At 43.8% G+C, this 144179-nt stretch overlaps 4 protein-coding genes across 9 annotated transcripts in view; all 4 read left to right on the forward strand.

Moving 5' to 3' along the window:
- DENND5A (DENN domain containing 5A) overlaps window positions 1-5219 on the forward strand; it is a 44929-nt gene extending 39710 nt beyond the window's left edge. For 4 of the 6 annotated variants that reach the window (XM_075838172.1, XM_075838173.1, XM_075838174.1 and 1 more), the window contains 2 exons: window positions 2938-3106; window positions 4199-5219. In XM_075838172.1, the coding sequence (XP_075694287.1) occupies window positions 2938-3106; window positions 4199-4382 (353 nt within the window). In that variant the 3' untranslated portion in view covers window positions 4383-5219. The remainder of the gene's footprint in view (window positions 1-2937; window positions 3107-4198) is intronic. The other 2 variants (XM_075838176.1, XM_075838177.1) reach the window with 2 other exon arrangements.
- Window positions 5220-11916: 6697 nt separating this feature from the next.
- Window positions 11917-86422, forward strand: SCUBE2 (signal peptide, CUB domain and EGF like domain containing 2). The gene is made up of 23 exons (XM_075838178.1): window positions 11917-12113; window positions 19797-19919; window positions 20933-21058; window positions 22999-23133; window positions 44701-44826; window positions 47433-47549; window positions 49090-49164; window positions 49923-50039; window positions 52124-52246; window positions 52656-52772; window positions 64673-64795; window positions 66994-67110; window positions 69946-70017; window positions 71150-71248; window positions 72236-72376; window positions 72618-72821; window positions 77938-78108; window positions 79529-79696; window positions 80999-81160; window positions 82559-82756; window positions 84593-84745; window positions 84986-85065; window positions 85219-86422. Exons 1-23 carry the CDS (start codon window positions 12035-12037, stop codon window positions 85369-85371), a joined length of 2979 nt encoding a protein of 992 aa, XP_075694293.1. The 5' UTR covers window positions 11917-12034; the 3' UTR covers window positions 85372-86422.
- A 6844-nt stretch (window positions 86423-93266) lies between these two features.
- Window positions 93267-116955, forward strand: NRIP3 (nuclear receptor interacting protein 3). The gene is made up of 7 exons (XM_075838179.1): window positions 93267-93556; window positions 103003-103182; window positions 103366-103448; window positions 105946-106085; window positions 111408-111460; window positions 111996-112093; window positions 113961-116955. Exons 1-7 carry the CDS (start codon window positions 93383-93385, stop codon window positions 113974-113976), a joined length of 744 nt encoding a protein of 247 aa, XP_075694294.1. The 5' UTR covers window positions 93267-93382; the 3' UTR covers window positions 113977-116955.
- A 12492-nt stretch (window positions 116956-129447) lies between these two features.
- Window positions 129448-141169, forward strand: TMEM9B (TMEM9 domain family member B). The gene is made up of 5 exons (XM_075838181.1): window positions 129448-130403; window positions 131820-131911; window positions 132854-132962; window positions 134491-134628; window positions 140847-141169. Exons 1-5 carry the CDS (start codon window positions 130329-130331, stop codon window positions 141000-141002), a joined length of 570 nt encoding a protein of 189 aa, XP_075694296.1. The 5' UTR covers window positions 129448-130328; the 3' UTR covers window positions 141003-141169.
- Window positions 141170-144179: the final 3010 nt, after the last annotated feature.

Consider the following 144179-nt stretch of genomic DNA (forward strand, 5'->3'; position numbering starts at 1 on the left):
CTTATCCTGTACTGATCCGGAGTTACATCCTGTATTATACTCCAGAGCTGCACTCACTATTCTGCTGGTGGAGTCACTGTGTACATACATTACATTACTTATCCTGTACTGATCCTGAGTTACATCCTGTATTATACTCCAGAGCTGCACTCACTATTCTGCTGGTGGAGTCACTGTGTACATACATTACATTACTTATCCTGCACTGATCCTGAGTTACATCCTGTATTATACTCCAGAGCTGCACTCACTATTCTGCTGGTGGAGTCACTGTGTACATACATTACATTACTTCTCCTGTACTGATCCTGAGTTACATCCTGTATTATACTCCAGAGCTGCACTCACTATTCTGCTGGAGGAGTCACTGTGTACATACATTACATTACTTATCCTGTACTGATCCTGAGTTACATCCAGAATTATACTCCAGAGCTGCACTCACTATTCTGCTGGTGGAGTCACTGTGTACATACATTACTTATCCTGTACTGATCCTGAGTTACATCCAGTATTATACTCCAGAGCTGCACTCACTATTCTGCTGGTGGAGTCACTGTGTACATACATTACATTCCTTATCCTGTACTGATCCTGAGTTACATCCAGAATTATACTCCAGAGCTGCACTCACTATTCTGCTGGTGGAGTCACTGTGTACATACATTACATTACTTATCCTGAGTTACATCCTGTATTATACTCCAGAGCTGCACTCACTATTCTGCTGGTGGAGTCACGGTGTACATACATTACATTACTTATCCTGAGTTACATCCTGTATTATACTCCAGAGCTGCACTCACTATTCTGCTGGTGGAGTCACGGTGTACATACATTACATTACTTATCCTGTACTGATCCGGAGTTACATCCTGTATTATACTCCAGAGCTGCACTCACTATTCTGCTGGTGGAGTCACGGTGTACATACATTACATTACTTATCCTGTACTGATCCTGAGTTATATCCTGTATTATACTCCAGAGCTGCACTCACTATTCTGCTGGTGGAGTCACTGTGTACATACATTACATTACTTATCCTGTGCTGATCCTGAGTTATATCCTGTATTATACTCCAGAGCTGCACTCACTATTCTGCTGGTGGAGTCACTGTGTACATACATTACATTACTTATCCTGTACTGATCCTGAGTTACATCCTGTATTATACTCCAGAGCTGCACTCACTATTCTGCTGGTGGAGTCACTGTGTACATATATTACTTATCCTGTACTGATCCTGAGTTACTTCCTGTATTATACTCCAGAGCTGCGCTCACTATTCTGCTGGTGGAGTCACTGTGTACATACATTACTTATCCTGTACTGATCCTGAGTTACATCCTGTATTAAACTCCAGAGCTGCACTCACTATTCTGCTGGTGGAGTCACTGTGTACATACATTACATTACTTATCCTGTACTGATCCTGAGTTATATCCTGTATTATACTCCAGAGCTGCACTCCTTATTCTGCTGGTGGAGTCATTGTGTACATACATTACATTACTTACCCTGTACTGATCCTGAGCTACATCCTGTATTATACTCCAGAGCTGCACTCACTATTCTGCTGGTGGAGTCACTGTGTACATACATTACATTACTTATCCTGTACTGATCCTGAGTTATATCCTGTATTATACTCCAGAGCTGCACTCACTATTCTGCTGGTGGAGTCACTGTGTACATACATTACATTACTTATCCTGTACTGATCCTGAGTTACATCCTGTATTATACTCCAGAGCTGCACTCACTATTCTGCTGGTGGAGTCACTGTGTACATACATTACATTACTTATCCTGTACTGATCCTGAGTTATATCCTGTATTATACTCCAGAGCTGCACTCACTATTCTGCTGGTGGAGTCACTGTACATACATTACATTACTTATCCTGTACTGATCCTGAGTTACATCCTGTATTATACGCCAGAGCTGCACTCACTATTCTGCTGGTGGAGTCACTGTGTACATACATGACCTTACTTATCCTGTACTGATCCTGAGTTACATCTTGTATTATACTCCAGAGCTGCACTCACTATTCTGTTGGTGGAGTCACTGTGTACATACATTACATTACTTATCCTGTACTGATCCTGAGTTATATCCTGTATTATACTCCAGAGCTGCACTCACTATTCTGCTGGTGGAGTCACTGTGTACATACATTACATTACTTATCCTGTACTGATCCTGAGTTATATCCTGTATTATACTCCAGAGCTGCACTCACTATTCTGCTGGTGGAGTCACTGTGTACATACATTACATTACTTATCCTGTACTGATCCTGAGTTATATCCTGTATTATACGCCAGAGCTGCACTCACTATTCTGCTGGTGGAGTCACTGTGTACATTTGAATTTATTTTTCCTACATCAGATAACTGTACATCGCAGAGTGTAAAGATGAGACTTTCCAGATTACAAATCAACACAGCAAACTCTGTGCAGAACAACCAGACAATGGAATTGTTTTGTTTACATCTGAAAACCTATCCTGACCTTCTCCTGCTATAGGGCCTTTTACACGGGCTGATAATTGGCCGGTACAGCGAGTGCCGGTCAACGAGACATCATTGATTGGCGCTTGTTTGATCTTGTCAGCGGAGCTATGGATAGGGTAGAGCCTACACAGTAAATAGGCTCGTTACAGTGTGTCAGTGTAGGTAATTTCTTGTGATCTAAACACCGCAGCATAAATGTTTCTTGGCCCAAACTCCTGGCTGCGCTGATACGTGGTAATAAGTCCATCAGCTGTGTGAGCAGGCCTAGGTCAGAACAAGTTTTCTAACTCTAAAGAGTGCATTTTTTTTTTTTTTTGTCGGAGGGGGATATTTTGAACCTCGATTTGTGTTTTTACCGTTTTTCTTTCTTTATTACCAGTGAATGGTTTTGTGCTTTTTTTGTATATTTTTTAGAGAAAGCACAAGCACACTACACTGCACTGAACCTGAGCGACGCCGCGCTGGCTGAGGACTGGCAGAAACGAGTTTGCATCTTCAGCCGCTTCATCGCCGCCATAAACAGCACTCCCCGAAACATCGGCAAAGACGGCAAGTTCCAGATGTTTGTGTGTCTGGGAGCCCGGTGAGTGCGACAAAAGAAATATTCTATGAAGCTGCAGAGGAAATGATCGTGTTCTAATAATAAAGGAGACTGAGATTGGGGGAGGACGTGGCGTGACGGCTGCTTCTCCAGGGTCCTGTCTGACAGTGGCTGCTTCTCCAGGGTCCTGTCTGACCGTGGCTGCTTCTCCAGGGTCCTGTCTGACAGTGGCTGCTTCTCCAGGGTCCTGTCTGACAGTGGCTGCTTCTCCAGGGTCCTGTCTGACAGTGGCTGCTTCTCCGGGGTCCTGTCTGACAGTGGCTGCTTCTCCAGGGTCCTGTCTGACAGTGGCTGCTTCTCCAGGGTCCTGTCTGACAGTGGCTGCTTCTCCAGGGTCCTGTCTGACAGTGGCTGCTTCTCCGGGGTCCTGTCTGACAGTGGCTGCTTCTCCAGGGTCCTGTCTGACAGTGGCTGCTTCTCCAGGGTCCTGACTGACAGTGGCTGCTTCTCCAGGGTCCTGTCTGACAGTGGCTGCTTCTCCAGTGTTCTGTCTGACAGTGGCTGCTTCTCCAGTGTTCTGTCTGACAGTGGCTGCTTCTCCGGGGTCCTGTCTGACAGTGGCTGCTTCTCCGGGGTCCTGTCTGACAGTGGCTGCTTCTCCAGTGTTCTGTCTGACAGTGGCTGCTATCGATACATTGTAACTACCTAAACCACAACATTCTACCAAAGTGTTAACCATATTTTTGTAATAAAAAATACATCAAGGTGGACAATCCCTGTAAATTTCAGGTGCCCGGTGACCGCTCTGTGTCCTGGCGTCTGGTCAGAGTTTACAGGGTCACATTTGTCTAATGTTATCAGAGTTTCAGAAATGCAATGTTTCCTGGAGACGGCATTGTTTGGTAGCCTGTAGTCTGTGGGTGAGATCCTCTGGTTGCTGTCAATGAATGAAAACCTATTTAGCTTATTTGCTGCTTGCAGAACTAAGGGATTCATTACAAGAGAAAGCTCTGATACACTGTAACAAGTTCTGCCGCTGTCTCTGTTGAAAAATCTGAAATTGCCATATTTTTTCGGTTATGTACGCAACGACCGACCTTTTATTCTAACCCTCTGTACTGCCGTTTTCCGCAGGGATCATCACTTGCACCACTGGATCGCTCTCCTGGCGGACTGCCCCATCATAGCGCAGATGTACGAGGAGACGGCGTTAATAAAGGACCATACCCTCGTCAACTCGTTGATCCGCGTCCTGCAGACTCTGCAAGAGTTTAATATAACCCTGGAGAGTTCCCTGATCAAGGGGATCAACATCTGACACCCCCCAAGCAACATAGCCAAACCCAAGAGATCTATCACTACTGTGCACGGACCGGCGCCCCCTGCTGCCTGAACTCCGCCATTACCTGGAGCGCGCCGTGTAATATATTACAGAGTATCTCTATTTATGTAAATGCTATATGACTGGTTACATCCCTTCATGTGAGAGATGTGATGGCGAATATCGCACGGCTTATTGTCAAGCTGTTTATTTACTCGCCACGGAGCCGTTCGGAGGTCGCCGGATCACGGTGGAGAGTTGCTGTTGTTTTTCCGTCTGTTACATTATTCGGATATTTTGTCATCCCTTTATTTGCTGTTACAAGAAAGAAAGAAAAAAAAAATCTCTATTTTTAAATCTTCCCGTGCCTGCGGCGTTACGGAGTCGTGTGGGGTTTTCCTCGTCAGTATTATCTTGTGATTAGCGGGACGGTGAGAGTGTTTATATATCGCGACATAAAGGCACACAACGTTTTTTATTATTCTATGCATTATTTTATTTATTTAACTCTTCATGTTCTCCTAACCGCAGCCTGTAGCGCTTAGAGACCCTGCCCCTCCCCCGGCACAGAGGGCACATGAAGACGGGGGGCATTCTCTTTTGGATCGCCCTCTTGCCGGCCATTTGTTCCTTGTCCATCCGGATCACCGTTGAGATTTACTTTATTATGTCTTTTGTCTGAGATGAGTTCGTTCTGCTGCTTCATGTCTCCACGACATGCAATAAACAGGCGGCGGTCCAGTCCTTCATCGTCTCTTGCCCTCCTCGCCGTCCGGTTCAGGAGACATTTTGCACATATCCGGCTAGAAAAAAAATAAATTCATTTACACAGTTGTCGTCTTCTGCATCTTTTTCTTGAGGGGGTGTAAAGAGAAATGGCTGCTATATGGAGAGGGGGCAGTACATATATCTGTATGTAATGACCGAAAAATATATTTCTCCAGCATGACAGAAGACTTGGACTGTTACTAGTCCCCATAACAGGCTCAGTCGCAGGTCCCTCCCCCCATAACGGGCTCAGTCACAGGTCCCTCCCCCCATAACGGGCTCAGTCACAGCTCCCCGCACCCCATAACGGGCTCAGTCATAGGTCCCATCGCCCCATAATGGGGACATTCACAGGTCCAGTCCCGCCGCCCAATACTAGAGAAAGTTACAAGTCTCCCCTAATAGTACCCCCATAATAGACACATTCACAGCTTATCCACCGTAATGGAAAATGGTTCCCACTCTCCTGGTTTTGCTTTGCATATTTTTCATCTCCACAGTTTTCCGTGATTGTGAGGTGAATCCACCGTCCTGCAGGGACATACTGGCTACAGCGCCATTCTACATCAGCTTATATGTCACGAGTGGCCGATAGTTCTGACCTGGAGACAGTTTTCCTGTATAGATGAGAATATTACATTACACTGCGCTAACAGATACATATATCCCTGCTTTACCTGTATATTGGGACTACACGTGTTCACAGGCTCCTACCACAAGTGGCCACTAGAAGGCGCTGTTTACTGATAAACATTCAGGTTTCCCCGCACTGCCCGGCTTAGGCCGCGTTCACATCACGTTTTTTTGTTTAGTGTTTACCGCAAAGTATATGTGACCTGTAAATGTTTTCTTAACGTGATAAGTGTGATGTGAACAGCCTAATGTAGATAGAGATAGACCTCTGTGAGAAGACCCCCCCCCCACCTTCTTCTGTGAGGACCACTGCTCTAGACCATATTTCAATGCAGTTTTTGGCGGTTGGCTTAAAGTGACTATGAGAGACAGACAGATATGGGATATACAGGTAGACATCAGAGTAGAGATATATATGGATAAATAGAGACGTATATGAGGTAGATAGATAAGAAGTTTAAAGGGGGTCTCCTCTTTGGACAATCTATATGTGTTAGAAGGGTCCCTTGACATTAAGCAGATCACAAAATTTCCCGCCTGCCGGACCCCCAGTGATCATCTGTGATCTGTGGGGAGACCTGGCAGTAAGTGTTCAGTTTCTCTGCAGCGCCACCACAGGAGAAATGAAGTATTACACAGTGACCATTCATATCAATGAGTTATCTGTATAATACAGGACTTGTCCTCGAGGGAGAGCGACGCTCTATGTAACCGCTCTCCACTCTGACCAAGAGATGAGAATCCTGAACAGCGGACCCCCCTCTATTACCCCCACCCCTTTATTAACTCACAATTCACTAATCTGGTTATAAAGGACGGGTTGTCTAAACTGGACAACTCTTTTAATACTACATTGTGCTCTGCGTTCCTGTCGGTTTTCACTGACAGCAAGCAGAGAGCTTGAAAATCCTGAAGATTTGAAACAAATAATACCAGAAAGTTGCAGAACAACTTCTCATACAATCTGGAGGTGTCACTTACAGAAGACGGGAGAACTGAAGCAAAGTTTGGGGCTGAGGAGATGGAGGAGTTCACAGGTGGTCGGCTGGTTCCTGACTTTCGTCTCGCCCTCTGTCGCGGGTAACGTTTCTCCTGCGGGTTCGTGTTTGTCACTTGGCGGCTGGTTCTTCTGCTCGTTCCCCAGAGATCTGTGTCCTCGTGACGCTGGACATCTGCTATAAGAATTGTCCACCGTGATCCCACGTCCACCGAATTGTCCACTGAAGCCTGGGAAAGTGGCCGTCCTGCTGCGTGACGGGGTCGGGGTGATTACTGGGACCCCCACAGAAGGGGAGACATGACCACTGCTGGGAGTCGGGGTGATTACTGGGACCCCCACAGAAGGGGAGACGTGACCACTGCTGGGAGTCGGGGTGATTACTGGGACCCCCACAGAAGGGGAGACATGACCACTGCTGGGAGTCGGGGTGATTACTGGGACCCCCACAGAAGGGGAGACATGACCACTGCTGGGAGTCGGGGTGATTACTGGGACCTCCACAGAAGGGGAGACATGACCACTGCTGGGAGTCGGGGTGATTACTGGGACCCCCACAGAAGGGGAGACATGACCACTGCTGGGAGTCGGGGTGATTACTGGGACCCCCACAGAAGGGGAGACATGACCACTGCTGGGAGTCGGGGTGATTACTGGGACCCCCACAGAAGGGGAGACATGACCACTGCTGGGAGTCAGGGTGATTACTGGGACCCCCACAGAAGGGGAGACATGACCACTGCTGGGAGTCGGGGTGATTACTGGGACCCCCACAGAAGGGGAGACATGACCACTGCTGGGAGTCGGGGTGATTACTGGGACCCCCACAGAAGGGGAGACATGACCACTGCTGGGAATCGGGGTGATTACTGGGACCCCCACAGAAGGGGAGACATGACCACTGCTGGGTGGCACGAGAAAAGGGCACGGATGGCAGAAAATCATCCCACAGTCCTGCGGTCCTATATACTGGATACTCTGCTGCGTAACGTATACAATCTATTATTTTTTAGCTAATTTGCTCTTAGAATAAGATAATTTTACAGATAATGAAGAATCCCCTCACATTCAGTCCAGAAAACGAGGCCATTCCCTGCTCAGCGATCATCTCAGCTCCACCAGCAAGAGGCGCTAAAAACGTTCTCACTAAGGTATGAGGCGCCGGGAACCGGCGACCGCAGCGAGGAATGAGGCGCTAGTAACCGGCGACAGCAGTGAGGTATGAGGCGCCAGGAACCGGCGACATTAGTGAGGTATGAGGCGCTAGTAACCGGCGACAGCAGTGAGGTATGAGGCGCTAGTAACCGGCGACAGCAGTGAGGTATGAGGCGCTAGTAACCAACGACGTTAGTGAGGTATGAGGCGCTAGTAACCGGCGACATTAGTGAGGTATGAGGTGCTAGTAACCAATCATGTCAGTGAGGTATGAGGCGCCGGGAACCAATCACGTCAGTGAGGTATGAAGTGCTAGTAACCAATCATGTCAGTGAGGTATGAGGTGCTAGGAACCAATCATGTCAGTGAGGTATGAGGTGCTAGGAACCAATCATGTCAGTGAGGTATGAGGTGCTAGGAACCAATCATGTCAGTGAGGTATGAGGTGCTAGGAACCAATCATGTCAGTGAGGTATGAGGCGCCGGGAACCAATCACGTCAGTGAGGTATGAGGCGCTAGGAACCAATCACGTCAGTGAGGTATGAGGCGCTAGGAACCAATCACATCAGTGAGGTATGAGGCGCTAGGAACCAATCACATCAGTGAGGTAGGCGCTAGGAACCAATCACATCAGTGAGATATGAGGCGCTAGGAACCAGCGACATTAGTGAGGTATGAGGCGCCAGGAACCAGCGACATCAGTGAGGTATGAGGCGCCAGGAACCAATCACATCATTGAGGTATGCAGCGAGGTATGAGTAACCGGCGACAGCAGCGAGGTATGAGGCGCTAGTAACCGGCGACAGCAGCGAGGTATGAGGCGCTAGTAACCGGCGACAGCAGCGAGGTATGAGGCGCTAGTAACCGGCGACCGCAGCGAGGTATGAGGCGCTAGTAACCGGCGACAGCAGCGAGGTATGAGGCGCTAGTAACCGGCGACAGCAGCGAGGTATGAGGCGCTAGTAACCGGCGACAGCAGCGAGGTATGAGGCGCTAGTAACCGGCGACAGCAGCGAGGTATGAGGCGCTAGTAACCGGCGACAGCAGCGAGGTATGAGGCGCTAGTAACCGGCGACCGCAGCGAGGTATGAGGCGCTAGTAACCGGCGACAGCAGCGAGGTATGAGGCGCTAGTAACCGGCGACCGCAGCGAGGTATGAGGCGCTAGTAACCGGCGACAGCAGCGAGGTATGAGGCGCTAGTAACCGGCGACAGCAGCGAGGTATGAGGCGCTAGTAACCGGCGACAGCAGCGAGGTATGAGGCGCTAGTAACCGGCGACAGCAGCGAGGTATGAGGCGCTAGTAACCGGTGACAGCAGCGAGGTATGAGGCGCTAGTAACCGGCGACAGCAGCGAGGTATGAGGCGCTAGTAACCGGCGACAGCAGCGAGGTATGAGGCGCTAGTAACCGGCGACAGCAGCGAGGTATGAGGCGCTAGTAACCGGCGACCGCAGCGAGGTATGAGGCGCTAGTAACCGGCGACAGCAGCGAGGTATGAGGCGCTAGTAACCGGCGACAGCAGCGAGGTATGAGGCGCTAGTAACCGGCGACAGCAGCGAGGTATGAGGCGCTAGTAACCGGCGACAGCAGCGAGGTATGAGGCGCTAGTAACCGGCGACAGCAGCGAGGTATGAGGCGCTAGTAACCGGCGACCGCAGCGAGGTATGAGGCGCTAGTAACCGGCGACAGCAGCGAGGTATGAGGCGCTAGTAACCGGCGACCGCAGCGAGGTATGAGGCGCTAGTAACCGGCGACAGCAGCGAGGTATGAGGCGCTAGTAACCGGCGACAGCAGCGAGGTATGAGGCGCTAGTAACCGGCGACAGCAGCGAGGTATGAGGCGCTAGTAACCGGCGACAGCAGCGAGGTATGAGGCGCTAGTAACCGGCGACAGCAGCGAGGTATGAGGCGCTAGTAACCGGTGACAGCAGCGAGGTATGAGGCGCTAGTAACCTCGGAGACTTCACACAGACCTCGATTCCCGTGGAGGACGATGAATTTTTCTAAACTTAAAACTTTCCTCTGGAAAAATATTTTCAGATGAGTTATAACCGCAGCGTCGAGGCTTCAGAGAGATTTATAACGGCCATAAAATGGACAAAGGCGGATTTACAAACCGATGCGAAGCGAGAAGCCCCGCCCACTACTCCATCATGAACCGGCTGCGGAGGCCGCCATGATTCATTCTCATTTTTTTTACTTTTGGACTTTTTAAAACAAAAGACTTTAAAAAACTAAATTTCTAGTAAGATTTTTTTCACCAATTCCAGGGACTCCGGATATTTTCACTGTTTGCGTCATGTGATCGGATTTGCGCCATTTCTGATAATGATTTTCATTGTTTTCTCCAGATGATGTCACAGCCACATCAGAGCACGAGCTGCGCTATAAAAATCGCCTCACCCAGCACCTTCGCCTACACGCGACGTCATGAACGGTAACTGTGCGGAGCCTCGTAGGGGTGGGCGGCCGGATCCGTGTGCGATGATGTCATAGCGTGGTCGCCGGTCACACACGTAACATTTTGAAATAAATCCGGTAATCTTTTTTTACATTATTTTTTTTATTCGTTTTACAGTATCTGACGTCACGCGGATGAAAAAATCAAGTGAATCAAATTATACGACGATCGATCAGGCTGTAACAATGTAGCGGATTTTGCTTGATCGTCTTTTCCGTATTCAGGCGCAATAAACGCTGGCGATATATTGCGCAATCACCTATTAGGAAACTCTTGGTTGATTATTGTTAAACACCACGAAGGTCATGAACGGTAAATATTACGGCGTTTCCGATAAACAATCCTAAAGAAACGATCGCCACCGCAGCGGCATCGACCCGACCGTTTAACGTAACAGTGACATCTGGGTGAATCTCGTTTCTGCGCCACGTTTTCCGTGTTGCCCTCAGGTGGCACGCCGGTATAATATGGCGCAGTGCTGCCCATGGGTTCAGGGGCTGCCGGGCACCTCTTTAACCCTCTCCAGCCTGGACATGGCGCAGGGAATACACAAGACTCCCCCTGTGACAGAGGGGTGTAAGGTGGGCACAGGGGGAGGGGCTGAGAGTTAACCCCTTCCAGCCAGGCTGAGAAAAGTTAGTGCAGGGACTACAAGTGCCATCCCCACCCCGTCCGGGACATACTAGGACTTGTAGTCCCCCGGGCTGCCGTCTAGGATCGGTCAGGGGCTGGGGGTGGGGGAGGAGGGAGAAAGGTGCTGAAGGGGCAGACACAGCAGGACCGGGGGGAGGGAGGAGGAGGGGCGGCCGCATCATCGGCAGCAGCTCCGGGCTCACACACACCGAGGAGTCCGCACACCGGGGAGGGAGCAGGATAGTGGGGTCCGCACTCAGGACAGGGGGCAGCAGGAGAGAAAGGTTCACTGTAAGGATGAGGGCTCTATTAGGGGGGCAGGAGGGGTCACTTTAAGGTGGCAGATCAGGGGTCTATGGGGGTAAGGAGGAGAGAAGGGGTCACTTTAGAGGGGGCAGCAGAAGAATAGGGGTCATTTTAAGGGGGGACAGGTGTAGAGGAGGGAGTCTATGTGGGGGTGGAGGGAAGGGACTTATTAAAGGAGGGGTCTACACAAAGGGAAGGACTGGGGAGTCTACAAGGTAAGTTATAGGGGCATCTATAGGTGAGTGTCAGGGAGGTTTATAGGAAGGCGATAGGGGGGTCTATAGGCAGGTTACAGGGGACCTATGGGTAGGTGATAGGGGGACCTATAGGTAGCTGAGTGGAGGCTCTACTATAGGTAGGTGACGGGGGTCTAAAGGTGGCTGACAGGCCATCTATAGGTAGGTTCAGGGGGTTTTATAGGTAGGTGACAGAGGGACCTACAGGTAGGTGATAGGTGAATCTATAGGTAGATGACAGGGTGTTCTATAGGTAGGTGACGGGGGGTCTATAGGTAGGTGACAGGGGGGTCTATAGGTAGGTGACGAGGGGGTCTATAGGTAGGTGACAGGGGGTCTATAGGTAGGTGACGGGGGGTCTATCAGTAGGCGAAGAGCGTTTGGACAGGAGAAATCAGCGGCTCTTCAGGGGAGGGTCAGGGAGGAGGAGCCTGGAGGGGCGTCCCCCTGTCTGTCAATATGCGGTCCCTCCTGTTGTTGCTGCTGTTGCTGATTCCTTTCTGCTCCTCACCGCACCCCGCGGGCCGGACACCCAGCGGTGAGTACCCCCTCCTGTTACGCCTCCTGCAGGCACTGGGTGACATACACAGCAGGGTATTATTATATGCGCTTGTGATGCTCGTGTGATCGCTGTAATACATTGAAGTCGCTGCGTCAGATTTTCGTACATTTTTATACGTTTTGAGCCAGTTCTTAGATTTTGAAGTTTGCGCCATTTTATAAGGTTTTGCAGGTACAGAATGTCCATAAATACACATTTCCATGAGGAGCAAAAAGGGGTAAATATGGCGCAGAACTGTAATTACGGAGCTTGTCATAACGATGATCTGTCACCACGGAGCTCCGTCACTTGGCACCATTGATACGTGTATCCAGGCAGCTGCCCACATCTGTAAACAGGTCGGCGTCCGCGTGGAGCGATTGTATTAATACCAGGAATGTGGAGAATTCATTCACTGACGTCGCTTTTCTCCTGCGACATTGACCCGGTGACGTCGGTGAGAGATTATAGGAGGGCCCCCATTGTCCTGCCGGTATGTGGCCCTGCCGCGAGCATGTAAATAAAGCTTCATTATTGTAGAATGAAAAGCGTTGTAACTTTCTAATAGACTTCACCTTTCATTTCCTCATCATTTTCAAGATCTCTGTTTGGTGTCGGTGAATGGAAACGTCTTGACCCAGTCCTGCACAGACATCTGATGGTGACAATCCTCTGTGAGCTTTACAGCCTGGACTCCAGACTGATACATTGTAGCAAACCATCAGGACAGGAGAGCTTTGTGCTGATGAAGTGTATAGCTCACAGAGGATTGTCTTGACTGGATACATTTGTAACAAACCCTCAGCTGTGTGTGCAGGGCATGGCCAGGAAAGGTTTTCAGCCTCTGGAAGTGAAAGTGAAACAACCCCTAGAAAATAAGGTGTAGAACTACAAGTAGCAGCATGAGCATGGTTTGTTCAGCGGTCTGACCTCTGACCTGTATGCAGGGGATGTCCGCAGCCGCTGGCCTTTCTGCTGTGGTAGCTTTACAAGTACAAGCCTTGCTTCACTACATGTATGTAACCTGCGGCCGTGTGGGGCGTCTATAAAGTGAGTGGCTTCATCTGCCCCCACTAAACGCCCCCTGATCCTCTGATCAAATGTTTTGGGGTGTAACATGTTAATGTCTGGCCTGAGTTGACCCCTCCAAACATCCTTGTGGAACTTCAGGGGTTAAACACGTAGCGTTGTGCGTCCAGATAAGAGATAGGCGGATTTCGAACGAGCGCTATTTTCATCAGTATTCCATCCGTTTTTTTCCGTTTGTAATTTGGCGCTAATATTAATCTATGAGTCTATTCCCATGGGCATATAAAATATGCGCATATTTTAAAAAACAAGCCGCACGCACTATCATCCGTTTTGCGGACAGAAAACGCCCATTAAAGTCTATAGAGAGTGATTAAAATACGGATGGATCTATATGTCGTCTATACGTGATCAGAAGGCGCTGTCATACGTCATTCAATTATCTCGCTAGGAGACATCCCATAATGTTACGAATCCGTAAGACCTCATTTAAACGAGCGTATTTAACATCACCGTGTTTAGTAAGATCCGTGATACGTGGCGTAAAAGCAGCAAACAGACCCCATTAGCGTTTTGGAATACGCTCGTTCTTCCATATATGACCGTATTAAATCAGAAAATGCCCTATCGCATGAAGTATTACGGAACTTTACACCCCATTGGAGTCGGAGGGAGGTCTGTAAAATACGCGACTCGCGTATTTTCTTGATTTTTACGCTGTATTTCTTCGTACGATAACGCTAGGGAGGAGTTTTAGAAACCAGAAGGTAAAAAACGGATGAAAATGCTGAATAAATACGGATGTAAATGGAAACACGGACAAAATACTGACATTAACGCTACACTGCGACTTTGGCCGCGACACAGTTCGCACGGTTAAAGATCTGTGTGTGCGCATGCGTGCCTCACAAGTAATGAAAGTCTATGTGGCCGCGGTGCGACCCGCCGGTTGCTGCGACCGCGACCCGACAGTCTGAAGTAATCTAATCCTGCTGGATTTCTTGCGACGGTCGGGTCGCGGATCCGTATTATGGACGTTTTTCAATACGCTCGTGTGAATCAGGTCATACACGATTTCTCACGGTACTAGAGGTTGTTCTGACCATAAGGCCGGGTTCACATGTCGCAGTAAAGTGGCAGGGTTTGGTTGTGGTTCACGGCAAAAAAACGAATTTTGACCGCGACGTGTGAATTCAGCCTAAAAGCTTGCACTCCATCTTTCGGGAGTCCAACGATGATCCCTATGTCATTCCTTACAGAACTTTAGTCTCTTATATTGGTAGTCACCCAGCTTTCCCAGAATCAGATAGTAGTGACATGACAGGAGTTTTAGTTGTAGACGGGAAATACTGTAAGTGAAGTCGTTTAGAATAAATCTACGGCCGAACCTCGGGACTGAGCAGATGTGAGGAGATTGCGGGGTGACTGGAGGGATCGTGCACTTGATCATCGCTTGGGTGCATTGCATTCTGGGAGAAACGGTTTTCCTACATGAGATTATTGTACAGTGTCTGGTGTAAACCCTACATCTCCCACAATGCAATGGACCAGAGCATTTAGGCTACATTTACACGAGCAGATTCACGCGCGTGAAAAACGCGTGTGAATCTGGTCCGCGTGCGCTGCGTTATGCATTGTGCTCCGCAGGTGGCACGCGTTTTTCATGCACTCGCAAAGCACATTTTTTTTTTCAATTGAATTGAAGTGCAAATCACGCACCGCACATGTGCATCCGTGCGCGGTGCATGATTTTCACGCACTCATTGACTTCAATGGGCGCGTAGGTGCGTGAAAATTCCTGAATGTGTGAATCAGTGCGGTGCGTGATTTCCATGCGCAGCGCGCGGACGTTATTCACATTAGTCTAAATGGGCCTAGGCTTTATTCACACGAGCGTGTCCGTTTTGCGTGCGTAAAAAACGCAGCATTTTTCTTGCGTTGCAGCTCCTGATCAGTTTCAGCCGTTTTTTAAGCAACTCGCGTTTTTTGTGGCGTTTTTTACGGCCGTTTTTGGAGCTGTTTTTGTCAATGAAAAACAGCCACAAAAACGGCTCAAGAAGTGACATTCACTTTCTTTTACGTTACTTGAAAATGAGGCGTAAAATAACGCTCCGTCGGAACAGAACGCCGTATTTCCAATTGAATGTTTGGAGGCGTTCTGCTTCCGATTTTTCAGCCGTATTTTGCCACGTTTACGGCCCGAAAAACGACTGAAAATAGCCCGTGTGAACATACCCTAAAGACACTGAGCCGACAGGGCAGCAGTTAGATATGAAGTCCTAGAGCAAAATTGCAGAAGAATTGTGAATGCAGCTTTGTATGTGACTGGAGTATAAGACATATGGTACTAGCAGAATTGTGTTCACAGCTCTAGATGTGACTGGAATATAAAACATGATGTAACAGCGGAATTGTAAATGCAGCTCCGGATGTGACTGCAGTATATAAATGATGGGACTATGAATACAGTTTTGGTTGTGTTTGGAGTATAAAACACAATGTAACAAGACCTGTAGAAGAGAAGCAAAGAATCTACAATTTACCGATGATTATATGTAAATCGTAGGATTATTTCATAGGTGGAGTCACAGTTTACAGACTTTGCCGTTGTGCGGAGTTTGGGGTGAATGAATGGGGGGGTGGGGTGTTCCCAACTTCTTAGAGTTTCCTATTTTTGATTCTTGGACTTACCAATGTGATTGTGGCCATAAATTAAACCCCGGATTTTTTTTTTACCGTCTCCATGTGGCATGTAGTAGCTTTTCCCCGTTAATCCTCACAATGCGCCCAGTCTTCCCTCTCGCTGCGACCTGATACGCGACGTTCAAACAACAAATCCGTCTCTTACGTGGAGGGGTTTTTGCCAAGTTCAACTTTCCAGTCCAGTTCCCGGGCAGCAGACACATCATTTATGGGATTTAGTCATTTTAACAAGACGCTGGGGCAGAACAGAGACCACCATTTTATTGAGGCAGCGATTCCGAGCACAGTCACACGACCGTAAAAATCCTCCGGAATTGTGGACCGCCATTACGGTCAACAATTACGGACGCGTTCACTTCTATTGTTCACGGACACCTTCCTGTTTATTTACGGGAAGTGTCCGGGCCGTTGTACCGCAGACGTGTCCTATCTTTTGCTTTTTACGGTCCGTGCTCTCATACTTTGCATAGGAGCACGGGCTGAGAATGCGGGCGGCTGTCCGTCCGTGCCCGGCCATTGCGGCCTGTGATTACGAGCACGGCCGTGTGCGTGGGGCCTAAAGTACATCATTATGGGACTGAAGATATCCAGCTCTGTATTCAGCTATAGAACTACATGTCCCAGCAAGTCATTGAAAGCAAGCAGGGATCCCCGGCGCCGCCCAAAGACGGGGTGACAGGTGTGACATTGTTATGACACTTGTCCGCAGTATATAAGGCCATGTTCACATTCACGTTTGAGCTTTCCGTCAGACTCGTACACGGGGAGGATTTGACCTCACAGAAGACCTCAATGTATAGACATGAAGCGTCACACGCCACCTATAGGTTTCCATAATAAAATATTTATACCGCGCAGTATCCAATTGTTTTACTGGAAGTCTGTGCCGCGAGGAGGCCGTGCCGCCGCAGACTGGCCTGACGTTTGCCAAAACGACCCCCATTGGGTGATAGATCCGATCCAAGCGTTTGCTCGTTCATTGGCTGATAATTCCACAGGGCGATGATCGGGAACGGGCGATCAAACAAAGGCGTGTTCACCCGATCATTGGCCTGTGTATATGGGCCTGAGGCCCTCAAGTCGCCATCTTCTGAATCTGTTAAATGAGTCATCACCCAGCTTTTCTAGAGTCCTGAATGACAAATCCACCGGGCAATATGGGAGAGGGGTCTACTGGCCAAATTAGGCAGAATCTTGATTTTGGGAAAGTCCGGTGACAACCAGTATAGCAGCCATTAAAGCCCCTCGGGGTGTCACTCGCTTCCCCAGACTGGGACCTGTGTTCTTAGGCCTTGTTCACACAGCGCTGAAAAAACCCGACGTGTAAACGAATCAAAAATGCTAGCGTATTTGCGAAGCGCTTTTTAAAGTATAGCTGTTTTTTGACACGTTTTTGGCACTTTTTTGGGACTCCCATTGACTATGGGAATTACGTGCGTTTTCGCCATGTTTTACGTGCCAAGAGTTGACCTGGCGCTTCTTTTTTTACACTACGCGTTTTTTAAACACCCGAGCGTCAAAAAACGCGTCGTATGCACTACAATGCGTTTTCCCATTGATGTGAATGGGAAGCTTAAAGCATGAATTTTTTACGCGTTTTTGATGCGTTTTTCAGCACGTAAAATGCGGCAAAAACGTGTTGAATACTCGCTGTGTGAACAAGGCCTTACATTTCGTGGTGTGCCCCCTATAAAGCCATAGTTCAGTATCTACAGTTTTCGGTTTTTGCTTACACGTGTCACTTCTATTTCCCCCATTATAAATTGTTATAATTGTAGCGCTCCCGGATCAGGGGAAGATGAAGAATTGCGCGACTAGTTAAAAATATCTCCCTGTGTCTCCAAATAAGCAGAAATGGGGAAGATCATCAGTCATGGAGGAGCAGTGCCAAACACTGACAGAAACCAGAGGCCGAGCGTCACTTTACAGGGAGCACGGAGGAATGCGGCCATGATATAACCGAGCGCTGCGGACGATGAGTGATCACACTATAACTATACAGAATAATAATACAGCAACATTCCTGTCATCCAATAGTCCAGAAATGTTGGCTGACATTGCCGCCATGTTCGGCTTCTATCAATTCACGAAGACTAACATCAAGAAAAAAAATATGGAGGAGCCATCTTTGTAGGCAACCAATCACATTTCAGCTCTCATTGTTTTGGTGGAAGGTTGAAAATGAAACAAGTGATATGATTGGATTCTATGAAACAGGGCAATGGGACTCAAGGATGAAAAAAAAACTGCAGATGTCCATAACAACCAATCACATCACTGCTTTTATTTTCTAAACTAGGTCTGCAAAAATGAAAGCTGGAAGTTGATTGGTTGCTATGGGCAACAAGTCCTGAGACCTTTTTTATAGTGACAAAATGGTCACCTTATTAATTATCTTAATTGGATCCGTTAGTAATCAAGTGAGAAAAGTAAAATAACTGAGGAATTTCTTTCTGAATATTATCATTTAAAATCTCCTATAACATTATATAGAAATAATATATATAGACTCCAAAGCTACTCCCTATAGATATGCTGGGGTGTGAAGCAAAAACGGAAGCCCCTGCCACTAACATCCAATCAAACCTCTGCTTTCATTTTCCAACCATAGAGAAATAAAAGTTGTCATTTGATTGGTTGCTATCGGTAACTGCCCCAGTATGGCCGGCGATCCTCGCTGCTGCTCCTGTCAATGGAACCATTTTATTTTGCTTGGATGGACATGTAGTCACAAATATGCAAATAGAGTCCAACAGCAAACAGTAAAAAAATGAATCCCGCAACAGACGCTCATATGATCCAGCCAGCGCTAAAGGAGCCCATAAGCATTGGGCAAAGCTCGGCTCAGCCCGCAATCTCTTCCCCGACGGTAGTATGAAGGTGGAATAAGGTTATGCTCACACGCTTACTAAAAAACGTCTGAAAATACGGAGGTAAACAGCGCCTGATTTTCAGACGTTTTTTAAGCAACTAGCGTTTTTCGCTGCGTTTTTGCGGCCGTTTTTGGAGCTGTTTTTCTATTGTGTCAATGAGAAATGGCTCAAGAAGTGACACAAACGGCCACATAAAAAACGCCCCGTGGGAATAGAACACCGTTTTTCCCATTGAAATAAATGGGAAGATGTTTGGAGGCGTTCAGCCCCCGCATTAGTAGCCGTTTTTCGCAGCGTTTACGGACCAAAAATCGTCTGAATAGGTCGAGTGAACAAACCCTAAAACGTAGCAGTACAAAACCGCTTATTAAGGTAGAAGACACAATGCGGTCACCTTGCGTTGGTAACTGCGGTATTCTCCAATTCTTTACATGGCTATGACGCAGCACTAGCCAAGCCGGGTCAGCGTCAGCCCACTAACACCCGGCATATCGAAAAGCAAAAAAAAAAAAGGCTTGAAAAGTTCATATAACCGCATGACGAACACAAGTTAACCGCACACAAATGACCGCAAAATAATATGCGGATTGCCGTTTTTGGATGTGGCCGAAATGCGTTTTCTGACCACCAACCGCACCGTGTGAATATACCCTAAGGCTGAGTTCACACGTTGCGGATTTGTTGCAGATTTTGTTGCGGTTTTGACGCAGATCTCACCCTTTTGCATTGCAAAGTGAAAAATCTGCGCTGAAAAACGGTGTCAAATCCGCGACGTGTGAACTCAGCCTAATGGAGTAGTCAGGAGGCGCCAATGAGCGTTCAGCCGGAAGTTATTTTATGTGTATGGTCAACATAAACTACCCGTCTGTGAGGGCGATGGTCTCTGAGGGATGGACGTCTCTTCCATGAACTACAACATTTCTCAAACTCATCCCCAATATTTCTTGGATCCTGTTTTTTCTTTCTCCCATCGTAGATTTTACTTGTGCAGCGACGCGACTATTCAACGGAAGTGATTTTAGGTACAATCGAAGATTCAATTAGATAACGCTTGATAACCCGACTCTCTATACAGGTGACGACGAGTGCGCCCTGGGAACAGATGACTGCCACATTGATGCCATATGCCAGGACACGCCAACGTCATACAAGTGTATATGCAAAGCAGGATTTAAAGGGGAAGGCACAGCGTGTGAAGGTAAGGGGTCTTCTTGGTCCATCGTTTAGGATAAGACCTAAAATGTACTGATGCCCACATCAGTGTTCGATGAATCCGTCCACCAGTCATTGGTCAAATCTGATCTCCAAGTTTTACTACTATACTCTCTGAGCTTTATTATATTGTGTGTAAAATTTGTGCGAAATATCTCCCAAAACATACGTTAAGATGAGGATCACATACGCAGTTTTGATTTAGTTTTCGGCGTCGTTTTTGGCGTCGTTTTCATACCGAAACACGGGAGTGAACACAAAAGAATGAAAGATGCGTCAGTCTTTTATTTATAGCTTTCCTTACTTTTGCATCCACTTCTGCTTTTGGCTTAAAAAAACTGCGCCAAAAACTGCATGTGTGATCCTGGCCCAAGGGTGAAATGACGTGCACTTTTTGGTGCAGTTTATTATGTAGTTGTTGGAGTAGAAAAAAAAGAACTTCTACCTTTTTATCCTGTTGGGTCCACTCCTGACTTGGGCTGAAAAAACGGCACCAATAACTGCATGTGTGAATTCAGCCTCATGCGTGTGTTTCCGTTGAATTCATCGTAGAACTGCTTCTCTGGATTCACGCATTTGTACTGCATTTTATGACTGCGGTTACGGTTTTTATTTGCATTTTAATTTTGTAGCAATGTATTTATAAGGACCCGGCCTAGTTTATTTTCTGACCTTTAATTAATCACGTCCACCTCATGCACAATAAACATGTAACGGGTCATGTACCAGACTTAACAGGACACCACGGAGCAGACCCTTGTGGGTTTAACCCCCTCGGCCAGGGCCGGCCGCCCCATCAATCAGCCGCTCTGTCACTTGATGCGACATTCACTCGGCAGCCACTTCAGCAATGAGAGAAGCGCAACAAAAACACTTGATTTGCAAGACAATCTGACTCTTAAAGGGCCAGCGAGTGTTTTCACTTGTGTCACTCAGCTGTGAAGGGCTTTTCTGGGGAGCTGAGCATCCATCATAATCACTTGTGCCTTTATTCTACAGACATCGATGAATGCGATAACGAGTACAATGGAGACTGCGTCCACGACTGTACGAACATTCCAGGGAACTACCGCTGCACTTGCTACGACGGCTTCGAGTTGGCGCAAGATGGGCATAACTGCCTAGGTAAGAATTTTATGTTGGCTCAAAATATGGCTGTGTTTAGCCTCACCTCTTTTTGCAAAATCTCTCCCCTGTCCTGATAGTTTGTTGCAATGTTTCAGTGCAGGTAAAATGTACGAAATTCAGACTGTTAGCTCAGAGAGAATTGTATAGACTGGATACAATTGTACCAAACCCTCACCTGTGAAAAGTATTAGGTTTGGATGGGTTTTCAGCCTCTTGCTGTAAAGAAGAATGTTTCCATTCACTAACAACAAGCAGAGATCTTGACATTGGTCGATAATTGAAACACAAAGTATATTCGGGAGGTGTAGAACTTTTCTTTCTACAAAAATGAAGCTTTATTTACAGAAATATGATTGATCCAGTTAATGTTCGATATTAGCCCAGTATTTGCATGCAGGTTTATGGGGTTCAGGAAGGTCCTGCTCATTGTGATGTGAGTGGAGGATCTGGAGGCGGCTGGGAGTCAATCACTTTACACATGATTGGAGGAAGGATGAGGTCATGACCAATGGCTGCCTCCTACAGGTGCTGAGCAGTCGTAACCTCTTCATTGCTGCATTGGAGCTGTTGTGCAGCCCTCCTGTTCCTTAGGAAAGCAGAGTCGCACATGTTTATCCACAACACGTCAGTCCTCAACAGCCATAGCGGACTACGACACCGTCTTAGGGTATGTTCACACGCAGTAACCAGAAACTTCTGAAAATACGGAGCTGATTTTTAACAACTCGCATTTTTTACGGCCGTTTTTGGAGCTGTTTTTCAATGGAGTCAATGAAAAACGCCTCCAAAAACGTCCCATGAAGTGACATGCACTTCTTTTGTCGAGCCGTCATTTTACGCGCCGTATTTTGACAGCGACGCGTAAAATGAAGGCCCGTGGGAACAGAACATTGTAATTCCCATTGAAAGCAACGGGCAGATGTTTTTTGGCGTATTAGGGGCGTTTTTTCAGGCGGAATTCGAGGCGTAAAACGCCCGAATTACGCCTGAAAACACTGCGTGTGAACATACCCTCACCGCAGATTTGCAGCATTTTATTCCTTAATGAAGCAGATCTGCTGCAATTGAAGTTTTTTACAAAATTCATATGTACCGTATTTTCCGGATTATAAGGCGCACCGGATTATAAGGCGCACTTTCTATGAGCGCCTTATAAGCAATCTTGTTTCATCTATAAGGCGCACTGGATTATAAGGCGCAGCACATTACCGTTAAATAAACCATTGCTCAGACTGCAAGTCAAAATTTATTACACTTTTTAACAATTACTTGGCGGAGGGCATCTTCTTGTTTTCTCCACTTACGCACCATGGATTCATTAATGTTGAATTCTCTTGCAGCTGCCCTATTTCCATGCTCTACTGCATAACTTATAGCTTTAAGCTTGAAACCTGCATCATAAGCATGTCTCTTAACAGGAGGCATTTTTTGGGGTAGTGGGTATAGTTAACGCTAAAGCACAGATATATTGCAAGGATCCTGCGCACAGAGCTGTAAGTATCACTCAGTGTGGCTCCTGACTACGGTGGCCGTAATGCTCAATCCATTTATGGATACTGTAAAAACCCAAGTGAAGAATAAATTCATAGGCGCACGGGGGGGAGGAGCATGGTGTGTGCTGTGGTATGCCGCCGCCGACCCCTGCCGCCCACGATAGAGGTAAAGGATCCTGTATGAACCCCTCTCTTTACTGTCGGGTTCATATATAAGGCGCACCGGATTATAAGGCGCACTTTCTATTTCTGAGAAATTCTCAGCATTTTATGTGCGCCTTATAGTCCGGAAAATACAGGTAAGTAAAAAAAAAATACATGAGCTATGGGGCACACTAAAAAAACCTGGACTTTGTTAATCCCATAGCTGCTGAAATATGTGTACAGGCATCTGCATTAAACCAGCATTTATATACAGTGATGCTTTCCTCTGTCCTCTTCTAGATGTGGACGAGTGTATGTCAAACAATGGCGGCTGCCAGCAAACGTGTGTTAACACCATGGGCAGTTACGAATGTCGCTGTAAAAATGGTTTCTTTTTAAGTGACAATCAGCACACATGTATACATCGCTCTGAAGGTGAGTAAAAATGATATATATATTTTTTTAATTCGTACAGATGTCACCTATGTACATACTGTTTACTCCTACCCGTATGAACAAAAATATAACTAATATAATACTGCCCCCTATGTACAGGAATATAACTACTATAATACTGCTCCTATATACAAGAATATAACTACCATAATACTGCCCCTATATACAAGAATATAACTACTATAATACTGCCCCTATATACAAGAATATAACTACTATAATACTGCCCCCTATATACAAGAATATAACTACTATAATACTGCCCCCTATATACAAGAATATAACTACTATAATACTCCCTCTATATACAAGAATATAACTACTATAATACTGCCCCTATATACAAGAATATAACTACTATAATACTGCCCCCTATATACAAGAATATAACTACTATAATACTGCCCCCTATATACAAGAATATAACTACTATAATACTGCCCCCTATGTACAAGAATATAACTACTATAATACTGCCCCCTATATACAAGAATATAACTACTATAATACTGTCCCCTATATACAAGAATATAACTACTATAATACTGCCCCCTATGTACAAGAATATAACTACTATAATACTGCTCCTATATTCAAGAATATAACTACTATAATACTGCCCCCTATATACAAGAATATAACTACTATAATACTGCCCCCTATATACAAGAATATAACTACTATAATACTGCTCCTATATACAAGAATATACCAACTATAATACTGCCCCTATATACAAGAATATAACTACTATAATACTACCCTTATATACAAGAATATAACTACTATAATACTGCCCCTATATACAAGAATATAACTACTATAATACTGCCCCCTATATACAAGAATATAACTACTATAATACTGCTCCTATATACAAGAATATAATTACTATAATACTGCCCCTATATACAAGAATATAACTACTATAATACTGCCCCCTATATACAAGAATATAACTACTATAATACTGCTCCTATATTCAAGAATATAACTACTATAATACTGCCTCCTATATACAAGAATATAACACTATAATACTGCTCCTATATACAAGAATATAACTACTATAATACTGCCCCTATATACAAGAATATAACTACTATAATACTGCCTCCTATATACAAGAACATAACTACTATAATACTGCCTATATACAGGAATATAACTACTATAATACTGCCCCCTATATACAAGAATATAACTACTATAATACTGCCCCTATATACAAGAATATAACTACTATAATACTGCTCCTATATACAAGAATATAACTACTATAATACTGTTCCTATATACAAGAATATAACTACTATAATACTGCCCCTATATACAAGAATATAACTACTATAATACTGCTCCTATATACAAGAATATAACTACTATAATACTGCCCCTATATACAAGAATATAACTACTATAATACTGCCCCTATATACAAGAATATAACTACTATAATACTGCCCCCTATATACAAGAATATAACTACAATAATACTGCCCCCTATATACAAGAATATAAATACTATAATACTGCTCCACTATATACAAGAATATAACTACTATAATACTGCCTCTATATACAAGAATATAACTACTATAATACTGCCCCTATATACAAGAATATAACTACTATAATACTGCCCCTATATACAAGAATATAACTACTATACTACTGCCTCTATATACAAGAATATAACTACTATAATACTGCCCCTATATACAAGAATATAACTACTATAATACTGCTCCTATATACAAGAATATAACTACTATAATACTGCTCCCTATATACAAGAATATAACTACTATAATACTGCTCCCTATATACAAGAATATAACTACTATAATACTGCCCCTATATACAAGAATATAACTACTAGAATACTGCTCCAATATACAAGAATATAACTACTATAATACTGCCCCCTATGTACAAGAATATAACTACTATAATACTGCCCCCTATATACAAGAATATAACTACTATAATACTGTCCCTATATACAAGAATATAACTACTATAATACTGCCCCCTATATACAAGAATATAACTACTATAATACTGCCCCCTATATACAAGAATATAACTACTATAATACTGCTCCTATATACAAGAATATAACTACTATAATACTGCCCCTATATACAAGAATATAACTACTATAATACTGCCCCCTATATACAAGAATATAACTACTATAATACTGCCCCCTATATACAAGAATATAACTACTATAATACTGCTCCTATATACAAGAATATAACTACTATAAGGGCATGACCACACATGGCGGAATTCCTCCGCAACTGTCCGCATCGATGCCGCACAGAATCTGCGTTGCAGATTCTGCAGCGGATCTGCACAAAATGTGCAGTACATTGATGCGGACTAGCTGCTGCAGACTGCGGGAAAAGTGCTTCCCTTCTCCCTATCAGTGCAGGATAGAGAGAAGGGACAGCACTTTCCCTAGTGAAAGTAAACGATTTTCATACTTACCGGCCGTTGTCTTGGTGACGCGTCCCTCTTTCGGCATCCAGCCCGACCTCCCTGGATGACGCGCCAGTCCATGTGACCGCTGCAGCCTGTGCTTGGCCTGTGATTGGCTGCAGCCGTCACTTACACTGAAACGTCATCCTGGGAGGCCGGACTGGAGACAGACGCAGGGAGTTCTCGGTAAGTATGAACTTATATGTTTTTTTACAGATACATGTATATTGGGATCGGTAGTCACTGTCCCGGGTGCAGAAACAGTTACTGCCGATCGCTTAACTCTTTCAGCACCCTGGACAGTGACTATTTACAGACGTCTCCTAGCAACGCTCCCGTCATTACGGGAGCCCCATTGACTTCCTCAGTCTGGCTGTAGACCTAGAAATACATAGGTCCAGCCAGAATGAAGAAATGTCAAGTTAAAAAAGCAAGACGCATCCGCAGCACACATGACATGTGCATGACAGCTGCGGACTTCATTGCGGAACTTTGAATCTCCATTGAAGTCAATGGAGAAATTCCGCCATGAGTCCGCCACTGCTCCGCAACAGACAGAGCATGCTGCGGACACCAAATTCCGCTCCGCAGCCTATGCTCCGCAGCGGAATTGTACGCATCGTGTAAACGAACACTGCTAAATTAAAGTGAAAGTCAATGGAGAAACGGCTCCGCTGCGGATTAACGCTGCGGAGTGTCCGCAGCGGAATTTAAGTGGAATTCCGCCATGTGTGAACCCGCCCTAATACTGCCCCCTATATACAAGAATATAACTACTATAATACTGCCCCCTATATACAAGAATATAACTACTATAATACTGCCCCTATATACAAGAATATAACTACTATAATACTGCTCCCTATATACAAGAATATAACTACTATAATACTGCCCCCTATATACAAGAATATAACTACTATAATACTGCTCCTATATACAAGAATATAACTACTATAATACTGCCCCTATATACAAGAATATAACTACTATAATACTGCTCCCTATATACAAGAATATAACTACTATAATACTGCTCCTATATACAAGAATATAACTACTATAATACTGCCTCCTATATACAAGAATATAACTACTATAATACTGCCCCCTATATACAAGAATATAACTACTATAATACTGCTCCCTATATACAAGAATATAACTACTATAATACTGCTCCCTATATACAAGAATATAACTACTATAATACTGCTCCCTATATACAAGAATATAACTACTATAATACTGCCCCCTATATACAAGAATATAACTACTATAATACTGCCCCTATATACAAGAATATAACTACTATAATCCTGCTCCTATATACAAGAATATAACTACTATAATACTGCCCCTATATACAAGAATATAACTACTATAATACTGCCCCCTATATACAAGAATATAACTACTATAATACTGCCCCCTATATACAAGAATATAACTACTATAATACTGCTCCTATATACAAGAATATAACTACTATAATACTGCCCCCTATATACAAGAATATAACTACTATAATACTGCTCCCTATATACAAGAATATAACTACTATAATACTACTCCTATATACAAGAATATAACTACTATAATACTGCCCCTATATACAAGAATATAACTACTATAATACTGCCCCCTATATACAAGAATATAACTACTATAATACTGCCCCCTATATACAAGAATATAACTACTATAATACTGCTCCTATATACAAGAATATAACTACTATAATACTGCCCCCTATATACAAGAATATAACTACTATAATACTGCTCCTATATACAAGAATATAACTACTATAATACTGCCCCCTATATACAAGAATATAACTACTATAATACTGCTCCCTATATACAAGAATATAACTACTATAATACTGCTCCCTATATACAAGAATATAACTACTATAATACTGCCCCCTATATACAAGAATATAACTACTATAATACTGCCCCCCTATATACAAGAATATAACTACTATAATACTGCCCCCTATATACAAGAATATAACTACTATAATACTGCCCCCTATATACAAGAATATAACTACTATAATACTGCTCCCTATATACAAGAATATAACTACTATAATACTGCCCCCCTATATACAAGAATATAACTACTATAATACTGCCCCCTATATACAAGAATATAACTACTATAATACTGCCCCCTATATACAAGAATATAACTACTATAATACTGCCCCCTATATACAAGAATATAACTACTATAATACTGCCCCCTATATACAAGAATATAACTACTATAATACTGCCCCTATATACAAGAATATAACTACTATAATACTGCTCCTATATACAAGAATATAACTACTATAAGGGCGGGTTCACACATGGCGGAATTTCACTTAAATTCCGCTGCGGACACTCCGCAGCGTTATTCCGCAGCGGAGCCGTTTCTCCATTGACTTTCACTTTAATTTAGCAGTGTTCGTTTACACGATGCGTACAATTCCGCTGCGGAGCAGAGGCTGCGGAGCGGAATTTGGTGTCCGCAGCATGCTCTGTCTGTTGCGGAGCAGTGGCGGACTCATGGCGGAATTTCTCCATTGACTTCAATGGAGATTCAAAGTTCCGCAATGAAGTCCGCAGCTGTCATGCACATGTCATGTGTGCTGCGGATGCGTCTTGCTTTTTTAACTTGACATTTCTTCATTCTGGCTGGACCTATGTATTTCTAGGTCTACAGCCAGACTGAGGAAGTCAATGGGGCTCCCGTAATGACGGGAGCGTTGCTAGGAGACGTCAGTAAATAGTCACTGTCCAGGGTGCTGAAAGAGTTAAGCGATCGGCAGTAACTGTTTCTGCACACGGGACAGTGACTACCGATCCCAATATACATGTATCTGTAAAAAAAAATGAAGTTCGTACTTACCGAGAACTCCCTGTTTCTGTCTCCAGTCCGGCCTCCCAGGATGACGTTTCAGTGTAAGTGACGGCTGCAGCCAATCACAGGCCAAGCACAGGCTGCAGCGGTCACATGGACTGGCGCGTCATCCAGGGAGGTCGGGCTGGATGCCGAAGGAGGGACGCGTCATAAAGACAACGGGCGGTAAGTATGAATTTCTTTTACTATCACTAGGGAAAGTGCTGTCCCTTCTCTCTATCCTGCACTGATAGGGAGAAGGGAAGCACTTTTCCCGCAGTCCGCAGCAGCTAGTCCGCATCAATTTTCTGCACATTTTGTGCAGATCCGCAGCCGTAATCCGCAACCCGGATTAGGTGCGGCATTGATGCGGACAGTTGCGGAGGAATTCCGCCATGTGTGGTCATGCCCTTATACTGCTCCTATATACAAGAATATAACTACTATAATACTGCCCCCTATATACAAGAATATAACTACTATAATACTGCCCCCTATATACAAGAATATAACTACTATAATACTGCCCCCTGTATACAAGAATATAACTACTATAATACTGCCCCTATATACAAGAATATAACTACTATAATACTGCCCCTATATACAAGAATATAACTACTATAATACTGCTCCCTATATACAAGAATATAACTACTATAATACTGCCCCCTATATACAAGAATATAACTACTATAATACTGCTCCTATATACAAGAATATAACTACTATAATACTGCCCCTATATACAAGAATATAACTACTATAATACTGCTCCCTATATACAAGAATATAACTACTATAATACTGCTCCTATATACAAGAATATAACTACTATAATACTGCCCCCTATATACAAGAATATAACTACTATAATACTACTCCTATATACAAGAATATAACTACTATAATACTGCCCCTATATACAAGAATATAACTACTATAATACTGCCCCCTATATACAAGAATATAACTACTATAATACTGCCCCCTATATACAAGAATATAACTACTATAATACTGCTCCTATATACAAGAATATAACTACTATAATACTGCCCCCTATATACAAGAATATAACTACTATAATACTGCTCCTATATACAAGAATATAACTACTATAATACTGCCCCCTATATACAAGAATATAACTACTATAATACTGCCCCCTATATACAAGAATATAACTACTATAATACTGCCCCCCTATATACAAGAATATAACTACTATAATACTGCCCCCTATATACAAGAATATAACTACTATAATACTGCCCCCTATATACAAGAATATAACTACTATAATACTGCTCCCTATATACAAGAATATAACTACTATAATACTGCCCCCTATATACAAGAATATAACTACTATAATACTGCCCCCTATATACAAGAATATAACTACTATAATACTGCCCCCTATATACAAGAATATAACTACTATAATACTGCCCCTATATACAAGAATATAACTACTATAATACTGCTCCTATATACAAGAATATAACTACTATAATACTACTCCTATATACAAGAATATAACTACTATAATACTGCCCCCTATATACAAGAATATAACTACTATAATACTGCCCCCTATATACAAGAATATAACTACTATAATACTGCCCCTATATACAAGAATATAACTACTATAATACTGCCCCTATATACAAGAATATAACTACTATAATACTGCCCCTATATACAAGAATATAACTACTATAATACTGCCCCTATATACAAGAATATAACGACTATAATACTGCTCCTATATACAAGAATATAACTACTATAATACTGTCCCTATATACAAGAATATAACCACTATAATACTGCCCCTATATACAAGAATATAACTACTATAATACTGCTCCTATATACAAGAATATAACTACTATAATACTGCCCCTATATACAAGAATATAACGACTATAATACTGCTCCTATATACAAGAATATAACTACTATAATACTGTCCCTATATACAAGAATATAACCACTATAATACTGCCCCTATATACAAGAATATAACTACTATAATACTGCTCCTATATACAAGAATATAACTACTATAATACTGCCCCCTATATACAAGAATATAACTACTATAATACTGCCCCTATATACAAGAATATAACTACTATAATACTGCCTCCTATATACAAGAATATAACTACTATAATACTGCCCCCTATATACAAGAATATAACTACTATAATACTGCCCCCTATATACAAGAATATAACTACTATAATACTGCTCCTATATACAAGAATATAACTACTATAATACTGCCCCTATATACAAGAATATAACTACTATAATACTGCTCCTATATACAAGAATATAACTACTATAATACTGCCCCCTATATACAAGAATATAACTACTATAATACTGCCCCCTATATACAAGAATATAACTACTATAATACTGCTCCTATATACAAGAATATAACTACTATAATACTGCCCCTATATACAAGAATATAACTACTATAATACTGCTCCTATATACAAGAATATAACTACTATAATACTGCCCCCTATATACAAGAATATAACTACTATAATACTGCCCCCTATATACAAGAATATAACTACTATAATACTGCTCCTATATACAAGAATATAACTACTATAATACTGCTCCTATATACAAGAATATAACTACTATAATACTGCTCTCTATATACAAGAATATAACCACTATAATACTGCCCCCTATATACAAGAATATAACTACTATAATACTGCCCCCTATATACAAGAATATAACTACTATAATATTGCCCCTATATACAAGAATATAACTGCTATAATACTGCTCCTGTATACAAGAATATAACTACTATAATACTGCTCCTATATACAAGAATATAACTACTATAATACTGCTCCTATATACAAGAATATAACTACTATAATACTGCTCCTATATACAAGAATATAACTACTATAATACTGCCCCTATATACAAGAATATAACTACTATAATACTGCTCCTATATACAAGAATATAACTACTATAATACTGCTCCTATATACAAGAATATAACTACTATAATACTGCTCCTATATACAAGAATATAACTACTATAATACTGCCCCTATATACAAGAATATAACTACTATAATACTGCCCCTATATACAAGAATATAACTACTATAATACTGCCCCCTATATACAAGAATATAACTACTATAATATTGCCCCTATATACAAGAATATAACTGCTATAATACTGCTCCTGTATACAAGAATATAACTACTATAATACTGCTCCTATATACAAGAATATAACTACTATAATACTGCTCCTATATACAAGAATATAACTACTATAATACTGCTCCTATATACAAGAATATAACTACTATAATACTGCCCCTATATACAAGAATATAACTACTATAATACTGCTCCTATATACAAGAATATAACTACTATAATACTGCTCCTATATACAAGAATATAACTACTATAATACTGCTCCTATATACAAGAATATAACTACTATAATACTGCCCCTATATACAAGAATATAACTACTATAATACTGCCCCTATATACAAGAATATAACTACTATTAGGGTATGTGCACACGAGAAGTGCCTTTTACGTCTGAAATGACAGACTGTTTTCAGGAGAAAACAGCTGCCTCGTTTCAGACGTAATTGCTCCTCCTCGCATTTTGCGAGGCTTCTCTGACAGCCGTAAATTTTGAGCTGTGCTTCATTGAGTTCAATGAAGTACAGCATATAATGTATATAAGTGTCCCGCATATAATGTATATAAGTGTCCCGCATATAATGTATATAAGTGTCCCGCATATAATGTATATAAGTGTCCCGCATATAATGTATATAAGTGTCCCGCATATAATGTATATAAGTGTCCCGCATATAATGTATATAAGTGTCCCGCATATAATGTATATAAGTGTCCCGCATATAATGTATATAAGTGTCCCACATATAATGTATATAAGTGTCCCGCATATAATGTATAGAAGTGTCCTGCATATAATGTATAGAAGTGTCCCGCATATAATGTATAGAAGTGTCCCGCATATAATGTATAGAAGTGTCCCGCATATACTGTATATAAGCGTCCCGCATATAATGTATATAAGCGTCCCGCATATAATGTATATAAGCGTCCGGCATATAATGTATATAAGCGTCCGGCATATAATGTATATAAGTGTCCTGCATATAATGTATATAAGTGTCCTGCATATAATGTATATAAGTGTCCTGCATATAATGTATATAAGTGTCCCGCATATAATGTATATAAGTGTCCTGCATATAATGTATATAAGTGTCCGGCATATAATGTATATAAGTGTCCGGCATATAATGTATATAAGTGTCCGGCATATAATGTATAGAAGTGTCCCGCATATAATGTATATAAGTGTCCTGCATATAATGTATATAAGTGTCCCGCATATAATGTATATAAGTGTCCCGCATATAATGTATATAAGTGCCCCGCATATAATGTATATAAGTGCCCCGCATATAATGTATATAAGTGTCCCGCATATAATGTATATAAGTGTCCCGCATATAATGTATAGAAGTGTCCCGCATATAATGTATAGAAGTGTCCCGCATATAATGTATAGAAGTGTCCCGCATATAATGTATATAAGTGTCCCGCATATAATGTATATAAGTGTCCCGCATATAATGTATATAAGTGTCCCGCATATAATGTATATAAGTGTCCCGCATATAATGTATATAAGTGTCCCGCATATAATGTATATAAGTGTCCGGCATATAATGTATAGAAGTGTCCCGCATATAATGTATATAAGTGTCCCGCATATAATGTATATAAGTGTCCCGCATATAATGTATATAAGTGTCCCGCATATAATGTATATAAGTGTCCCGCATATAAGTGTCCCGCATATAATGTATAGAAGTGTCCCGCATATAATGTATAGAAGTGTCCCGCATATAATGTATAGAAGTGTCCCGCATATAATGTATAGAAGTGTCCGGCATATAATGTATATAAGTGTCCGGCATATAATGTATAGAAGTGTCCGGCATATAATGTATATAAGTGTCCGGCATATAATGTATATAAGTGTCCGGCATATAATGTATATAAGTGTCCGGCATATAATGTATAGAAGTGTCCTGCATATAATGTATAGAAGTGCCCCGCATATAATGTATAGAAGTGTCCCGCATATAATGTATAGAAGTGTCCCGCATATAATGTATAGAAGTGTCCCGCATATAATGTATAGAAGTGTCCCGCATATAATGTATAGAAGTGTCCCGCATATAATGTATAGAAGTGTCCCGCATATAATGTATAGAAGTGTCCCGCATATTATGTATATAAGTGTCCCGCATATAATGTATATAAGTGTCCCGCATATAATGTATAGAAGTGTCCCGCATATAATGTATATAAGTGTCCCGCATATAATGTATATAAGTGTCCCGCATATAATGTATATAAGTGTCCCGCATATAATGTATATAAGTGTCCCGCATATAATGTATATAAGTGTCCCGCATATAATGTATATAAGTGTCCCGCATATAATGTATATAAGTGTCCCGCATATAATGTATATAAGTGTCCCGCATATAATGTATATAAGTGTCCCGCATATAATGTATATAAGTGTCCCGCATATAATGTATATAAGTGTCCCGCATATAATGTATATAAGTGTCCCGCATATAACGTATATAAGTGTCCCGCATATAACGTATATAAGTGTCCCGCATATAACGTATATAAGTGTCCCGCATATAACGTATATAAGTGTCCCGCATATAACGTATATAAGTGTCCCGCATATAACGTATATAAGTGTCCCGCATATAACGTATATAAGTGTCCCGCATATAACGTATATAAGTGTCCCGCATATAACGTATATAAGTGTCCCGCATATAATGTATATAAGTGTCCCGCATATAATGTATATAAGTGTCCCGCATATAACGTATATAAGTGTCCCGCATATAATGTATATAAGTGTCCCGCATATAATGTATATAAGTGTCCCGCATATAATGTATATAAGTGTCCCGCATATAATGTATATAAGTGTCCCGCATATAATGTATATAAGTGTCCCGCATATAATGTATATAAGTGTCCGGCATATAATGTATATAAGTGTCCCGCATATAATGTATAGAAGTGTCCCGCATATAATGTATATAAGTGTCCCGCATATAATGTATAGAAGTGTCCCGAATATAATGTATATAAGTGTCCTGCATATAATGTATATAAGTGTCCTGCACTTCTTTGCCGAGGCAGTCCATTTACGGGTCGTCGTTTGACAGCTGTCAAACGATGACGCGTAAATGACAGGTCGTCTGCACAGTTCATCGGCAAACCCATTCAAATGAATGGTTAGATGTTTGCCGACGTATTGTAGCCGTATTTTCAGACGTAAAACGAGGCATAATACACATAGTTTACATCTGAAAATAGGTCGTGTGAACCCAGCCTCAATGTGAATCTCTTCGTATTCTCGCAGCTGATATTTAGTGTTGTGTATAACGGATGGGTCCAGTTCAGTCTCCATGTGAATCAGGCATTGGGGGGACACAGAGCGATCATCCCGCTGCTGCACTTTTCATCTATGATCTGTTTTATGTGTGTTCATTGAACTTTGTCGCTACCTGCCATAGAGGGGCCCCTGTCCCTGGCGACTGAATGCACCCGGAGAAAATGACTTTTGTTAAATGAAAAGAAAAACGAAACGGTGAATTCCTTCAGTTAGTTGCCGCTTGTCAGCGCAGAAATGTCACAGGGGACAGCGGCATTTATACGACTAATTTGTGTCCCTGGAGCGGTGATTGACAGCAGGACGGTCCCGGCTCTTTCATGTCCTGCACATTTGCTGGGATCGAGGAATCTTTGTTTTGTGTAAAGTTCTCACTGTGGGAAAAAAAGGATCAAAAAGCCATCTGGGCGGAATAATGGTAATAGGGCCCACGTCAGCTCCTTTGTTGACTGAAGCCCCTATAATAAGGGAGTAGGATGCTCTCCGGAGCCGTAATGTCAAAGGCAACGCATTCAGCCTAAGTGACTAATTGAGATGTGATTGAAATTCACGCACCCTCTTCACACCGTGCACTTCTTTAAACTCCTTAAGTGATTATGTGGCCCCCTCCCCTGCACACAGCGAGGTCCTGGGCAATGATATTCACAAGCTGTGATGCGTTCATTTGCTATAGGCTATTTACATAGTGCGTCTAAAAAGTATTCACACCCCTGGACTTAAAGGATTCTGAAATAAATGCATAAGTCAAGTCCCTGTCGTCGTCGCCCCCCACCCTGTCAGCATTGAGCGCTGACGCCTTTGGCAGCTATTACAATCTTGAGTCTGTATGGAAAAGTGTCTGTAAGGCTCTGTTCACACGCAGTGACCAAAAACGTCCGAAAATACGGAGCTGTTTTTAGGCGTGTTTTACGGCCGTTATTGGAGCTGTTTTTCAATGGAGTCAATGAAAAACGTCTCCAAAAACATCCCAAGAAGTGACATGCACTTTTTCGCAGGCGTCTTTTTACGATCCGTATTTTGACAGCGACGCGTAAAATTAAGGCTCGTGGGAACAGAACACCGTAAAACCCATTGAAAGCAATGGGCAGATGTTTGTAGGCGTATTAGGTGCATTTTTTCCGGCGTAAAACGCCCGGATTACATCTTAAAACACTGCGTGTGAACATACCCTTAACGTTGCGCATCTAGATTTTCCCCCCGATTCTTCATGCTTGTAAATCTGGTTACGCGCTCTCGAGTTTAATGGGGACTGTGGATTGAGTTCTGGCCGTTAACGTTGTTGTGTAGCGCTGGCTTTATAATTGCGGGTAGTTGTTTTGCTGGGTAAGAGATGTTCTCTTCAGTCGCAGTTCTCTTGCAGGCTGCAGCAGGTTTTCTTCTAGGATTTCATCATATTTTTCTCCATTCGTTTTTCCCTCTACCTTCAGCAGTTTAGGGCCAGCTGCTGAGAGGTCGACCTACAGCGCCACCATCAGGATTTATAGTGGAGGTTGTATTTTGGGTGGTGAGGTAGGATGCAGCTCACATTCTCTAGCTTACGTTTATCTATAGGATCCAGGAGCACAAGGTTTCCGGTCTATCTAAATGATAAAGTGTAGGGATGCACCGCTGCCGTCTGGGCACGGATGCAGGAATCGTCCCGTCATAACATCACTGTAGAAATGTTTTCTTATCTCTGCCGATGACGACAATTATTTTTCATCCGGGTCTGAACATTCGTGCAGTAGCGATGGCCATTCATGTAGGTAATGAGATCATGGGGGGAGCAACTGGATCATTGCCCCCTAAGAGCAGACACATCTGGTGATTCTTATCATTCACTGTTCTGAGGGGAGAGCTTTTGTCTCCAGGATGCTGCTTATTCTCTATCTCATAATCCGTTATTTCTGTCGTTTCCCATGTTTTGCTGCTTTCCTCTATATTTTCATTCCGATCATTCAATGAAAACCCAACACAAGTAAATAGTGTGAAACAACTCCACCCTCTGGGATACAAAGTACTGTGCTGCTCTGCGGGTGTATCTAATCCTATCATGTGTGATACTGTCTGCTGCTCTGCAGGTGTATCTAATCCTATCATGTGTGATACTGTCTGCTGCTCTGCAGGTGTATCTAATCCTATCATGTGTGATACTGTCTGCTGCTCTGCAGGTATATCTAATCCTATCATGTGTGATACTGTCTGCTGCTCTGCAGGTGTATCTAATCCTATCATGTGTGATATTGTCTGCTGCTCTGCAGGTGTATCTAATCCTATCATGTGTGATACTGTCTGCTGCTCTGCAGGTGTATCTAATCCTATCATGTGTGATACTGTCTGTTGCTCTGCAGGTGTATCTAATCCTATCATGTGTGATACTGTCTGCTGCTCTGCAGGTGTATCTAATCCTATCATGTGTGATACTGTCTGCTGCTCCGCAGGTGTATCTAATCCTATCATGTGTGATACTGTCTGCTGCTCCGCAGGTGTATCTAATCCTATCATATGTGATACTGTCTGCTGAGCTGTGTATCTAATCCTATCATGTGTGATACTGTCTGCTGAGCTGTGTATCTAATCCTATCATGTGTGATACTGTCTGTTGCTCTGCAGGTGTATCTAATCCTATCATGTGTGATACTGTCTGCTGCTCTGCAGGTGTATCTAATCCTATCATGTGTGATACTGTCTGCTGCTCTGCAGGTGTATCTAATCCTATCATGTGTGATACTGTCTGCTGCTCTGCAGGTGTATCTAATCCTATCATGTGTGATACTGTCTGCTGCTCTGCAGGTGTATCTAATCCTATCATGTGTGATACTGTCTGCTGAGCTGTGTATCTAATCCTATCATGTGTGATACTGTCTGCTGAGCTGTGTATCTAATCCTATCATGTGTGATACTGTCTGCTGGAACCCTGTATCTAATCCTATCATGTGTGATACTGTCTGTTGCTCTGCAGGTGTATCTAATCCTATCATGTGTGATACTGTCTGCTGCTCTGCAGGTGTATCTAATCCTATCATGTGTGATACTGTCTGCTGCTCTGCAGGTGTATCTAATCCTATCATGTGTGATACTGTCTGCTGCTCTGCAGGTGTATCTAATCCTATCATGTGTGATACTGTCTACTGCTCTGCAGGTGTATCTAATCCTATCATGTGTGATACTGTCTGCTGAGCTGTGTATCTAATCCTATCATGTGTGATACTGTCTGCTGAGCTGTGTATCTAATCCTATCATGTGTGATACTGTCTGCTGAGCTGTGTATCTAATCCTATCATGTGTGATACTGTCTGCTGGAACCCTGTATCTAATCCTATCATGTGTGATACTGTCTGTTGCTCTGCAGGTGTATCTAATCCTATCATGTGTGATACTGTCTGCTGCTCTGCAGGTGTATCTAATCCTATCATGTGTGATACTGTCTGCTGCTCTGCAGGTGTATCTAATCCTATCATGTGTGATACTGTCTGCTGCTCTGCAGGTGTATCTAATCCTATCATGTGTGATACTGTCTACTGCTCTGCAGGTGTATCTAATCCTATCATGTGTGATACTGTCTGCTGAGCTGTGTATCTAATCCTATCATGTGTGATACTGTCTGCTGGAACCCTGTATCTAATCCTATCATGTGTGATACTGTCTGCTGCTCTGCAGGTGTATCTAATCCTATCATGTGTGATACTGTCTGCTGAGCTGTGTATCTAATCCTATCATGTGTGATACTGTCTGCTGGAACCCTGTATCTAATCCTATCATGTGTGATACTGTCTGCTGCTCTGCAGGTGTATCTAATCCTATCATGTGTGATACTGTCTGCTGAGCTGTGTATCTAATCCTATCATGTGTGATACTGTCTGCTGAGCTGTGTATCTAATCCTATCATGTGTGATACTGTCTGCTGGAACCCTGTATCTAATCCTATCATGTGTGATACTGTCTGTTGCTCTGCAGGTGTATCTAATCCTATCATGTGTGATACTGTCTGCTGCTCTGCAGGTGTATCTAATCCTATCATGTGTGATACTGTCTGCTGCTCTGCAGGTGTATCTAATCCTATCATGTGTGATACTGTCTGCTGAGCTGTGTATCTAATCCTATCATGTGTGATACTGTCTGCTGAGCTGTGTATCTAATCCTATCATGTGTGATACTGTCTGCTGGAACCCTGTATCTAATCCTATCATGTGTGATACTGTCTGTTGCTCTGCAGGTGTATCTAATCCTATCATGTGTGATACTGTCTGCTGCTCTGCAGGTGTATCTAATCCTATCATGTGTGATACTGTCTGCTGCTCTGCAGGTGTATCTAATCCTATCATGTGTGATACTGTCTGCTGCTCTGCAGGTGTATCTAATCCTATCATGTGTGATACTGTCTGCTGCTCTGCAGGTGTATCTAATCCTATCATGTGTGATACTGTCTGCTGAGCTGTGTATCTAATCCTATCATGTGTGATACTGTCTGCTGAGCTGTGTATCTAATCCTATCATGTGTGATACTGTCTGCTGGAACCCTGTATCTAATCCTATCATGTGTGATACTGTCTGTTGCTCTGCAGGTGTATCTAATCCTATCATGTGTGATACTGTCTGCTGCTCTGCAGGTGTATCTAATCCTATCATGTGTGATACTGTCTGCTGCTCTGCAGGTGTATCTAATCCTATCATGTGTGATACTGTCTGCTGCTCTGCAGGTGTATCTAATCCTATCATGTGTGATACTGTCTACTGCTCTGCAGGTGTATCTAATCCTATCATGTGTGATACTGTCTGCTGAGCTGTGTATCTAATCCTATCATGTGTGATACTGTCTGCTGGAACCCTGTATCTAATCCTATCATGTGTGATACTGTCTGCTGCTCTGCAGGTGTATCTAATCCTATCATGTGTGATACTGTCTGCTGCTCCGCAGTTGTATCTAATCCTATCATATGTGATACTGTCTGCTGAGCTGTGTATCTAATCCTATCATGTGTGATACTGTCTACTGGACCCCTGTATCTAATCCTATCATGTGTGATACTGTCTGCTGGAACCCTGTATCTAATCCTATCATGTGTGATACTGTCTGCTGCTCTGCAGGTGTATCTAATCCTATCATGTGTGATACTGTCTGCTGCCCTGCAGGTGTATCTAATCCTATCATGTGTGATACTGTCTGCTGCTCTGCAGGTGTATCTAATCCTATCATGTGTGATATTGTCTGCTGCTCTGCAGGTGTATCTAATCCTATCATGTGTGATACTGTCTGCTGCTCTGCAGGTGTATCTAATCCTATCATGTGTGATACTGTCTGCTGCTCCGCAGGTGTATCTAATCCTATCATGTGTGATACTGTCTGCTGCTCCGCAGGTGTATCTAATCCTATCATGTGTGATACTGTCTGCTGAGCTGTGTATCTAATCCTATCATGTGTGATACTGTCTGCTGAGCTGTGTATCTAGTCCTATCATGTGTGATACTGTCTACTGGACCCCTGTATCTAATCCTATCATGTGTGATACTGTCTGCTTAGTTGTGTACCTAATCCTGTCACATGTGATACTGTCTGCTAAGCTGCGGTATCTAATCCTAACATGTGATACTGTCTCTTGAGCTGGCGTATCTAATCCTATCATGTTTGATACTTGTGCAGCTGATTTGGAGTATCTAAGCTTGAGGTGCTGCGTAGACGACCTCTTTATTAGTCTCTTGTATACAGTAAGTGTAACGCTCGGCGGACTCGTTGGTTTGGCTCGTGACTTGGTGACCGGTGTAGAATAAATATTGGTGGTTCAGTTCTGGCTATATAATGGGGGGGCAGGAAACAGACGCGAGTCATGATGGGGGTCATGATGGGGGTGTAAGGCCATGATTGGAGTGTGGCGTGTAATCGCACGCGTCGTTGAGCTATATTACCCTGGCGACTTGGCTTGGATACTGTTACAACCTCAGACAAGAGGGCGGCACAGCGACGAAAAGCATCGGAATTGGGGGCAATTTGTTGCAGAGCCGTCAGAGGTCGCCCGGTGGATGATTACACGGGCACATTAGGGTAATTTAAAGGCTTAGATTGAGACAAATGGACTGTGCTCAATCAGTGGAGGAAATGGCGCAGGTGCTGGGGGTCCAGGGCCACATCCACACTGCGCAGCGTAGAAGAAACCGCACGCCCGGATTTTTCTGTCATCGTTTTTCTCATTAATTGACAGGGTTTTCAGAGTTTAAAAAATAAAATGTCATTGAATTTTAAAATTAAGATTCATGTTCGCACGTGACGTCGCTCTCCAGGTCCCCGTCGCTCTCCAGATCCCCGTCGCTCTCCAGGTCCCCGCCGCTCCCGTTTGCTGCACTATGTTGTGATTTGTCAGTTACTGCCCTCCATAGTGATGTCATCATGGATGACATGTCAGCGTGGCGAGCTGTCTTGCTGGCGGGCAGCGTTCATGCGGACTCTCCGCCACTGTCCGGTGCAGTTATGGGAGGGGGAACGTGGCCTAAACGGGTATTGTATAATTGTATAGGGAAATGTTCTGCAACTTTCAAGTAGACTTTGTGTTTCAATTCCTCAAGTATTAATTATTTACATCCAGAGGCTTAAACCCCTTCCTGGCCTAGTCCTGCTCACACAGGCGGAGGGTTCGCAAAACCGAAAATGTTCACTGACAGCTTGCAGAGATCTAGAAAATGGTGGGGCATTGAAACATAAAGTCTATAAAAAGTTCCGGAACTCTCCTTATACAATGATGAAGCTTTATGTACAGAAGACGGGGCGAGCCCTTTAATTGTAAGCTCCTAGGACTCCCCGTCTCGGTGTTCCCAGGCTCCCCGTCTCCTCTGTCCTATGGTAAATGTTCCAGCCAGTGAACCGTAACCGCTCGCTGGAGACCCCAACCCGGTATTACTCAACTTCTGACCCTGTGATTACCAAGCAGAACAAAAACCCTAACGAAATCCAGAGACTTTGTGAAGCGTTCGCAGGAGCCAGAACCGTTACTTTATAGGCTGTTACAATGACGGCTTCAGTTTCATGGACGGCTTGTTGTTTTCTTTAGCAGCCGCCGAGTGTTTTACACCTGAATTATTCATATACAAGTTGCCGGCGTTTTCCCATGGATTCATTCCCAGCGATCGGAGGCCAATACAAACGTCTGGTCGTCTCCAGGATCTTACTCTGTGGTCGTCCTGGTAATACAGGCAGTCAGATCTGAAAAAAGCGTGCCCGCGGGGTTTAATCGGGAAAGCGGCCATCTTGTAGCAGCGACTTAAATATCAGCGAAGCCGGCCCCGCTTCTCAGGATTTCTAGACGAGCGGGCGGGTCTGTATCGTACAATAAAGGGATCACGTTTCACGCTAGATCTGACGTCTGCACGTAACTCAATGATGACGGACCCGTCTTAACTCCGCGGCCTAGCGCCGATTTCTTCGTATTTTCGGTTACATTTATCCTGGAAGATAAATTGGACCAAAGTTTTAATTTTTGTCTCGGGTTGGTTAAAAAAAAGAAGAAGGCAGTGGACAGTAGAAAATGTATGTTTGTGATTTGCGTACGGCGGTTGAAGGCAGCCATTTTGTCAGATAAAGTGCAGATTTTTTGTGTCATTGTCGATCAGTTCTAATAGAAATTAATATTAGACCGAAATAAAAAAAGAGTTTTCACTCTTTCCTTTAGTGCCGATTCACACGAACGTGAATTGCGTCCGTGCTGGCCGTGTGGTTTTCACACGGCTCGCATGGACCAATAGAAGTCTATGGGGCAGTACAGACAGTCCGTGCTTTTTGCGCAGCGTTTGTCCGCTGCGTAAAAAGCGCGACATGTTCAATATGTCAGCGTTTTTCGCGCATCACGCACCCATTGAAGTCAATGGGTGCGTGAAAACCACGCATGCAGCACAGAAGCACTTCCGTGCAGACTGCCTGTTTCGCGCACCAGCTGTCAAAAGGATGAATGTAAACAGAAAAGCAACGCGTGCTACAAACATCCAAACAGAGTGTCATAATGATGGCGGCTGCGCGAAAATCACGCAGCCGCGCATCATATGCTGCTGACACACGGAGCTGTCAAGTGGCTTTTGCGCAGGCAAAACGTCGCGTGTTTTGCGTGCGCAAAAACGCCACGTTCGTCTGAATCAGCCCTTATGCAGTTGACAGTCTATATCAGACACCATTAGGGAATATTCACACGGCCGTAACCCCCCCGAAAAACGGCTGAATATGCGATGGCCGAACTCCTCCAAACATCTGCCCATTGATTTCAATGGCAAAAACAGCGTTCTGTTTCCACAGGGCGTTGTTAAAAATGGCACGTAGAAACCCCCCGCCCCTCGTAAAAAAGTGCATGTCACTTCTTGAGCCGTTTCATTGGGTCAATAGTAAAACAGCTCCAAAAACGGCCGTAAAAAAACGCTTGATGCTTAAAAAACGACTGAAAATCAGAGACTGTTTTCCCTTGAAAAGCTCCGTATTTTACAGACGTTTTTGTTTGCCGTGTGAACTTCGCCTAAAATATATGATATCTTACAGTCGCCCTAATAACACTGAGCTAGGGGGCGCTCTTTCACTGACTAAACTGCACCCCAATGTTCCAATCTGGGGGGAGGGGCGCTAAAAACTGTTGACATTTGCCCCTCCCTTCTGTGAGTCCTCGTATCCAATCAACAGAAAATATAGTGGTCACATGACACAACGCAGCCTGGACTCTAGAAAATCGCTTCTCGTTCATTATCCGTCTCTTCCATCCGGCCCAGACCGCCATGACGACTTCTCCCGAAGACAGAAGAGTTTTCCGTCCGGACATCTTTGCCCCCTCGCTTCCACCGCCATCCCCACCCACCTATAGCAACACAAATTCAGACTCCAGACTGGACTCCTACATTTTAGACCCTCGACCAGACCCCTAAATTATTTTCAGACCACAGGCCCCTCCATTACTTCAGACCCCAGACCACTCTTTATATGTACCTCTCCGTAGTCCCGGCTTCTCTTCAGCTCTGAGCACCGCCAGGCCCCAGTACAGCGGCGCCCGAAGCTTCAGCGATACCGGGTTACGCAACGAACATTTGCATATTTGACAGGTAATTCAGACGTTGCAGATATCACAGCGGACGCCACAGATTTCAGTTTCTGCGTTGCAAAGGCTGAAATCCGCAGTGAAATTCCGCTTCTTCTCTGCAACGTCATGATCTGCTGCGGAGGGAAAATTCTGCTCCGCAGCCTGAATTTCGCACCGTTATTTCCCGCAACGTCTGAACTAAGTTTCCTAAAAACGTATAGAAACAAATGTAAAAAACGTCTGCTGCAGAATTCCACTGCGATCCCACCATGTCTGAACGTGGCCGCACTGATCGTTATGTATTGGATTAAAATGTATTGGACAAAGAATATGGCGCTGTTTGTTTAGAGGGGTGATCGCCCCTCCTCCAGATCCGCCCCAACATGGCCAATTAGGAGCTTATGCGTGGACATAAACCCTCGGAATGGCGCATTACAGATGATAGAATTTTACGTTTTAGATCCGACATAAATACCGTGCGATTCAGCCAAATTCCAGGCGGGATCCGTGGTTTGGTGTTTCCGAGCTGTGAACTTTACACTCAGATTCTCACTTTGTGTTTTTCAGAAGGCCTGAGCTGCATGAACAAGGAGCACGGATGTGGCGACATCTGCAGGGAGAGCCCGAGAGGAGGCGTAGCGTGCGACTGCAGACCGGGATTTGAGCTCGCAAAGAACCAGCGAGATTGTATCCGTGAGTTTATAAGAAGCGCAGGGACCTGACCTGATCTGTGGTCGGGACAGTCTGGAAAAAAGGGCATGAAGTGTCCTGAAGTCCCATCCGTGAGAACAATCAGCGCGCAAATTCCCCACGGGGGATGGTCAACCATCAGGACCAATGGAAGTCTGTTCTATCATTTATTGGACATGCTTCACATTTGTCTTGCCCGTTTGTACCTGTTATGGTATTTAAAGGGGTCTTCTGTAAATAAGTCCAAACTGTCCAATCACAGGAGAGTGCTTAGGATTAATACAATTATGACAAACCCTCCGCAATGAAAAGTTTCGGTTGTTTGGGTGCAAACAAGTATGTTTTCACTCACTGACAGCAAGCAGAATTTCTACAAATGGTGAGAAGATGAAACACAAAGTACATTGGAAAGTTGCAGAACTTTAAGCTTTATTGACATAAAACATAAAAATTTCCTTTAAATGAAAGTGAAATATAGAATCTATAGGCAATTCCATATGTGACAGTTCTGATCATTCCTCATCTTATATCTCTGCTCTTGGGAAATTCTGCTTTATACTACAGTTCTGTGCTGAAAGAAAGCGCAAATCTTTAGATTTTCTGGATTATCGGATGCCGGATGAAAGGAATTTCACTCTAAGGCTATGTTCACACGGGGTATTTTTCAGGAGGAATATCTGCCTCAAAATTCCGTTTGGAACTTTGAGGCAGATTTTCCTCTCCCTGCACGCCGATTTTCGCGGAGTTTTTCGTGCCGTTTTTCGCCCGCGGCCATTGAGCGCCACGGGCATAAAACAGCGCGAAATACGCTTTCTCTGCCTCCCATTGAAGTCAATGGGAGGTCAGAGGCGGAAGCGCCCGAAGATAGGGCATGTCGCTTCTTTTTCCCGCGAGGCAGTTTTTGCTCGCGGGAAAAAGACGCTGACGCCTCCCATTGAAATCAATGGGAGGCATTTTCAGGCCGTTTTTGCGACGCGGTTTCCGCGTCAAAAAACTCGGCAAAATACCCCGTGTGAACATAGCCTAATAAGACTCCTTGTATTATGTCTCGTCTCTGTTTTAGGGTTTATTACGTTTCTATTTCAATAAACAAATGAGGGAATTTCTGCGCCAAAAAAAAATCAAAACAATAGTAAAGTCTGAGGCGTTCCGCCTGTCGCCCCGCCTGTCGCCCGCCAGCTTCGCTCCGTCACACACACGTCTGCCAGTAATTCATCTGCCCAATCATTTCCCCCTTTTAAGAAAAGTGCTTGTGAAATGGTTGTGTCCAGGGGGAGGGGGCCCTTGTATAAACTGGTGCTGAGGGGCGATCTTCCATCAGTTTGGGGTCAGGGAGGGGGGGGGGGCGGCTCTGGTTTCAGCCCGGCTCTCTGTAGTTAATGGGCAGATCACACAGGAGATGGCACTGAATACGAGGTCTGTACGGGAGGGGGGGACACGAGCGCTTTTACCATCAAATCAAACAATCTAAATTACGAGGATTTACTGGTTTTATGTAATTATTGTATAACGAGACCGTCTGCCGCTTTCTAATAGACTTGGTGTTCCAATTGATCACCAAAATCTGTGCTTGCTGTCAGTTAATGGAAACATTCTTGCTACAGCCACAGACTGAAAACCTGTACAGATCTAATACTTCCCACAGCTGAAGGTTTGCTACAATTGTATCCAGTATGTGCACTCCACATTGACCCGTGCATTTATTTTTTTTGAAGAGGCAAAACAACCTATGGAGGTCTATGGGAGAACAACTAGATGCTGGAGAAAAGCGCCATAGCCAGTCTTGATGCGATTTTAAAAAACGCCACTGACCTAAGGCTAAAGAGTAAAATTACCACCTGAAAAAGCCACGTTTGTAGTGCGTTTTAGATTTTCTCATTGATTTCAAGAGCATTTAGCAATAGACACCAGAAAAAAAACGTGGCATTTTTCCTAAATAAACCGCTGCGTGTGAAGCCCCCGTTCCGCTGTATATTCGGTGTGCTGGTATATATGGTTCGCCGCTGCCTTGTAAAGTTGTTTTCTAGATATTAATATAACAAAATAAATATTGTAGACACGTCAAAGATTTAGAAATTCAACACTTTTGCAAACCGTGGTCACGGAGCTCGCGATTCTCACTATAATGGAGAGCGGAGACGTTCATCAGCCATTTTTTTTATTAAGTCTTAGGCTCTGTTCACACGCAAACTCAAAAACGGCTGAAAATACGGAACTGTTTTCAAGGGAAAACAGCTCCTGCTTTTCAGACATTTTTTAAGCCACTCGCGATTTTCGCTGCATTTTTTACGGCCGTTTTTGGAGCTGTTTTCAATGGAGTCTATGAAAAACGGCTCCAAAAACATCCCAATAAGGGAACTGCACTACTTTTTCGCGCCCGTTTTTTTACGCGCCCGTTTTTCAACGGCCCATCGGAATAGAACGCAGTTTTTCCCATTGAAATCAATGGGCAGATGTTTGGGGGTGTTCTGCTTTCGATTTTTCAGCCGTTTTTCGTCCGTTTACGGTCCAAAAAGCGGCCGAAAATAGGCCATGTGAACATACCCTTATTAGAATGAAAACATCAGATCGTTCTCTTAGTCTGACTCCTGTCTGTGTCCCATTCACAGTGACCTGTAATCACGGAAACGGAGGATGTCAACATACGTGTAACGATACAGACACCAGGCCAGTCTGCATGTGCCACCCAAAGTACAATCTGCAATCCGATGGCAAGACCTGCGTAGGTAATTAGTATTTTATATTGGCTCAAGTTGCTGTCACCTATTACTGATCACCAATATACAGATAAAGAATCTAGATAAATAGCGGAGTTACAGCATATATACTTTACTTACCCTGTACTGATTATACTCTAGTATGCATTATACTCTAGAGCTGCACTCACTATTCTGCTGGTGGAGTCACTGTGTACATACATTACATTACTTATCCTGTACTGATCCTGAGTTACATCCTGTATTATACTCCAGAGCTGCACTCACTATTCTGCTGGTGGAGTCACTGTGTACATACATTACATTACTTATCCTGTACTGATCCTGAGTTATATCCTGTATTATACTCCAGAGCTGCACTCACTATTCTGCTGGTGGAGTCACTGTGTACATACATTATATTACTTATCCTGTACTGATCCTGAGTTACATCCTGTATTATACTCCAGAGCTGCACTCACTATTCTGCTGGTGGAGTCACTATGTACATACATTACATTACTTATCCTGTACTGATCCTGAGTTACATCGTGTATTATACTCCAGAGCTGCACTCACTATTCTGCTGGTGGAGTCACTGTGTACATACATTACATTACTTATCCTGTACTGATCCTGAGTTATATCCTGTATTATACTCCAGAGCTGCACTCACTATTCTGCTGGTGGAGTCACTGTGTACATACATTACATTACTTATCCTGAGCTGATCCTGAGTTACATCCTGTATTATACTTCAGAGCTGCACTCACTATTCTGCTGGTGGAGTCACTGTGTACATACATTATATTACTTATCCTGTACTGATCCTGAGTTATATCCTGTATTATACTCCAGAGCTGCACTCACTATTCTGCTGGTGGAGTCACTGTGTACATACATTACATTACTTATCCTGTACTGATCCTGAGTTATATCCTGTATTATACCCCAGAGCTGCACTCACTATTCTGCTGGTGGAGTCACTGTGTACATACATTACATTACTTATCCTGTACTGATCCTGAGTTATATCCTGTATTATACTCCAGAGCTGCACTCACTATTCTGCTGGTGGAGTCACTGTGTACATACATTACTTATCCTGTACTGATCCTGAGTTACATCGTGTATTATACTCCAGAGCTGCACTCACTATTCTGCTGGTGGAGTCACTGTGTACATACATGACATTACTTATCCTGTACTGATGCTGAGTATTTTAATCATGAACTGCAGTCTTAATTCTGCTGGTTATTATTGGAAACCGTCAGCAAGCTTGTGGACAGAGACCTCCCTAATAGCTTAGTTAATCTCTTTTAATGCAGAGTTAACTTTCTTTACATGAAGTAACTGTACGACGTTGCCTGTTGTAAAGATGACACTTCCCAGAATGTAAATCACCAGAGCAAGTTCTGTGCAGACACTGAACAAGCAGGGAATGCTGGGAGATCTCAGCTCTGTTCTTTGTCTTCTTTTAGATACTCAGTTTTGGAAAGTTTATTTGATGTCTGGTAACTTTCTAGTTGTTTCAAAATTGACTCAAACGTTGGTCTCTTTTATCCACCAGAGAAAGAGGAATCTGACAGCAACGCAACGTCCGTGGCTGAGATGGACAAGAGGGTGAAGCGCAGGCTGGTCATGGGTAAGATAGCGGAGGCCCTATACAGGGATATACAGTAACCTCTGGACGGGCACTAACGTGTTACATGTGAGCCGAGTTTTTTTGGGGTTGTCACGTATGATAATCACTTTTTTCAACTATCCCGGGTCTGGGGAAAATGCGACTGGAGAGGGGAAATGTATTACATGCCAGTCAGTCAAATGGCTCATAGAGGGGATTCCCATGAGCATGACCCTCCTCTGTGACATCCACACGTCCTAATAGGACATGTGTAAAGCGGTGGTTTTTATTAAAAGCATTAACTGTTATCATTTCATGTATGCCCAGCTGGTTTTCCTGGATTACAAACATATGGCTGCATTTTCCCATACAGCGCCACCCCTGCTGCATGGTTACTTCTGGTATTGCAGCTCTTCCATATTCACTTGAATACCAGACACAGGCCATGGATAAGAGTGGCGCTGTTTCCCATACAATCACTTTAAAGTACCCAAATTTAAGACGTTCTCTCCCTAAATTTATTGTATACAAAAACACGATAATTCTGGCAGCACTGCCGGTCCTCCTACTCCTCCTCTTCACAAAAAAAATCTCAATTCTTCAAAATCTGCTGATATGTAAAGGTTTCTATGGTAATGAGATTGCCCAAAGATCACTATCCCACATTTATGTGCTTCAATAATGGTGACTGTCACTTTAAATCTTTAAGGCAAGAGATTGTGCGATATTAAATATTTTATAAATGAATCGTCCTGATAATGACTCCTCTGTCTCCTCAGAAACGTGCGCTGTTAATAACGGCGGGTGTGACCGGACGTGCCGGGACACATCGACGGGTGTACGCTGCAGCTGTCCTGTTGGATTTACGTTGCAGTTTGATGGCAAGACGTGTAAAGGTGAGCGAGGCGGCAATTAAGTCTGGGAACAGCCGTCGGCGGCAGGCGGAGCGGGTCCGAACGTTATGTTCTGGGTTCAACTTGGATTTGGCACTTTGGTGTCTTTGCCAAAGTGAGACGGTTCCATCCAAATTGAGAATGAGTTAGGGCATGCCCCCACATGGCGGATTTCCTCCGCAACTGTCCGCATCAATGCCGCACAGAATCTGCGTTGCAGATTCTGCTGCGGATCTGCACAAAATGTGCAGTACATTGATGCGGACTAGCTGCTGCGGACTGCGGGAAAAGTGCTTCCCTTCTCCCTATCAGTGCAGGATATCAGTGCAGGATAGAGAGAAGGGACAGCACTTTCCCTAGTGAAAGTAAAAGAATTTCATACTTACCGGCCGTTGTCTTGGTGACGCGTCCCTCCTTCGGCATCCAGCCCGATCTCCCTGGATGACGCGGCAGTCCATGTGACCGCTGCAGCCTGTTATTAGCCTGTGATTGGCTGCAGCCGTCACTTAGACTGAAACGTCATCCTGGGAAGCCGGACTGGAGACAGAAGCAGGGGGTTCTCGGTAAGTATGAACTTCTATTTTTTTACAGGTTGCTGTATATTGGGATCGGTAGTCACTGTCCCGGGTGCAGAAACAGTTACTGCCGATCGCTTAACTCTTTCAGCACCCTGGACAGTGACTATTTACTGACGTCTCCTAGCAACGCTCCCGTCATTACGGGAGCCCCATTGACTTCCTCAGTCTGGCTGTAGACCTAGAAATACATAGGTCCAGCCAGAATGAAGAAATGTCAAGTTAAAAAAGCAAGACGCATCCGCAGCACACATAACATGTGCATGACAGCTGCGGACTTCATTGCGGAACTTTGAATCTCCATTGAAGTCAATGGAGAAATTCCGCCATGAGTCCGCCACTGCTCCGCAACAGACAGAGCATGCTGCGGACACCAAATTCCGCTCCGCAGCCTATGCTCCGCAGCGGAATTTTACGCCTCGTCTAAACGAACACTGCTAAATTAAAGTGTAAGTCAATGGACAAACGGCTCCGCTGCGGATTAACGCTGCGGAGTGTCCGCAGCGGAATTTAAGTGAAATTCCGCCACGTGTGAACCCAGCCTTAAAGCGCCGGATTTGGGCGTGATTCTCGTACGGAGAAAGATTTACTCCATCTATGAAGTTGCGCTTTAGTATATCAGATACCCTGCCTCTAAATAAACCGTTTTATTCACTTTTTAGCTTTGAACAAGTCTAAGAATTTATTTAAAAAAAGAAAAAAACACCACCACCTAGTGGACAGATTATCATGTCATTTTGTGGATTTTTTAATGCTTCGATTGACCATCTGCATCTCTCTTAGTAGAATTTATTAGATTATAACAATTCTCTCCCGTAGTAGTGTGGGGCATCCGTTTCAGCACACGTAGCGCTATTTGTCACGCCGGACACCATGGACGCCTCAGTGCTCTGCCAGATTCGTTTTACAATGGATACTACTGGCGCCTGCCGGACCCCTTTGACTTACATTGCCTTATAATAACATGCCCGGGGGGGTCGGTCGGCAGACAATAGAGTACAGTTCATGGTCTCCAAATAAGATCTGCCGGTCTAAAGGCCCTTTTACACGGGCCAATTTTCGGACAAGCGAGCGAATGAACGGCCGTTCCCGACCAACTGTGTAAACAGCGCAACGTTCAGGTGATGAGCGAGCGAAACGCTATGGTTTATGTAGCCGAAAATATTATCGTTGTCGGCAGCAGATCTACCTATGTAAACAACGACCTGTATGGGGACAAGTGGTCTTAGTAACGATCGCTCGGCCCCATACATTACTGATCATCGCTCCTTGTGAAAGGGGCAACGAGCGGCGATCGATGAGCTTTCTCGTGGATCGGCGCTGGCTTTCACGGCCAATATCGGCCTGTGTAAAAGGATCCGTATTCTAGACCGTGTTCTCCGACCTGTGGCTGACCCATATTGTGCTGCCCACACTGATGATGCCCCCTGTCATCCCTGCCAGCGTCTCTGTACAGTAAACCCCAGGAGAAATGACTCCGCAATGTCTCTTCGTGACTTGTTTTCTTTTCAGATGTTGATGAATGCCAGAGCAACAACGGAGGGTGTGATCATTTCTGCAAAAACACCGTGGGCAGCTTTGATTGCAGCTGCAGAGCGGGGTATAAATTACTCACAGACGAGAGGTCCTGCCAAGGTAGGCACTGCCAATGACTGGCATGAAATGTAACAATGGAACAGTAAACGTGACCAGCACTGCAATGTTACCCAGGAAGATGGGGGAGGCTGATGAAGTGCACTCAGTAGTGGTCACTCCTCCCCCAGTGCATGATGGTACTGAACTTCACAATTATTTAGAGACTGACCCTAATTCTGGGGGTCCACGTGGACCCTGATATCTTCTATGTATAACATATATTGGTTGGAAATGTCCCTGTATCAGTGGATGGAGATGTCATGAACTGACAGGCTTAATATCCGCCAACATGGCCGCTTCCGGTGAAATGGTCTCATTTCTTAAAAGAAGAGACGTTCAGCGCCAAGTGACCGGGGCATATTATCTGTCTCTAATGATGATATTCTGAGTGATCGCTGTTTTCTTGCAGATGTTGATGAATGCTCCTTCGAACGAACATGTGATCACACCTGCAATAATTATCCTGGATCATTCGCCTGCACGTGTGACAAGGGTTACACTCTGTACGGACTAACGCACTGTGGAGGTAGGTGTGCGGGTAGTAGTGGGGGAAGGTGTGCGGGCAGATGAGTGGGGGAAGGTGGGCGGGTAGTAGTGGGGGTAGATGTGGGGGAAGGTGTGCGGGCAGATGAGTGGGGGTAGATGTGGGGGAAGGTGTGCGGGTAGTAGTGGGGGAAGGTGTGCGGGTAGTAGTGGGGGAAGGTGTGCGGGTAGATGTGGGGGAAGGTGTGCGGGTAGATGTGGGGGAAGGTGTGCGGGTAGATGTGGGGGAAGGTGTGCGGGTAGTAGTGGGGGTAGATGTGGAGAAAGGTGAGGGAGTAGATGTGGACATTGATGTGTGGGATTAGATGGGGTAGATGTGGGGGTAGATGAGCGGGTAGATGTGTGGGGGTAGATGAGGGGAGTTGTGGGGTAGATGAGGGTAGAAGTAAGATTCTGAATTTAAAGGGTTCTTCACTTTGAATAACCTCCATTCAGGGGAAAGATTCTCCCTATGATGAGCTGATTACGGGGGTCTCGGCTGTTATCACCAGGTGAAGGGCCCGACAATTCTTCCGTTTCTCTACAGTAAAGTATGACCGGTGTATTACGTGGGGTTGAATAAAGTAATTGGCCGCCCCTGTAATACACAGACAGGCCAGGTCATGGGGGTCCTCGCTCGGTGACAGACCCCCCTCCTCTACTACTTCTATGTGATATGATGGGGCTTATATGGAGGGAATATCCAGCATGCAGTGATCTCCACAATGTCTTCTTCGGGCTGCGCTCTCTGTCAGCAGAGATCTGGGATGTGCATTATTGGGGGGTGTTTTCCACACAGTAAATTTCCGAAATGGCTGATAACAAAGAACAATAGTTTATACCCAGCGTCATGGCCCGGGGGTTCTACAACCTGACGCGCTTTAGTTATGTGAGTGCTGGGAGTTGTATCTTCACAACAGCCGGAGGGCCACAGGTGCAGACCACTGACCATCTCTGATATACACACACTCACACACATATATATATACCACCCTGTGCCCGCTGCAATGCCCCTGTTTGTGTGCGTCTCCGATACTGCGGGCCAGAAGCTTCACTTACCGGTCCTGCGCACAATGGCGATTACAGACAATTATCCCTGAAAGTTTTGGATCTCGTTAACACGTCCAGAACATTTCCTATGAGCGGCGTCTCTGGGTAAACGTCGGCTATTTATACCGGACTCCGGGGAGACTGTGCGCAGGAGAATTACACTGAGTTTATTATACTGGAGGAGCAAGCCGTGGATTCACTGGAGGGTGACACATTATTCATTCCCAGGTACACAAACCGCGCTGTGATGTCACTAAACACACATGCGATATAGTGGAATTATCCAGCAACATTCTGCAGATTGGTAGAGAAGTCAGTGGTGTAATAATCTGCAGGATATATCACTATGTATCTGTCAGGAGGTAGAGGAGCAATGTTCTGCAGATCTATAGAGAGGTCAGTGGTGTAATAATCTGCAGGATATATCACTATGTATCTGTCAGGAGGTAGAGGAGCGATGTTCTGCAGATCTGTAGAGAGGTCAGTGGTGTAATAATCTGCAGGATATATCACTATGTATCTGTCAGGAGGTAGAGGAGCGATGTTCTGCAGATCTGTAGAGAGGTCAGTGGTGTAATAATCTGCAGGATATATCACTATGTATCTGTCAGGAAGTAGAGGTGCAATGTTCTGCAGATCTGTAGAGAGGTCAGTGGTGTAATAATCTGCAGGATATATCACTATGTATCTATCAGGAGGTAGAGGAGCAATGTTCTGCAGATCTGTAGAGAGGTCAGTGGTGTAATAATCTGCAGGATATATCACTATGTATCTGTCAGGAGGTAGAGGAGCAATGTTCTGCAGATTGGTAGAGAAGTCAGTGGTGTAATAATCTGCAGGATATATCACTATGTATCTGTCAGGAGGTAGAGGAGCAATGTTCTGCAGATCTATAGAGAGGTCAGTGGTGTAATAATCTGCAGGATATATCACTATGTATCTGTCAGGAGGTAGAGGAGCGATGTTCTGCAGATCTGTAGAGAGGTCAGTGGTGTAATAATCTGCAGGATATATCACTATGTATCTGTCAGGAGGTAGAGGAGCAATGTTCTGCAGATCTGTAGAGAGGTCAGTGGTGTAATAATCTGCAGGATATATCACTATGTATCTGTCAGGAGGTAGAGGAGCAATGTTCTGCAGATCTCTAGAGAGGTCAGTGGTGTAATAATCTGCAGGATATATCACTATGTATCTGTCAGGAGGTAGAGGAGCAATGTTCTGCCGATCTGTAGAGAGGTCAGTGGTGTAATAATCTGCAGAATATATCACTATGTATCTGTCAGGAGGTAGAGGAGCAATGTTCTGCAGATCTGTAGAGAGGTCAGTGGTGTAATAATCTGCAGGATATATCACTATGTATCTGTCAGGAGGTGGAGGAGCGATGTTCTGCAGATCTGTAGAGAGGTCAGTGGTGTAATAATCTGCAGGATATATCACTGTGTATCTGTCAGGAGGTAGAGGAGCGATGTTCTGCAGATCTGTAGAGAAGTCAGTGGTGTAATAATCTGCAGGATATATCACTATGTATCTGTCAGGAGGTAGAGGAGCAATGTTCTGCAGATCTATAGAGGAGGTCAGTGGTTTAATAATCTGCAGGATATATCACTATGTATCTGTCAGGAGGTAGAGGAGCAATGCTCTGCAGATCTGTAGAGAGGTCAGTGGTGTAATAATCTGCAGGATATATCACTGTGTATCTGTCAGGAGGTAGAGGAGCGATGTTCTGCAGATCTGTAGAGAGGTCAGTGGTGTAATAATCTGCAGGATATATCACTATGTATCTGTCAGGAGGTAGAGGAGCAATGTTCTGCAGATTTGTAGAGAGGTCAGTGGTGTAATAATCTGCAGGATATATCACTATGTATCTGTCAGGAGGTAGAGGAGCAATGTTCTGCAGATCTGTAGAGAGGTCAGTGGTGTAATAATCTGCAGGATATATCACTATGTATCTGTCAGGAGGTAGAGGAGCAATGTTCTGCAGATCTGTAGAGAGGTCAGTGGTGTAATAATCTGCAGGATATATCACTGTGTATCTGTCAGGAGGTAGAGGAGCGATGTTCTGTAGATCTGTAGAGAGGTCAGTGGTGTAATAATCTGCAGGATATATCACTATGTATCTGTCAGGAGGTAGAGGAGCAATGTTCTGCAGATCTGTAGAGAGGTCAGTGGTGTAATAATCTGCAGGATATATCACTATGTATCTGTCAGGAGGTAGAGGAGCAATGTTCTGCAGATCTATAGAGAGGTCAGTGGTGTAATAATCTGCAGGATATATCACTATGTATTTATCAGGAGGTAGAGGAGCGATGTTCTGCAGATCTGTAGAGAGGTCAGTGGTGTAATAATCTGCAGGATATCACTATGTATCTGTCAGGAGGTGGAGGAGCAATGTTCTGCAGATCTCTAGAGAGGTCAGTGGTGTAATAATCTGCAGGATATATAACTATGTATCTGTCAGGAGGTGGAGGAGCAATGTTCTGCAGATCTGTAGAGAGGTCAGTGGTGTAATAATCTGCAGTATATATCACTATGTATTTGTCAGGAGGTGGAGGAGCAATGTTCTGCAGATCTGTAGAGAGGTCAGTGGTGTAATAATCTGCAGGATATATAACTATGTATCTGTCAGGAGGTGGAGGAGCAATGTTCTGCAGATCTGTAGAGAGGTCAGTGGTGTAATAATCTGCAGTATATATCACTGTGTATCTGTCAGGAGGTGGAGGAGCAATGTTCTGCAGATCTGTAGAGAGGTCAGTGGTGTAATAATCTGCAGGATATATCACTATGTATCTGTCAGGAGGTAGAGGAGCAATGTTCTGCAGATCTCTAGAGAGGTCAGTGGTGTAATAATCTGCAGGATATATCACTATGTATCTGTCAGGAGGTAGAGGAGCGATGTTCTGCAGATCTGTAGAGAGGTCAGTGGTGTAATAATCTGCAGGATATATCACTGTATCTGTCAGGAGGTGGAGGAGCAATGTTCTGCAGATCTGTAGAGAGGTCAGTGGTGTAATAATCTGCAGGATATATCACTATGTATCTGTCAGGAGGTAGAGGAGCAATGTTCTGCAGATCTGTAGAGAGGTCAGTGGTGTAATAATCTGCAGGATATATCACTATGTATCTGTCAGGAGGTAGAGGAGTAATGTTCTGCAGATCTGTAGAGGTCAGTGGTGTAATAATCTGCAGGATATATCACTATGTATCTGTCAGGAGGTAGAGGAGAAATGTTCTGCAGATTTGTAGAGAGGTCAGTGGTGTAATAATCTGCAGGATATATCACTATGTATCTGTCAGGAGGTAGAGGAGCAATGTTCTGCAGATCTGTAGAGAGGTCAGTGGTGTAATAATCTGCAGGATATATCACTATGTATCTGTCAGGAGGTAGAGGAGCAATGTTCTGCAGATCTGTAGAGAGGTCAGTGGTGTAATAATCTGCAGGATATATCACTATGTATCTGTCAGGAGGTAGAGGAGCAATGTTCTGCAGATCTCTAGAGAGGTCAGTGGTGTAATAATCTGCAGGATATATCACTATGTATCTGTCAGGAGGTAGAGGAGCAATGTTCTGCAGATCTCTAGAGAGGTCAGTGGTGTAATAATCTGCAGGATATATCACTATGTATCTGTCAGGAGGTAGAGGAGCAATGTTCTGCAGATCTGTAGAGAGGTCAGTGGTGTAATAATCTGCAGGATATATCACTATGTATCTGTCAGGAGGTAGAGGAGCGATGTTCTGCAGTCTGTAGAGAGGTCAGTGGTGTAATAATCTGCAGGATATATCACTATGTATCTGTCAGGAGGTGGAGGAGCAATGTTCTGCAGATCTGTAGAGAGGTCAGTGGTGTAATAATCTGCAGGATATATCACTATGTATCTGTCAGGAGGTAGAGGAGCAATGTTCTGCAGATCTGTAGAGAGGTCAGTGGTGTAATAATCTGCAGGATATATCACTATGTATCTGTCAGGAGGTGGAGGAGCGATGTTCTGCAGATCTGTAGAGAGGTCAGTGGTGTAATAATCTGCAGGATATATCACTGTGTATCTGTCAGGAGGTAGAGGAGCGATGTTCTGCAGATCTGTAGAGAAGTCAGTGGTGTAATAATCTGCAGGATATATCACTATGTATCTGTCAGGAGGTAGAGGAGCAATGTTCTGCAGATCTATAGAGGAGGTCAGTGGTTTAATAATCTGCAGGATATATCACTATGTATCTGTCAGGAGGTAGAGGAGCAATGCTCTGCAGATCTGTAGAGAGGTCAGTGGTGTAATAATCTGCAGGATATATCACTGTGTATCTGTCAGGAGGTAGAGGAGCGATGTTCTGCAGATCTGTAGAGAGGTCAGTGGTGTAATAATCTGCAGGATATATCACTATGTATCTGTCAGGAGGTAGAGGAGCAATGTTCTGCAGATCTGTAGAGAGGTCAGTGGTGTAATAATCTGCAGGATATATCACTATGTATCTGTCAGGAGGTAGAGGAGCAATGTTCTGCAGATCTGTAGAGAGGTCAGTGGTGTAATAATCTGCAGGATATATCACTATGTATCTGTCAGGAGGTAGAGGAGCAATGTTCTGCAGATCTGTAGAGAGGTCAGTGGTGTAATAATCTGCAGGATATATCACTGTGTATCTGTCAGGAGGTAGAGGAGCGATGTTCTGTAGATCTGTAGAGAGGTCAGTGGTGTAATAATCTGCAGGATATATCACTATGTATCTGTCAGGAGGTAGAGGAGCAATGTTCTGCAGATCTGTAGAGAGGTCAGTGGTGTAATAATCTGCAGGATATATCACTATGTATCTGTCAGGAGGTAGAGGAGCAATGTTCTGCAGATCTATAGAGAGGTCAGTGGTGTAATAATCTGCAGGATATATCACTATGTATTTATCAGGAGGTAGAGGAGCGATGTTCTGCAGATCTGTAGAGAGGTCAGTGGTGTAATAATCTGCAGGATATCACTATGTATCTGTCAGGAGGTGGAGGAGCAATGTTCTGCAGATCTCTAGAGAGGTCAGTGGTGTAATAATCTGCAGGATATATAACTATGTATCTGTCAGGAGGTGGAGGAGCAATGTTCTGCAGATCTGTAGAGAGGTCAGTGGTGTAATAATCTGCAGGATATATCACTATGTATCTGTCAGGAGGTAGAGGAGCAATGTTCTGCAGATCTGTAGAGAGGTCAGTGGTGTAATAATCTGCAGGATATATCACTATGTATCTGTCAGGAGGTGGAGGAGCGATGTTCTGCAGATCTGTAGAGAGGTCAGTGGTGTAATAATCTGCAGGATATATCACTGTGTATCTGTCAGGAGGTAGAGGAGCGATGTTCTGCAGATCTGTAGAGAAGTCAGTGGTGTAATAATCTGCAGGATATATCACTATGTATCTGTCAGGAGGTAGAGGAGCAATGTTCTGCAGATCTATAGAGGAGGTCAGTGGTTTAATAATCTGCAGGATATATCACTATGTATCTGTCAGGAGGTAGAGGAGCAATGCTCTGCAGATCTGTAGAGAGGTCAGTGGTGTAATAATCTGCAGGATATATCACTGTGTATCTGTCAGGAGGTAGAGGAGCGATGTTCTGCAGATCTGTAGAGAGGTCAGTGGTGTAATAATCTGCAGGATATATCACTATGTATCTGTCAGGAGGTAGAGGAGCAATGTTCTGCAGATCTGTAGAGAGGTCAGTGGTGTAATAATCTGCAGGATATATCACTATGTATCTGTCAGGAGGTAGAGGAGCAATGTTCTGCAGATCTGTAGAGAGGTCAGTGGTGTAATAATCTGCAGGATATATCACTATGTATCTGTCAGGAGGTAGAGGAGCAATGTTCTGCAGATCTGTAGAGAGGTCAGTGGTGTAATAATCTGCAGGATATATCACTGTGTATCTGTCAGGAGGTAGAGGAGCGATGTTCTGTAGATCTGTAGAGAGGTCAGTGGTGTAATAATCTGCAGGATATATCACTGTGTATCTGTCAGGAGGTAGAGGAGCGATGTTCTGCAGATCTGTAGAGAGGTCAGTGGTGTAATAATCTGCAGGATATATCACTATGTATCTGTCAGGAGGTAGAGGAGCAATGTTCTGCAGATCTGTAGAGAGGTCAGTGGTGTAATAATCTGCAGGATATATCACTATGTATCTGTCAGGAGGTAGAGGAGCAATGTTCTGCAGATCTGTAGAGAGGTCAGTGGTGTAATAATCTGCAGGATATATCACTATGTATCTGTCAGGAGGTAGAGGAGCAATGTTCTGCAGATCTGTAGAGAGGTCAGTGGTGTAATAATCTGCAGGATATATCACTGTGTATCTGTCAGGAGGTAGAGGAGCGATGTTCTGTAGATCTGTAGAGAGGTCAGTGGTGTAATAATCTGCAGGATATATCACTATGTATCTGTCAGGAGGTAGAGGAGCAATGTTCTGCAGATCTGTAGAGAGGTCAGTGGTGTAATAATCTGCAGGATATATCACTATGTATCTGTCAGGAGGTAGAGGAGCAATGTTCTGCAGATCTATAGAGAGGTCAGTGGTGTAATAATCTGCAGGATATATCACTATGTATTTATCAGGAGGTAGAGGAGCGATGTTCTGCAGATCTGTAGAGAGGTCAGTGGTGTAATAATCTGCAGGATATCACTATGTATCTGTCAGGAGGTGGAGGAGCAATGTTCTGCAGATCTCTAGAGAGGTCAGTGGTGTAATAATCTGCAGGATATATAACTATGTATCTGTCAGGAGGTGGAGGAGCAATGTTCTGCAGATCTGTAGAGAGGTCAGTGGTGTAATAATCTGCAGGATATATCACTATGTATCTGTCAGGAGGTAGAGGAGCAATGTTCTGCAGATCTGTAGAGAGGTCAGTGGTGTAATAATCTGCAGGATATATCACTATGTATCTGTCAGGAGGTGGAGGAGCGATGTTCTGCAGATCTGTAGAGAGGTCAGTGGTGTAATAATCTGCAGGATATATCACTGTGTATCTGTCAGGAGGTAGAGGAGCGATGTTCTGCAGATCTGTAGAGAAGTCAGTGGTGTAATAATCTGCAGGATATATCACTATGTATCTGTCAGGAGGTAGAGGAGCAATGTTCTGCAGATCTATAGAGGAGGTCAGTGGTTTAATAATCTGCAGGATATATCACTATGTATCTGTCAGGAGGTAGAGGAGCAATGCTCTGCAGATCTGTAGAGAGGTCAGTGGTGTAATAATCTGCAGGATATATCACTGTGTATCTGTCAGGAGGTAGAGGAGCGATGTTCTGCAGATCTGTAGAGAGGTCAGTGGTGTAATAATCTGCAGGATATATCACTATGTATCTGTCAGGAGGTAGAGGAGCAATGTTCTGCAGATCTGTAGAGAGGTCAGTGGTGTAATAATCTGCAGGATATATCACTATGTATCTGTCAGGAGGTAGAGGAGCAATGTTCTGCAGATCTGTAGAGAGGTCAGTGGTGTAATAATCTGCAGGATATATCACTATGTATCTGTCAGGAGGTAGAGGAGCAATGTTCTGCAGATCTGTAGAGAGGTCAGTGGTGTAATAATCTGCAGGATATATCACTGTGTATCTGTCAGGAGGTAGAGGAGCGATGTTCTGTAGATCTGTAGAGAGGTCAGTGGTGTAATAATCTGCAGGATATATCACTATGTATCTGTCAGGAGGTAGAGGAGCAATGTTCTGCAGATCTGTAGAGAGGTCAGTGGTGTAATAATCTGCAGGATATATCACTATGTATCTGTCAGGAGGTAGAGGAGCAATGTTCTGCAGATCTATAGAGAGGTCAGTGGTGTAATAATCTGCAGGATATATCACTATGTATTTATCAGGAGGTAGAGGAGCGATGTTCTGCAGATCTGTAGAGAGGTCAGTGGTGTAATAATCTGCAGGATATCACTATGTATCTGTCAGGAGGTGGAGGAGCAATGTTCTGCAGATCTCTAGAGAGGTCAGTGGTGTAATAATCTGCAGGATATATAACTATGTATCTGTCAGGAGGTGGAGGAGCAATGTTCTGCAGATCTGTAGAGAGGTCAGTGGTGTAATAATCTGCAGTATATATCACTATGTATTTGTCAGGAGGTGGAGGAGCAATGTTCTGCAGATCTGTAGAGAGGTCAGTGGTGTAATAATCTGCAGGATATATAACTATGTATCTGTCAGGAGGTGGAGGAGCAATGTTCTGCAGATCTGTAGAGAGGTCAGTGGTGTAATAATCTGCAGTATATATCACTGTGTATCTGTCAGGAGGTGGAGGAGCAATGTTCTGCAGATCTGTAGAGAGGTCAGTGGTGTAATAATCTGCAGGATATATCACTATGTATCTGTCAGGAGGTAGAGGAGCGATGTTCTGCAGATCTGTAGAGAGGTCAGTGGTGTAATAATCTGCAGGATATATCACTGTATCTGTCAGGAGGTGGAGGAGCAATGTTCTGCAGATCTGTAGAGAGGTCAGTGGTGTAATAATCTGCAGGATATATCACTATGTATCTGTCAGGAGGTAGAGGAGCAATGTTCTGCAGATCTGTAGAGAGGTCAGTGGTGTAATAATCTGCAGGATATATCACTATGTATCTGTCAGGAGGTAGAGGAGTAATGTTCTGCAGATCTGTAGAGGTCAGTGGTGTAATAATCTGCAGGATATATCACTATGTATCTGTCAGGAGGTAGAGGAGAAATGTTCTGCAGATCTGTAGAGAGGTCAGTGGTGTAATAATCTGCAGGATATATCACTATGTATCTGTCAGGAGGTAGAGGAGCAATGTTCTGCAGATCTGTAGAGAGGTCAGTGGTGTAATAATCTGCAGGATATATCACTATGTATCTGTCAGGAGGTAGAGGAGCAATGTTCTGCAGATCTGTAGAGAGGTCAGTGGTGTAATAATCTGCAGGATATATCACTATGTATCTGTCAGGAGGTGGAGGAGCGATGTTCTGCAGATCTCTAGGGTGGTCAGTGGTGTAATAATCTGCAGGATATATCACTATGTATCTGTCAGGAGGTGGAGGAGCGATGTTCTGCAGATCTGTAGAGAGGTCAGTGGTGTAATAATCTGCAGGATATATCACTGTATCTGTCAGGAGGTGGAGGAGCGATGTTCTGCAGATCTGTAGAGAGGTCAGTGGTGTAATAATCTGCAGGATATATCACTATGTATCTGTCAGGAGGTAGAGGAGCAATGTTCTGCAGATCTGTAGGGAGATCAGTGGTGTAATAATCTGCAGGATATATCACTATGTATCTGTCAGGAGGTGGAGGAGCAATGTTCTGCAGATCTATAGAGAGGTCAGTGGTGTAATCTGCAGGATATATCACTATGTATCTGTCAGGAGGTAGAGGAGCGATGTTCTGCAGATCTGTAGAGAGGTCAGTGGTGTAATAATCTGCAGGATATATCACTATGTATCTGTCAGGAGGTAGAGGAGCAATGTTCTGCAGATCTGTAGAGAGGTCAGTGGTGTAATAATCTGCAGGATGTATCACTATGTATCTGTCAGGAGGTAGAGGAGCGATGTTCTGCAGATCTGTAGAGAGGTCAGTGGTGTAATAATCTGCAGGATATATCACTATGTATCTGTCAGGAGGTAGAGGAGCAATGTTCTGCAGATCTGTAGAGAGTTCAGTGGTGTAATAATCTGCAGGATATATCACTATGTATCTGTCAGGAGGTAGAGGAGCGATGTTCTGCAGATCTCGAGAGGTCTCTGGTGTAATAATCTGCTGGATATATCACTATGTATCTGTCAGGAGGTAGAGGAGCGATGTTCTGCAGATCTGTAGAGAGGTCAGTGGTGTAATAATCTGCAGGATATATCACTATGTATCTGTCAGGAGGTAGAGGAGCGATGTTCTGCAGATCTATAGAGAGGTCAGTGGTGTAATAATCTGCAGGATATATCACTATGTATCTGTCAGGAGGTGGAGGAGCAATGTTCTGCAGATCTGTAGAGAGGTCAGTGGTGTAATAATCTGCAGGATATATCACTATGTATCTGTCAGGAGGTAGAGGAGCAATGTTCTGCAGATCTGTAGAGAGGTCAGTGGTGTAATAATCTGCAGGATATATCACTATGTATCTGTCAGGAGGTAGAGGAGCAATGTTCTGCAGATCTGTAGAGAGGTCAGTGGTTCAATAATCTGATGGTCTCCCCTTACATTAAGGGGTTAAACCATGGATATCGCACCCTCTTCAGAATTAAAGTATCAGTGTAACCGCAGTAGACTTTTGTGGTGCGGCGTCCAAACCACCGTGAAATTATAAAACGCCAAAAATACCGTTTCCTAATGCCAAGTGGTTCCTTGTGGTACGGAAAACCTCACAGCAATTTATTCAGCCATTTGTTGGCAGCTGGAAAATTCTGGGGTATGTGAAAATATTCCTTGTTGACGGAGCTGAGCGATGTGTCCGCTCCAGAGCCGCGCAGACTTAGCCCGAAATATTCAGCAAACCCTCCAAAACACTTGTGTGGAAACTTGGCGCCAATTACATGACAGACGAGACCCTTCGTTTAAAGGGGAACATTATATATTATTACCCGGCGTGTCCTCTGCATCCAAACATGTCCGTACTGGTAACCAGAGACCATTTTTTTTTTTATTGTTTAAAATGGGAACTACAGACTAGTGGAAGGAGCAGAGTCCCCAGCGTCACAGAGTATTTCAGGAGAGTGTGCTGATCTTGTGCGAGGTCACAGACTAGTGGAAGGAGCAGAGTCCCCAGCATCACAGAGTATTTCAGGAGAGTGTGCTGATCTTGTGCGAGTTCACAGACTAGTGGAAGGAGCGGGGTTCTCATTAGCACAGAGTATTTCAGGAGAAGCGTGCTGACCCAATGTTTTCCTCCCTCTTTTCTAGATGTGAATGAATGTAGCATCAATAACGGGGGCTGTGAACACACGTGTGTGAATACAGCGGGCGATTATTACTGCCAGTGCGCCCCCCGCTTCAAGTTACACTGGAACCGCAAGGACTGTGTGGGTAAGAGGCCTCCGCGACCATCCTCCTCATCCTCCGGACGTGTCCTGTCTGTCACCCGCATTAGTAATGGGTTTCTTCATAAATGGGAAATTATTTCTTTAAAAAAACAGGAGATACTTCATGTGTGACCGCTCTTCCCCTTCCATGTTGCGTGTTTCACGTGTGACCGCTCTTCCCCTTCCATGTTGCGTGTTTCACGTGTGACCGCTCTTCCCCTTCCATGTTGCGTGTTTCACGTGTGACCGCTCTTCCCCTTCCATGTTGCGTGTTTCACGTGTGACCGCTCTTCCCCTTCCATGTTGCGTGTTTCACGTGTGACCGCTCTTCCCCTTCCATGTTGCGTGTTTCACGTGTGACCGCTCTTCCCCTTCCATGTTGCGTGTTTCACGTGTGACCGCTCTTCCCCTTCCATGTTGCGTGTTTCATGGTTGACCGCTCTTCCCCTTCCATGTTGCGTGTTTCATGATTGACCGCTCTTCCCCTTCCATGTTGCGTGTCTCACGTGTGACCGCACTTCCCCTTACATGTTGCGTGTTTCACGTGTGACCGCTCTTCCCCTTCCATGTTGCGTGTTTCACGTGTGACCGCTCTTCCCCTTCCATGTTGCGTGTCTCATGTGTGACCGCTCTTCCCCTTCCATGTTGCGTGTTTCATGTGTGTGACCGCTCTTCCCCTTCCATGTTGCGTGTCTCATGTGTGACCGCTCCTCCCCTTCCATGTTGCGTGTCTCATGTGTGACCGCTCCTCCCCTTCCATGTTGCGTGTCTCATGTGTGACCGCTCTTCCCCTTCCATGTTGCGTGTTTCATGTGTGTGACCGCTCTTCCCCTTCCATGTTGCGTGTCTCATGTGTGACCGCTCTTCCCCTTCCATGTTGCGTGTCTCATGTGTGACCGCTCTTCCCCTTCCATGTTGCGTGTTTCATGTGTGACCGCTCCTCCCCTTCCATGTTGCGTGTCTCATGTGTGACCGCTCTTCCCCTTCCATGTTGCGTGTTTCATGTGTGTGACCGCTCTTCCCCTTCCATGTTGCGTGTCTCATGTGTGACCGCTCTTCCCCTTCCATGTTGCGTGTTTCATGTGTGACCGCTCTTCCCCTTCCATGTTGTGTGTCTCATGTGTGACCGCTCTTCCCCTTCCATGTTGCGTGTCTCATGTGTGACCGCTCTTCCCCTTCCATGTTGCGTGTTTCATGTGTGACCGCTCTTCCCCTTCCATGTTGCGTGTTTCATGTATGTTCCAATAGACTGTGTGCTCCATGACCCGTCATTAATGCTGTCCTGCGCTCCATACTCACTTGTCTCATCCGCCTGCAGAGGGCGCTGGCAGTCACATGTACAGCCGACATTTTACAGAAGTCGCAGAGCGCGGTGTCCGTAGATTCCGTAAACGGGTTAAGATTCTACTGAGCCCATAAATTCCTGGGCTGACACCAGGTCGCTGCAGAATAGGCGTCTATAGAATAAAATAGATTTTCCTTACCCGTCAGCGCTGCATTGCCGCCTTGTGCTGCCGCGTCCGGTGCAAGATATCAGCAAAGGCTTTTTACATCCGTGTTCGAGACGATCACAAGTTCTCCGAACTCCTCACAAACCGACAATCAGGGACAGGAACGAGTTATTTGTGCCGGATCCGGTGTCGGTTCAGTTCTGACCACTGTTATTGTGATATTGATTATGAGCTCCGCTGTATCCGGTGTCCCCGGCCTCTGCAGGCGAGATTAACCGCGCATAAACCATCAACCTCGCGCCTTTACTCATTTTACTGACACCTTCATGTAAACACAACATTGTATTCTGATGTTTCCTGCGGCTGCTGCTGGCGGTGAGCGACTGCGGAGGTTTATTATTACACTGATGAGCAGATAACCGTAGACCAGGGGCCGCGCGCTCCCAAATCTAAGGACGATGATGTCACTTTTTCATTTTATTATTATTATGTTTATTTCTTTATTGTTATTTTTAGGGTTTGATTTTATATTTTATTTTTTTATTTACGAACTTTATTATTATTATTATTATAATTAATAAGACATTTACAATCTTTCAGTTCTTCCATAGTGTTTGCAGTTATGTCATTATTTTACGGGTATAATGTTGTGCTTAATCTCTAGTGTCTTTGGGGGTAGAAGGAGAAGGTAACGTTTGATTCCCCAATATTGTACGTTTCCTATTTGGACTTGTGCTTTTATCTTGCGCAGAGGTGGAGAGCCTCATGCCGGACTCTGCGCCCCATAAAGCCATTCTACAATGTATTAAGAATGGTGGAAGCGAGCGCTGCCTCATAAACTGCCCGTACCACATCTACAATGTTCCTGGTAAGTCGCACATCTCCCCTTCCCCAGTGACCACTGTGTACCCGTCATGTCCTAGGCAGACAGCTTAGAGCAGCTCTGGAGTATCAGCTAGGCTGTTTCCATAACTCCCATTATTATATTTAAATTAAGTGGAGTAAGTATTTAAACACAAAGTCATAAAAACAATCTCCTGGTGGAGTCACTGTGTACATACATTACATTACTTATCCTGTACTAATCCTGAGTTACATCCTGTATTATACTGCAGAGCTGCACTCACTATTCTGCTGGTGGAGTCACTGTGTACATACATTACATTACTTATCCTGTACTGATCCTGAGTTACATCCTGTATTATACTCCAGAGCTGCACTCACTATTCTGGTGGTGGAGTCACTGAGTACATACATTACATTACTTATCCTGTACTGATCCTGAGTTACATCCTGTATTATACTCCAGAGCAGCACTCACTATTCTGCTGATGGAGTCACTGTGTACATACATTACATTACTTATCCTGTACTGATCCTGATTTATATCCTGTATTATACTCCAGAGCTGCACTCACTATTCTGCTGGTAGAGTCACTGTGTACATACATTACATTACTTATCCTGTACTGATCCTGAGTTACATCCTGTATTATACTCCAGAGCTGCACTCACTATTCTGCTGGTGGAGTCACTGTGTACATACATTACATTACTTATCCTGTACTGATCCTGAGTTACATCCTGTATTATACTCCAGAGCTGCACTCACTATTCTGGTGGTGGAGTCACTGTGTACATACATTACATTACTTATCCTGTACTGATCCTGAGTTACATCCTGTATTATACTCCAGAGCTGCACTCACTATTCTGCTGGTGGAGTCACTGTGTACATATATTACTTATCCTGTACTGATCCTGAGTTACATCCTGTATTATACTGCAGAGCTGCACTCACTATTCTGCTGGTGGAGTCACTGTGTACATATATTACTTATCCTGTACTGATCCTGAGTTACATCCTGTATTATACTCCAGAGCTGCACTCACTATTCTGCTGGTGGAGTCACTGTGTACATACATTACATTACTTATCCTGTACTGATCCTGAGTTACATCCTGTATTATACTCCAGAGCTGCACTCACTATTCTGGTGGTGGAGTCACTGTGTACATACATTACATTACTTATCCTGTACTGATCCTGAGTTACATCCTGTATTATACTCCAGAGCTGCACTCACTATTCTGCTGGTGGAGTCACTGTGTACATATATTACTTATCCTGTACTGATCCTGAGTTACATCCTGTATTATACTGCAGAGCTGCACTCACTATTCTGCTGGTGGAGTCACTGTGTACATATATTACTTATCCTGTACTGATCCTGAGTTACATCCTGTATTATACTCCAGAGCTGCACTCACTATTCTGCTGGTGGAGTCACTGTGTACATACATTACATTACTTATCCTGTACTGATCCTGAGTTACATCCTGTATTATACTCCAGAGCTGCACTCACTATTCTGGTGGTGGAGTCACTGTGTACATACATTACATTACTAATCCTGTACTGATCCAGAGTTATATCCTGTATTATACTCCAGAGCTGCACTCACTATTCTGCTGGTGGAGTCACTGTGTACATACATTACATTACTTATCCTGTACTGATCCTGAGTTATATCCTGTATTATACTCCAGAGCTTCACTCACTATTCTGCTGGTGGAGTCACTGTGTACATACATTACATTACTTATCCTGTACTGATCCTGAGTTATATCCTGTATTATACTCCAGAGCTGCACTTACTATTCTGCTGGTGTAGTCACTGTGTACATACATTACATTACTTATGCTGTACTGATCCTGAGTTACATCCTGTATTATACGCCAGAGCTGCACTCACTATTCTGCTGGTGGAGTCACTGTATACATACATTACATTACTTATCCTGTATTATACTCCAGAGCAGCACTCACTATTCTGCTGGTGGAGTCACTGTGTACATACATTACATTACTTATCCTGTACTGATCCTGAGTTACATCCTGTATTATACTCCAGAGCTGCACTCACTATTCTGCTGGTGGAGTCACTGTGTACATACATTACTTATCCTGTACTGATCCTGAGTTACATCCTGTATTATACTGCAGAGCTGCACTCACTATTCTGCTGGTGGAGTCACTGTGTACATACATTACATTACTTATCCTGTACTGATCCTGAGTTATATCCTGTATTATACTCCAGAGCTGCACTCACTATTCTGCTGGTGGTGTCACTGTGTACATACATTACATTACTTATCCTGTACTGATCCTGAGTTATATCCTGTATTATACTCCAGAGCTGCACTCACTGTTCTACTGATGGAGTCACTGTGTACATACATTACATTACTTATCCTGTACTGATCCTGAGTTATATCCTGTGTTATACTCCAGAGCTGCACTCACTGTTCTACTGATGGAGTCACTGTGTACGTAAATTACATTACTTATCCTGAGGTACAGCTTGTATTATACTTCAGAGCTGAACTCACAATTCTGCTGGTTTTTGTTAGAAACGGTCAGAAAGCTTGTGGACAGACACCCCCTAACAGCTTAGCTGAGGTTCTATATTGCCGAGGACAGTTTGTTTTTCCTACATCAGATTATTGTACAGATCTTGTTGTGAATATTATACTTTCCAGCATTGAAATCACCAGAGGCAGCTATGAGCAGACACTGAACAAGCAGGGAATGCTGTAAGATTCATCTCTGAAGCTGCAGAATTGTGAGTGCAGCTCTGTCTCGTGTCACTGTGCAACTTTAATTGTTACATAATTGTAGTTTTTTTTTCCCTGTTAGGTATACAGGATTCTTATACAGTCACCTGCGGTAAAGCGAAACACCCGAGGGGTAACGAAACACTGATTTCAGGTAACTGGACCCTGTAATTCTATCATTGCTTGTATGTATAGATCCGCATCGCTGTATGTGCAATAATAAGCAGAATATATTATTACATTTACCATATGATATTCATTTATTTGAACCCCCCCCCCCCCCCCACCCCCGCAGAGCATTGCTCTGAGATTATAATTTTTTCTTATTTTCTGGTTTAAAAATATGTTTCTCAGATTTGTTGGTTTAACTTAATTACAAAGTGCAAGATACTTCTAAGGAAGCCACCGCCCTGCCCCCTCCCGGGGATCAGCCACAACCAGTCATCTGAAGCCTCCTACACGATACGGAAGGATAGAAATCACAGGTGTCCGGGCCCCTGCAGCAGACAATATGCCGCTCTATAGTCTAGAAATAAATGGTTACCGAGCGGCTCCACCCAAAATCTCCAAAAATGTAAATCCTCGAGACGTCGTGTTCTGTCAAGTTGTCAGAATTTCTGTTCAGCCGTCTCTCGTTTTTATCTAATTTTGGTCATTGTGCCCAATAGCAAACTTTTCAATAACCCCCCCCCAGAGCATTTACCAACTCCATGTAAAAGTTACGTTGGCTGTACACCTACCTTGGTCGACTATCGTGATGGCCGACAGCCGACATCAGTCTGGCAAAAATGTGATTGGATGAAAGATTTTGCCCGTGGTCAACCGAAACTTACTGTATATGTTAAAATCGGCTGAAGTTTTAAAAAAAACGGGACTTCCTGATTGGGCGGTTTACTGTTGTGTTGAGGGTGGAATCGTTCATACAAACAATCCCATGGACGATTGATCGCCCGCTTTCCGGCTGATCAAAGTCCTATGTGTGTGGCAGCTTTAGAGTCAGGGCACACTTGCGGCCCCCAGCACGGTCTGACGATGATCTACTGTGTCCCAGAGATCTACTTTATTACATACTGTGCAGGCAAGACCCCAAAATAGATTCTGACCCCAGGAGGAAACAAAACCTTTTAGGAAATGTACAGGAGCAAAATAATTCTAGGAAAGAGAAGGCAAACAATGGAACCTCCTGATGGAAATCTCCTCACTAGCAGAACATATAATATTCAATTCTAGCGTGACGGCGACACAATGTTTCATTCTAGTTCTTCTGCTGTTCCTTCCCCTTCTAGACACGGTGAGAGTCAGCGCAACGTTCAAGCTGAATGACGGCGTGTGCAGAGTGAAGAGGACGGACCTGCACCAGGGCCTCGCTCCGCACAAGACGTCCGGTATGAACGCGCCCGCAAAGATTTCATTATTATTTGGGAGAGAAATTGCAGCAATTTCCAAGTTATACTTTTTGTCGTCGGCACGTCACGGTCTGTGTCTGGGGAAAGTTGTGTGACAACCAACATGGCTGCCATTCCAGCTCCTGCCGTGATTAATATCCAGCTTTTCCAGAAGGACCAGGCAGATTTGCGTTTCAGGACTCGTGGAAAGCTGGGTGACAACTTCTGTAATGGCAGTGTGACTTGTGACCCAGCTTTCCCAGACACAGATATAACTAAGAAACAGCTGAAGGGTTTGTGCACACAGGGCGGACATGCTGCGTGAAAGTGAGCAGCGCATCCCAACTACAACCCGCAGGGAATTTCAGCCCAAAAAAACTGCACTAAATTTAGGTGCGTATTTTTGTTCGAAATATCGGCTGTGGAAAATAGTTGTAATAGCGACGCGTCCCTCTGTCCTCTGTGCAGCCCGGCCCCCTGTGAGCTGCAGCCCATGTGACCCCATGGGGAAAACCCGCAACAGAAGTGCAACGAATCCGCCAAGTGTGAACATGCCCTAATAGCGGTTTTAAACATCTTGATTGATTGATTTCCGCCGCTGCTTTTAGAAAGCTGCACTATTATCAGCTCAGTATATATATAATATACCATCCTGAGCCTCCCCGGGGAGGTATATAGTGGCTTTGGATGTACTTTGGCCAACAATAAAGGGTTCTATTTTAATGACACGATGTTATAATTGTTATTATCGTTATACCATACACATAACCGCGCACTTTCTAGGATGGAAATCCAACATAAAAACACCGCAATAAGCAGAATCGGAGACACTGGAGTCCGAGCCGTCTGTAATAAGAAGCGCAGATAACGGAGGGGATGAGAATAAATGGGGGTTAGATTGTTACATTGTATCCAGGCTCTTTTATCTTCGCATCATGTGACATTCCCGCGTCTGCCGCTTCTCTTTCATCTCCTCTTTCCGCGCAGAGAGACAATCCCACGTCTATGAAAGCTTCTCCTTCATCAATATAACGTGCAAGAGACGGCCCAGCGGACGCAAGACATCGGCCAAGGAGACTCTTATAACTGCTCAGTTTGAGCTGGACATAAACCAGAAGGAGGTGACAGGTTGGTTCGATCAGATACGTGGCGGGAGTTTTCATACCGCGCTTCTTCTTTCCTGGCTCTTCCCGCTTCTGTGTCTCGATCACAAGTATCTCCTGTTTTGTATTCTGTGTTGGGAAATATGACGGGTGACGGTTCTCGGCACCAGGTCCAGCGTTGTAACAAGGACCCATAATGCAACACTGACCTGTCTAGAGTGTCAAAACTTATGCAACGCCCTTCTATTTTTTTTTGCCTATTTCAGAGACCTGCAGTCTCGGCTGCGTGCGCGGCAAAGCGGAAAAAAGACTGCGCAAGACCATCAGAACCCTGCGGAAAGCCATCGGCAAGGACCATTTTCACGTCCGACTGTCCGGAAAGGACTTTGAGGTCTCTAAAAAAATGCCCCGATCGCCAGAAAACCAGGAGACGTGCGGAACCGGACAAATACGCGTGGACAACCGATGCGGTAAGCACCATCACAGCGACACTGCGTTCTTATCATCAGATGACTTTTGGGGGTCATTGTCCGTTTTGGTTGGCGGTTGTTATTGTATGTGGCGAGCATTAGAGCGCACGGCTCGTACTAGCTGAGGATTGTAAATAACCACCCCCCCACCCCCGGCTCTCCACATTGTCTGTCACGGCAGCCCTGGCGTGTAAACGTTTTCAAGCCCCTCGGCCGAGGTGACGCTAATTCGGTGTGACAGGCCTTCTGCAGGCGCTTTGTTCCTGAGAGGTAATTACAAGGCGATCGTGCAGCGCGGCTTCCATAATCCGCCAAGGATTTCAGACCCTCATTGAGATAACATCTGACCCTTATCCCGAACACCTTGTAGTCACGGTCGTTTGTCATCCGGGCGTTTGACACGTAAATGGGCCGCAAAGAAAATATCCTTAGAAGCCGCCGAGAAATTCAAGTTAAGTAAATAGATTGTATCAAGTTGAAGTCCGTCTACCAAGCGTTCCGCAGTCTCGCCGTCTGCCTCTAGTCACAGTAATGGATAGCAGGACGCCAGCGAGGCTCCGATATACCGGCCGCCATAGACATGTATCCTGCAGCCGCCACATTCATCACTGCAGTCCGATCAATCACAAACTCCGTGCCCGGAACACCATTTCTATCCATGTTTATCCTGGTCCTACCAGAACTCGCCTAACTGGGAGGCGTTTATAACTCTGTTCATCCTGAGGACCCGGTTCATGAATAGAATGCCAGAACTACAGTGAAAACTGACACACAAGCAGAGCAATAAGAGAGCCAGAGCAGGGACGTGAATTTATACGTCATTCAGGGTCTATAAAAAGTGGGGTCACAACCCCAGGAGTGTTGTAATGCAACAGAAATATCCAAGGTCATTATAGTGGGTGAATTAAACCGATGAAGATAATGGAAATCAATTATCAAGTTAATATTTATAGAAACTTCTCCTGTAAAGAGGTTTATGATTTATTGGACCCCCTTTAACCATAATGGGTTTGCTTTACAGTGAGGGAGCTATAGAACAGCGCCCCCAGTGGTCACATAATAAAAAAATTTCCTGGTATATTGTGATTTACACATTACTATCGTTACTTCAAACAACCAGACATCTGTAGTGTCGTCGTCCCCCCCCCCCCTCCTCCGATGCTTTTCCTCGAGGTTATTTACCGTTGTCAGATTTGTAGACAAAGATCCGGCCCCTCGTGTTGTGACTGAAGAGACTGCGAGATACGAGCGGGACAAAAATAACACGAAGCTCAGTCAACAGCCAAAACCGGCAGAATTTACTACAGTAGCGCCCCCTCCTGGCAAATATACATTTTCACTTGCATTTTTTCATGGAGCCCCCCAGATCTAATTACCCAGCCCCCTAAATATTTGGGTGCTATATAAAGGTGGAAAGTGGAACCGAAACATTGTGAGTTGTGCAACCCCAACCAATCAGGACCCGGCTGTGGGAGTCACGCTACCGGGTATCTGGATATGAGACGTCCGATAATCTGGAAAACAAAGGATTTCTGTGTCACCTGCTAATCCGGCATCTACATTACTGGGGTACGGCAGGTCAGCAGGAATTCTGGCCTATCAGACGCTGTCGTTTCATAATTATACACATCGTCCGTTAATAACCGGATATTTCGGGCACTGCGTTCTGTTACACTATAAATTTGTCGCCATGACACCTCACGCCCCGGCCGAGGACGATGCGTTTTTTTGCAGCGCATTTAGAGGGATTAAGATTTAAATCCCCGGACAAAACTCCTCGGCGGAGCCTGTGCACCGCGCAAACCGCTAAGTCTAAATTGTGCCGATGATGCGAGTATCTGTTTTGCGCCAAAACTTTTGGAGGGAGCCGATCTGACCTCGAGTTCACATCCAACAACTGTGAGACCAATAGGGGATTCTTTCTGCGGCATTAGATACTTAAAGGACACAATGTCTGAATGGAGGTGCCTTTAAATGTCTTTGTGGCCACTAATCCGGCGCGCCCCCTGCGGGGCCCCACTTTACATCACAAAAGCCCCAGAGTATTAAACACCAGCTGCGCGGAGATCCCCGAATCCGCTCTTAATGGTCGCTGGAGACTCACAAAAGACCCTACTATGAAAATGAAGTCTGCCGAAGCCAATTGCTCCCATTGTCCAGGGCCAAAGACGAAGGGAATTAGAATTCTTGATTTTTTAATACCCTGAGTCAATAGGGGTCTGAAGTGCAGCACTGGAGGCGTCCCCTGCCATCGAGTCCTATCAGGAGCCTCGGATAAATATCACCGTATGCACGCTCGGACCTTAAGTTCAAGAACCGACGTTCAGTCCTCGGCCAGTTGCATAATTTCTGGCGCCCCCCCCCTTCCCTTCCCCCATTGTTTATATAATGGCGTCTATTAAACGTGGAGTGAAATAAAACGTATCCTCGGATTTCACAAGACTTTACGGGAATCCCGAGCGCCGGGTCAGAACGCCGGATCCTGACAGCTGAGCCGAGGCAGATCCTGCAGCTCAAGAGTTACCAAAGGAAGGACGGTTTACACCTGGTCTGCATCAAGACCGAAGCCAAGATTATGTGTATGTTATGAAATGTGCAGCGTACGCAGATGTAGCAGAGCCGATTGTCATTTTAACTGTTTGGAGCAGCTTCTTTTGTGCACCGTGATCCCGGAGTACAGATGTGACCTGCAGTCCTATGTAACACCACAGATAACACAGTGATAACTCTCTCAGTACAGATAATGTAGTAGATGTTACCTGCAGTCCTATGTAACACCACAGATAACACAGTGATAACTCTCTGATTACAGATAATGTATTAGTGTTACCTGCAGTCCTATGTAACACCACAGATAACACAGTGATAACTCTCTGATTACAGATAATGTATTAGTGTTACCTGCAGTCCTATGTAACACCACAGATAACACAGTGATAACTCTCTGAGTACAGATAATGTATTAGTGTTACCTGCAGTCCTATGTAACACCACAGATAACACAGTGATAACTCTCTCAGTACAGATAATGTAGTAGATGTTACCTGCAGTCCTATGTAACACCACAGATAACACAGTGATAACTCTCTGATTACAGATAATGTATTAGTGTTACCTGCAGTCCTATGTAACACCACAGATAACACAGTGATAACTCTCTGATTACAGATAATGTATTAGTGTTACCTGCAGTCCTATGTAACACCACAGATAACACAGTGATAACTCTCTGAGTACAGATAATGTATTAGTGTTACCTGCAGTCCTATGTAACACCACAGATAACACAGTGATAACTCTCTCAGTACAGATAATGTAGTAGATGTTACCTGCAGTCCTATGTAACACCACAGATAACACAGTGATAACTCTCTGATTACAGATAATGTATTAGTGTTACCTGCAGTCCTATGTAACACCACAGATAACACAGTGATAACTCTCTGATTACAGATAATGTAGTAGATGTTACCTGCAGTCCTATGTAACACCACAGATAACACAGTGATAACTCTCTGATTACAGATAATGTATTAGTGTTACCTGCAGTCCTATGTAACACCACAGATAACACAGTGATAACTCTCTGATTACAGATAATGTATTAGTGTTACCTGCAGTCCTATGTAACACCACAGATAACACAGTGATAACTCTCTGAGTACAGATAATGTAGTAGATGTTACCTGCAGTCCTATGTAACACCACAGATAACACAGTGATAACTCCCTGATTACAGATAATGTATTAGTGTTACCTGCAGTCCTATGTAACACCACAGATAACACACAGTGAGTACAGATAATGTAGTAGTGTTACCTGCAGTCCTATGTAACACCACAGATAACACAGTGATAACTCTCTGATTACAGATAATGTAGTAGATGTTACCTGCAGTCCTATGTAACACCACATATAACACACAGTGAGTACAGAATTCAGTAGATGTTACCTGCAGTCCTATGTAACACCAGTGATAACTCTGAGTACAAATAATGTAGTCGATGTTACCTGCAGTCCTATGTAATACAATGGATCCCAGTGACTTACAATGGGATCTGTTGGGGTTTTGTTTTGACAGAAAGATTAGCGCTGTCTCCGATGCGAGTGTGAACAGAGCCTTAAAAATGTGACGTTGTGCAGGTTTTTAGGCCTCCATTAACTCTTTACATCCAGGATACCTCAGGTCACAGGATACATTGCAGTTCCTGGGTGTCTGGATGTTATCGGCACTTACTCACGCCTGACCCCCCTGCCGACTCTACAGACGTAACAATGTCACTTTACATTATCTGATTGTCCCCTAAATGCTCCGATTCATTGTAACAGAAACTATTTCAGAGCATGACACACGGATTCAAAGAACACCAGGGAGAATCCGTGTCATGCTCTGAAATAGTTTCTGTTACAATGAATCGGAGTGTCATGCTCCGCCCCCTCAGGCAGCACACAAAGCAGGACGCAGTGGGTCATCTTTCCCCAGAATGTTCCTTTTAAGCCATTTATGAATCCAAATATTATGGACACTCACCAGCAGTCATTTTGGACAGTGGTTTTACATAGGACTGCTGAGGGTGGATCCTCGAAGACCATGTGGACAGCACACTTATAATAAACCATGTATTCTCCATACTACTGACAATGCTCAGAGGTTCTGTGCCCGGATGCACCTCATGTTACCTCCCAGGCACCAAGTCTATATAGTTCTACACGGTTACTCTTTTCCCTCTCTCCTTGTGCTCTGTCTGTAAGTGTCAGTCTTTACTGCTATTCTGGTATTCTATTCATGAACCAGAATGAACAGTGCTGAAGACCGATCCCAAATAGGGTAATGTACCAGAGCTGCACTCACAATTCTGCTGGTTGTTATTGGAAACAGTCAGCAAGCCTGTGTGGCAGTCACTCCTCCTAAGCGCTTAGCTGAGCTACTATGATGCAAAAGGGGCTTCATTAGGGTCTGTTTAAATTTCCATCTTCTCTGCAAAAAAAAAGTTTCGACTCCACGGGAGAATTTCACTTTATTGCACTTTAAACTGCTTGTTTTGCTTGCACCCGGTCAGACCTCGCCTCGCTCCGGCCACCATTAACCAGCGCGGTTTTCTCCTCTTTCTATCAGCTAGCTGCCGTGCCGGAACGTACTACGACGAGGACAAGGAGCAGTGTGTTTTATGCCCACACGGAACGTATCAGAGCGAGGAAGGGCAGATAGTCTGTGAAATCTGCCCCGACCCCGACAACCAAGACAACCCAAAGCTTGCAGGCGCTCGAGACCTATCTGAGTGTGGAGGTAAAAGACGCCGGCCTGAGACTAGGAGCAAATCTAAGGAAAAGCTCCACTGACCGCACTTCATGGGTTAAATCTCCATAGACTGTAAATACTTTGCTTTACTTATATTGATCTTAAGTCGCATGATGCCTTCTACTCCAATCACATCCAGAGCTGCATTGAGAATTCCGGTCTCCTGTGAGCTCCCAGGCTGCAGGGCTTCAAGTCTCTTCGCCCCCTGCTAATTCAGTGTCTTTACAGTGTGTATCCCACAATGCAGTTCAGCAGAATACAGAGCATTATGGGAATTGAGTTCAACTGTGTGGATGTGTGTCTCACACTCATTGCAAATGGGTTCTAAGAGGCAGTCAGCAGGGTTGTGAATGCAGCTCTGGATGTGACTAGAGTAATAGACACAATGTGTAGAAGATCAGTAAAGTGATTGCAAAAATAGTTAAAGAGTTTCCACTAAAGGGGGAGGGGGTGCGGGACATGAAGCGGACATGTAAGGCTCTGTTCACATCTGCGTTGCAGATTCCGTCATATTTGATGGGAAGAAAAGCACAGCATACAACGCGATTCTATCCGTAAAAAGGACGGACACCACGACACAACCCGACGGACCTTGTTATGTCAACCGTGTCCACCGTGCGACAAATCCAGCACTCGGTCATTTCGGTTTTTCTGCTTCTATGACCAAACAGAAAAATGCAAATGACGACGCAGGTGTGAACTGAGCCGGAGGGATCGGGCTGTAGCCCAGTGTCTTGTAAGGATTTAGGCTGAAGCTCCACCCACTGGATAATGATGGCGAAATGTCGCAAAATAATCTGCGAATCAATGAAATACTCCGGCTGTTCTAAAATATAAAAGACTGTAGGATCCAGAATAGACCAATCACCCGAGAGGGGCCCATAATGTCCGGGAGAGGGGCCCATAATGTCCGGGAGAGGGGCCCATAATGTCCGGGAGAGGGGCCCATAATGTCCGGGAGAGGGGCCCATAATGTCCGGGAGAGGGGCCCATAATGTCCGGGAGAGGGGCCCATAATGTCCGGGAGAGGGGCCCATAATGTCCGGGAGAGGGGCCCATAATGTCCGGGAGAGGGGCCCATGTTCTATTATTTTTAGTTAATTGTTGTTTTTTTTTTAAATATTCTTATTTTTTGTCGTGTTTATTACTTTAAACTGCAATAACGTGAAATTCCTCGCCCTCTGGGCAAATAAATGTTTTTAATCAGAGCCGTTATCAGCGGCAAAATGTGAGAAATTTACTGTGACGCCGCGGGAATGTAGTCGTGTCATGTGAGGCCGCGGGAATTTAGTCGTGTCATGTCAGCTGATGTAACGTCGCCATCTAGTGGTGGTATGTGATACTGCGGGAGTAGCAGCCAGGGAATATTCAGTGTTGTAAACCTGTCCCCCCTTTTCCTGACATTCAGGTTTGTGTCCAGCGGGTGAATTCTCCTTGGATGGTTTTCGGCCTTGTGATCCGTGTCCAATCGGGACGTACCAGCTGGAATCTGGGCGCACGTCTTGTTTTTCCTGCGGCGGAGGACTAACAACGAAACACAGCGGTGCCTCGTCTTTTCACAACTGCGAAACTAGAGGTGACTATCAGACCGGGCAACAGGCTAAGGATTCTGGGATGGGAAGTGTTAAATGTGCCGTATTTCCAGAGGTCATCAAATAACAGAAACACTCTGTGAAGTACGCCAGCTTTACCAGGGGGTTTCATCTGTTTATTAACAATGTTTGCAGGCTTCAGTGCTGAAATCTCCCAGCATTCCCTGCTTGTTCAGTATTTTCACAGAGTGTACTCTGGGTATTTGCATTCTGGGAAGTGTTGTCTTTAGAGCAGGTACCGTGCAGTCATCTGACGTATGAACTGCCCCCCAGCATTATAGAAGCAAAGCTAGACTGTTAAAGGTGTCTGTCCACAAGCTTGCTGACTGTTTCCAATAAGGTTTTCCTTTTTTCTGGAGTATAATACAGGATATAACTCAGGATCAGTACAGGATAAGTAATGTAATGTATGTACACAGTGACTCCACCAGCAGAATAGTGAGTGCAGCTCTGGAGTATAATACAGGATATAACTCAGGATCAGTACAGGATAAGTAATGTAATGTATGTACACAGTGACTCCACCAGCAGAATAGTGAGTGCAGCTCTGGAGTATAATACAGGATATAACTCAGGATCAGTACAGGATAAGTAATGTAATGTATGTACACAGTGACTCCACCAGCAGAATAGTGAGTGCAGCTCTGGAGTATAATACAGGATATAACTCAGGATCAGTACAGGATAAGTAATGTAATGTATGTACACAGTGACTCCACCAGCAGAATAGTGAGTGCAGCTTGGAGTATAATACAGGATGTAACTCAGGATCAGTACAGGATAAGTAATGTAATGTATGTACACAGTGACTCCACCAGCAGAATAGTGAGTGCAGCTCTGGAGTATAATACAGGATGTAACTCAGGATCAGTACAGGATAAGTAATGTAATGTATGTACACAGTGACTCCACCAGCAGAATAGTGAGTGCAGCTCTGGAGTATAATACAGGATGTAACTCAGGATCAGTACAGGGTAAGTAATATAATGTATGTACACAGTGACTCCACCAGCAGAATAGTGAGTGCAGCTCTGCAGTATAATACAGGATGTAACTCAGGATCAGTACAGGATAAGTAATGTATGTACATAGTGACTCCACCAGCAGAATAGTGAGTGCAGCTCTGGAGTATAATACAGGATAAGTAATGCAATATATGTAGACCGTGACGCTGCAGTTTATGGAGATTTATTCTGTAATGTGGATCAGATAGACATTGATATCAATTTTCCAGGCTCCGTGACGTTATTAACCCGACTCGTGTTTCCTTCCCTTGGTTCTTGCAGTTCAGTGCTCACCGGGACATTTATACAACACGACGACGCACAGATGCATCCGATGCTCGATAGGAACTTATCAGCCGGAGTTTGGACAGAATTTTTGCATTTCCTGCCCGGGGAACACCAGCACTGACTTTGACGGATCCACCAACATCACGCAGTGTAAAAGTGAGTGACCTGTTCACACATGAGAATTCGGCCTTCACCACGTAACACAAACCCAGAGTAACTGCAGATGAAAAAATAGCCTAAAATCTGCTCCAGCTCCAGCTCTATAAGGTTAATTGGCATTCAGGATTCTGGGAAAGCTGGATGACTGTTCCTGTGGAGGCTGTAATGGTGGCCATATTGGTTATCATCTTATGGTTACCGGGCATTGGTTGAGTGGTATAAAAAAATCCCCTCAATCAGAATAGTCAGTGGGGGAGGGTTTATGTTTCTTACTGTGCGCAGCGGAGGAGGATTAGTCAGCGACTGGTGTTCTATGGCTGCATGTGACGGGGTTAAGCACCTAGATGGCAGGCGGCTGTGATATTTGGCACCCTGTATCCCGGGCGGCCGCTGTTTTCCATCACTTTGCAGAAACGCAGTGTAACACGATGGAGGGCGGTTATTCTGGAGGGTTCCGTGTGCCGCGCCCGGCCAGCACGCGTCCTCGTCACCGCACCCGTCACGTTGGCAGCTGGAAGGTTTATACTACAGACACTTAAGACTTGGAATAAATCTTTATTGATACAACGTATTATAAACGGACGACGAGCCAAGTCTGAGATCCCATGTAAAGTGAGATCCGATGTCAGCGCAGAACACGGGACACGTAGAACCGGCCGTAGACGCCCCTCCCCCGATCACACAGTCCCTATGTTTTCATTAGGGTAGAAACCCATCTAGCGCCCCCTGTCTGAGCACGGTGCGGCTGAAAACTGCCGTCTACCTGCAAAAACCGCAACGATTTACGGTGAAACCATTTGTTGTTGCCGTTTTTACCGCATGGTGGACGCACCTCGGCCGCGTGGGGGCTCTTCGTGTTTTTCCACTCAACATTGTCTGAAATCAACATTTCTAAATGATACAAATTTCTGATCACAGTAAAAATGAGTGCGACCAAAATGTGAAATTACTCACGTTCTCTAAAAATAATTGTGTCATTCAATTCCTTACTCTTCTCAAGATCTCTGCTTGTGGTCAGTGAATGAGAACATTCTTGTTTACTACCGGAAGCTGAGGGTTTGTTACAATTGTATCCAGTCTAGACAATCATGTGAGCTAAACACTGTAACAGCACAAATCTCCCTCCTGTCCTGAAAGTTTGTTACAATGTATCAGGCTGTTGTCTAGATTGGAAACAATTGTAGCAAACCCTCAGCTGTGAGAAGTATTAGGGCATTTATAAAAGGACGTAGTGGGAAATGTGTAAGATCCAAGTAAACCAGCGGAAATGTCGATGACACCGCGCTGATCCAAGTGATCACCTGTCAGGAATTGTCCTGTGACCGCCAGTGCGTTTTCATCACCTGTTTTGTCGCCATCGCGTCCGGTCCAACGTGTCCTCTCTTCTGTTTTCAGACCGGCAGTGCGGGGGGGAGCTGGGGAATTTTTCCGGTTACATCGAATCTCCCAATTACCCTGGAAATTACCCCGCAAATACGGAGTGTACATGGAACATCACCCCTCCCCCCAAGAGGCGGATTCTCATCGTGGTACCAGAAATTTTCCTACCGATAGAAGACGAATGTGGAGATTACCTGGTGATGAGGAAGAGCCGTAAGTGTCTGGTGACGTGGTTACAGCGCCCCCTATCTGGTGATGTGGTTACAGCGCCCCCTATCTGGTGGTGTGGTTACAGCGCCCCCTATCTCGTGATGTGGTTACAGCGCCCCCTATCTGGTGGTGTGGTTACAGCGCCCCCTATCTCGTGATGTGGTTACAGCGCCCCCTATCTGGTGATGTGGTTACAGCGCCCCCTATCTGGTGACGTGGTTACAGCGCCCCCTATCTGGTGATGTGGTTACAGCGCCCCCTATCTGGTGATGTGGTTACAGCGCCCCCTATCTGGTGATGTGGTTACAGCGCCCCCTATCTCGTGATGTGGTTACAGCGCCACCTATCTGGTGATGTGGTTACAGCGCCCCCTATCTGGTGATGTGGTTACAGCGCCCCCTATCTGGTGATGTGGTTACAGCGCCCCCTATCTGGTGATGTGGTTACAGCGCCCCCTATCTGGTGATGTGGTTACAGCGCCCCCTATCTGGTGATGTGGTTACAGCGCCCCCTATCTGGTGATGTGGTTACAGCGCCCCCTATCTGGTGGTGTGGTTACAGCGCCCACTATCTGGTGACGTGGTTACAGCGCCCCCTATCTGGTGACGTGGTTACAGCGCCCCCTATCTCGTGATGTGGTTACAGCGCCCCCTATCTGGTGATGTGGTTACAGCGCCCCCCTATCTGGTGATGTGGTTACAGCGCCCCCTATCTGGTGATGTGGTTACAGCGCCCCCTATCTGGTGATGTGGTTACAGCGCCCCCTATCTGGTGATGTGGTTACAGCGCCCACTATCTGGTGATGTGGTTACAGCGCCCACTATCTGGTGGTGTGGTTACAGCGCCCACTATCTGGTGACGTGGTTACAGCGCCCACTATCTGGTGACGTGGTTACAGCGCCCCCTATCTGGTGATGTGGTTACAGCGCCCACTATCTGGTGGTGTGGTTACAGTGCCCACTATCTGGTGACGTGGTTACAGCGCCCCCTATCTGGTGATGTGGTTACAGCGCCCCCTATCTGGTGGTGTGGTTACAGCGCCCCCTATCTGGTGACGTGGTTACAGCGCCCCCTATCTGGTGATGTGGTTACAGCGCCCCCTATCCGGTGGTGTGGTTACAGCGCCCCCTATCTGGTGACGTGGTTACAGCGCCCCCTATCTGATAAGGTTTAGGTTCTGTTCACATGGGTTGCATTTCCTGCGGATAACAATCTGTTCCAGATATCGCGGGGAATTGTCTTTGATTTGGTAAAGATTATCAGCCGGATTTGCTGCTGCGAAGAGGGAAATAAAATAAAAAATGTCCAGACTCCCCTTCATTGGCGCTCCCGTAGCGATGCATCGTTGCCCCCCTGTCCGGCCTCCTGGAACGATATTTTTCCCCATGTGACTGTTGCAGCCTGAAGCGTTATCCCAGGAGGCCGGCAGCACCAGACGGAGCAATGACGCATCGCGATGGGAGGGGTGTCCGGTCTTTTTTGAATTTTGACAATTTTTTTGCATTTTTCCCGAGCGCGCGGACGCGGTTTGTTCGCATCTCACCCATTTTGCCGCTGCTGTAATACGCTGCAGATTTTCGACCCTCAATACGGATGGAAAATCTGCGGCAATTTCACTCAATGTGAACGTAGTCTTAGGGTGAGACCGCAGGTAGCCACACGCCGACATGCGGTTTTTAAATTGATTGTTATTGGCCGCGTGATTTTGTTGGTTTCCTCCCACGTCTCAGCCGCCCGCCTGGCATTACCCTCCGAGAAGCTGAGGAATCTTTTCATTTGTTTAATAATTAACCACAAATCAGTAACCGATGGAAACGTCGTCCTTTATTTCTTGTGAAGATTCTTCCAATTCGGTGACCACGTACGAGACTTGTCAGACCTACGAGCGCCCGATCGCCTTCACCTCGCGGTCCAAGAAGCTCTGGATACAGTTCCGGTCTAACGAGGGCAACAGCGCCAAAGGCTTCCAGGTTCCTTATGTCACATACGATGGTAAGAACAGAAGCCGTGCCGGATAATGCCGATTAACCCCTTCTCTCCAGCGCTGCGGTCACCTCCTCCCGACGAGACTATAACCTGCGCCACGGTCTGCCCCTCCCCCCCCCCCCCCCGACAAGGCTTCAATGTCCTCACCCCTTGTACATGACCGGACTTCCTCCTAGATTGTAAGCTCCTGAGGTCCGGACTCTTGCATCTCGTCTATGATGTTTAACAATTTTTTTTTTATCACAGAAGATTATCAGGAGCTCATAGAGGACATCGTCCGAGACGGGAGATTATACGCCTCAGAAAACCACCAGGAGATATTGAAGGTAAGGGGTCCTCATTGTATAATGGTCCTAAAAAACGGGGAGTCCTAAATACTGGGCAGGGGGGCCGGGCGCTGCAGGGAGACAGAACGTCCCGCCGCCATCTTGGATTTGGCTGTTAATCTGCTCCTTCTGTCCCGTCCGTGTCTTCCGCAGGATAAGAAGCTGATTAAGGCGCTGTTTGACGTCCTCGCGCACCCTCAGAACTATTTCAAATACACGGCTCAAGAATCGAGGGAAATGTTTCCGAAATCATTCATCAGACTTCTGCGCGCCAAAGTCTCCAGGTTCCTGCGACCTTATAAATAACGCGTGACCAGGAGACGACGTACCCCGGTCTGATATAACCGCCGCTGTGATCCAGCCTGAGCTCCTTCTTCTAGGGAAGGGATTTTATTTGAACTTTTTTTTTGGCCATAATCCGATGACGTCTCTCATCTCGCACTCATGAAATGTCTCCTCCTCAGGGAGCAGTTGTTGGTTTTCCTCACAGGATTATAGAATGATCAGTCTTTGTTTATCCATTGACGATCCATCAGCCGCCATATTTTATGGTGAAATTTAGTCATTTCGACCAGGACAACGTTTTTTCAAATTATCATGAACATCTGAGACGTCTGAACTTGTTGGACTTTCTTTATATTCATGAGAAGAAACGATGCGATTCATCACTGAAAGAATCAAATAAGTTACTATTGGGCTTGTAGTGTCAGGCTGAGGCGCTAAAGGTGTAAGGTAATCAATATCTGCACTGCATATGGACTGTACCATCAGGCCTTAATTATTCTGGACCATGTAGGACACACAGGCTACGTCCAGCAGATATCAACACTAAACAACATGCATTTCATGGGCTCGCTGGCAGCTGACTGACATTGAGATGAAAATTTATTCAATCCTATTTCTTAACCCTCATGGGTGGACCATGTCTTGGAAAACAAAATTGTTACCTTGGACACAACAATTTCTAGGCCTCAAATATCACTGAACTTTTTGTAGAAGTAAAATGTGCTTTATATAATGAGATTAAAAAGGCAAATGGTCAGGGACCTGTTATCCAGGAGGTCAGGGACTTACAGTGCTGGACACTGAGATGGACTCCAAGTATTGGACTGGACTGTTGGGGGAGGGGGGGGTCTTTGGAGAGTTTTGGACTGAGGTTTATCACACTGGTTCTGCAGAGCATTGCGACTTCTGCAGAGGACGCGCCCTTTCATGTATTTGGCTGTAAATGTTGTACAGAGTTTTTCCGCACTATAAATATACAACGTATACTCTTTACAAGAGTACGGACGGCCGCAGTGTCATAGTTTATTGGGATATTAAGAGAATATTTTTTTAGTTTTGTGGATTAATAAAAGCGCTTATTCACCGTAACGCAGTCTGGACCCCGTAATATACCGTGGGGGGGGGGGGGGGGTCCTGCTCCATGTGGGACAAACGTGGAGGGTCCTTTACTTTACACTGAGCACAGGTAACAAAGGTATGTGAGTTATATGCAGGAATTTCCTGTCTGTATCTGTTTTGGGAAAAGCTGGGTGACCACCATTATGCATTGACACCCAGCTTTCCAAGAGTCCTGAATGGCAAAGATGTGAGCACAGCAGTCAATCCTCGATGAATAGAAATCCCTCAGTCGTCCTCTTTGGTCTTGGTTATCTTTGTTTCTAAGAACGTTCGGCACAATCTATATCATCTGCATCTGACAAATCTTAGTTATACAGCGACATGAGAATGGGAAATGTATCACAGAATAATTAGACAGATTTGCCATTCAGGATATTCGGAAAGCTGAGTAACAACCCCAATTGGAGCGGCAGTGTATATATTGATTGTCACCCAGCTTTCCCAGAAACGGATATAACTTACTAATAGCTGAATAGATTTTATTAACAACTTGACAGAACAAATGACTCGAGGACTTCGATTTATTATGGATTTTTCTTTATGATTTTTAACAAAAGTCTCCAGGGCAACGGAAAATAACGCAACGTGAGCGGCTTCTCCGTGTTAGGAAGAAACGTGTAATGTCCAAGGTCAGCAGAGAAGGAATCGCAGCGCCTCATCTATTACGTGGTGAATACCAGGATCACGTGGAGCGTCCAGAGCGTTAAACCGTTCATCACGCGACTCGTTCTTAAAGGGATTCACCACAATCTCCATTGAGCAGCGGCGCCTTCGCTTTGTTCCTAATCCGCAACACTCAAGTGGGTATTCCTATCGCAGACATTTATGGCATGTCCACAGGATATATCATGACGCTCTGATACGGACGCGGTCGAGCGCGCTTGGGACTACCCCTTTAAATGGGACTGTGTTGCAATTTCTGACCCATCGTCTGTTAGAAAGTATCACTGCTTCAGAAAAAATAGAAAGGCTGTGACTTCTTCATTTCAGGCATTGGTTGGGACCAAACTTCCAGCGATCACGCATATTATAGGAATCCCCCTTTAATCACCGTACAGTGAACGTCCGCCCTTTAACATCAGTTTAATTATTTTTTTTATGTTAACAGGTTGCAAATTCTGCGCTGATGATAGCGGACAGAGCTTTATTTCTCTGTAAGAAAGCTCCAAATCCCCAGCAAAACATATAATTATGACAATTCTGCCTGGCTCCAGCCACCACTAGGGGGAGCTCACTGATGGATTACTACAGATTTTTTATTGATGTCAATGGAAGCTGTATAAATCTGCATGTAGTGAGCTCCCCCTAGTGTTGGCTGACAGAAATTCATCATGTAACCCTATGGCTGTGTGAAGGGATTTGGAGCTCCGTATTGGGGGAAAAAAGGAGCTCTGCCCCGTATAAATATTTATTATGATATTAATCAGCACAGAATGTTTAATTTGAAATAGGGTTCAATAGTGACTATTAACTTTAGTATATCAGCTGTCTGTCTGCAGTTATTCAAACAGATTATTTGTTGAAGGTAGCACAGAGTATTTAAGGAGAGTATTTGTGTGACGGCATGACTTGTCCCCTCATATGGTGCTCAGTGCTCCACGCTGAGGTCCTGGATCCCTTCCCTTGTTCTCCTCGGTTTCCTTCCACATTAAAATATTGATGGGTTATTTGTCTGTGGAACAAGCCGCGGAGAGAGGCTGAGATAGGAAGAGTAGATTGTGAGCTCCTGAGGACAGGGATGTGAGTGGATACAGCTATATATGCAGAGCTGTGGAATACTTTATATAAATAATAGAAAATGAGGTTAATGTGCCAGGGGCCGTGTCCTGATGTGAGGAGGGGGAGGGAGTCACAGATCCATAATAATCGTATAAATCATGATCATCTGTGAACAACAATCCTCTGTCGCCATCTTGTGGTAGTGTAGAGAATAACATGGTGACCATGCAGACATTCACTGCACTATACTGAACAGCAGAGGTATAATACTGTCAAATGATTACTATGTAAAGACTTTTTACAGCACAGTTAGAGTCTGTTCACACAGCAAACAAAAAAATGGGTGTAAAACACGGAGCTGTTTTCAAGGAAAAACGGCCTCTGGTTTTCAGCCGCATCAAGCGTTTTTTGATGGGTTTTTTTTACCGAAGTTTTTGGAGCTGTTCTTCTATTGAGACAACGAAAAACAGATCCAAAAACGGCTCAAGAAGTGACAGGCACTTCTTTTTTATGGGGCGTTTTTTTTATGCGCCGCTTTTCCCTTTGTTTGGAGGCATTCAGCCTTTGTATTTTTAGCCGTTGTTTGGGGGGTTTACGGCCCGAAAAACGGCCGAAAATAAGCTGTGTGAACATACCCTTATAATAGTGTCACATTCATGCCTGACGCCAGCATCCCCCACACAGCCGGAGTCAGTTTGCATTTAATAAGAAATGTAATAATATGGGATGTTTCAGAGCCAGTGAAATGTTCATCTCTTTTAAACTAGAGCACAGCAGTAAATAATGGCGGGGGCTTCCTGAGTTACAGTCTGTATTATACTCCAGAGCTGCACTCACTATTCTGCTGGTGGAGTCACTGTGTACATACATTACATTACTTATCCTGTACTGATCCGGAGTTACATCCTGTATTATACTCCAGAGCTGCACTCACTATTCTGCTGGAGTCACTGTGTACATACATTACATTACTTATCCTGTACTGATCCTGAGTTATATCCTGTATTATACTCCAGAGCTGCACTCACTATTCTGCTGGTGGAGTCACTATGTACATACATTACATTACTTATCCTGTACTGATCCTGAGTTATATCCTGTATTATACTCCAGAGCTGCACTCACTATTCTGCTGGTGGAGTCACTGTGTACATACATTACATTACTTATCCTGTACTGATCCGGAGTTACATCCTGTATTATTCTCCAGAGCTGCACTCACTATTCTGCTGGTGGAGTCACTGTGTACATACATTACATTACTTATCCTGTACTGATCCTGAGTTATATCCTGTATTATACTCCAGAGCTGCACTCACTATTCTGCTGGTGGAGTCACTATGTACATACATTACATTACTTATCCTGTACTGATCCTGAGTTACATCCTGTATTATACTCCAGAGCTGCACTCACTATTCTGCTGGTGGAGTCACTGTGTACATACATTACATTACTGATCCTGAGTTATATCCTGTATTATACTCCAGAGCTGCACTCACTATTCTGCTGGTGGAGTCACTGTGTACATACATTACATTACTTATCCTGTACTGATCCTGAGTTACATCCTGTATTATACTCCAGAGCTGCACTCACTATTCTGCTGGTGGAGTCACTGTGTACATACATTACATTACTTATCCTGTACTGATCCTGAGTTACATCCTGTATTATACTCCAGAGCTGCACTCACTATTCTGCTGGTGGAGTCACTGTGTACATACATGATATTACTTATCCTGTACTGATCCTGAGTTATATCCTGTATAATACTCCAGAGCTGCACTCACTATTCTGCTGGTGGAGTCACTGTGTACATACATGACATTACTTATCCTGTACTTATCCTGAGTTACATCCTGTATTATACTCCAGAGCTGCACTCACTATTCTGCTGGTGGAGTCACTGTGTACATACATTACTTATCCTGTACTGATCCTGAGTTACATCCTGTATTATACTCCAGAGCTGCACTCACTATTCTGCTGGTGGAGTCACTGTGTACATACATTACATTACTAATCCTGTACTGATCCTGAGTTATATCCTGTATTATACTCCAGAGCTGCACTCACTATTCTGCTGGTGGAGTCACTGTGTACATATATTACATTACTTATCCTGTACTGATCCTGAGTTACATCCTGTATTATACTCCAGAGCTGCACTCACTATTCTGCTGGTGGAGTTACTGTGTACATACATTACATTACTTATCCTGTACTGATCCTGAGTTATATCCTGTATTATACTCCAGAGCTGCACTCACTATTCTGCTGGTGGAGTCACTGTGTACATACATGACATTACTTATCCTGAGTTATATCCTGTATTATACTCCAGAGCTGCACTCACTATTCTGCTGGTGGAGTCACTGTGTACATACATTACATTACTTATCCTGTACTGATCCTGAGTTATATCCTGTATTATACTCCTGAGCTGCACTCACTATTCTGCTGGTGGAGTCACTGTGTACATACATGACATTACTTATCCTGAGTTATATCCTGTATTATACTCCAGAGCTGCACTCACTATTCTGCTGGTGGAGTCACTGTGTACATACATGACATTACTTATCCTGAGTTATATCCTGTATTATACTCCAGAGCTGCACTCACTATTCTGCTGGTGGAGTCACTATGTACATACATTACATTACTTATCCTGTACTGATCCTGAGTTACAGCCAGTATTATACTCCAGAGCTGCACTCACTATTCTGCTGGTGGAGTCACTGTGTACATACATTACATTACTTATCCTGTACTGATCCTGAGTTACATCCTGTATTACACTCCAGAGCTGCACTCATTATTCTGCTGGTGGAGTCACTGTGTACATACATTACATTACTTATCCTGTACTGATCCTGAGTTACATCCTGTATTATACTCCAGAGCTGCACTCACTATTCTGCTGGTGGAGTCACTGTGTACATACATTACAGAACTTATCCTGTACTGATCATGAGTTACATCCTGTATTATACTCCAGAGCTGCACTCACTATTCTGCTGGAGGAGTCACTGTGTACATACATTACTTATCCTGTACTGATCCTGAGTTACATCCTGTATTATACTCCAGAGCTGCACTCACTATTCTGCTGGTGGAGTCACTGTGTACATACATTGCATTACTTATCCTGTACTGATCCTGAGTTACATCCTGTATTATACTCCAGAGCTGCACTCACTATTCTGCTGGTGGAGTCACTGTGTACATACATTACAGAACTTATCCTGTACTGATCATGAGTTACATCCTGTATTATACTCCAGAGCTGCACTCACTATTCTGCTGGAGGAGTCACTGTGTACATACATTACTTATCCTGTACTGATCCTGAGTTACATCCTGTATTATACTCCAGAGCTGCACTCACTATTCTGCTGGTGGAGTCACTGTGTACATACATTACATTACTTATCCTGTACTGATCCTGAGTTATATCCTGTATTATACTCCAGAGCTGCACTCACTATTCTGCTGGTGGAGTCACTGTGTACATACATTACATTACTTATCCTGTACTGATCCTGAGTTACATCCTGTATTATACTCCAGAGCTGCACTCACTATTCTGCTGCATAGAAAATGTGCAAATTATGACGCCATTTTTGCGCTACAATGTTTTATTTACATGATATTATCGCGTGTTTTTTTGTTTAGGTGACACTATTAGATTATGTAAATGCTGTAAATTATTTTATGACTTTTTGATATTAACAATAAATAAGGGGAAGATCCATTTTAATGAAGTCGCCTTGACAGCCGATATTTGTATAAACCGCATGGACACCACAGATTCCGGCCCGTGCACTCGGCGTCTTATCCTTCGGGGGGATCTATAATTGAGCTGCACATCAAGCGACTATTTTACTCTCCTTTCGCCACTTTTGAAAAGTGACGGGAAAATGTGCGAGTTTAGCAGAGGGGGCGTGGCCAGCAGATGTCCGACAAATGTATTGTTTAAAACTAGAGAATGGCGCAAAATAGGAGCAATAGATGTATTTTTCAGACTATAGGACAAGCCAATAGGTGGGCGCCTCTTATTACATTTGCCACGTTTTACGCCAACACAATTAAGATTCAGATCTCCCCCTTTGTGTTTTAATTCCTTTCAAGATCTCTGCTTGCTCTCATTAATCTTCCTCCTGATCATCCAGAGCTGTGCTGTGGGTGCAGGGAGAGCGACTTTCCCTTTCACACCCTCCTGTCCGCACACGTTGATGGGAGGGAAAAGCAACTAAAATAAAGTAACAGAAAACTTCCTGAGGAACACAAACGATCACCTTCTCTGCAGACGCTAGGGGAGGGGGCGCTGCACGCTGCCTGTTCCTGCTTCTCATCTGCCTGTTCCTGCTTCGCTGCCCACATTGATCACCTTTTTATTTCTCGTCAGTGCCCCTCCTGCCATGCTGCCCCCTACCCTTACAGTTTCAGCTACTTCCCCACTCACAAGACAAAATATAACATAACCTTCTGCTAGCAGCCACCACTAGGGGGCGCTTGTAGTATACAGATTCATACAGCGATCAATAATAGGTACAAATGTAAAAAGTTATATCTGCCAGAACACAGAGGGGTTGACAAAGGTAAAAATCAGCCATGTCATGAAGGGGTTAATATGCACTTAAATGTTGTGCCAACTATATCCACATGAAACATAAATGTAATAATTAGAATAAAAAAGTGACATTTTCAGGATGGTTACATCCAGAGGCTGAATACCCATCCTGACCTAATCCTTCTCAGAGCTGAGGGTTTGTTACATTTCTTCCCAATGTAGACACCAGACTGTGAGGGATTTGTGCTGCTGATGGGTTTTGTTTACAGATGATTGTCTACATCAATGCATTGTAACAAACCCTCAGCTGTGAGAAGTATTAGGTCTGTTCGGGTTTTAAGCCTCTAGATGTAAACAAGATGTTTTCATTCACTGACAGCAAGCAGAGATGTAATACGTGAAACCCACAGTGTGTAATACATTTTCTGTGTGCACACATCTGATCTGAGACAGTTGTAATATTTCTCCGTTTTTAAGTGCAGGATGAGGGAACTTTTCCACATTTCTGAGAGGTGGCACCAGAGTCCACTCCATCTGCAGCAGAATCCTGCGGCCAGTGCAGCGGGGCCTTCCTGTGCGTCATCTGCTCACTTCTCCCGGAGCTGCGGGCACGACATGTTCTACTCCGGGATCCACACCGAGAGCGGCAGGAAAGACGCGGATCTGCGGGAAGCTGCGACCCTGCGGCAGCAGAGGAGGGTGAAGCAATCCCTCCAGTTTACCCATAAGGATTCCGCCGATCTCCTGCCTCTGGACGGACTCAAGAAGCTGGGAACCTCCAAGGACACCGTAAGACAAATGCTGGGGGTGATGGGAGGCAGCGATGGGGAGGATGGGGGTACCCCCTAAAATGCCCAAATGTGGGGAGTCACAAGCAAACTATGTATGAATGACAATAATATCAATAATAATTAGCGATGATGATAAAGATGGTGACGATGATGATGGTTGTGGTGATTATTATGATGATAGTGATGATTATGATGGTGGTGGTGATAATAGTGATGATGATGATGATGATGGTGATGATGATAGTGTTGATGATGATGATGATAGTGTTGATTATGATGGTGGTGATGATGATGATGGTGGTGATGATGATAAAGACGATAGTGGTGATGATGATGATAGTGGTGATGATGATGATGATGGTGGTGATAGTGTTGATGATTATGGTGGTGGTGGTGATGATGATGATGATGATGATAGTGGTGATGATGATGGTGGTGATGATGACAGTGGTGATGATGACAGTGGTGATGATGACAGTGGTGATGAGGATAGTGGTGATGATGATGATGGTGGTGGTGGTAATGATAGTGTTGATTATGATGGTGGTGATGATGATGGTGGTGATGATGGTGGTGAGGATGATGATAGTGGTGATGATGATGGTGGTGGTGATGATGGTGTTGATGATGATAGTGTTGATGATGGTGATGATTATGGTGATGATAGTGATGATAGTGGTGATGGTGATGATGATGATGATGATGATGATAGTGATGATGATGGTGATGATTATGGTGGTGATGATGATAGTGGTGATGATGATGATGATGATGATGGTGATGATGATGATGGTGGTGATGATGATTGTGGTGATGATGATAAAGATCATAGTGGTGATGATGACAGTGGTGATGATGATGATAAAGATCATAGTGGTGGTGATGATAGTGGTAATCATGATGGTGATGATAGTGGCGATGATGATGATAGTGGTGATGATGATAGTGGTGATGATGATAGTGGTGATGATGATAGTGGTGATGATGATAGTGGTGATGATGATAGTGGTGATGATGATGGTGGTGATGATAGTGGTGATGATAGTGGTGGTGATGATGATGATGATGGTGGTGATGATGATGGTGGTGATGATGATAGTGGTGATGATGATAGTGGTGATGATGATAGTGGTGATGATGATAGTGGTGATGATAGTGGTGATGATGATAAAGATCATAGTGGTGATGATGATAGTGTTGATGATGATAGTGTTGTTGATGATGATGGTGGTGATGATGATAAAGATCATAGTGGTGATGATGATAGTGTTGATGATGATAGTGGTGATGATGATAAAGATCATAGTGGTGATGATGATAGTGTTGATGATGATAGTGTTGATGATGATAGTGTTGATGATGATAGTGTTGATGATGATAGTGTTGATGATGATAGTGGTGATGATGATAGTGGTGATGATGATAGTGGTGATGATGATAGTGGTAATGATGATAGTGGTAATGATGATAGTGGTGATGATGATAGTTTTGTTGATGATGATGGTGGTGATGATGATAAAGATCATAGTGGTGATGATGATAGTGGTAATGATGATAGTGGTGATGATGATAGTTTTGTTGATGATGATGGTGGTGATGATGATAAAGATCATAGTGGTGATGATGATAGTGTTGATGATGATAGTGGTGATGATGATAAAGATCATAGTGGTGATGATGATGATAGTGTTGATGATGATAGTGTTGATGATGATAGTGGTGATGATGATAGTGGTAATGATGATAGTGGTAATGATGATAGTGGTGATGATGATAAAGATCATAGTGGTGATGATGATATTGTTGATGATGATAGTGGTGGTGATGATGAAAGTGTTGATGGTGGTGATGATGGTGATGGTGGTGATGATAGTGGTGGTGATGATGATGATGGTGGTGGTGATGATGGTGGTGGTGATGATGATGGTGGTGATGGTGTTGATGATGGTGGTGATGATGGTGATGGTGATGATGATGGTGGTGATGGTGGTGATGATGATAGTGTTGATGATGGTGGTGGTGATGATGATGATGATAAAGTACATAGTGGAGATGTTTGCTAATTTATACACAGGGGGTCATGAGAAGAGCAGTGGATATTTATAAGGGGGGACTCTGGATTGCACTAAATTGTAAGCTCCGCAGAACACTCCTCCACCGTACACAGAACATTACAATAAATCCAGGGTCGGAATTACCTCTCAGACCTCTGACTGATTAACTCCATCATGAAATCATCGGAATGTGAGAACCCAACAGACAGTTCAGGGTCAGCAGATTAAATCTGAATAAACCAGATAAAGAACCTAATTCTAAAGTATTTACGGCAAGGCGCAGCTACAACACCTGCAAAACAACACGAGAGGGTAACAACCCCCCATAACAAGAAAAGCAACGTTTCACTATGGACTGCTGACATCACTGAGGTGTGAGGCGCAAGGTGCCTCAGAAATGAATAGGTGAATGCTGCGACTTCCCCTGTAGGACATGACACACACAGAAATAATCATTTAGTGAACTCTCTGTACCTTTCTGACCCCACCCCTTCACTATAAGCCCCTCCCACCGATTCAATCTAGCCCCTCCCACATATCCAATATAGGCCCCTCCCACATGAGCATCAGTGATTGACAGTGCTAGTATAGAGCGGGGACAGACTGAGCAGGAATCTAGTGGAGTAAATGGGCAGTGGCGGAGGATGGGGTCCTTTTCTATGAGGAATGAGAGTAAATTCAATGATTCAATTGTCCGCTGCCTCCATCCTGACCTACAAATCATCATAAACAAGAAGCCGAATCCCAGAGAAGCAGCAGCAGATAATCCAATATAATAATTATCTGAGATGTATCTGACGGACAACATTATATCATCATTATAATATATTCTCCTGGGACCAGAGGCGTAGCCAGGTTCTGCAGCACCCGGGGCAAAGATTCCGTTTGGCACCCCCCCACACCTCTTTCCCGACATCTCCTCCACCCTCGTCATGTTTGTTTTCTCTACCAATCAATGAGGTGTCATTTTTATCCACATTTTTTTTGTGTAACTTGACCATAAAACCATTTGTAAATTTTACAAGCAATATAGTTCTATATACAACACCAGAACCAAGCTCAGTACATATATACAGCACCAGAACAAGGATCAGTACATATATACAGCACCAGAACAAAGATCAGTACATATATACAGCACCAGAACAAAGCTCATACATATATACAGTACCAGAACAAAGCTCATTACATATATACAGCACCAGAACAAAGCTCATACATATATACAGCACCAGAACAAAGATCAGTACATAAATACAGCACCACAACCAAGCTCATACATATATACAGCACCAGAACAAAGCTCATATATATATACAGCATCAGAACAAACCTCAGTACATATATACAGCACAACAACCAAGCTCATACATATAAACAGCATCAGAACAAACCTCGGTACATATATACAGCACCAGAACAAAGCTGCGTGTATAAATACATCACCAGAACAAAGCTCATACATATATACAGTACCAGAACAAAGCTCATTACATATATACAGCACCAGAACAAAGCTCAATACATATATATATAATACCAGAACAAAGCTCATACATATATACAGCACCAGAACAAAGATCAGTACATAAATACAGCACCACAACCAAGCTCATACATATATACAGCACCAGAACAAAGCTCATATATATATATACAGCATCAGAACAAACCTCAGTACATATATACAGCACAACAACCAAGCTCATACATATAAACAGCATCAGAACAAACCTCGGTACATATATACAGCACCAGAACAAAGAAGTGTATAAATACAGCACCAGAACAAAGCTCCCTATATATATACAGCACCAGAACAAAACTCAGTACATAAATACAGCACCAGAACAAAGCTCATTTACATATATACAGCACCAGAACCAACCTCAGTACATATATACAGCACCAGAACAAAGCTCAGTACATAAATGCAGAACCAGAACAAAGCTCATTAGATATATACAGCACCAGAACCAAGATCAGTACATATATACAGCACCGGAACAAAGCTCATACATATATACAGCCCCCGAACAAAGATCAGTACATATATACAACACCAGAACCAAGCTCATACATATAAACAGCATCAGAACAAACCTCGGTACATATATACAGCACCAGAACAAAGCTGTGTGTATAAATACAGCACCAGAACAAAGCTCCCTATATATATATATATATATATATATACAGCACCAGAACAAAACTCAGTACATAAATACAGCACCAGAACAAAGCTCATTTACATATATACAGCACCAGAACCAAGCTCAGTACATAAATACAGCACCACAACAAAGCTCATACATATATACAGCATCAGAACGAACCTCAGTACATATATACAGCACCAGAACAAAGCTCAGTACATAAATGCAGAACCAGAACAAAGCTCATTAGATATATACAGCACCAGAACCAAGATCAGTACATATATACAGCACCAGAACAAAGCTCAGTACATATATACAGCACCAGAACAAAGCTCAGTACATATATACAGCACCAGAACAAAGATCAGTACATATATACAGCACCAGAACAAAGCTCATACATATATACAGTACCAGAACAAAGCTCATTACATATATACAGTACCAGAACCAAGCTCATACATATATACAGCACCGGAACAATGCTCAGTACATAAATACAGCATCGGAACAAAGCTCAGTACATAAATACAGCACCACAACAAAGCTCATACATATATACAGCCCCCGAACAAAGATCAGTACATATATACAACACCAGAACCAAGCTCATACATATATACAGCACCAGAACAAAGCTCATACATATATACAGCACCAGAACCTAGCTCAGTACATAAATACAGCACCAGAACAAAGCTAATTTACATATATACAGCACCAGAGCAAAGCTCAGTACATAAATACAGCACCATAACCAAGCTCATACATATATACAGCATCAGAACAAACCGCAGTACATATATACAGCACCAGAACAAATCTCAGTACATACATACAGCACCAGAACAAATCTCAGTACATAAATACCGAACCAGAACAAAGCTCATTACATATATACAGCACTAGAACAAAGCTCTCTATTCTATTTGAAAGGGATTCGGGTGTGGAATCAGGGACTTAGTCCTAATCAAATCCTGATTGTGTGATCATGGCCTAATACTGACGTATAAAGATTGCAAATTATACCAGTATACAATGCTACAATATCACCACACTGTAACTAAATAGTATGATTTCAATTTCATATTCAGCCATACACACACACACAAACACACACGCTCAGGGTCTCGTAGTGAGGGACAATTAATGTTTCGTTAGAGGCTGGACGGCCTAGGGTTTATTTTGTATGTTTTTAGTTGTAACACTGCTTGCTGTGGTGAAGACAATAAAGCTAGCTGCGGCTGGTATAAACTTTTATTCCATGCGTTGGAGTGAACTTTATAAGTGTGCCAACCATCTCACCCTGGAGATGGCGATCCTGTGAGCTAAGTGGTCCCCAAGATGTCACAATATATACACCAGAACCAAGGTCTGTACATATATACAGTACCAGAACAAAGCTCATTACATATATACAACACCAGAACAAAGATAAATCTATATTTACAGCACCGGAACAAAGCTCCGTACATATATGCAACACCGGAACAACCGCAGTACATATATACAGCACCAGAACCAAGCTCAGTATATATATATATATATATATATATATATATATATATATATATATATATATATACAGCACCAGAACAAGTCTCAGTACATATATACAGTTCCACAACCAAGCTCTGTACATATATACAGCACCAGAACAGAGCTCAGTACATATATACAGCACCAGAACCAAGCTCAGGAAATAAATACAACACCAGCACAAATACAGCTCAATTTAGTGCAACCCCTGCCGTACAGGTTTGCACTAAATTGTAAACAGCTCCCAGCATGGGCCGAATAATGGTAAGGATATGCTGGGAGTTGCTGCTTCACAAAAAAATCATATCATAATCAAACCACCCATGATCTCGCTGCAGATCATACAGTGACTACAGTACAGATTAAAGGCAGAATAAACATTTACATTTGGTGACTCACCAGTGACGTCAGATTCTAGTTGTTCTTTTCCTCTTTTCTTCTCCCTCTGGTCCAGACCTCTATGATGACTTCTCCCGGCCATGACCCATTTCTGCAGTTTGCCGCTCAGATGCCTTCAGCTTCTCACTTTTCAAATATTTGTGCACTTATAAACGAAGATAAAGTTCTCATGGTGCCAGACACTGTGCCCCTAAATATAATAGCGCCAAAAACTTTGTCCCATACACACACACACACACACACCGTGCCCCTGTAGATAGTGACCCCCAATAGAGCCCCTCTAGATAGTGCCCCACATAAAGCCACCCGTGTAGATAGTGCCCACATTTAGCCCCCCTGTACATAGTGCCCTACATATAGCCCCCTGTATATAGTGCACCACATATAACACCCTGTATATAGTGCCTTAGATTATAGCCCCCCTGTATATAGTGCCCCAGATTTACCCCCCTGTAGAGTGCCCCACATGTAGCCCCCCCTGTAGATAGAGCCCCACATATAGCCCCCCCCCCTTATATAGTGCCCCACATATAGCTGTGTAGCTAATCTTATGTGTAATACTGTCTGCTGAGCTGTGTATCTAATCCTATCCTGTGTGATACTGTCTGCTGAGCTGTGTATCTAATCCTATCATGTGTAATACTGTCTGCTGAGCTGTGTATCTAATCCTATCATGTGTGATACTGTCTGCTGAGCTGTGTATCTAATCCTATCATGTGTGATACTGTCTGCTGAGCTGTGTATCTAATCCTATCATGTGTGATACTGTCTGCTGAGCTGTGTATCTAATCCTATCATGTGTGATACTGTCTGCCCAGCTGTGTATCTAATCCCATCATGTGTGATACTCTGCTGAGCTGTGTATCTAATCCTATCATGTGTGATACTGTCTGCTCAGCTGTGTATCTAATCCTATCATGTGTGATACTGTCTGCCCAGCTGTGTATCTAATCCCATCATGTGTGATACTGTCTGCTCAGCTGTGTATCTAATCCTATCATGTGTGATACTTTCTGCTGGTTTCCACATCTGCAGGGCTCTGACCCCCGGGGATGGTGTATTGGCGTCACCAGTGTCGCACATGTCACATAAGCAGCCCCTCCAGTGACTCCCCCTCAGTAAAGTCGCTTAACCCTTCCCATGCCAGCCTCTCACTTCCGCAGCTGTTCTTTTCCTCCCACGTTACACACAGCGGCGGCTGATAACAAGCGATCCGTCTGCTGGGAATCTTCTTATTTTACCCTCTGTCACTGAAATTCACAACAGAAAACCCACGCACAACGACAAATCGCTGCCTCGCCGGAACACGTGACTAATAAGCCGTCTCTTATATACTCAAGGCGAAAAATACAGCGTCCGTTATCCTTTAGGCTAGATGCACACATAGCGGGATAATCGGCAGCAAATCTGACGCAATTCCACAGTGAATCCACTGCACATGACCGCGCCCTTAATCGCTGTCCGTGATTACGGGCACGGCCAGCCGCTGACAGCCACCCGCATGTGTGGGCCGTGCTCCATTATAAAGTGTGGGAGCACGGTCCGTAGAAAGCAAAAAAATAGGACATGTCCTATCATTTGCGCAGCATTTCTACGGCACGGACGGTGTCCGTGCTCATAAGAAGTAAATGGGTTCATAATTACGGATCAATTCTACGGTCGTGGGCATGGGGCCTTAGGCGCCCTGCACATGAACGTGCTTTTGCGGCCGCAATTTCCCCAAAAATCCACGGGAGAATTGCGGCACCATTTATTTCTGAGGGGCCGTGCACACGACCGTGGTTTCCACCGTCCGTGCATGGCCCAGGATCCTGGACCGCAGAAAGAACGGGCATGTCTTATTACGGCCGTGTTCTGCGGTCCGTAGGAAATAATGGACGCGGCCATGTGCATTAATTTCAACGGGCCTGGACAGTCCTACTTCTCCTGTCCTGTGTACTGGGTGTAATTCTCAGTATCTGTATTATTCTGTATATATACACTGCACAGTACCACTTCTCCTGTCCTGTATACTGGGTGTAATTCTCAGTATCTGTATTATTCTGTATATATGGACACTGCACAGTACCACTTCTCCTGTCCTGTATACTGGGTGTAATTCTCAGTATCTGTATTATTCTGTATATATATACACTGCACAGTACCACTTCTCCTGTCCTGTATACTGGGTGTAATTCTCAGTATCTGTATTATTCTGTATATATATACACTGCACAGTACCACTTCTCCTGTCCTGTATACTGGGTGTAATTCTCAGTATCTGTATTATTCTGTATATATATATATACACCGCACAGTACCACTTCTCCTGTCCTGTATACTGGGTGTAATTCTCAGTATCTGTATTATTCTGTATATATGGACACTGCACAGTACCACTTCTCCTGTCCTGTATACTGGGTGTAATTCTCAGTATCTGTATTATTCTGTATATATACACCGCACAGTACCACTTCTCCTGTCCTGTGTACTGGGTGTAATTCTCAGTATCTGTATTATTCTGTATATATATATATATACACTGCACAGTACTTCTCCTGTCCTGTATACTGGGTGTAATTCTCAGTATCTGTATTATTCTGTATATATACACTGCACAGCACCACTTCTCCTGTCCTGTATACTGGGTGTAATTCTCAGTATCTGTATTATTCTGTATATATAGACACTGCACAGTACCACTTCTCCTGTCCTGTATACTGGGTGTAATTCTCAGTATCTGTATTATTCTGTATATATATATACACTGCACAGTACCATATATTGGGTTCCTGACTCTTTGGGTTCCCGACCCTTTGGGTTCCTGTCTTTTTTGGTTAAGGATTCTTTAGGTTCCCAATTCTTTAGGTTCCCAATTCTTTAGGTTCCTGACTCTTTAGGTTTCTGACTTTTTTGGTTCCGGATTCTTTAGGTTCTTGACTCTTTAGGTTCTTGACTCTTTAGGTTCTTGACTCTTTAGGTTCTTGACTCTTTTTTCGGTTCCTGACTCTTTTTAGGTTCCTGACTCTTTTTAGGTCCTTTACTCTTTAGGTTCCTGACTCTTTTTAGGTTCCTGACTCTTTTTTAGGTTCCTGACTCTTTTTTAGGTTCCTGACTCTTTTTTAGGTTCCTGACTCTTTTTTAGGTTCCTGACTCTTTTTTAGGTTCCTGACTCTTTTTTAGGTTCCTGACTCTTTTTTTTAGGTTCCTGACTCTTTTTTAGGTTCCTGACTCTTTTTTAGGTTCCTGACTCTTTTTAGGTTCCTGATTCTTTAGGTTCCTGACTCTTTTTTGGTTTTCTGGCTCTTTTGCAGCAACCACACAACATTCTGCAGCGACGTTTACTGGAGAGCAACTTATCAAAGCTAAGGAGCAACCGTCCATCATGGATCCCAAAGAACGAAGTCTCAGCCAAGAGCAACAAACTGCATCATGGGAAGGGGGAGAGCCCTAGAAAGAGTGACGAGGACGAGGCCGTGTTTGTCTGGTGTCAGGTAGAGGGGTCTAATAATAATTCAATGGAGACTTTCACCCCCATTTACTGTAATTCAAGGGTCAATAATATATACGTAATATCTGGTAATAATCATGGCGTATGACCTGGCTGCATCCATTACCCCCTCCCCCAGTGTCATGCCCCCTCCTCCATTAACGTGGTCTCTCTTGTGGTCACGCAGTGCGCTGGGAAGGAGGTGAAAGCGAAGATTGACACGTCCTCTCCGTACAGTGTCATGTCCTCAGCCTGTCTGGACCGACTTGGGTGAGTGTCAGGAATGCCACAATCTCCCCCTCCCCCACTCTATAAATTAAAGGGCAGCTCCACTCACTGTTGATATGATCGTGGCTGGTGCCGGAGCCTTCCCTAAGATAAATGGTGAAAGGTTTTGTCCTTTATTTAATGTCTCCCATCAGCACTGAGGACCCAGCACAGATTTCATATTCTCTTTACCCGGGAGGAGCTCAGTGTCACGTGACCCAGGGATGACCAATACCGGAGTTTTCTGATAACTTCACATTATTACATCTGAATCGAATGTTGAGAAACTTTACAAATTGCCTCTATGTGTCTTCTACTCTAGTCGCATCCAGAGCTGCACTCACAGTTCGTCTGGTTGCCACTTTGAATAAGTCAGCGCTCTGCTAACACACCCCTAATGGCTAAAAATCTATAATGCATTGTATATCGTTGCATTGCATACTGGGAGATGTAGTTTGGTGTTTCCACTATATGCCTTGTCTACATCTGATTCTGTGGTTTATCTCCGCTCCGCCCTCAGACATGTTCCTTAACCACTGAGCTCTATCTATAGACAGCTCTGACAATGCATAACTTCATGCTACCAGGAAACTAGTAGAATTTTGAATGCAGCTCTGGATGTGATTAGAGTATACAACTTGGTGTGACTCAGAATATAGAAGAATAAGTTAAGACCAAGTTTCTAAACCCCATATGTAGATTTATCCTGTGAAATGTAAGCATTTCCCAAAGTGGAGTTCCCCTCTAAGGTGAAAGTTTTGTGGCTGGAGCTATCGTTACTGTCGGGGCATTGCTGCTGCTGCTGCCATCGGGTACATTTTGCTGATTTGTCGCTGCTCTGGCGCTCTCGTCCGACTCATTAACATGAAACAGCAGGAAATTTTAATGATAAAAAAAATGGCGCCGGATTAAAGCGATCCCATAATCGCCTGTATCATTGCGGTTAATCCCTGCGGTGAATGTTACAGATCTTCCTCCCCCGTCACATCTGACAACAAAATATATTTTAGACTTATTCTCAGTTTGGAAAGGATCAGAATCCGGTGCGGGAGGCGCGAGTCACGTGACTTTTCTTCCCATGATTCCACATTTTTCTTGAGGTCACGAGCTGCGCAGTAAATGGCGGTCACAGGTCGGATGGCGCAGCACTCGTGTCTGGACCTGCCCCACAATCTGGAGATTCCCCCTGAACCCCGAAATACAAAATCTGTTGTCATTCTCTGCCCAGATGTGATGTGTAGGAATGTGCGGGGAATGATCCCCCTGTACAACGTTACTGAAGAACATCTGTTCCTGGGAAAGCTGGGTGACAGCTAATATGGCCGCCATTACAGCTCCTGCAGGGTAGTCGCCGGTCAGCAATACGACCTCCCCAGGGATCGGTGGGTGACAACCCCTGGAGCATCTGTTATGGGGACCATATTGCTTGTCACCCAGCTTTCCCAGAGACCGATAAACTGAAGGAACGGCTGAGTAGAATATTTTAGTAGAAGACGACTTATATTTACTGATTCCAAAGTGAAATTAGGGACCAAGAAATCCGGCGACTATAAAATATTCAGTGAGATCGAGAGCCGGCGACTTGTCAGGGAAAGAGAAATTCCGTTATTATAGAAATGAAATGTAACAAAGTATCTACAGCGACGACAGCGCGGGAGACTTATTAGTGTTAAACGGCGCAGGAATAAGGCGACCGCCTCGCCATAAATTAGCCGCATTTACGGCCGTCTGTGCGCCACAAAATCAAGTCACTGGAGTACATTTGCTCTTAATTGACCCCAGTTTCCAGTGTAAATTATAGTAAATTTAATGGGCTGCAGAAGGCCCCGCCCCTTCCACTAAGCCCCGCCCGATTTATAGTAAAGTGACGTAAGCGTTGCAAATGCCTCAAGTCGCACCCCCCCCCCACCAAATTGACTTTTGAGGCATTTTTTACTTTTCTGTACCAGAACACTGGTGTAGAAACAATGATAAATTCTCCCTTTGTGTTTCAATTCTTCACCATTCACAAGATCACTGGTTGCTGTCAGTGAATTAACACTTTCTTGTTTACGTCCAGGGGTTGAAATCGCGTCCTGACCTAGTCCAGCTCACACGGCCACGTCTACACCATCATCTGTGAGCTAAACAGATCAGCCGCAGCACAAATCTCTCCACTGTCCGGATAGTTTGTTAGGGTTCACTGACAGCCAGCAGAGATCTTGAAAATGATGAGGAAGTGAAACACAATGGGGGGAGTTCATTGAGACTGGCGTTTCATGCACTAGAGATCACTGGAGTAAAATGTGTCTAATTTATTAAGAATTTGTTGGGCATCGGGTGGTCACGCCCCTAAAACGAATCCCCAAAACGGAATTTTTGCACATATTGCGGTTTTCTATGCCAGCGCTTGATAAATTCCCGGCAAAGTCTGTTAGACGCAGAACTTCTCATTCTATAATTATTTACATCAGACGGAAGAAACTCGGAATCTCCTGCGACTTCTTTTCTTTTCTCTCAGGTTAAAGGAACATTTCAGGTCATACAAGAACGAGGAGGAGAAGTTATCTTTACCCTACAACGCGAGGAGCATCGGTCAGGTAGAACACGTGGCGCTGATGTTGGGCAGCGCGTCCCTGGAGTGCAGCGTGGCCATTATTGGTGCGTATCAGAGGTGGCGGGGAGGAGACGGACGTCTCATTTATAGTTATAAAGGATTATATATATATAGTATTTGTATGTGCAGTATATATTATATATAGTATTTGTATGTGCAGTATATATATTATGTATAGTATTTGTATGTGCCGTATATATATTATGTATAGTATTTGTATGTGCAGTATATATTATATATAGTATTTGTATGTGCAGTATATATATTATGTATAGTATTTGTATGTGCAGTATATATTATATATAGTATTTGTATGTGCAGTATATATTATGTATAGTATTTGTATGTGCAGTATATATTATGTATAGTATTTGTATGTGCAGTATATATTATATATAGTATTTGTATGTGCAGTATATATTATATATAGTATTTGTATGTGCAGTATATATATTATGTATAGTATTTGTATGTGCAGTATATATATTATGTATAGTATTTGTATGTGCAGTATATATTATATATAGTATTTGTATGTGCAGTATATATTATGTATAGTATTTGTATGTGCAGTATATATTATATATAGTATTTGTATGTGCAGTATATATTATATATAGTATTTGTATGTGCAGTATATATATTATGTATAGTATTTGTATGTGCAGTATATATTATATATAGTATTTGTATGTGCAGTATATATTATGTATAGTATTTGTATGTGCAGTATATATTATGTATAGTATTTGTATGTGCAGTATATATATTATGTATAGTATTTGTATGTGCAGTATATATTATATATAGTATTTGTATGTGCGGTATATATTATATATAGTATTTGTATGTGCAGTATATATTATATATAGTATTTGTATGTGCAGTATATATTATGTATAGTATTTGTATGTGCAGTATATATTATATATAGTATTTGTATGTGCAGTATATATTATGTATAGTATTTGTATGTGCAGTATATATATTATGTATAGTATTTGTATGTGCAGTATATATTATATATAGTATTTGTATGTGCAGTATATATATTATGTATAGTATTTGTATGTGCAGTATATATTATGTATAGTATTTGTATGTGCAGTATATATTATGTATAGTATTTGTATGTGCAGTATATATTATGTATAGTATTTGTATGTGCAGTATATATTATGTATAGTATTTGTATGTGCAGTATATATATTATGTATAATATTTGTATGTGCAGTATATATTATGTATAGTATTTGTATGTGCAGTATATATTATATATAGTATTTGTATGTGCAGTATATATATTATGTATAGTATTTGTATGTGCAGTATATATTATGTATAGTATTTGTATGTGCAGTATATATTATATATAGTATTTGTATGTGCAGTATATATATTATGTATAGTATTTGTATGTGCAGTATATATTATGTATAGTATTTGTATGTGCAGTATATATATTATGTATAGTATTTGTATGTGCAGTATATATTATGTATAGTATTTGTATGTGCAGTATATATATTATGTATAGTATTTGTATGTGCAGTATATATTATGTATAGTATTTGTATGTGCAGTATATATATTATGTATAGTATTTGTATGTGCAGTATATATTATATATAGTATTTGTATGTGCAGTATATATATTATGTATAGTATTTGTATGTGCAGTATATATTATGTATAGTATTTGTATGTGCAGTATATATATTATGTATAGTATTTGTATGTGCAGTATATATTATGTATAGTATTTGTATGTGCAGTATATATTATATATAGTATTTGTATGTGCAGTATATATTATGTATAGTATTTGTATGTGCAGTATATATATTATGTATAGTATTTGTATGTGCAGTATATATTATGTATAGTATTTGTATGTGCAGTATATATTATATATAGTATTTGTATGTGCAGTATATATATTATGTATAGTATTTGTATGTGCAGTATATATTATGTATAGTATTTGTATGTGCAGTATATATTATATATAGTATTTGTATGTGCAGTATATATATTATGTATAGTATTTGTATGTGCAGTATATATATTATGTATAGTATTTGTATGTGCAGTATATATTATGTATAGTATTTGTATGTGCAGTATATATTATGTATAGTATTTGTATGTGCAGTATATATATTATGTATAGTATTTGTATGTGCAGTATATATTATGTATAGTATTTGTATGTGCAGTATATATTATGTATAGTATTTGTATGTGCAGTATATATTATGTATAGTATTTGTATGTGCAGTATATATATTATGTATAGTATTTGTATGTGCAGTATATATTATATATAGTATTTGTATGTGCAGTATATATATTATGTATAGTATTTGTATGTGCAGTATATATTATGTATAGTATTTGTATGTGCAGTATATATATTATGTATAGTATTTGTATGTGCAGTATATATTATGTATAGTATTTGTATGTGCAGTATATATATTATGTATAGTATTTGTATGTGCAGTATATATTATATATAGTATTTGTATGTGCAGTATATATATTATGTATAGTATTTGTATGTGCAGTATATATTATGTATAGTATTTGTATGTGCAGTATATATATTATGTATAGTATTTGTATGTGCAGTATATATTATGTATAGTATTTGTATGTGCAGTATATATTATATATAGTATTTGTATGTGCAGTATATATTATGTATAGTATTTGTATGTGCAGTATATATATTATGTATAGTATTTGTATGTGCAGTATATATTATGTATAGTATTTGTATGTGCAGTATATATTATATATAGTATTTGTATGTGCAGTATATATATTATGTATAGTATTTGTATGTGCAGTATATATTATGTATAGTATTTGTATGTGCAGTATATATTATATATAGTATTTGTATGTGCAGTATATATATTATGTATAGTATTTGTATGTGCAGTATATATATTATGTATAGTATTTGTATGTGCAGTATATATTATGTATAGTATTTGTATGTGCAGTATATATTATGTATAGTATTTGTATGTGCAGTATATATATTATGTATAGTATTTGTATGTGCAGTATATATTATGTATAGTATTTGTATGTGCAGTATATATTATGTATAGTATTTGTATGTGCAGTATATATTATGTATAGTATTTGTATGTGCAGTATATATTATGTATAGTATTTGTATGTGCAGTATATATTATGTATAGTATTTGTATGTGCAGTATATATTATGTATAGTATTTGTATGTGCAGTATATATTATATATAGTATTTGTATGTGCAGTATATATTATGTATAGTATTTGTATGTGCAGTATATATATTATGTATAGTATTTGTATGTGCAGTATATATTATATATAGTATTTGTATGTGCAGTATATATTATATATAGTATTTGTATGTGCAGTATATATTATATATAGTATTTGTATGTGCAGTATATATTATGTATAATATTTGTATGTGCAGTATATATTATGTATAGTATTTGTATGTGCAGTATATATTATGTATAGTATTTGTATGTGCAGTATATATTATGTATAGTATTTGTATGTGCAGTATATATTATGTATAGTATTTGTATGTGCAGTATATATATTATGTATAATATTTGTATGTGCAGTATATATTATGTATAGTATTTGTATGTGCAGTATATATTATATATAGTATTTGTATGTGCAGTATATATATTATGTATAGTATTTGTATGTGCAGTATATATTATATATAGTATTTGTATGTGCAGTATATATTATGTATAGTATTTGTATGTGCAGTATATATATTATGTATAGTATTTGTATGTGCAGTATATATTATGTATAGTATTTGTATGTGCAGTATATATTATATATAGTATTTGTATGTGCAGTATATATTATGTATAGTATTTGTATGTGCAGTATATATATTATGTATAGTATTTGTATGTGCAGTATATATATTATGTATAGTATTTGTATGTGCAGTATATATTATGTATAGTATTTGTATGTGCAGTATATATTATATATAGTATTTGTATGTGCAGTATATATATTATGTATAGTATTTGTATGTGCAGTATATATTATGTATAGTATTTGTATGTGCAGTATATATTATGTATAGTATTTGTATGTGCAGTATATATTATGTATAGTATTTGTATGTGCAGTATATCTTATATATAGTATTTGTATGTGCAGTATATATTATATATAGTATTTGTATGTGCAGTATATATATTATGTATAGTATTTGTATGTGCAGTATATATATTATGTATAGTATTTGTATGTGCAGTATATATTATATATAGTATTTGTATGTGCAGTATATATATTATATATAGTATTTGTATGTGCAGTATATATTATATATAGTATTTGTATGTGCAGTATATATATTATGTATAGTATTTGTATGTGCAGTATATATTATGTATAGTATTTGTATGTGCAGTATATATTATATATAGTATTTGTATGTGCAGTATATATTATGTATAGTATTTGTATGTGCAGTATATATATTATGTATAGTATTTGTATGTGCAGTATATATATTATGTATAGTATTTGTATGTGCAGTATATATTATGTATAGTATTTGTATGTGCAGTATATATTATATATAGTATTTGTATGTGCAGTATATATATTATGTATAGTATTTGTATGTGCAGTATATATTATGTATAGTATTTGTATGTGCAGTATATATTATATATAGTATTTGTATGTGCAGTATATATTATATATAGTATTTGTATGTGCAGTATATATTATATATAGTATTTGTATGTGCAGTATATATTATATAAAATATTCCGGTGTAAATGTACAAAACGATCAACAATGAGCGATACATATTCTGCATCACGCGGTGTTGCTGAATGGTTAGATGATGGGGGTTGTCCTCCATTACGAAGGCGCTTGTGTTACTACAATGAATGTGGGAAGGTTTTAGTACTTACGATGGAACATAAAAACATTTGTTTTACGGTCGCAACAACTTCTGTAAATGGGCCTTAAAGGGGACGTCCGGCTTCATGTAAATCATTGTATAATAAAAAGATCTGCAACTTTCTGATAGACTTTGTGTTTCAGGTTTCCTCCATTATTAGGATCCCTGCTTGCTATCAGTGAATGTAAACCTGTATCGGTCCTAGTCCTCACTGGTAGCAAGCAGAGATCTTGAAAATGACACATTTACTATACATCTCTGTAGGAGTGTGTTATGGGGCTCATGCTCATGTTGGGGTCTCCCATCTATCCTGGGGGGACGGTGATATTATGGCTCTTCCTTGTAAACGGCAATGTCTGGAGGTTCTGCCCTCACGTCTCGTCACTTCTCTCCCCCAGATGACAAGGAACGGAGCTTCTCCCTGGGTCTCCAAGCCCTGCGATCCCTGAAGGTAAGATCCAGGACCGGACCTCTCAGCAGGGAAATCAGGGTGACACATTTCTCAGCGGGTGCCACATGGTGTATTTGTGGGGATACTGGGAGCAGCCACTGGTGTATGGATAAGACTGGATGTTGTACGTTCTGCAGTGCCCCCTGCACTGGATACATTGGCCCACGTTTATTAATGTATTTGCGCCATATTTTTGGCGCATTTTACTTCAAATTAGTGTCTGATCCGCTGTGCCACATATTTATTAACCATTTGCGCCATAATTTAGAGCCACTTGCGCTTTGCACCTCAGTTTGGAAAATAATGATCGGGCGTAGGTTACTGCTTGGCCAGGACTCGCAAATGAGAAAAAAAAAAGCGCATTTCTACGCCACACAGACCCTGCCGCAGAACAAGAGGCGCGATTTTACTCAGTGTGAAAGTTGATGGGGGACGTTTATTGTGTTGCCACATTTTGGGCTGTTGTAACGACAGAGATTGATATCTACGCCGGCTGTGACCGGGCGCCGCTGATTCCGCATCTTTCCCTCCTCAGTGTGTCATCAACTTGGAGAAGAATCATCTTGAGGTGGGAAAAGCGGATAAAGACGTTGTCCCGTTCATCGTGAGCCGCAACGCAGCGAAAGAGGAGCCGTGAGTACTGAGAGCGTCTCCGGCCGGACCCTAGAAATAAGATCAGGAGGAACATCCAGAAAGTGCAAGCCCCCTCCTCATATATCCTAACGGGTCCCCTGGTAAAGACTAGCCCCCTCCTCATATATCCTAACGGGTCCCCTGGTAAAGACTAGCCCCCTCCTCATATATCCAAACGGGTCCCCTGGTAAAGACTAGCCCCCTCCTCATATATCCAAACGGGTCCCCTGGTAAAGACTAGCCCCCTCCTCATATATCCAAACGGGTCCCCTGGTAAAGACTAGCCCCCTCCTCATATATCCTAACGGGTCCCCTGGTAAAGACAAGCCCCCTACTCACATATTGTATTGGGTCCCCTGGTAAAGACTAGCCCCCTCCTCATATATCGTATCGGGTCCCCTGGTAAAGACTAGCCCCCTCCTCATATATCGTTTCGGGTCCCCTGGTAAAGACTAGCCCCCTCCTCATATATTGTATCGAGTCCCCTGGTAAAAACTAGCCCCCTCCTCATATATTGTATCGGGTCCCCTGGTAAAGACTAGCCGCCTCCTCATATATTGTATCGGGTCCCCTGGTAAAGACTAGCCCCCTCCTCATATATTGTATCGGGTCCCCTGGTAAAGACTAGCCCCCTCCTCATATATCGTATCGGGTCCCCTGGTAAAGACTAGCCCCCTCCTCATATATCGTATCGGGTCCCCTGGTAAAGACTAGCCCCCTCCTCATATATTGTATCGAGTCCCCTGGTAAAGACTAGCCCCCTCCTCATATATTGTATCGAGTCCCCTGGTAAAGAATAGCCCCCTCCTTATATATCGTATCGGGTCCCCTGGTAAAGACTAGCCCCCTCCTCATATATTGTATCGAGTCCCCTGGTAAAGACTAGCCCCCTCCTCATATATTGTATCGAGTCCCCTGGTAAAGAATAGCCCCCTCCTTATATATCGTATCGGGTCCCCTGGTAAAGACTAGCCCCCTCCTCATATATCGTATCGAGTCCCCTGATAAAGACTAGCCCCCTCCTCATATATCGTATCGAGTCCCCTGGTAAAGACTAGCCCCCTCCTCATATATCGTATCGAGTCCCCTGGTAAAGACTAGCCCCCTCCTCATATATCGTATCGGGTCCCCTGGTAAAGACTAGCCCCCTCCTCATATATTGTATCGGGTCCCCTGGTAAAGACTAGCCCCATCCTCATATATTGTATCGGGTCCCCTGGTAAAGACTAGCCCCCTCCTCATATATTGTATCGGGTCCCCTGGTAAAGAATAGCCCCCTCCTCATATATTGTATCGGGTCCCCTGGTAAAGAATAGCCCCCTCCTCATATATTGTATCGGGTCCCCTGGTAAAGACTAGCCCCCTCCTCATATATCGTATCGAGTCCCCTGGTAAAGACTAGCCCCCTCCTCATATATTGTATCGAGTCCCCTGGTAAAGACTAGCCCCCTCCTCATATATTGTATCGGGTCCCCTGGTAAAGACTAGCCCCCTCCTCATATATTGTATCGGGTCCCCTGGTAAAGACTAGCCCCCTCCTCATATATTGTATCGGGTCCCCTGGTAAAGACTAGCCCCCTCCTCATATATTGTATCGGGTCCCCTGGTAAAGACTAGCCCCCTCCTCATATATTGTATCGGGTCCCCTGGTAAAGAATAGCCCCCTCCTCATATATTGTATCGGGTCCCCTGGTAAAGACTAGCCCCCTCCTCATATATTGTATCGGGTCCCCTAGTAAAGACTAGCCCCCTCCTCATATATTGTATCGGGTCCCCTGGTAAAGACTAGCGTTCGTTATATATTGTATTATACAGGTATTATTATAATAGTTGGGATTGGATTAACCCTTTCCTCTCTTTATATCAGTTCATCAGACGCATAAGAAGATGGATCCCAAACGAAACAAGAAAACAAGCGTCATTATCATTGCGTCTGAACAATCCTCCCGCACCGTCGTGTGTCCGCAGATCCTGTGACGCGCTGGTCTCTCTCTTTGTGCTTTTTATACCTTCCCCCTCCCTGATAATTTCGCTAGAACTGGAGATTTTTTACAAGATGTATTTTAATATTCTGCTATTTATAGACAACTGCTGGCACGCGTTTTATCCTGGTCATGTAGAGATATATCTACCCGCTCCCCCACACAGCTGCTGAGATGTCACTGCCCCACAGCGCCACCACATGGCAGGGGCAGGAACGGTTTATGAAAAATAGTTTCTACTATATAGATAAGCTTTAGATTATAAATATAGACAGAGTTACGGGATCAGCGCGGGGGCTGACAATGCCGAGGGCTGACGATCCCGAGCGCGGGGGCTGACGACGCCGAGCGCAGGGGCTGACGATCCCGAGCGCAGGGGCTGACGACGCCGAGCGCAGGGGCTGACGATCCCGAGCGCAGGGGCTGACGATCCCGAGCGCATGGGCTGACGATCCCGAGCGCAGGGGCTGACGATCCCGAGCGCAGGGGCTGACGATCCCGAGCGCAGGGGCTGACGACGCCGAGCGCAGGGGCTGACGATCCCGAGCGCAGGGGCTGACGATCCCGAGCGCAGGGGCTGACGATCCCGAGCGCAGGGGCTGACGATCCCGAGCGCATGGGCTGACGATCCCGAGCGCATGGGCTGACGATCCCGAGCGCAGGGGCTGACGATCCCGAGCGCAGGGACGGAATACATAAATGCTGTGAGATTTTTTAATGGATTCCACGCAGCATGAATATTTTTATATTGATAAAGTGAATGACTGGATATAAGATGAGATGAAACAAGAATCTTAGACTGTTAATAATATCGCCTCGATGTATTTTCATATTGTCCGCAGTGGCTGGCAGAACGTGGGACTTTTTTTCCGTGTTATGCGACGGGCGGGCTGCGGCTGATTCACTGCGATAGGGAGACCCCATGTTTCTGTACATGAATAGAAGATACAAAACGAAAACAGTGATATGAAAAGTATTCACGCCCTTCCTGATGTCCTTTATTAATGGTTATTTCTCTTTAAATACACTGGAACGTCAGCCTCGTCCTTGATGCTGTGGAAGGTCTGGAAACGCGTGGTTCGTGCCTGGATTCAAGGACTTCTCCTGAGATCAGATTATAGGACGAGTTTGCTTGCAGTTATTGCTGCTAAAGGTAGAACAACCAGTAAATGTGGGGGTGCACTTACTTTTGCACATGGGTAATATTAATGTTGGATAATCCTAATTACATTGTATTTGTCAGGAGATTCAGTGTGACAAGTAAACAATAATTGGGGAAATCTGGAAGGGCGTGAATACTTTTTCTCATATGACGGTCCACGGATAGATATCGGTTGGTTTGCCGTGGTATAAGAATATTATTTTGCTATTTGATGACATCACGATGGTGCAGCCTCGTCCTGTAATCTAAACGTGACGTCGTCCGTGTTATAACGTTCAGTCTGCAGATTTACATAAAACACTTTATATTTCTTCATCCATGAAAATGTCCTTGGACCGCGAGACTCCCATCATCCTGGGGTACTACAAGTCCCTGCATGCCTCTGCGGCTCATTACTGGATGTCTATTGCTGTCCTCTCAGGGTGACTCTGCTGGAAAGTTTGCACCTTAACCTGCGGCTCATGTATCAGTCTGTGAACCACAGAAAAATGGCGCAAATACGTCAGAAAATACATGGCACAAAATGGCTTATTCTCCGCCAGGTACAAAAAAACTGCACGTGAAAAAGCCCCGTAAGAAGAAGCGCATGTCACTTCTTGAGCCGTTTTTCATTGGGTGAATAGAAAAACAGCTCCAAAAACGGCCGCAAAAAACGTTTGTAGTTTTAAAAACGGCTGAAAATCACAGGCCGTTTCCCCTCGAAAACCGCTCCGTATTTCACGGCCGTTTTTAGTTTAGCGTGTGAACCTACCCTAAGGCCTTATTCACACAAACGTGTTATACGTCCGTGTGACGGCCATTAAAACCACGGCCGTCACATGGACCTATGAAATTCAATGGGGCCGTTCACACTCTAGTCTATGGGGGATGCGTGATAACGCGACCCGCAACGTACAGCTCGGACGTGATGCGCAACGCTCGTGTGAATAAGTGTAACTATAATTTCATCCGCCATTTTCTGCAGCGTCAGAGCGGAGTGGTGATTTCATCATCATCCCGAGATCCTGTGTATATTGTGCCATACATCACTCATCAGTAATTCTCCGGGAATGAAAGGGTCAATAGTTCAAACAGCAGCACAGAGCAATTCAGGGAAGATGAGACTAATTAGAAAATAATAACACTTTGTAATCTTCGCCTTGTTTTGTTTCTCTTTTCTTCTGCTGCCGTCGTTGGATATATTGTGCTTGCTCTGGGGTTGCCATGGTAATATCAGCGGGAGACTGAGCCTGCATGAACTTCCTGTCATGTGACCTTGACACGTTCATAAGACTGGAGGTCACATGACAGGAAGTCACTGTAAACCACATGTGGAAAGTTTAATAGTGGAACGATTGTTTTATTATCCAGCCGCGTGCCCGATAGCGGTTGTTGTAGGTTACGTCACGCGGCTGTATGTAAAGTTTTATCCCGCCTCACCTACACTCCGCGCCATTTTGTGTATTCATGGAAATGCAGCCTCATAATTCACTAGGAAGTTGTGACACGTAGAGGAGTGAGGTCCTGAGCGCCGCGCCTCTCTGATGCCACGAACACCACTAAAAGTGGCGTCTGATTAACCCTAAAAAATGGCTGCACGTAGGTGACGCAAAGACGCTAAATATTACTATTACCCTCAATGCACCGACAATCGCCCGCCTACGAAATCCTGCCAATAATTATTCATATTTATTACTGAAAACTGTTACAATAAATAACGACGCATGAGAAACAACCAACCCGGACTCCTGATTATTTACTATGCTGCACTACAGTCCCAGTGTATCTAATCCTACCATGTGTGATACTCTGCTGAGCTGTGTATCTAATCCTATCATGTGTGACACTCTGCTGAGCTGTGTATCTAATCCTATCATGTGTGGTACTGTCTGCTGAGCTGTGTATCTAATCCTATCATGTGTGATACTCTGCTGAGATGTGTATCTAATCCCATCATGTGTGATACGGTCAGCTGAGCTGTGTATCTAATCCTATCATGTGTGATACTGTCTGCTGAGCTGTGTATCTAATCCTATCATGTGTGATACTGTCTGCTGAGCTGTGTATCTAATCCTATCATGTGTGATACTGTCTGCTGAGCTGTGTATCTAATCCTATCATGTGTGATACTGTCTGCTGAGCTGTGTATCTAATCCCATCATGTGTGATACTGTCTGTTGAGCAGATGTATCTAATCCTATCATGTGTGATACTGTCTGCTGAGCTGTGTATCTAATCCTATCATGTGTGATACTGTCTGCTGAGCTGTGTATCTAATCCTATCATGTGTGATACTGCCTGCTGGGACCTGTATCTAATCCCATCATGTGTGATACTGTCTGCTGACCTGTGTATCTAATCCTATCATGTGTGATACTGCCTGCTGGGACCTGTATCTAATCCCATCATGTGTGATACTGTCTCCTGACCTGTGTATCTAATCCTATCATGTGTGATACTGCCTGCTGGGACCTGTATCTAATCCCATCATGTGTGATACTGTCTGCTGAGCTGTGTATCTAATCCTATCATGTGTGATACTGTCTGCTAAACTGTGTATCTAATCCTATCATGTGTGATACTGTCTGCTGAGCTGTGTATCTAATCCTATCATGTGTGATACTGCCTGCTGGGACCTGTATCTAATCCCATCATGTGTGATACTGTCTGCTGAGCTGTGTATCTAATCCTATCATGTGTGATACTGTCTGCTGAGCTGTGTATCCAATCCTATCATGAGTGATACTGTCTGCTGAGCTGTGTATCTAATCCTATCATGTGTGATACTGCATGCTGGGACCTGTATCTAATCCCATCATGTGTGATACTGTCTGCTGAGCTGTGTATCTAATCCTATCATGTGTGATACTGTCTCCTGAGCTGTGTATCTAATCCTATCATGTGTGATACTGTCTGCTGAGCTGTGTATCTAATCCTATCATGTGTGATGCTGTCTGCTGAGCTGTGTATCTAATCCTATCATGTGTGATACTGTCTGCTGAGCTGTGTATCTAACCCTATCATGTGTGATACTGTCTGTTGAGCTGTGTATCGAATCCTATCATGTGTGATACTGTCTGCTGAGCTGTGTATCTAATCCTATCATGTGTGATACGGTCTGCTGAGCTGTGTATCTAATCCTATCATGTGTGATACTGTGCTGAGCCGTGCATCTAATCCTATCATGTGTGATACTGTCTGCTGGCCTGTGTATCTAATCCTATCATGTGTGATACTGTCTGCTGAGCCGTTTATCTAATCCCATCATGTGTGATACTGTCTGCTGAGCTGTGTATCTAATCCTATCATGTGTGATACTCTGCTGAGCTGTGTATCTAATCCTATCATGTGTGATACTGTCTGCTGAGCGCTGTATCTAATCCTATAACGTTTGTAGGAGGAATCCTCCAGCTCACCTCTAGCAGATTCACACTGCTGGCTGCGCCCGGATCCCCGTGTCGGTACACGGTGTAGGAACAGAAAAGGATGCAAGATAGATCCGGCGCCAAGACAAGGGAAGTGTTTAAAAAGAAGCTCCGTTCCAATTTTATTCCAGAAATGTATTTAAAAAGGAAAGAATATATTCCAGGTACAAAGGTGGTTGTGGATATAGGCGATGCCTACTCGTTTCGGACGACTGCAGCGTCCTTATCCATGGCTTGTTTTTTTTAAGGACGCTGTAGTCGTCCGAAACGCGTAGGCCCTATAGCTTCCCCAATATAGTATAATGCCCCCTTATGTAGATAGTGCCCACAGTACCCATGTACCTAGCGCCAGAGTCCCCTGTAGATAGTGTCCCTAGATAGTGCCACAGTGCCCATGTAGATAGTGCCACACCCCCCCTTGAAGATAGTTCCATTGGGACTCCCTCTAGGAGCGGAATCCCCGGCCAGAACATCGGCAACAGGGATTCCGCTTCAGAGGAGCCACAGACGTCACTGTTCATATATGGACAGTAACGTCAAGGGGTTTCCCGGGCTCAGCGCTTAAAGTAGGTCTGTGCCCGGCGAGCAGGGGAGCTCCCTCTGCTCCTCCGTTCTGAACTAATGCTGAAGCAGGGAGCTGAGTGTTCCTGAGGACGCAGATACTGTTGACTGCGGGACATACACCCGGCCGTCCAGGACCGTATGATTCCTCTCGTGGATTAGGAGCCCCCTGACGTCACTGTCCATATATGGATAGTGATGTCAGGGTGCATTCTGCTCCAGGAGGGGTGTTTAATTGCATCTGCGCCTGGCCTGGCGCCACCCCCTTTATATCCCAGTTGCGCACAGGGCACGTGCCCCGCATGCCCCCCCCCCCAGCTACGCCCCTGCCCCCACCTCTTCCCTGGATGCCACACACAGCCACTGCACCTTCTAGATAGTGACCCCCTGTAGATTGTGCCCGGGCGCCCTCATGCCCGGTGGTGCTAGCAGCCGCTATGGCTGCTACAGTGGTAGTTACGCCACTGAGCAGAGGAGGAGCGCCCGGGTGGAAAGGCGGCTGCTGAGTCACCGGGCCCGGGTGCTTCACAAACAAAAGCAGGGGAAGGGAGCCAGCGCAGCGCCCCCTTCCACCAGCTGGAGTGATGCACCCTGTGCGATGGCACAGGTCTCACACCCCAAAGGCCGGCCCTGATCCTGCCCCACACCTATCGCTGCTTACAAATGCAACTTAAGGACCTTTTACACGGGTGAATGAGCGTTTTCTGTCTGTAAACAGGGCAGCAATCTGTGAGCAAACATGCTATACCTGCCATAACGAACCTCCATGCCGAAAAACCAGGCCTCCATTTATTTGGTTTATAGGAACTTGGTTACACGTGGCTACAATAAGTTGGTTTGGTAAGAAATGACTAAAAAATGTTTTATACACCGAACAAGTGGAGCTGCAGTGTAGAGCATGGGGGCAGGACAAAGCAGTGGTCGGGGTCCATGATGAGACAGTCGGTGGCCTTGCTGGTGTCACTGATCATCAACCTAGCAGAGCCGAACAGCAGGGGCCACCGCAGACGATTTACAGCAGACGAACATCGCACAGAAGAGGCATTTTCAGCCGGGACGTCGGTATCGCCATGTCTTCTGCAACATAAGACACAAACCCTTGTGGGGTGGATATCGGCCCGATGATGTAACGGGGTGTCACGCTGCCTCCAGGGCTATTAATTGCCCCCTTGTGGGGTGGATATCGGCCGCTGGTGTATCGGGGTGTCCCTGCGCTCTATCTGATTGATGGTCGTGCACCCCCCGCACATACAGATCTGTCCAATTAAACAGGTAAGACCCCCGGAGGCCATGCCCTTTATATGTGGGAACAGAATCGTTCCACCTCCCAGGTAACAGGAAGTCCCAGCATGCAGCTCAGCGTAGGGACCAGATGATGACGGGTGTGACATGCGCTGTGTGACCCCATAAAATCATGACCAGAGCAACCGGCGCTCACCTGCAGAATTACTACAAACTGATGATTATTTAGGGAGGAAAAACACTAATACGCGGACAGCGGGGACGTATCCGGACATAACTAGGCAGATCTGCCACTCAGGACTCTAGAAAAGCTGGGTGACCGACCCTGTATGAGCTTGATCTGGTCTACAGTCCAAGGCTGAAACCACTCCTGACCTAACCCTGCTCACACAGCTGAGGGTTTGTTACAATGTATCAGTGTACACCATTTTCTATGACCAATAAACACAGCAACACAAATCTCTCTCCTGTGCAAGTAAAATGTATCAATCTGGAGATTGATCACAGAAGATTGTCCTAACGGATACAGTGTAACAAACCCTCAGCTGTGTGAAGTATTTTTCGTACTGCAGCGTGTCAATTCCTGCTGCGGAAAGTGGACTGTATTGCGTTTGAGGCTGGGTTCACACAACCTATTTTCAGACGTAATGGAGGCTGTTTACGCCTCGAATTACGCCTGAAAAAACACCCCTAATACGCCTACAAACATCTGCCCACTGCTTTCAATGGGAATTAGGGTATGTTCACGCACACTATTTATGGACGTAATTCGGGCGTTTTAGCCCCAAATTACGTCCGAAAATGTGCCTCAATAGCGTCGGCAAACATCTGCCCATTCATTTGAATGGGTCTTACGATGTTCTGTTCAGACGGTAATTTTTTTTACGCCCCGCTGTCAAAAGGCGGGGGCGTAAAAAAGACGCCCGCGTCAAAGAAGTGCCTGTCACTTCTTGGGACGTAATTGGAGCCGTTATTCATTGACTCTAATGAAAAGCAGCTCCAGTTACGTCCGTATTGGACGCGGCGTTCAAGCGCCTGCACATGCCGTTACGTCTGAAATGACGGGGCTGTTTTCTCCTGAAAACAGCCCCGTAATTTCGGCCGTTACGGACGCTGTAGTGTGAACATACCCATACGATGTTCTGTTCCCACGAGCCTTTATTTTACGCTTCGCTGTCAAAAAACGGAGCGTAAAAAGACGCTCTGTAAGGCTATGTTCACACGGAGTATTTTGACGAGTTTTTTTACCCGGAAACCGCGTCGCAAAACTCGGCACGAAAATGCCTCCCATTGATTTCAATGGGAGGCGTCGGCGTCTTTTTCCCGCGAGCAGTAAAAAGGCAGAGAAAGCGTATTTCGCTGTTTTATGCCTGCGGCGCTCAATGGCCGCGGGCGAAAAACGGCGTGCAGGGAGAGGAAAATCTACCTCAAACTTCCAAATGGGATTTTGAGGCAGATATTCATCCTGCAAAATACTCCGTGTGAACATAGAAAGGGTATGTTCACACGGCCAAATTTCAGACGTATACGAGGCGTATTATGCCTCGTTTTACGTCTGAAAATACGTCTCCAGTACGTCGGCAAACATCTGCCCATTCATTTGAATGGGTTTGCCGACGTACTGTGCAGACGACCTGCAGCATGTCACTTCTTGAGGCGTTTTTTGGAGCTGATTTTCCATTGAACACTATGAAAAACGCCTCAAAAAATGTCTGAAAAGAAGCTCCAAATTTCATTCTCAGGCTGGGTTCACACGACCATTTGAATGGGTTTGCCGACGTACTGTGCCGACGACCTGTAATGTACGCGTCGTCGTTTGACAGCTGTCAAACGACGACGCGTAAAAATACAGCCTCGTCAAAACAAGTGCAGGACACTTCTTGGGACGTTTTTGGAGCCGTTTTCTCATAGACTATTGAAAACCGCTCCAAAAACGGCCGAAAAAACGTGAGTTGCTCAAAAAACATCTGAAAATCAGGTGCTGTTTTCCCTTGAAAATAGCTCTGTATTTTCAGACGTTTTTGGCTCAGCGTGTGCACATACCCTCAGCTTCAAAAACGCCTGAAAATTAAAGGCTGTTTTATCTGAAATCAGCTCCGTATTTTTCAGACGTTTTTTGTTGAGGGTATGTGCACACGTAGTGACCAAAAACGTCTGAAAATCCAGAGCTGTTTTCAAGGGAAAACAGACCCTGCTTTTCAGACGTTTTTTGACCAACTCGCATTTTTCGCGCCGTTTTCGCGGGGTTTTTTACGTCCGTTTTTGGAGCCGTTTTCATTGGAGTCTATGAGAAAACAGCTCCAAAAACGTCCAAAGAAGTGTCCTGCATATAATGTATATAAGTGTCCTGCATATAATGTATATAAGTGTCCTGATTGTAATGTATATAAGTGTCCCGCATATAATGCATATAAGTGTCCGGCATATAATGTATATAAGTGTCCCGTATATAATGTATATAAGTGTCCCGCATATAATGTATATAAGTGTCCCGCATATAATGTATATAAGTGTCCCGCATATAATGTATATGTGTCCCGCATATAATGTATATAAGTGTCCCGCATATAATGTATATAAGTGTCCCGCATATAATGTATATAAGTGTCCCGCATATAATGTATATAAGTGTCCCGCATATAATGTATATAAGTGTCCCGCATATAATGCATATAAGTGTCCGGCATATAATGTATATAAGTGTCCCGTATATAATGTATATAAGTGTCCCGCATATACTGTATATAAGTGTCCCGCATATAATGTATATAAGTGTCCCGCATATAATGTATATAAGTGTCCCGCATATAATGTATATAAGTGTCCCGCATATAATGTATATAAGTGTCCCGCATATAATGTATATAAGTGTCCCGCATATAATGTATATAAGTGTCCCGCATATAATGTATATAAGTGTCCCGCATATAATGTATAGAAGTGTCCTGCATATAATGTATATAAGTGTCCCGCATATAATGTATATAAGTGTCCCGCATATAATGTATATAAGTGTCCTGCATATAATGTATATAAGTGTCCCGCATATAATGTATATAAGTGTCCTGCATATAATGTATATAAGTGTCCCGCATATAATGTATATAAGTGTCCCGCATATAATGTATATAAGTGTCCCGCATATAATGTATATAAGTGTCCCGCATATAATGTATATAAGTGTCCCGCATATAATGTATATAAGTGTCCTGCATATAATGTATATAAGTGTCCTGCATATAATGTATATAAGTGTCCTGCATATAATGTATATGTGTCCCGCATATAATGTATATAAGTGTCCCGCATATAATGTATATAAGTGTCCCGCATATAATGTATATAAGTGTCCCGCATATAATGTATATAAGTGTCCGGCATATAATGTATATAAGTGTCCGGCATATAATGTATATAAGTGCCCTGCATATAATGTATATAAGTGTCCCGCATATAATGTATATAAGTGTCCCGCATATAATGTATATAAGTGTCCCGCATATAATGTATATAAGTGTCCCGCATATAATGTATATAAGTGTCCGGCATATAATGTATATAAGTGTCCGGCATATAATGTATATAAGTGCCCTGCATATAATGTATATAAGTGTCCCGCATATAATGTATATAAGTGTCCCGCATATAATGTATATAAGTGTCCCGCATATAATGTATATAAGTGTCCCGCATATAATGTATATAAGTGTCCCGCATATAATGTATATAAGTGTCCCGCATATAATGTATATAAGTGTCCGGCATATAATGTATATAAGTGTCCGGCATATAATGTATATAAGTGTCCGGCATATAATGTATATAAGTGCCCTGCATATAATGTATATAAGTGTCCCGCATATAATGTATATAAGTGTCCCGCATATAATGTATAGAAGTGTCCTGATTGTAATGTATATAAGTGTCCCGCATATAATGCATATAAGTGTCCGGCATATAATGTATATAAGTGTCCCGTATATAATGTATATAAGTGTCCCGCATATAATGTATATAAGTGTCCCGCATATAATGTATATAAGTGTCCCGCATATAATGTATATAAGTGTCCCGCATATAATGTATATAAGTGTCCCGCATATAATGTATATAAGTGTCCCGCATATAATGTATATAAGTGTCCGGCATATAATGTATATAAGTGTCCGGCATATAATGTATATAAGTGTCCGGCATATAATGTATATAAGTGTCCCGCATATAATGTATATAAGTGTCCCGCATATAATGTATATAAGTGTCCCGCATATAATGTATATAAGTGTCCCGCATATAATGTATATAAGTGTCCCGCATATAATGTATATAAGTGTCCCGCATATAATGTATATAAGTGTCCCGCATATAATGTATAGAAGTGTCCCGCATATAATGTATATAAGTGTCCTGCATATAATGTATATAAGTGTCCCGCATATAATGTATATAAGTGTCCCGCATATAATGTATATAAGTGTCCCGCATATAATGTATATAAGTGTCCCGCATATAATGTATAGAAGTGTCCGGCATATAATGTACATAAGTGTCCCGCATATAATGTATATAAGTGTCCCGCATATAATGTATATAAGTGTCCCGCATATAATGTATAGAAGTGTCCCGCATATAATGTATATAAGTGTCCTGCATATAATGTATATAAGTGTCCCGCATATAATGTATATAAGTGTCCCGCATATAATGTATATAAGTGTCCCGCATATAATGTATAGAAGTGTCCGGCATATAATGTACATAAGTGTCCCGCATATAATGTATATAAGTGTCCCGCATATAATGTATATAAGTGTCCCGCATATAATGTATATAAGTGTCCGGCATATAATGTATATAAGTGTCCCGCATATAATGTATATAAGTGTCCCGCATATAATGTAGAGAAGTGTCCCGCATATAATGTATATAAGTGTCCGGCATATAATGTATATAAGTGTCCCGCATATAATGTATATAAGTGTCCCGCATATAATGTATATAAGTGTCCCGCATATAATGTATATAAGTGTCCCGCATATAATGTATATAAGTGTCCCGCATATAATGTATATAAGTGTCCCGCATATAATGTATATAAGTGTCCCGCATATAATGTATATAAGTGTCCCGCATATAATGTATATAAGTGTCCCGCATATAATGTATATAAGTGTCCGGCATATAATGTATATAAGTGTCCGGCATATAATGTATATAAGTGTCCGGCATATAATGTATATAAGTGTCCGGCATATAATGTATATAAGTGTCCCGCATATAATGTATATAAGTGTCCCGCATATAATGTATATAAGTGTCCCGCATATAATGTATATAAGTGTCCCGCATATAATGTATATAAGTGTCCCGCATATAATGTATATAAGTGTCCCGCATATAATGTATATAAGTGTCCCGCATATAATGTATATAAGTGTCCCGCATATAATGTATATAAGTGTCCGGCATATAATGTATATAAGTGTCCGGCATATAATGTATATAAGTGTCCCGCATATAATGTATATAAGTGTCCCGCATATAATGTATATAAGTGTCCCGCATATAATGTATATAAGTGTCCCGCACATAATGTATATAAGTGTCCCGCATATAATGTATATAAGTGTCCCGCATATAATGTATATAAGTGTCCCGCATATAATGTATATAAGTGTCCCGCATATAATGTATATAAGTGTCCCGCATATAATGTATATAAGTGTCCCGCATATAATGTATATAAGTGTCCCGCATATAATGTATATAAGTGTCCCGCATATAATGCATATAAGTGTCCGGCATATAATGCATATAAGTGTCCCGCATATAATGTATATAAGTGTCCCGTATATAATGTATATAAGTGTCCCGCATATAACGTATATAAGTGTCCCGCATATAACGTATATAAGTGTCCCGCATATAACGTATATAAGTGTCCCGCATATAACGTATAGAAGTGCCCCGCATATAACGTATAGAAGTGCCCCGCATATAACGTATAGAAGTGCCCCGCATATAACGTATAGAAGTGTCCGGCATATAACGTATATAAGTGTCCGGCATATAACGTATATAAGTGTCCGGCATATAACGTATAGAAGTGCCCCGCATATAACGTATAGAAGTGTCCCGCATATAACGTATAGAAGTGTCCCGCATATAACGTATAGAAGTGTCCCGCATATAACGTATAGAAGTGTCCCGCATATAACGTATAGAAGTGTCCCGCATATAACGTATAGAAGTGTCCCGCATATAACGTATAGAAGTGTCCCGCATATAACGTATAGAAGTGTCCCGCATATAACGTATAGAAGTGTCCCGCATATAACGTATAGAAGTGTCCCGCATATAATGTATAGAAGTGTCCCGCATATAATGTATAGAAGTGTCCCGCATATAATGTATAGAAGTGTCCCGCATATAATGTATAGAAGTGTCCCGCATATAATGTATAGAAGTGTCCCGCATATAATGTATAGAAGTGTCCCGCATATAATGTATAGAAGTGTCCCGCATATAATGTATAGAAGTGTCCCGCATATAATGTATAGAAGTGTCCCGCATATAATGTATAGAAGTGTCCCGCATATAATGTATAGAAGTGTCCCGCATATAATGTATATAAGTGTCCCGCATATAATGTATATAAGTGTCCCGCATATAATGTATATAAGTGTCCGGCATATAATGTATATAAGTGTCCGGCATATAATGTATATAAGTGTCCTGCATATAATGTATATAAGTGTCCCGCATATAATGTATATAAGTGTCCCGCATATAATGTATATAAGTGTCCGGCATATAATGTATATAAGTGTCCGGCATATAATGTATATAAGTGTCTTGCATATAATGTATATAAGTGTCCCGCATATAATGTATATAAGTGTCCCGCATATAATGTATATAAGTGTCCCGCATATAATGTATATAAGTGTCCGGCATATAATGTATAGAAGTGTCCCGCATATAATGTATAGAAGTGTCCCGCATATAATGTATATAAGTGTCCCGCATATAATGTATATAAGTGTCCCGCATGTAATGTATATAAGTGTCCCGCATATAATGTATATAAGTGTCCCGCATATAATGTATATAAGCGTCCCGCATATAATGTATATAAGTGTCCCGCATATAATGTATATAAGTGTCCCGCATATAATGTATATAAGTGTCCCGCATGTAATGTATATAAGTGTCCCGCATATAATGTATATAAGTGTCCCGCATATAATGTATATAAGCGTCCCGCATATAATGTATATAAGCGTCCCGCATATAATGTATATAAGTGTCCCGCATATAATGTATATAAGTGTCCCGCATATAATGTATATAAGTGTCCCGCATATAACGTATATAAGTGTCCTGCATATAATGTATATAAGTGTCCCGCATATAATGTATAGAAGTGTCCTGCATATAATGTATATAAGTATCCAGCATATAATGTATATAAGTGTCCCGCATATAATGTATAGAAGTGTCCTGCATATAACGTATATAAGTGTCCCGCATATAATGTATATAAGTGTCCCGCATATAATGTATATAAGTGTCCCGCATATAATGTATATAAGTGTCCCGCATATAATGTATATAAGTGTCCCGCATATAATGTATATAAGTGTCCCGCATATAATGTATATAAGTGTCCCGCATATAATGTATATAAGTGTCCCGCATATAATGTATATAAGTGTCCCGCATATAATGTATATAAGTGTCCCGCATATAATGTATATAAGTGTCCCGCATATAATGTATATAAGTGTCCCGCATATAATGTATATAAGTGTCCCGCATATAATGTATATAAGTGTCCCGCATATAATGTATATAAGTGTCCCGCATATAATGTATATGTGCCCTGCACTTCTTTTGACGAGGCTGTATTTTTACGTGTCGTCTTTTGACAGCTGTCAAACGACGACGCGTAAATAACAGGTCGTCTGCACAGTACGTCGGCAAACCCATTCAAATGAATGGGCAGATGTTTGCCGACGTATTGGAGCCGTATTTTGAGGGTATGTTCACACGAGGGCGTCCGTAACGGCTGAAATTACGGGGATGTTTCAGCCTGAAAACATCCCTGTAATATCAGCCGTACCGGCATGTGCAGGCGCTTGAACGCTGCGTCCATTACGGACGTAATTGGCGCTGCTATTCATTGGAGTCAATGAATAACGGCTCTAATTACGGCCAAAGAAGTGACAGGTCACTTCTTCTACGCGGGCGTCTATTTACGCGCCGTCTTTTGACAGCGGCGCGTAAATTACGCCTCGTGTGAACAGACAAACGTCTGCCCATTGCTATCAATGGGCAGATGTTTGTCAGCGCTATTTTCGGACGTAATTCGGGGCAAAAACACCCGAATTACGTCCGTAAATAGGCCGTGTGAACATACCCTCAGACGTAAAACGAGGCATAATACGCCTCGTATACGTCTGAAATTTGGCCGTGTGAACATACCCTAAGGGTGTGAACATACCCGGAGAGGTCACCATCCCCCAACATTGGGAAAGACGCAGGAAACAGTGTTTTTTTCCGCAGCAGAATTCCTAATCGCTCCTGCGGAATTGCTGCAGACATTTCCTGCAGCGATTCCGTTATGTGTGGACGAGAAGTCACAACAAACCCAACAAGATGAAAATGTCACAGAACAAAGTTTGGTGACAGTTTTATCCCGACGTTCCTCTATTCTGTGGTCCAGAATTTGCCGCTCATCCCGGATATCCCCGGACTCTGCACATGACGGCGGCGCCTCCGCCACACGCGGCCCGGACTGCACACAATGTTATTACACAGAACACGAGAGCAGGCGGGCGGCGTGATATCCGGATGTAATGCGGCCGTCAGCAGAAATACGGGCGCTGAGAATTTCCCGGCCGGTTACCATGGTAACCCTTTATAACTAGGCCACGGCAGCCGCACCCCCGCCCCAACCGCGACGCTCAGAGCCCCATGGAATCAATAGCACCAGCCGCTGCTTCATCATCCACGTGACGAGGCGCAACACATTCCCCCTCGCCCCAATTAAATCTGCGCTGTTGTCTCCAGGGCGCCGATAAAAGATGTGAAATAAGGCGGCGACCTCAAACACGTGACAATGGCCGCCGTTACCTCTAGGATGGAGACGCTCATTTCTAACGGAAACTGTTTTGGTCACCGCGGCCATTTACGGTCGGATATTCTAGTTCAACAAATCTTCCCCAATGCGTGTTTTTTTTTTCTTGCTATAATGACGTCCTTTTCTTAGGGACTTTGTTGCCAAATTTTTCCAATTGAATTCAATGACAAACAAAACCGTGCGCCAAACGATATCATTGTAACCATTAGACGCAGGATGTGCCCAAACTTGAAATGAATGGACACGTTTTGCCTGTGGGCTGTCATGCGGCCGCTCCAGAGTGCTGCCAATTATCCAGGTAGGCGCAGGCGCGATGGGGGTGACAGAGCGGAAGAACCTGTGCAGACTTGTGGTGACCAGAAAACAGTACACATGCCTCCAAAATGTCTGACCATGACTTCATCTTCCTGTCAACAGCTACAGAAGGAAGAGCAGCTCTGGAGCGCAAACTGCAAATCTCGAATTTGAAGCAGTTTTGTATATAATATAAGCAGGGACGGATCATATACGGACACCTGGGACTTGTAGTGCTTGGGAACGGTAGAACTCCGCTTACTGCAGGGACAGAGGCGGCCGCCAGGGGGCAGACCTTCCCATCACAGATCAGACGCTGGGAACCATTCCTCGTTTTACCGGTCATTCGCGGGAAGATAATTGCGGAGCGCTCTGATCCGGAAGTGGGCGGTGTCTGTTGTTGTGGAGTCAGCTGACTGGAGGATCGCTGCAGCAGGGATTATTGATGATGGCGGCGCTCGCGGTTTATGTCACGGTGGCGATGATGCTGGTGGTTACGGTGCACAGCTCTGAGGAGAAGGTGAGAGAAGCCGCTCATCAGTAACATAGAATATATACGCACCACCACATCCGTATGTATCTGTGTATTTATAGATATAAGGCTACGTATACAAATATACTCATGTTTATTACATAAAAAAAGATATACGTGCACTTATACTTACCGACCCCATCCATATATACACACAACCCCCCGGAAAACCACTGACCCCTCCCCTGCATATACCCGAATCTGACTCCTCCCCCGCATAGATCTGTATCAGCACTGACTCCTCCCCCACCTAGACCTGTATCACCCCTGACTCCTCCCCTGCATAGATCTGTATCAGCACTGACTCCTCCCCCCCGCATAGATCTGTATCAGCACTGACTCCTCTCCCCGCATAGATCTGTATCAGCACTGACTCCTGCCCCACCTAGACCTGTATCACCCCTGACTCCTCCCCTGCATAGATCTGTATCAGCACTGACTCCTCCCCCCGCATAGATCTGTATCAGCACTGACTCCTCCCCCACCTAGACCTGTATCACCCCCTGACTCCTCCCCCGTATAGACGTATCACCTCTGACTCCTCCCCCGTATAGACGTATCACCTCTGACTCCTCCCCCGTATAGACGTATCACCTCTGACTCCTCCCCCGTATAGACGTATCACCTCTGACTCCTCCCCCTGTATAGATGTATCACCTCTGACTCCTCCCCCGTATAGACGTATCACCTCTGACTCCTCCCCCGCATAGACGTGTCACCCCCTGACTCCTCCCCTGCATAGATCTGTTCGGTATTGGTTCAGAGTGCACTAGACTGAAGGAGGTGCACGAATAGGGTCCCAACCCAATCGTATGTGAAGACGTATTCGGCACACAAACAAATGTGATTCATAAATTCTTTCGTTTTATTGTATTGTATTCAATGCCATGGGCAGAGTGCGTGCAACGTTTCGGTCCAGAGACCTTCGTCAGGCACTAGAAGCCCGTTGGCGTGGATATATCCTGTTGTTGAGCGCTGTCGTTCGTATGGTGGTTTACCGCTTGCTTTTGAGCGCTCAACGACAGGATATATCCACGCCAACGGGCTTCTAGTGCCTGACGAAGGTCTCTGGACCGAAACGTTGCACGCACTCTGCCCATGGCATTGAATACAATACAATGAAACGAAATAATTTATGAATCACATTTGTTTGTGTGCCGAATACTTCTGCATAGATGTGTATCAGCACTGACTCCTCCCCTGCAGATATCTGTATCACATCTGACTCCTCCCCCACATGGACCGGGCCACCTCTGACTCCTCCCTGCATAGACCGTATCACCCCCCTGACTCCTCCCCCGCACAGACCTATATCACCCCTGACTCCTCCCCCGCATAGACCCGTCTCACTCTCCCTGCTGTTTGTATCTCGTATTATTTCTCTTTATTTTCATTGTTTTCCAGAATTCTGAGGACGTTCGCTGCAAATGTATCTGCCCCCCCTACAAGGACAAACCAGGGAAGATATATAACCGAAACGTGACCCAGAAGGACTGGTCAGTGGCCGCCGCCGCCTCGTCTCTGTCACTGCTGAATTACATGACTCGTTACAGAACGCAGAGAGTCAGAGACCAATGAGACTGAGACATTATCATCCGAAAGACTTGTCCACATCTCTGCTTGCTGTCCATAAATTGGAGATTACATTTTAGTTTAGAGACTAAAAACTTGTACACACCTAATCCTGCTCACACAGCTGAGAGTTTGTTACAATGTATCAGTGTAAATAAGAGCTATCAACTGGGAGTCCAGGTCAGGAGAGAGATTAGTGCTGCTGCTGTGTTTAGACAGAAGATTGTCTACACTGATACATTGTAACAAACCCCACAGCTGTGTGAGAACAAGAATGTTGCTATTCACTGACCACAAGCAGAGATCTTAAAAATGGTGAGAAATTGAAACAAACTGTATCAGAAAGTTGCAAAACTTTTAATTATACAACGATTAATCTTCACAGGAGATTGGAGAAGAGTTTGTCTGGTGCTCTATAAGGAATAAGGGGATTATAGAGGGGGAGGGGGCATCACTATGGGGGGGGGGGGGGACTGCTGGCGTTGCTGACAGTGGGGGTGGGGTTAGGATATATTCACACATCAGTCTTAGAGCAATTTTGCGTAAATTCTGGGAAAACTGCTATTTGACTGCGATGTGTGAATAGCCCCTAACGCCTCATAGAATGGAAGTGCCTGTCCTGGATTGGGGCATCAGTGGTAGAGACGCCGGCTCCGCCCTTACATATCACAGTGCCCTGATATCTGTCGTCTGAATGAGAGGGAGACCCCGGTGATGGGGAGGAGCCGACCGGGAGGATTTCTGGTGACCCGAGGGACCCGCTGATAATGTCATTTCATGTTCAAAACCCCAAAAATAATCTTTTATTTCCAGATAAAATATAAATTCCCGAAGGCGGCCGCTAATTCTGTTATTTTTGGCCTCAGTGATTGCCTCCACGTGGTGAGCCCCATGCCGGTCCCGGGAGCGGACGTGGAAGCGTATTGTCTGCGCTGTGAATGTAAATACGAGGAGAGGAGCTCGGTCACCATCAAGGTGAGACTCCGCTGTAAGGACCGCGGTCTGATGTAAGGTTGTCCAGACATGGAAAGTGTCAGATCCACGCGCGTGAAAAACGTATGCATCAGTGTGCTCTGCGAGTGGCACGCGGTATTCACGCACTCGCAAAGCACATTTTTATTTTTTTTCAATCTAATTGATGCGCAAATCACGCACCACACAAGGATGTGCATCTGTGTGCGGTGCGCGGTTTTCACGCACCCATTGACTTCAATACGCACCAATATAGGACATGCAGTGAGTTTCACACAGCGGACTCTCGCTGCATGAAAACTCACGCATGTGTGGACGGCCCCATTGATATCAATAGGTCCGTGTGCTGTGCGTTCTTTCCATGTACACAGATGTTATTCATTCTCGTGTGAATGGGCCCTTACGGAGGTTTTATAGCGATAACGGAGGTTCTACATGTACACAGTGAGTATAATACAGAACGTAACTCAGGATCAGTAATGTATGTACACAGTGACTCCACCAGCAGAATAGTGAGTGCAGCTCTGGAGTATAATACAGGATGTAACTCAGGATCAGTACAGGATAAGTAATGTAATGTATGCACACAGTGACTCCACCAGCAGAATAGTGAGTGCAGCTCTGGAGTATAATACAGGATGTAACTCAGGATCAGTACAGGATAAGTAATGTAAAGTATGTACACAGTGACTCCACCAGCAGAATAGTGAGTGCAGCTCTGGAGTATAATACAGGATGAAGCTCAGGATCAGTACAGGATAAGTAATGTAATGTATGTACACAGTGACTCCACCAGCAGAATAGTGAGTGCAGCTCTGGAGTATAACACAGGATGTAACTCAGGATCAGTACAGGAGAAGTAATGCCATGTATGTACACAGTGACTCCACCAGCAGAATAGTGAGTGCAGCTCTGGAGTATAATACAGGATGTAACTCAGGATCAGTGCAGGATAAGTAATGTAATGTATGTACACAGTGACTCCACCAGCAGAATAGTGAGTGCCGCTCTGGAGTATAATACAGGATGTAACTCAGGATCAGTACAGGATAAGTAATGTAATGTATGTACACAGTGACTGCACCAGCAGAATAGTGAGTGCAGCTCTGGAGTATAATACAGGATATAACTCAGGATCAGTACAGGATAAGTAATGTAATGTATATACACAGTGACTCCACCAGCAGAATAGTGAGTGCAGCTCTGGAGTATAATACAGGATATAACTCAGGATCAGTACAGGATAAGTAATGTAATGTATGTACGCAGTGACTCCACCAGCAGAATAGTGAGTGCAGCTCTGGAGTATAATACAGGATGTAACTAAGGATCAGTAGTGTCATTTATTTACATAGTGACAACTCTTTATGTAAAATAATTCCTGAAGTAAACTGTAACATGGGGTCATACATTATTGTATATTTATTTAAACTTCTATCCTAAGGAAGGTCAACTAGATTTTGGGAGTGGGGGAGTTGATTCCCATCCTCTGCTCCTTGCACTTAGTTGTTGTGTTTCTGTATCTCTGCAGGTGACGATCATCATTTACCTGTCCATCCTGGGCCTCCTGCTGCTGTACATGGTGTACCTGACCCTTGTGGAGCCCATGCTGAAAAGACGTCTCTTTGGTCACTCTCAGCTGATACAGAATGACGATGATAACGTTGGGGTGAGTCTGGACACACACAGCTCCAGCAGGGGGCGCTCCTCCACATTGTGTACGGTGATTGTATACTGCACTCACATCTGTATAGTGGAATCACATTCGGTATAAATCGGCATCATAGGAGAGCGGGCTGAGCGCACCGGCTGCGGATCTGTTCTATATATTTCAGAGACTGCATAAGACTGCCGTGCCGCGTATTTTTATTCCGATATACTCGTTGATTTTATCCTTTTGAGTACAATTAAACCACTTGGTAGTCCGCACACATTAGAAGCCTGTCAACGTTTTCATTGATTGTAGAACTACAGAGCCCAGCTGAACCTTTCCGTAGTCGTGCTTGCAGTGTTCGTTGCCTAATACATGTGTGACGAGCAGGAGCGTCTTCCAGTGAGAAGAATAAAGGGGTCTACTCATCTCGGACACTTATGGCGCCCTCACAGAATATCTGGCACCCGCACCTATCCTTAGAGTGGGTCCCCTCATCTTCTCCACTGAGTGACGTGTTTTCTGTAGACAGCCGAGCGCCTCTTACTAGACTAGCTGTTTCCGGAACTCCCATAAAAGAGAATGGGAGTTACAGAAACTTCTTAAAACGTAAAGCTTTAATATAAAAAGAGACAAAATAAGACGACTCAACACAGTTACAAAATAAAAGGGAGCAATTACAGGAAGACCTAACGCTTACATGAGGGGGGGGGGGGGGGCGATCTGACTCCCACGCTGTGAACCGCTCGTCACTGTCCAGTCACATTTTACAGTCGGCCTTTGGTTACGTTCTCTGGGGCCGCCCGTGGTTTCAGGAGGTAAATGCGGTGCTCGTGACTGGACGGTGAGGGGAACGTTACATCCTTCATTGTCACTGATTCCCCAGTTTGGAGGTGGAGATGTCCATTTGTCCCTGTATTGAAGCCTGCAGGACTAGGTGTTAACCCCCTAAGCTCTGGCTGCTGTGGTCCATACACCCCAACCTGCAATAACCATATCTGGCCAGTATAAAGACCCGTGTAGATGCCAAATACATAATCATGTTACTTTTTCATTACAATTATAATGCGCCCATCGGTCCTGATGGAAAGTTACTGTAGAAGTTTGGCGCGGCTCTAAACCATATAAAGATAAAAAGGAGTCGCTCAGTGATATAAACCTGACTTCTAGTTTCTCCGATTGCAGCCTGCAGTGTAAAGAATTGATGTTTTCTACTCCATTCATGTCTAAAGCTAAATTCAGAATTCTTCAGTCTGCTGTTACCAGAGACCAGTGCATTGTGGGAATTCAGATGACATTTACACAGAGCTGACCTGTTCGGTTACATGACTGATGGTCCTATTACATGGTCTGATATGTGCTGTGAAAACGAGCGCGATCAGCAAGACAGTTTATTGATCGTCTCTCATTTGCTCTCTTCACAAGGATCTATTTATGGGGACGAGCACTCGTTACTAAGATCGTTCATCCCCATACATTTCCATCATGTCAGCAGCACATCACCCTGCTTACCAAAGAGATGTGCTGCTGACACGGTGATTTTTAGTGTTGCATAAAAGAGCAGATCAGCCAATGAATGAATGAAAGAGCAGATCAGCCAATGAATGAATGAAAGAGCAGATCAGCCAATGAATGAATGAAAGAGCAGATCAGCCAATGAATGAAAGAGCAGATCAGCCAATGAATGAAAGGGCAGATCAGCCAATGAATGAATGAAAGAGCAGATCAGCCAATGAATGAAAGAGCAGATCAGCCAATGAATGAAAGAGCAGATCAGCCGATGAATGAATGAAAGAGCAGATCAGCCGATGAATGAATGAAAGAGCAGATCAGCCAATGAATGAAAGAGCAGATCAGCCAATGAATGAAAGAGCAGATCAGCCGATGAATGAATGAAAGAGCAGATCAGCCGATGAATGAATGAAAGAGCAGATCAGCCGATGAATGAATGAAAGAGCAGATCAGCCGATGAATGAATGAAAGAGCAGATCAGCCGATGAATGAATGAAAGAGCAGATCAGCCGATGAATGAATGAAAGAGCAGATCAGCCGATGAATGAATGAAAGAGCAGATCAGCCGATGAATGAATGAAAGAGCAGATCAGCCGATGAATAAGCGTTTGCTCGTTCGTCGGTTGATTGTTTACAAAGGGCAATGATCTAGAACGAGCGTTCATATGAATGCTCGTCTGCCCGATAATTGGCCCGTGTAACGGCCTTTAGTGGAGCTATACTGCTACCTGTTTACAAAGGTAACGGGCCGAATAGTGGTAGCAGCTCTGGATGTGACTGGAGAAAAAGGCACGAAATAAAGACATTTTTTTCAGAAAATAAACAGAAAACCAGTTCAAGCATAAACAAAGAGGGTCCCGAGAAGATGTGTAGAGTCCTCAGCTGTGGGGGGAACAGTCGTGAGAAACAGAAGGCAATAAAAATAACAAAATGTCACAAAGTGCCAACGCCAGATGAAGTAACTGCGAATATCAATAGTAATAAAACAGCAGCTTTACGAGCAATGCCATGGAGAGATTTCCACAGCCAATGGTGGAACTACACAGAGGACCCAAAGGGGGCAATTTCTCGAGATTCAAATCGCCACTGCAGCCGTTTTTCTATTGAGTGGAGTTCGAGCGCTACCGTTGGAGCAGGAGCTCGGCTGTCATCAGACAGCCGAGCCCCGGCTCCAGCCTCCACGGGACACCCGAGCAGGACTTATAATGGGCCGCCGTGAAAAGGCGTATTGGTGGTCACTGAGGGGTTAAGGTGACGGTTAACTTCATGGCCGGGGATTTGAGGGGTTACTGTGGAGTGTAATTGAGCAATATATTTCCTAGTGGCATCGTGGTCTTCCTCAGGGGAGTTTACTCCGGCCGCCACTTGTTTAAGGTCTCGACACACGGCAGATCTCCATTCTGAAAGCTTCTTTGAATTCGGACACTTGGGCCTTAAAGTCCTCTTTAGTGGCGTCTGTCGGAAAAAAAGCCTCCTATTGTCAGGGGTCGGTGGAGGAATGGCAGAAGTTCATCATAGTCAGAGATAGTCCGTGGAGTATCAGAATGCTGATACTTCTGAGATGGTGAAGGCAGAGCACCACCTGCACGTTCCCCAAGTTGATTAACCCAGGCAGGTGAGGGGCCACTCATCTGTGGTGAGGAAGGTGGCATAGCAGGCGTGTGAGGGGCCACTCATCTGTGGTGAGGAAGGTGGCATAGCAGGCGTGTGAGGGGCCACTCATCTGTGGTGAGGAAGGTGGCATAGCAGGCGTGTGAGGGGCCACTCATCTGGGGTGAGGAAGGTGGCATAGCAGGCGGATGAGAGGCCACTCATCTGTGGTGAGGAAGGTGGCATAGCAGGCGGATGAGAGGCCACTCATCTGGGGTGAGGGCAGTGGCATAGCAGGTGGGTGAGGGGTTACTCATCTGTGGTGAGGAAGGTGGCATAGCAGGCGGGTTTGGGGTTACTCCTCTGCGGTGAGGAAGGTGGCATAGCAGGCGGGTGAGGGGCCACTCATCTGTGGTGAGGATGGTGGCATAGCAGGTGGGTTGGATACTACAGCAAAAACGCTGTGTGGCTGACATGGAGACTCTGCGGGGCCCCGGGGGATGAATACTGCAGCCTGTGGGGAGGGCATTCGCATGTGGAGCCGAGAAGATGGCGCCGGAGGAGCGGAGACGAGCTGCAGTCACTACACGTGTCTGGACTAGGAGCAGATATCACCTCTGTAGTGTCCAGACGGGGAGCGGCAGCAGGCAGTGGACTCCTGCGAGGCCCGCTTTCCCGCTACGTGAGTCTGTGACGGTAGACGCGACTGAGGGGCTGGCGGTCTGGTTACGTCCTGCAGGGACTGAGATACCGGTCCAGGGCAGTGGGTCTGGGTGGCGAGGACTGTTGAGTCTGCAGCTCCTTCTTCTTTCCCGTCCGGGGACCTCAGGCCTGGTTCAGCAGCCGGGTGCGGACCCCTCTTACACGTCTGCGCTCTCAAAGCAAAATATTTGTAAATTGACACAACTTATTATTATTATTTTAACTCTAGATTTAGATGAGATATCGTTGCTGTTTTAAGATTATAAATTGGCAAATCCCGACCGTTTTGGTGGATGCAACAATAAATCCGTGTTATCACGAGCGCCCCGAATAATAGCGCCTGTTTACAAAGCAGAGCCGATGTGGTGACAATAAGTGTCGTGGCTCCTGAGCGCACATTTATTTCCGTTTAATATAACAATGGGGTAACCTGATCCCGTCCGCTCAGTCCCCGTCAGCTGCCGCGTGTTGTATAAACATGTAGTGTGACAATGGTCTTATCATTTATTATAATGAGTTTCCCTGTATAATTATAAGGACTGAAGGACTGAAATAAGGCATTGCAGAGATCCGACCTGTGGGACCCCCGGTTACCCCAGAGAGATGTCGGGGTGCAGCTGGGCAGTCTCCATAGACGTCCGATTATAAGTGAATCCCCTACAACAAAACTATGGGCAGCTTTACTCTTATTTCTCAGTGGTAGGTGATAATTATTACGGGGACTATAGGGACAATCTGCTGCCTGACTGTCACTCCGGAGTCAGTCGCCTCTATAGTGGGGGTTTGAGGTGGTTCAGCGCCTCGAGGGGTCAGATGGCAGTGCCAGCGTTTTCACCACACTGGTTTTTGCTGGCCTTTTGCTGGTGTTGACTAGACCTGAGCCTCTTCTACGACTTATATTTCTTAGTTATATCTGTTCCTTGGAAAGCTGGGTGGTAATTTATCTGGCCAACACTACAGCTCTCTTGGGGGGATTTCATGCATCTTTCCTAGACCCCTGAGTGTCGTGTCCTCGTAGTTCTATGATGTCTCCTCCACTCCCGTATTGTAGCTTAACTAGGTCGACTTTTCATTTAGGGTTATGGGAAAGCTGGGTGACAACTCCTTGGGCAGCAGTCATTTATTCTAGGGGATGTATCGCTGCATAATTAGGACTTGGTGCTCAATGGTCTGGGAAAGCTGGGTGACCATGACGACAGCCTCTGTGACGTGACAGGTGGTTTTATTCCCCATTGATGGTTTCAGCCCCTCGGGGTTCTGGGCCCCGCGCTGACATCGCCAGTGATGGAAATAATGGTGTGATCCTCGATGTGTGAACATGGCCTTACTAACTGACTGTTCTGCACGGTTTACCTGGCAGGTGAGGCTGGGGGGGAGGGGCACTAGACATCTGTATTCATTATTACTGTAGTCTGTAAATCCTTCTCTCAAACACGATTTTATGATCTGGCTCTGCGGTCAGGCTGCCTTTTGCCACGTGCATGAATTTAATTCTTATTCATTCAAATCACGCTGCAGTAATGCTGTCAACTTGTTTCACCTGCAGAGGCCGTGCGGCCAAAAACTGGTCCTTTGCTGTAAAAAATAAACAAATAAAAATGTGCAGTTTGGCTGTGAGGCAGCCAGAGGAAGTGTGAGTGCAGCTCTGGATGTGACTGGAGTATAGAATGTTATGTAACTCATCACTTAGTCAGATGTTTAAGGGCTCGTCCACACGTAACGGAATTGCTGCAGAAAATGGTGCGTATTTTGCGGCGTTTTTACAATGTTGGGGGATGGTGACGTCTCCTCTGAAAAATGCAGCAATTCAGACACTTTCCACAGCAGGAATTGACATGTTTCAGTCCGAAAAATACGCACCGCAGGTCAATTTCTGCCCGGAAATTTTAATTTGTTTAATCTCACCCACACTGCTGCTGCTGTATTCTGCTGCGTATTTTCTGTCCGCAATTCTGCTACAAGCGGACGAGCCCTAAAAAAAAGAAACGTTACTAAACGTTCCATGTAGATTTAAAGGGCCGGTCCAGTCTTCTATAAATAAAGATTAATCATTGTATAGTGAGAACTTCTGCAGCTTTCTAATATAATGTGTGTTTCAATTTCTCACCATTTTTGAGACCTCTGCTTGCTGTCACTCTTTACACCCCAGGTGTAATGCTCTTTATAACGTATCAGTGCTCTTTTTTTTTTTTTTTTCTTCCATCTTCTGACTAAGCAATACATGATCCTATTCACTGACAGTAAGCAGAGATGTTGGTGAGGAATTGAAACGCAGTCTATTGGAGAGTTGCAGAACTTTTCAATATAAAGGCTTTGGCTTTATTTACAGTAGACTGGGCCGGCTCTGTATAGATGTTCGGTGAATGACGGGTGACCTCTGATCGGCTTCACCTTTCTGCCCTTCAATAACATCTCGCGTTTCTCTGTTTCAGGATCACCAGCCTTTTGCCAATGCCCATGACGTTCTGGCGCGCTCCAGGAGCCGCGCTAATGTACTGAACAAGGTGGAATACGCTCAGCAGCGCTGGAAACTACAAGTGCAAGAACAGCGCAAATCTGTCTTTGACCGCCATGTTGTATTGAGCTAATCGGGGAGCGGATAAAACCGTAGTAAAGATTCCCGCCTACGCTGGTAATGCCGCAACTGCACCGGTGGGTTTATGGGGCTCGCGTGTCTCCCCCGCCCAGGAATCTCTCCAGCAGGATTCTTGTAATGTGACTACTTTGTAAATAATAAAATGTCTGATATATCCTCCCACTGCCGCCACCATTACCTGTTCGTATTCCTGCGTCTATCCGTTCTTGTCGCTGTGATTCCTGAGGACTTGGATCTCATCATTGGACTGTCCGGCGCTGCCTGCGGATTCCTTGCACGTTGGATCCTTTCTTGTTGCTAATTCTCTTCACACTGATCACTGGGTGATATCACAAGCCAAAGACTGAGATGTACGAAGTGTAATGATCTGCAGAATCCTCCTAACCCTGCGGCTGCAGAACCTCACATCTCCCAGCAGATCCTAGATTATAGAGAGCATGTGCTGCGCTGCATTGTGAAAGATGTGGTGTTTACAGCAGGAACTGTACAGTAGTCTGACAAAGAGGGGAAAAAGAAAATCTTCCAAAATGCAATGCAGCGGAGCGCTCCAGCCAGGAAACCGATATATATATAAAATAGTTCATAAAAAATAAATTGTTTGCCATTCACATGCTGCTAAACGATCCAGTCTAGACCATCCTCAGCGTCTTGAACTCCAGGCTAATAGGATATTATTGTAACAAGCCCATCAGCTGTGTTAGCAGGACTATGTCAGGATGGATTTACCACCTCTGTAAGGCTGGGTTCACACACCTTATCTACGGACGTAATTCGGGCGTTTTAGCCTCGAATTACGTCCGAAAATACGGCTCCAAAGCGTCGGCAAACATCTGCCCGTTCATTTGAATGGGCTTTACGGTGTTCTGTGCCGACGGTCATTTTTTTTACTCCCCGCTGTCAAAAGACGGCACGGAAAAAAGACGCCCGCGTCAAAGAAGTGCATGTCACTTCTTGAGACGTAATTGGAGCCATTTTTCATTGACTCCATAGAAAAACATCTCCAATTATGTCCGTAATGGACGCTGCGAAAAGCGCCTGCACATGCCATTACGGCTGAAATTCCGGAGCTGTTTTCTCCTGAAAACTGCACCGTAATTTCAGGCGTAACGGAGGTTGCCGTGTGAACATACCCATACAGCGTATCAGTGCATTCTATTCTAACATCCTGTTCCGGACTTCGGGCCAGTAGCCGTTACTTGCACTGATACATTGTTACAATCCTTTTACTTCTGAGGAATTGAAGTAGAAAGTTGCGTAACTTTTTATTATATAAAATGAAGTTATAAAAAGTTCACACAGAGTGTTTTCAGCTGTTTTTCAGGCCGTAAACGCCCCGAAAAATGCGGGGGCTGGACGCCTCCACACATCTGCCCATTGATTTTAATGGGAAAAATGGCATTCATTCCTACGGCTCATTTTTTACGCGGCCGCTTTTAAAAACGGCCGCATAAAAAGAAGCGCATGTCACTTCTTGAGCAGTTTTTGGAGCCGTTTTTCATTCACGCGATAGCAAAACAGCTCCAAAAATGGCCGCAAAAAACGCTAGTTGCTTAAAAAAAACGGCTGAAAATCAGAGTCTGTTTTCCTTTGAAGCTCCGTACTTTCAGATGGTTTTTATTTTGCGTGTGAACATAGCCTTAGGTCTCGTAATACGGAAGCTAAAATACGTCTCTGCACAGGGGCCGGACCGCCGGCGAGTCACATGACTTGAACTAACAGCATCATAGAGATCAACCATGCTGTCATGTCAGGTTATTGGATTCTCAGTCGGGCCGCGACTTGCGGCAGTAATACGGATGCTAAAATACGGCCGTCTGCACGTCGCCTTGTGTATGGTTGGCGACAAGTTCTATAGAACAAAATTATTTTCCTGGAATAATATCACAGAGCGCTAACGGATTTTACACTCCTAGTATTATTACGCTTTCTGTATAGTTATTAGATCTTCCCGGTCCCCGCAGGACGCCATCGCAGGGTTGTATTATCAGTCCGCGTTATTTGACCGCTTTTTACACAGCAGGATTTTGGTCGGTATTTTTCATCAGTATTTATAAGCCAAAACCAGGAGTGGATCCAAACACAGACGAGGCGCAAATCTTTCCATTAACGGTTTTTGCTGCGTAGGTTCCACTTTATTTAAAATACTGACCAAAGTAATGGCGTGTAAAAGTGGCCATAAGTGCGCGGTATATGGACCGAACCGTCATGTGACCACTGCCCCCCAGACTGAGAAGCGGCATCTCAGTACCCCCCAAAAATAACTTGCCCGTAGCTGTACCGATAATGTGAACAGTTGATCTGATAAAGCATCGATGGTCAAAACACGATGGAAAGCGCTCCAAACTTTTTGGGTGAAACTCCTATTCCCAGTCGCAGTTTCACAACATCTAGGGCACGTTCACACGTGGCAGATTTGTTGCAGATATTTATGCAATTGAAAAATCCATCTCAGGAGTGAGGCCCAGTAGGATGTATTGGACAGTCATAGAAACGTCTGCAACAAATCTGCTGCGTGTAAATATGGCCCTAAGGTGCAGGCCAGCGATAGAGAGAGCGCTGATCACACGGGCGGTGACCTCCCGTGCGTCCGTCTCCGTTTGTAGCGGAATCTCTTGCTGTTCAGAGTTTTGTATGTTGGGGTTGAATAATAAAGTCTGAGTTATCCCCAGGTTTTTGCTTCACGTGTCGGATTCTTTTGCAGCGCTGCGGTTTGTGATGTCACTGAAATAATCCCCAATACGAACAGTGATCGCCCGAAATCCAGATGTAAAGAAGCATCAGAGCGATCGCCTGATTCATGTCCCAGAGATTACAAAAGGACAATCAATTCGCCTTCTACTCAGAATCCATTTACCCAAAGCATCACAATGATCGAGGAATCGGGGAAAAGGATCTGTCAAGCATCGGGAGGAGGAGCCTGCGGGATTGTCGATGAAGGAACTTATTTCCTATTATCCGATCAGGACGACCCCCGTCCATATGTTCTATAAGGGCTTCTATACATAGAGGGAGGTCCAATGCTCGAGACCTCCATCTATGAGACAGCAGAGAGCTGATAACCAGTATAAACACCCCAGTATTAGAGACGGCCGTGCATTTGAGTTGTGAGATGTCTGGTTGGCTGCGGCTTCCCTGCTAAGTCGGCTCTTTACAAGGGGTCCGGGGAGCT

This window comes from Rhinoderma darwinii, chromosome 9 (assembly GCF_050947455.1).
Source record: "Rhinoderma darwinii isolate aRhiDar2 chromosome 9, aRhiDar2.hap1, whole genome shotgun sequence".
Classification (NCBI taxonomy): domain Eukaryota; kingdom Metazoa; phylum Chordata; class Amphibia; order Anura; family Rhinodermatidae; genus Rhinoderma; species Rhinoderma darwinii.

Bases quoted from the DNA above. Each gene is read 5' to 3' on its own strand.
- SCUBE2 (XM_075838178.1), top strand. From the start codon at position 12,035: ATGCGGTCCCTCCTGTTGTTGCTGCTGTTGCTGATTCCTTTCTGCTCC. The intron at 72,377-72,617 runs GTTGGTTCGATC...TGCCTATTTCAG, and splicing joins AAACCAGAAGGAGGTGACAG to AGACCTGCAGTCTCGGCTGC. The intron at 84,746-84,985 runs GTAAGAACAGAA...TTTTTATCACAG, and splicing joins TCCTTATGTCACATACGATG to AAGATTATCAGGAGCTCATA.
- NRIP3 (XM_075838179.1), top strand. From the start codon at position 93,383: ATGTTCTACTCCGGGATCCACACCGAGAGCGGCAGGAAAGACGCGGAT. The intron at 103,183-103,365 runs GTAGAGGGGTCT...GTGGTCACGCAG, and splicing joins CCGTGTTTGTCTGGTGTCAG to TGCGCTGGGAAGGAGGTGAA. The intron at 111,461-111,995 runs GTAAGATCCAGG...TTCCCTCCTCAG, and splicing joins AAGCCCTGCGATCCCTGAAG to TGTGTCATCAACTTGGAGAA.
- TMEM9B (XM_075838181.1), top strand. From the start codon at position 130,329: ATGATGGCGGCGCTCGCGGTTTATGTCACGGTGGCGATGATGCTGGTG. The intron at 130,404-131,819 runs GTGAGAGAAGCC...ATTGTTTTCCAG, and splicing joins TGCACAGCTCTGAGGAGAAG to AATTCTGAGGACGTTCGCTG. The intron at 134,629-140,846 runs GTGAGTCTGGAC...TCTCTGTTTCAG, and splicing joins ATGACGATGATAACGTTGGG to GATCACCAGCCTTTTGCCAA.